The sequence below is a fragment of the Lotus japonicus genome, chromosome 2 (assembly GCF_012489685.1).
Source record: "Lotus japonicus ecotype B-129 chromosome 2, LjGifu_v1.2".
Lineage (NCBI taxonomy): Eukaryota > Viridiplantae > Streptophyta > Magnoliopsida > Fabales > Fabaceae > Lotus > Lotus japonicus.
This window is the reverse complement of record NC_080042.1, coordinates 35,858,036-35,981,316: the sequence shown is the minus strand read 5'-3', so window position 1 is coordinate 35,981,316 and position 123,281 is coordinate 35,858,036. Positions and strand designations below refer to the sequence as shown.

At 40.9% G+C, this 123,281-nt stretch overlaps 3 protein-coding genes across 5 annotated transcripts; 1 reads left to right on the top strand and 2 right to left on the bottom strand.

Moving 5' to 3' along the window:
- Positions 1 to 20,438: 20,438 nt before the first annotated feature.
- Positions 20,439 to 20,873, bottom strand: LOC130736394 (uncharacterized). The gene has a single exon (XM_057588230.1). It carries the CDS (start codon positions 20,871 to 20,873, stop codon positions 20,439 to 20,441), a length of 435 nt encoding a protein of 144 aa, XP_057444213.1.
- Positions 20,874 to 21,855: 982 nt separating this feature from the next.
- On the top strand, positions 21,856 to 79,650 carry LOC130737960 (uncharacterized). Of its 3 annotated transcripts, XM_057589834.1 has the most exons (15): positions 21,857 to 22,072; positions 24,897 to 24,991; positions 25,065 to 25,178; positions 25,934 to 26,038; positions 26,163 to 26,234; positions 43,597 to 43,709; positions 44,011 to 44,142; positions 44,691 to 44,759; positions 46,248 to 46,335; positions 46,451 to 46,522; positions 46,610 to 46,710; positions 47,067 to 47,184; positions 77,765 to 77,824; positions 77,954 to 78,064; positions 79,358 to 79,650. In XM_057589834.1, the coding sequence occupies exons 1-15, from the start codon at positions 21,949 to 21,951 to the stop codon at positions 79,466 to 79,468; spliced, it is 1,485 nt and encodes a 494-aa protein (XP_057445817.1). In that variant the 5' UTR covers positions 21,857 to 21,948; the 3' UTR covers positions 79,469 to 79,650. The 3 variants fall into 3 exon arrangements, with proteins under 3 accessions (XP_057445818.1, XP_057445817.1, XP_057445819.1); XM_057589835.1 differs by lacking the exon at positions 44,691 to 44,759 and having other exon boundaries at positions 21,856 to 22,072; XM_057589836.1 differs by lacking the exons at positions 77,765 to 77,824; positions 77,954 to 78,064; positions 79,358 to 79,650 and adding an exon at positions 52,475 to 52,807.
- Positions 79,651 to 107,794: 28,144 nt separating this feature from the next.
- Positions 107,795 to 108,616, bottom strand: LOC130736393 (uncharacterized). Its single transcript, XM_057588228.1, has one exon. The coding sequence runs from the start codon at positions 108,614 to 108,616 to the stop codon at positions 107,795 to 107,797; it is 822 nt and encodes a 273-aa protein (XP_057444211.1).
- Between the last annotated feature and the right edge of the window lie 14,665 nt (positions 108,617 to 123,281).

The window sequence follows — 123,281 nt, the reverse complement described above, 5'->3', positions numbered from 1 at the left end:
CTTGAGTTCATAGACCTTATCTTCTTAGAGACTCTGAGAGCAAGGACAAGATCTGGCAGAACAATATCATCATCATGCTCCAATTATTCGTCTCTTGGCGTACTGAGGCATAAACGAATGGTTTTCAGAGAACGTTGTCTTAAGTTCAAACACTGCATACATCGGCTATCATGTTTTGAATGATAACAAATTTCAGAGAGCTTAAATGAAATACTCAAACATTCAAAGTGATTTTCTTTTTTCAACAAATATTTTTCATGAATCACATCCTCATCGTCTGATGACAAAGTACAAGGCTACTCGAAGATCAATCCAGTCAACGTAAAAGAAATGTCAAAGCAACATGGCATACTATCTGAATGAAGAAAAGGCGAATCTATGGAATCATGTGACCAAGCGCAGAAAGAAAAAGTTCAAAGCTTCAAGACGGACTACCTAACCAAAAGGAAGTTTATTCTGCTAAATTGTCTGATTAAGAATAAAGAAGAAGATCAAGAAGATGAGAAGAGATAAAGTATCAGAACAAGTTGTGGAAGAAAAGTCAAAGCCAATGGATTGTCTAAGAAGACTGCAGTTAATGAAGATCATCATCGTCTGTCTCAAGTCCTGATGGAAGAAGAGCAATGTCTAGAGAATGAGTGGCACATCCAATTTGAATCCTCGGACATTCAAGAAGAGAAAACAAGTGTAGTAAATCACATGATATCTCTCAAAGTACTTTGTTCAAGGAAACAAGTACAACGTTGTCAAAATCAGTTACTTCTTCCTCGCACGCAAGGACTGGAAAAAGGCTCAAAATGCTATCAACCTCTCACAAAGATGCACATTATAGCAACAAGTCTCTGTCAAAGTACAAGGCATTAAATGCACCTGACGAGAAGACTGCTTGATCCAACGACTAGTGCTCAAGTTGCTCTACACGCTCCAACAACTCTCAACATTTCCATGAAGCCCTTGAAATATTAAAGGAGGACTTGAAGATGTTCAGAATCAAGAAAATAAGTTAGATATTTTTATCTGAACAATTTCTTCAACAAGCTAAAGAGTCAAATCCTTATCGTCTGAGAGAAAAGTCAAATCCTCTATCCAACTCTCCCTAGATTTATAACACACAGTATTATCAAGAGTCAAATATTATCCAAACACTTTGTAGTTCATTGCCCTGTAAAAGTTTACATACCTCTTGTGAGAAAAGAACCTTGTAGAGCCAAACGATCTTGCAAAAGATCATAGGAAAAATCTTGTATAATACTAGTTGTGGGAGAAGTCCTATCTAATACCTGTAGGAGAAGTCCTGTAGAATACTTGTGGCAGAAGTCCTATCTAATACTTGTTGTGGGAGAAATCATGTCGAATACTTGTTGTAGAAGGAGTCCTTTATACTTGTTAGTGGAAATCTTGGTGCCGCCAAGGATTGGACGTAGCCTCATCGTTTGCGGGTGAACCAGGATATATCGTTGTGTGCTTATTGTCTTTCACTTATCTTCTTTTATATCCGCTGCATCAAACGATTGCGAAAAATATTTCTAAACTTATAATCATTTAAAAACTCAAGTTTTAAGTGAACACAATTCAAACCCCCTTTCTTGTGCTACTTTTTCCGATATTATTATGAACCTCCTTTAATTTCTGCTTGAGCAAGATTCTTGTGGAGTTGGTGGAGTTTGAGAGGGTTGCAAAGAAAGAGTCGTAGACGATGCTGGATGAGACCTGCTCCTTCTCGGAACTTCCAAAGATTTGAAGAGAGGGGATCTGTCGGAGGAAATTTTGAGAGTGAGTTGAGTAGGCTTTTGAGGCGCCTAAACAGGAAATTCCAAGCCAGAGTCAATGATCACATGTCTAACCTTGGGCGCCCTGGGCAAGTTGTCTTTATTCAATTTCCTCTTTTCCCTCGGTATTCTGTCAACGTCCTCTTCTTCTCAGTTAATTGAAACTTCGTAGGGACAACTGTAACACCCCGATTTCGGTGGCGTCACTTTAGTAACTCGAAAATAAAATAAAGTAAAGCGGAAAAGCAGGTATTTTTTTTCGTTTTGTTTAAATAAAAAGACTTGTCGAAATAAAGACTCAACCTAATCGCGATTAACAGCGATTGATATACAATACAAGCACAGCCCTCGCTGCAACTAAAAACATCGTCACGAGTGTCCTCAAGTGACGGAAAGTAACATCAAGTAACTAAAAGTGTTGCCCAACGGCAAACAAGTGCGACTCATAAATAAAGTCATAAGTTTTATAAATACAGTCCTCCGAAAAGTAAGTCAGCCCAAAACGGCTTCCAAAAAGACTTCTTACGTCCGACTACTCCATGCGATTCCCATCAACGGAGAACCACACCGAAAAGCAATCTGTCGGAAACTACCCTGTCCCAAAAGTACAAATGACAATTCAGAGCTATGACACTAACACCCAACCTTAGTAGGCTCTAAACACCCATACCCTATACTTCCATCATCGACCCTCATCTGGTCATGCATTCAGTCCGGGTCCTCGTCGAAAGCTTCAGTAATAATCATTACGCTCCTGGTCCTCCTCGAGTGACGAGTCATCACGAATCGACTGACGGACGCCTGGCAGCAGGCCGACCGCCCAAACACAAACATACAAACAAAGCCAAGGTGCTAGGGTCAACTCACGGAATAAAATAGATAATACAAACAACATGTGAAGAATAAGGGGGTATATATATATATGTTGTATATATACATGTAATTTATGTATTGCCTACCCTAAGGTATATACATAACATGTTATCAAGGCTCTAATAAACAATTCGATATCTGTATCTCAACAGTTCAATAAACAATTGCTCAATAAATCAGTAGGGGTGCATGTATGCATGCAATGTCAACTCAGAAGATTATCCCAACAATTAGGCATGTCGAGTCGATCCAACCCATCGGGTTGAACATACGGACTTGCACACGCAACAAGTGACAACGCCAAGTCGATTCACTCAAAAGAGTCGAACATACGGACGCTGCGCGTGTCCAAAGACTATCGCCGAATCGATCCAATCCATTGGATTGAACATACGGATCCGCGCGAGTCGAGAGATTATCGCTGAATCGATCCAATCCCTCGGATTGAACATACGGATTCACGCGAGTCGAAAGATTATCGCTGAATCGATCCAATCCCTCGGATTGAACATACGGATTCACGCGAGTTAAAATGGCAATCGCTGAATCGATCCAATCCATCGGATTGAACATACGGATTCACGCGAGCCTGAGTGACTACCGCCGAATCGATCCAATCCATCGGATTGAATATACGGATCCGCGCGTGTCAACAATTATTGCCGAATCGGCCCAACCCGTCGGGTTTGAACATACGGATTCGCGCCGCAAAGTCGAAGTTACACTCTTGGTGTTCTTCGTGAAGGCCCAGTCTTCTGACCGTCCCAAACCCCAAACATATGCATAATGCAATATGGTTAACAAAACATCGAATCGTCCTCACACGTACGAGTTTAACCACAAGTCTCAATTTAAAAGGACCCGAAGATCAAAGTCGTCTTACGACTAGGCTGTGAAAAGCCGGAGTACATATTGCACTCAGTGACATTTCCATCGTCACTATGGTTCATCCTCGTGACGACCATCAAATCATCTCAAGTTCAAGGCTTTTCGACTATTTCCCGTTTTTCACAATCATTTCCAACTCTTAAATTTTCCTAATGGTCTCGTTAATTAATCAAAGCATTTCAAGTTGAGTTAATCAAGTTATGAGGTTTATTATCGAAATCCAAGTTCCATAAGTTCTCACGTTCCAAATTCTAACTATTCAAAGTTTCCCAAATCCCCCAAATATAATCCCCGGGAAAAGTCTAAGTATTCCAAAGAGGGCTAGATCTCAGACCTCAGGTCAGGACCTGCCTAGGGTTATTATTTCAACCCGAAGGATAAATTCAAATGTCCCACGCTCCGCAATCGCGTCAATACGCACAGTTTGATATCAATTCAATATCTCAAGCTATAAGAAGCAATATAATAATAATTAAGTGCGGGAATCATAAGACAGAAACCAGTAAACGGCCGAAGCCTCTCAGAAAACGGAGACACACGCCTCATATAAGTTCACTCGGCCGAAGCCTCCAGAAAATATTTCGCAGTTCGAAGCGGAAAACAATATCCAAGCAATATTCAATATCAAGCAATATTCAAGTCGAATTTATCGATGCCTACAGTATAATAGCTAGTAAGTAAGTTGCTCTAACCTCGAGTTGTTCCAGTCTCGCGGTGTAGGTCTCGCTCACAAGCTTGTTCAGTCAAGCCCAAGGTTTCCACAAACGAATCTTAGAGCAAACAAAGCAAAAATCAATCAAATTAAGTCGATACAGTCGAAAAACAATCCTAACTAACCTTCGACAAAGCTCAAGAAGCTTCAGAGTACAACATTTAGGCACGAATGGAAGGGCTTTCCCCGAATGGATGAGTTTTGACTCGATTCAAGTTTTGTACAAAAACACTTTATTCGCTAAAACGTGCATAACTCGAGCTACAGAACTCGGAATGACACGAAACCGGCGCCAAAATTTCGACAATTGAAAGAGCTACGCAATGGCTCATGTCATAGAGACCCAAAAATTATTTTTGGACACGGTACCCAAGCAAATAGGTCTCGGCCACTATGGAAAATAGGGTTTTCGAACTTTTTCTTCGATCTAAATCAATTCCTAGGTATTCTTAGGCGATATCTAGGCCAGGAAAATCTCAGAAAAATTATCGGGTCGAAAACTGTCGCAGGGGTATTTTGGTCAATATTTTTAGCTCGGAAACTCAAAATCAGAATTTCGAAAAACAAATTAGATGGGTTCGATCCTAACGACATTTATAACAACTAATTCTACTAAAGCTAAGCTCAGTCGAGAGTTTTTGATCCAAAAAGCGGAACCTCAGCATAAAAATGGGTTTTTGAGCAGAATTGAAACTCGGTGGCAATTCGGTGAGATTCAACAGAAAACATCCGGATATTCATGTTCTAGAGCACGTAGGCAATAAGTTTAGACACTAAAATCAGCTTATTTGGACAGTTTTACAAAAAGCTCAAAACTTTGAGCACAGAAAGACATAGAGAAAAGCGACAGGATTTACGATCAGTGGTAGGGAAAAGCATCAGTACCTCGAGGTCTACGCGTAGCAACGAACGGAACGACGATCGGTCAAGAATTGGAAAAATCACTTTTCTCCTCCTTTCCTCCAAGAAGCTCTCGGCCGTGTGTGTGGGTTTGTGATTTTTTTTTTGTTTTTTTTTTCATTTTTCATACTATATATAGGAAATGGAAAATGCGGAAAAATGAGAATTTCGCGATTCCGATTTTTCCTACTGATTCCAACGTATTTTAGACACGATAATCTTCCCGCTGAATCTTCTAATTCTTCAAAGAAATATCAGTATGATTTTTGGTTTTCGAGGCTTGTTTTTAATGTGTACCGGCTTAAAATGTACTTTATGCACTTTATGATTTTGACCTCGGATGCAGAAACTTCCTTCTGAAGAAAGATTCGGAACGTCGATTAGAGTGGGCATGCCCGGATGAAATCTTTATTTGAAGCTCCGAATAGAAAAAGTCTTCATCGTCCGTTGATTTGAGGGTTTCTGAACTATCAGGGTTTCGGTTTCGGCAAACTTCCGAGTATTGGAATTTGTTGTTCGTACATTCCAGAGTTTCGTATCGAAACGCTCGTTTATAGACGAATAAGAGAAATTCTAACATTTCTCTGAAGATTTTTGGAATTAGTTTCCATCATACCTTAAAGAGTAAATTAGCTATTTACTAGCGTTCTTGACCTAGGTTTAAGCGAATACTAATCGTGTTATAACTTCTATCGACTTTGTAATCCTTAGCGTTTTCCTGAACTTTCTCCTTCACAAATCTATCCCATTCAATAAACACTTGTTCAGGTTTTCCTCCACGTTACCTCGAATTAATCGTGAAAAAGGAATTTTATTCGGTTTATTCCAAACTTAAAAACTTGGGTCTCACATTACTACCCTCCAAAAAGAAAGTTTCGTCCTCGAAACTTAAGGTTCAGTAAAAACTCCGGATATTATTCCTTGATCTTTTTCCTCTCACACCCATATAGCATCGTCTGTGTCTTTGTTCCAAATAACTTGCACCAACACAATCTCTTTTTCCCTCAACTGTTTTGTCCTTGTGTCACCAATGCTAATTGGCGGCGTCTCGAAAGACAGATCATCTTTCAGCTCTATGTTGTCCAGCTTGACCACTTGCATTTAGTCTACGTTGGAAATAATATTTGTTGGCATTCCGTGCAATCGCACAACCTTAACCACTTGCTCCTTTGCTTTTGTTTCGTCCAAAATTCTGATTAGAAACTCGGTACATCTCCATGTTCTGGAGTGAATGCTCAACTTGTCCTCGTGATGTTCACTCATGATCCAAAACTCAACTCGACCTTTCAAAACTCCTAGACAAACTATCCCTTGGAATCCACTAGTCCATTAATCACTACCTCTTACTTCATAACTATCCTCATTCGCACCATGAAATCAATTTTCTACTTAGTCTCCATTCAAATTAAAACTCGACTTGAGTCTAAATACTTTGCGCATCACTAAACTTATTCCCTTTAACATCAACTCACAAACAACTGATAAGCTAATCATCATCTTAATATCTAACAATCCATTATTATCGTCTTCTTCCTCGGAACTTCCCTCACTCAAACCTATTTATACTTACTGAAATCCCTAACACTTCGCACAAATCGAGACTTATCCGCTAGAAGATTAAATCATAACTATACCTCAATGGTCTTAACCCGAAACTCATCTTCAGATCTCCAATCTTCTAAGATTCAAATCCTATTGTCACACCTACAACCATAAGATATCATACTCGTACGCGATTCTCAACTCTCAAGGTCAATCTTAACCCTAAGATTTCAATCCAACTTTGTAAATCTCACTTAGTAATCTTAGCATGTTTCTCTGAAATCCATATCAACAATCTCAAGTATTCAACTTATACTAAAACTTTTTTTTTCTAACTTAATCATTAATTCAACACTTTTCAAGTGAAAATTCGTCTCTTAAGACTATAATGTCTCCACAAATAAATCAAGCGCTTAGCAAAACTTATTCCTCGAACCCGACTACAATAATCTAGCTCAGAGTTAATTCTTCTCAATCTTGCTACCATCAAGCTATCATCTAAAACCTGATTAAATCCAACCTATTTAGTCTCTGACAATTCAACTCAGTAATCACATAACCTATGACTTCATAATTTCTGAGAAAATACTTAATATTTTCCCAACATTAAATCTCTTGACTTAGTCTACCTCTACTTAGAGTAATCACACGAACTAACCAATTAATTTCTATACGACAATCATCAATTTCCAAAGATTTAAATCTTAATCTTTTACATTCAAGTGCGTAACACGAACTTTCAGCCCAAATCCGACTAATCCTCGATCAATTCAAATTCATCTTACACATCCTTCTATCAAAGTCCATTACCAGCTGTGATTCCGAATATCACCCCCTCAATATTAAGTTGATCAGGCCTAATACATCGAAGGTGAAAATTTAGAAAAACCCACTGGAACAGTCAATGAGTTCCTATCGTCCAGTAGTCACAAATATCCTGATACTAAATCCTTTAATGATTCCGCTACGGAACTACACACCCTCAACATAACACGTATACTACCCATACGGAATCTCCCTAAGATTCGTTTTTCAGCTACTAGCTTCCTCATAATCGCATCGGTGGAAGACTACTTTCTAGACTTAGTGTGTTATTCTAAACCTCGTGTAACTTCTATAGTTAAAACACGAGCAGCAGTCAAATAAATTCTTAGTAGGTGTAATAACTATAAGGTCAAAGCTTAGCGGTAAAAGCAAGTTCAGGCGTGTTGCACACGCTACGGGGGTAACGAAGAGTATACTATACTAGAATGAGAAAGAATAGTTAGAAAGTTACCATCGTTCTTGCGCTCTCCTCTGACTAATCCATCAGCTCCCTCGCCGCACAAGACATGGACTCTTCCCCATGCAGTAGAACGTCTTCCCCTCACCGTATGCACAGATGGCTCAACCTTGGTTACATTGCAATCCTTGGCTTGATGCCCCGGATGGTTGCAGTTGAAACATAGAGGTCTCCTTTCTGGACACTTGTTAGTGTAGTGCCCCACCTTCTTGCACCTGTAACACGTCACTCCTTGACCCGAAGTCTTGTTTCCTGTTCCTCCGGTAGCATTTATGGGCTTATACTGCCCCGAGGTAAAACCTTCCTCTAAAGGACGTTGATACGGCTTCTCCTGTCGGAATCTCTCTTTCCCTTGATTATTTTGAAAGTTCGACCTCATTGGTCCCCCAGTGCCTTTTCTATTTATCTTCTTGTTCTTCATAAGTTCAACTTCTGTTGCCTTCTCAACCAAAGGTTGAAATCGCACAATCCCTAGCGGCCTCACCGAATCTTCGATGTCAGCTCGTAGTCCGTTAATAAACCTCTTGCACATATAGCGCTCGTCCACATGGTCATTGAAAAATTGGAAGTGCTTTGCCAATGATTCCAGTTTGGAAGCATACTCAGGTACGGTCATGCTCCCTTGACAAAGAGTCAGAAATTGCGCTTCCCTCTCATCTCGGGCACTAGTCGGAAAGTACTTGTCTAGGAACGCAACTCGAAACGAATCCCAATTCACTTCCTCATGATTGGCCTCCATAATCCCTCTGGCGCCCCTCCACCAGTACTCTGCATCTCCTAGTAGTAGGTAGGTGGCAAGGCCCACCTTAGCTCCTTCGGCGGTATGCAGTACCCCAAAAATCTTCTCAATCTCTTGGATCCATAAGTCCGCTCTGTCTGGGTCAGTCCCACCCGTAAACTTGGGCGGATCCTGTCGCCTGAAATCAGTCAGCCCCCTATTCTGGTCTAGGGCTACCTCCCTCTCACGCTTATGTCGCTCACGTTCAGCCTTATCAGCACGCCACTGAGCATTCTCCGCAGTTTGATTTGTCATTGCCTGGGCCATAGCAGTCATTGCCCCAGCGAGTTGGTTCATGTTCACCATGTTCTGTTTAGTTAAACAAACAGCTAGTACTAATCATAAGATAGCATCTAACATAACTATACAATATGATTAAGCACTAACTTCAATCAATTCTAAGCGAAAAATCGCTCGGCAGACAATCAATTTTCACTCTTTGCAGAGTCACACAACCTAGCACAGAAGACCTATTCCCCAAAGACTCCCAAAAGACTCGACAAGCTCTGATACCACAATGTAACACCCCGATTTCGGTGGCGTCACTTTAGTAACTCGAAAATAAAATAAAGTAAAGCGGAAAAGCAGGTATTTTTTTTTCGTTTTGTTTAAATAAAAAGACTTGTCGAAAAAAAGACTCAACCCAATCGCGATTAACGGCGATTAATATACAATACAAGCACAGCCCTCGCTGCAACTAAAAACATCGTCACGAGTGTCCTCAAGTGACGGAAAGTAACATCAAGTAACTAAAAGTGTTGCCCAACGGCAAACAAGTGCGACTCATAAATAGAGTCATAAGTTTTATAAATACAGTCCTCCGAAAAGTAAGTCAGCCCAAAACGGCTTCCAAAAAGACTTCTTACGTCCGACTACTCCATGCGATTCCCATCAACGGAGAACCACACCGAAAAGCAATCTGTCGGAATCTACCCTGTCCCAAAAGTACAAATGACGATTCAGAGCTATGACACTAACACCCAACCTTAGTAGGCTCTAAACACCCATACTCTATACTTCCATCATCGACCCTCATCTGGTCATGCATTCAGTCCGGGTCCTCGTCGAAAGCTTCACTAATAATCATTACGCTCCTGGTCCTCCTCGAGTGACGAGTCATCACGAATCGACTGACGGACGCCTGGCAGCAGGCCGACCGCCCAAACACAAACATACAAACAAAGCCAAGGCGCTAGGGTCAACTCACGGAATAAAATAGATAATACAAACAACATGTGAAGCATAAGGGGGTATATATATATATATGTTGTATATATACATGTAATTTATGTATTGCCTACCCTAAGGTATATACATAACATGTTATCAAGGCTCTAATAAACAATTCGATATCTGTATCTCAACAGTTCAATAAACAATGGCTCAATAAATCAGTAGGGGTGCATGTATGCATGCAATGTCAACTCAGAAGATTATCCCAACAATTAGGCATGTCGAGTCGATCCAACCCATCGGGTTGAACATACGGACTCGCACACGCAACAAGTGACAACGCCAAGTCGGTTCACTCAAAAGAGTCGAACATACGGACGCTGCGCGTGTCCAAAGACTATCGCCGAATCGATCCAATCCATCGGATTGAACATACGGATCCGCGCGAGTCGAGAGATTATCGCTGAATCGATCCAATCCCTCGCATTGAACATACGGATTCACGCGAGTCGAAAGATTATCGCTGAATCGATCCAATCCCTCGGATTGAACATACGGATTCACGCGAGTTAAAATGGCAATCGCTGAATCGATCCAATCCATCGGATTGAACATACGGATTCACGCGAGCCTGAGTGACTACCACCGAATCGATCCAATCCATCGGATTGAATATACGGATCCGCACGTGTCAACAATTATTGCCGAATCGGCCCAACCCGTCGGGTTTGAACATACGGATTCGCGCCGCAAAGTCAAAGTTACACTCTTGGTGTTCTTCGTGAAGGCCCAGTCTTCTGACCGTCCCAAACCCCAAACATATGCATAATGCAATATGGTTAACAAAACATCGAATCGTCCTCACACGTACGAGTTTAACCACAAGTCTCAATTTAAAAGGACCCGAAGATCAAAGTCGTCTTGCGACTAGGCTGTGAAAAGCCGGAGTACATATTGCACTCCGTGACATTTCCATGGTCACTATGGTTCATCCTCGTGACGACCATCAAATCATCTCAAGTTCAAGGCTTTTCGACTATTTCCCGTTTTTCACAATCATTTCCAACTCTTAAATTTTCCTAATGGTCTCGTTAATTAATCAAAGCATTTCAAGTTGAGTTAATGAAGTTATGAGGTTTATTATCGAAATCCAAGTTCCATAAGTTCTCACGTTCCAAATTCTAACTATTCAAAGTTTCCCAAATCCCCCAAATATAATCCCCGGGAAAAGTCTAAGTATTCCAAAGAGGGCTAGATCTCAGACCTCAGGTCAGGACCTGCCTAGGGTTATTATTTCAACCCGAAGGATAAATTCAAATGTCCCACGCTCCGCAATCGCGTCAATACGCACAGTTTGATATCAATTCAATATCTCAAGCTATAAGAAGCAATATAATAATAATTAAGTGCGGGAATCATAAGACAGAAACCAGTAAACGGCCGAAGCCTCTCAGAAAACGGAGACACACGCCTCATATAAGTTCACTCGGCCGAAGCCTCCAGAAAATATTTCGCAGTTCAAAGCGATAAACAATATCCAAGCAATATTCAATATCAAGCAATATTCAAGTCGAATTTATCGACGCCTACAGTATAATAGCTAGTAAGTAAGTTGCCCTAACCTCGAGTTGTTCCAGTCTCGCGGTGTAGGTCTCGCTCACAAGCTTGTTCAGTCAAGCCCAAGGTTTCCACAAACGAACCTTAGAGCAAACAAAGCAAAAATCAATCCAATTAAGTCGATACAGTCGAAACAATCCTAACTAACGTTCAACAAAGCTCAAGAAGCTTCAGAGTACAACATTTAGGCACGAATGGAAGGGCTTTCCCCGAATGGATGAGTTTTGACTCGATTCAAGTTTTGTACAAAAACACTTTATTCGCTAAAACGTGCATAACTCGAGCTACAGAACTCGGAATGACACGAAACCGGCGCCAAAATTTCGACAATTGAAAGAGCTACGCAATGGCTCAGGTCATAGAGACCCAAAAATTATTTTTGGACACGGTACCCAAGCAAATAGGTCTCGGCCACTATGGAAAATAGGGTTTTCGAACTTTTTCTTCGATCTAAATCAATTCCTAGGTATTCTTAGGCGATATCTAGGCCAGGGAAACTCTCAGAAAAATTATCGGGTCGAAAACTGTCGCAGGGGTATTTTGGTCAATATTTTTAGCTCGGAAATTCAAAATCAGAATTTCGGAAAACAAATTAGATGGGGTTGATCCTAACGACATTTATAACAACTAATTCTACTAAAGCTAAGCTCAGTCGAGAGTTTTTGATCCAAAAAGCGGAACCTCAGCATAAAAATGGGTTTTTGAGCAGAATTGAAACTCGGCGGCAATTCGGTGAGATTCAACAGAAAACAACCGGATATTCATGCTCTAGAGCACGTAGGCAATAAGGTTAGACACTAAAATCAGCTTATTTGGACAGTTTTACAAAAAGCTCAAAACTTTGAGCACAGAAAGACAGAGAAAAGCGACAGGATTTTCGATCAGAGGTAGGGAAAAGCATCAGTACCTCGAGGTCTACGCGTAGCAACGAACGGAACGACGATCGGTCAAGAATTGGAAAAATCACTTTTCTCCTCCTTTCCTCCAAGAAGCTCTCGGCCGTGTGTGTGGGTTTGTGATTTTTTTTTTTCATTTTTCATACTATATATAGGAAATGGAAAATGTGGAAAAATGAGAATTTCGCGATTCCGATTTTTCCTACTGATTCCAACGTATTTTAGACACGATAATCTTCCCGCTAAATCTTCTAATTCTTCAAAGAAATATCAGTATGATTTTTGGTTTTCGAGGCTTGTTTTTAATGTGTACCGGCTTAAAATGCACTTTGTGATTTTGACCTCGGATGCAGAAACTTCCTTCTGAAGAAAGATTCGGAACGTCGATTAGAGTGGGTATTCGTGGATGAAATATTTATTTGAAGCTCCGAATAGAAAAAGTCTTCATCGTTCGTTGATTTTAGGGTTTCTGAACTATCAGGGTTTCGGTTTCGGCAAACTTCCGAGTATTGGAATTTGTCGTTCGTACATTCCAGAGTTTCATATCGAAACGCTCGTTTATAGACGAATAAGAGAAATTCTAATATTTCTCTGAAGATTTTTGGAATTAGTTTCCATCGTACCTTAAAGAGTAAATTAGCTATTTACTAGCGTTCTTGACCTAGGTTTAAGCGAATACTAATCGTGTTATAACTTCTATCGACTTTGATACAATCCTTAGCTTTTTCCTGAACTTTCTCCTTCACAAATCTATCCCATTCAATAAACACTTGTTCAGGTTTTCCTCCACGTTACCTCGAATTAATCGTGAAAAAGGAATTTTATTCGGTTTATTCCAAACTTAAAAACTTGGGTCTCACAACAACAAAATCATCAAAAGCAATCTTCATCTACTAAACATTTAAGAGTTCGATGGGGTTGGGCCACACGATCTCCTCATCGAGATGATCAGCAGTCTCCACATTAGAAGCCAAAAGTCCTTTCTTTTCTATCATTGTTGTGATGAGCGATCTGAACGGAAATTGTCCTTGGGGTCTGGCCAGAAAGGTGATTAGGAAATCCCAAATGAGATAGCTCAAATTTACCTTAATATTCTTTTGAATCTTTTATAGTGCATACTGCCCATGTCGATTAAATTTATTTATTGCTCCCCTTCTTGACTAGATGACTTTGGTCATCACAACATAAGGACAACTTTAGTTTGTCCACTAAGTTGCTCTTGTCAGCAGCAGTCTGTTCCCCTAACACTTTCCAATTGCAATGTAATCAGTGACCTTTGATTTCCATCTGTAACCATTCGCCATCCTTGAGATCCACATTCAGAGCGGCGACAACATTATGGACGGTGAAGGTTGTGATTTCATTGTTCACCCTGGTGGTGATGGTTCTACTCTTCTCCATTCTCGCACAGTTATGAAATTCCTTTACCAATGAAACATGCACCTCCTTCTGAGCAACAGTGTAGACTGTTTCCTAATGTTGATGCAGCAGAATTTCAATAGCGAGAAGTTTGACATGGATGTAGAGTTCCAAGTCAATGTATCGAGGTGTGAAGATTGAACAATCTCACAGATTATCAACAATTGGTGCTCCAATTTGTTCATTTAGAGCACGCCTTTGAGCAGCAATGCATTCCACTCGAGCACTGATAATCACCATCTCTTCTTGAGTTCTCTTAGTTTCTATTATTGTCTTTCTGGTGGTATAGGATCCAACCATTGATGTTGGAAGTTTAAGGATGACTTGCAGAGAAAAGAAATGAGTTTAAGAGCTCTTGAGGGTTTGAAGGCTTGTGGCGGTTTGATGGAGTGGTAAGGAAGTCTCATGCTGAAAAGGAGTTATGTGGGTGAGAAGTTAAAATGTCAGTTACTGACTTGGGTTATTGAAGGAAAAGATGCATTGTAGGATTCGAGGAGAGACAATAGGGAAACAATCATTCGCGTTATAGAAACTGTAACACCCCGATTTCGGTGGCGTCACTTTAGTAGCCAAAAAGAAATACTTAAGCGGAAAAACGTGAATTATTTTTTTTTCGACAATATAACTAAAGACAGAAAACAATAAACTCCTCAACGAAAGATAAAGGAAACTAATATACAACTATATATACATGCCCCGCTAATACAAACCACGTCACGAGTAACCTCCAGTGACGGGTGGCAGAAAGAAAGTAACGCCCGAAGGCAATATGTACAGTCCAAGGTAAAATCCTGTGTCCGCAACACTATACCTCAAAAACTGAGAACAAGTTGGCCCAGCGGCCTAAGAAAAGACCTCCTAAATCCAACCAGCTCTTTGTGATCTCCATAAGAAAACCACACAAAAAGCTACCGGCAGGAAACTACCCTGTCCCAAATCTGAAAGCATGACGGTCAGAGCTACGACACTACTCCTACACTAATTCCAACTCGAGGAGCCCACACTAGCACTCGGTCCTACATACTAGCGCGGTCGTCGTCCGAATCTGCATCCAGGACGACTAGGTCGATATACACAATGCTGCCCTCTCTCTCTACCCTAACGCGCTCCTGCACTGGTCTCTCGGGCTCGGGGCCCGAACCATGATCCTCGATGACAGCAGGAGTAAACGAACTGGACTCCGTCGAAGTCCCACCCACTGGCACCTCCTCAGAGGGTTCCTCATCATCCGAAGATGATGGTGGTGGTGGTCCTCCCAAACCGGGTCCACAATGCACGCCGGGCGGCAAGTTGAAGCTCACTGTATATCTCCTCAATACCCCCTCCGTCAAGCGTCCAAATCGGTCAACACGGTCCTCCATGATCCGGCCTGAGTAGGTCGCACGGTGGCCTGCGGGGTCGACCACCCATGCACCTGGGTCGTCCTGGTCAAGCATCTCGAATCTGGTCCCCCCCGAAGGGCTGACCATCGTAAACCAATCCGCCATACTCATCTGACAATGGCGTAGTCCGCCCAAACACTAACAGAAGACGCGAGGGTCAACTCCAAAGAATTATATAAATAATAAAACCAGATATATAGGATAATAATTATTAGCCTCTCAGGCTTATAAGTTTAGGGATAACATCCTAGGGTTGCATGTATCACAATGAATATAAAAGATCATTATAACAACTAGCATGCCTCAAATAGGATAAACAAGTACCAATCACACTCAGCAACTATGTCAGAATGTATGTTGCATGCAATGCAATGTTGGTTAACAAGATGCATTCCGGAAGAAGGACGAACATCCACGAGACGGCCCTAACACCAGCCACGGTGGGTACCTCCCTGCTCGCGTGTCTCTTACACCACACAAAAGTTGTCAGATCAGCAGTGAACCCGTAGGTCTGCCATTCCGTCTGCTACTAAAAACCACCGTAGTGTTCTAAATATGGAAATTCGAGTCTTATGACCATTTTGGAATCCACCGAGGTCCGGTATCACGCCGTGTATTAACCTCAAAATGTGTGCATGGATGCAAAGTGATTAGCCAAACAACGTCTCCGACCTCACTCGACACGTCGCCACGTGTTCTAAATAACTTAATGTCTCTAAAAGTATACCCTAAGGTAAATGTCGATTCTGCGACAAAATGAATTAATCAAAGAAGAAAGAATGTACTTTGGAACTCATAGTTCCCGGCTAAACTTTAGATAGCCAATCAATAAACTGCTCATCGAGCGAAAGGGTACCGAAGAACTTGGAAACTTATAGTCTCCAGCTAAACATTAGATAGCCAAACATTAAACTGCTCATCGAGCGAAAGAGTATCAACATACTCGGAAACTTGTAAGTTTCCTCAAAACTTGGACTCGACGACACTTCTCGTATTCTCAAAACTAATATACAAGCTCTAAGCTCTTATCTAAGGTTGTTATCATTGTTCAAGGGTTTTCGAGATTGATTAATGTCTTATGAATTTTCCTTGAGAAAATAGGTTTCTTTTAGTCTTATAACGTTCCTATGAGTTTCAGGGATCCCATAATCCCAATTAATTTCTGAGAAGGTCTCGATCAATTAAAACATAACAAGGCCCGAACTCCGTTCGTCCTTTCAATATCTCTCAAAAATCTCATAAAAATTCGGCATGACTTGCCCGTAATCCTCACTCCTCAGTATCACAGATATAAGTGGAATAACATAAATAAATCAGCTCAATCAATAAGCATAAACAGCATATTCCAACACATCCTAGATTAACCATTTAGCACATAACATGTGAATCATTTAGCACACAATATCATGGCATCAAGTAATCAACAAGATCGGCCGAAGCCTCAGAAATCATTTCAGACATTTAGCAATTAAGTGCATACAACATAAATCAAGTCGAATTCGTCGATACCTAAAGCATTATCTAGTAATTCAGAGAGTAGCCCTCACCTGTAGTTCTTCCAGCTTCCTCCTCACAAGTTCCTTCACGCTCCTCTCCTTGATCTCCAGGAAACTCCTCAAATGAACCTTAAGCAAAAGTCACAGAAATCAACAGAATGAGTCAGAAACTCAGCAAACAATAAGTCCTACGGTTACACGGAACACTACGAACTCTGTGGTACGACAATCTAACGCGTTAGGACAAGTTTTCGAAAAAGTCGGATTTTCTCCCCCCCCCCCCCTTGGTATAGCTCTCGACCACTTTTCCTAATTGGGAGGGTCGATTTTTCTTCGATCAAACTTGGTTCCTAGGTTATCATTAGCCGTAACTAAGGCGAATCGAAGCTCGGAAAAATTTTCGGATCGAAAACTGATATAGGGTTAGTTTGGTCATTATTTTCAGCTCAGAATTTCAAAACTGGATTTTTGAAAAACAAATTGGATGGGGACGTCAACAACGACGTTTATGACGAATAATCCTACTAGCACTAAGTCAAGTCGATAGTTTTCAGCTTAAAGGTTGCGACTTTGCTTAAAAATGGATATTTGATGCAAAAATTGATTCCGGCGGAATTTCGGCGACATTACGGAAAAACTAATCCGACAGAAGTGCTCTTGGGCACGTACGGAAGATGTTTAGACAGAGAAATCAATCTATTTGGACAATTTTCCAAAAACCTCAAAATTTTGAGCTCAAAAAAGTCTAGAGAAAATTGACGGAAATGACGATCGGAAGCGAGGGATAGTAACTATACCTCGAGGTCTTCGATTAGCAACGATCGGTGAAGCAAACGGGCAAGAATCCGCGAAGATCAACTTTCTCCTCTCCTCTTCTCTTGGCCGCGGGTTTGAGCAAGGGAAATGGGTGAGTTTTGCAAAATATCTCATTTTTCTAGCTATTTATAGGTTTTGGAAAATGCGGAAAAATGATTTTTTCGTGATTCCGATTTTTCCTGCGCGTTCCTCTGCGAATTCTAAGATAGGTTCTGGCGACAGAATTCCAGAACTCAAAACAGGATTCTTGGGATTAAACCAAACGATCCGAAGTCGGTGCGAGTCGGTTTATCCCGAAAAACTACTTTTTGCAGTGATCATCGGAAGAGAAAACTTCCTTCTGAAGAAAGATTAGAAATAACGAGAGAAATAGGCGAAGGCGGGTGGAATCTTCATTTGAAGTTTCGAATGGAGAAAGTCTTCATCGTCCGTTGATTTCAGGTTTCTTGAACTATCAGGGATTCCGTTTCGGCAAACTTCCGAGAATTGGAATTTGGCGTTCGTACATTCCAGGCTTTCACATCGAAACACTTGTTTATAGACGAAAAAGAGAAGTTCTAACATTTCTCTGAAGATTTTTGGAATTAGTTTCCATCATGTCCTACTGTGTAAATTAACTATTCACTAAAGCCTTTGACCTAGGATTAGGCGAATGTTAGTCGTGCTATAACTCTTATCGGTTTTTGATACAATGCTTGGACTTTTCCTGAACCTTTTCCTTCATAAATTTATTTAATCAATGAACTCTTATATTTTATTCACTTATCCAAAGCTTAAAAACTTGGGCCTTACAGAACCTACTTCAGCATTCAATGTGGTGTGACTTCTGCTTTCTTTCAAACTGTTGTGCAATGCCTAGAGGTGGAAGATGACGTCACACAACTTATTTTTAGAAAAAATCACTTTTTCAATTAAAAATTACACATTCCGTTCCTATATAACTGACACTTTAAGGTTGTTGCACAAGTATTAAGAAATAACAATTAATGTTCTTGTTTTATTAAAATTACTATGTAACTTCCTATTATACCCTTTATCTCTTTTATTAATTCTAACTTTTCAAGTTTCCTACCACCAATAAATGAAGGGTACAATTGGTAAAGTATAATTAATGCTCTCTTGAACTTTGTAGAGTGGCAGATAATTAGAAACAAAATTCAGCTAGAAATAGTGTCACTTATTTTGGAACAGAGGGAGTATTTTTATGTTTGTTCCAGCTTTTCAAAAAATCATTATTTTAAATAAGCTGAAGATTATTTGGAAAACTACTTTAGAGTGCGTTTATTTCGGCTAATTTTTAGAAAAATCATTAATTTTCATTTTAATGTTTGTTTCAGCTTTTCAAAAATCATTATTTTACAAAAAGCTGAAAGCAGATTATCAAAATGCTATTTTAGAGTGTGCTCGTTTTAGCTTATATTTAGTAAAATCACTTTTTTCAATTAAAAGTCATTTTTGCATTTGTTTCAGCTTTCTAAAATATCTTTATTTTAAAAAAAGCTGAAAGTAATTTATTTTGAAAGCTACGTTAGAGTGCATTTGTTTCAGCTTATTTTTGAAAAATCACATTTTTTTGTCATTTTTATGTTTGTTTTAGTTTTTCAAAAAATCATTATTTAGAAAAAAACTTAACGTAGATTTTTCGTAAAAACTTGTTGAGTGCGTTTGTTTCAGCTTTATTTTTTTTTTTGACAGCAAAATGATAATTATATATATTAATAACAAATGGTTCAAGAACAAATCTCAGAACCAAAATAGAGGGGAAAAGATTATTAGTGCAACAAAAAGTTAATCACCAAAAACTATAAGCAGCCCCCAACTACAAAGAGAAACAGAAAACCCCCAATAAAAGCGATAAAGCAAGTCGAAAAAACCCAAAAGAACTAACTAACTCTGCTTAAGCCTGCGAGATCTAATATTTTCCGCTATACCATGAAGTGCAACATCATCAGAGCAATCATAGGTCATTCCTAGTCTTTTCCCAGTAGCCAACGCCGCTCTCGCTCATGTCATAACGCCCCGATGACCTCTTTCACACTACGGCTCAAAAAGTGCCAATTGGTTCTCCAAAGAACCTTGAGCAACCTCCCTTGCACCTGATGAAGATGTATAGACACTATCTAGGCTCTTCCCTTTCCTAGGACGCCCACGGGGACGAGGAATCTTCACAATAGGACAACGACCTCTAACAATCCCTTCCCCTGGTCCAGCAGCACATTCAGCAAGGCCACGGGTGAGCTTATTAGGACGACCTCGCCGAGCAGGTAGCCTAGGGGACTCCACCATAGCAACACACGAAGCCTACTCTACCACCTCACCAGACAAGACAGAGCCCGCAGAGACAAAAGAAAGAGGTTCAGTCCCAGCCAGCAAGGGTCCAAACCGTTCCTGCACTTTTTCCCACTGGAACGAGATCACCAACTTCCCATCAGAGTCAAGGTCAAGAGGCAGCAGCCCGACCCTGGCTAGACGACGCGGTCCAAAACCCACGACCAGATAAACAGAGCTCTCTTGCGCTAGCCACCAAAGAGAGATAGTAGGAAGACCCAAAGGCCCCAAGGTGGGGGGGGCAAGACCAGAGGACCAGACATAAAGACTCCTCAACAGCTAACACTAGACGACCGTCATCCTGAGGTGCCGCATCCTCCCGGCTAGGCTCCAAACCACCTCAGGAAACAAGAAATTAATCGGGAGACTAGAGCTCCCCAAACCACCACCGGAATCCTTTCGACTCATATCAGACACAAGCTCCGGGAACAAAACAGCATCCGATAGTCTACATACCTCCTCACAGCAACTCCTGGACCCTAATACCATGTCTTCTTCAGCCTGAAAGAGAAAACATTCACGCCTCCCACGCGGATCTCCAAGTTGGCCCATCACGACGTCTCGCGACTAGAGCGAATGAAGCAACGCCCTGACTCCTTTAACAGCCCCTTTCTGCAAAACAGAGGACACCCCTCTCTGAAGAACAGACTTACCCACCGTCCCTTGAGCCCGGGAAGACGAACCACTCACAGGGTACCTCGCCACTGTCACCGAAAGATGAATTCCGCCGAGCTTGGTCCCATTGAGGCGAGCTATTGCCTCCTCTGCATGAGCCTTGGACATAAAATGGACAAACCCAAATCTGAAATTCCTACCCACCTTGCGAGAACGCTGAACGAAAACCTTGCTAACCCTTCCAATTTGAGCAAAAAGCTCTCTGATATGAAGATAACCCACCAGCTCCGAGATTCTGTCGATGAAGAGAGTGGACCTCTCCTGCAGAGTCGGCACCCCTCCGACGAGAATCAACCCCTTCCTCCCCCTCAGCTTCATCTTCCCCATCCTCACCCTCCTCTTGCGGTGGACTCCGGCCGACCCTCGAACCACCTTGTTTCTGGGGTGGCGGCGCTGAAAATGTGGGAAAACCCGAAGCCCTAGCAGAGCGCTGGGTTTCACTCATGCGTTAGTTTTTTTTTTAATAGTAAGTTCAGACACTTCATACACTTAAAATTATTTTGTAGTCACACACCGAATAACTAATATTGAATGCATATTACTTGAAAAAAACTACTTTAGAGTGTGTTCGTTACGCTTATATTTTGAAAAATCATTTTTTTTCAATTAAAAGTTCAATTTTTTATGTTTGTTTTAGCTTTCTAAAATATTAATATTTAAAAAAATTGAAAGATGATATTTCGGAAAAACTACTTTAGAGTGCAGTTATTTTAGCTTATTTTAGTAAATTAATCACGTTTTTTCATTTTTATGTGTGTTTCAGCTTTTCCTAAAATCACCGTTTTTTATCTGAAACAAATACGGTCTTAATTACCTTATTACGATTATATATGTAATTAAAATTATGAGAAGACACAAAAAATTATGCTCATGTTCTTTCCTATTTGGTTTTGTTATGACCTATCTTGTTCTATGACGAAACCCTACCTAAATTTTTACAAATATTAAGTTTGAATAAATCAAACAAGGTGTTATATATATATATATATATATATATATATATATATATATCTTTGATTACACCATATTTTCCCCATTATTTGAACGATGAATAAGTGGTTAGCGATATATGTGAATTCAAGTTCCTAAAAATTAGAACGTGTGTTCTATAGACAACATTAATGATGTGACCGGCCAACACGCTAGTGTCGGTTTAATCAATTGAACAAGATTTTTTATTTATTGTTGTGTGGACATTACAACACGGTGAAGCATCGTTATGCCTTGTTTTGCGAAGGATGTATGAATCTTATTCCATGATTTGTTGTGAAGAAACACTTTATCTCATGTAACTTTCATTGATCTGTTTCTTCAAATAGTAATTTAAAAACAATTTCTTAAGCGCCCATTTGTTCATCTTTCAATCCTTTACACGAGTTTGAGAACTAAAGAAACAGAAAAAATGGCACATTTAGATTTGGAAGGAATAAGTCATGAGAAGAAGAAAGAAGTGATTCGATTAGAGCGTGAATATGTCATTGAAATTACCAAGCCTAAGCTCATCATGAAATTAGCCAACCTCATAAGTATGTTTCTTGCTTTTTTTCTGTCTTCCATGATAAAAATTTAATTGGGAATTTAAATCTATCTTCATGTTCTAATCTTTTTATTGGTTTCCCTTTGATATCATTATTGCATGTTTGTTTGAGTCTTTTTTCCTTCTCCTATATATATATATATATATATATATATATATATATCAGACATTCTAAAATTTTATGCCTAGAAATTTTTTCCAATCTTGTTCTTCTGTTCTTTTTTCATAATTGTTGTTCGTAAGCATAGAAGTTGTTATTCTGGATAGTAAAGATACATGATTTAATTGGTTTATTTAATGATGCTAATTGCATATAAATAGCTTCTTATCACATACTCATGTTTTTGTGATCTATTCTTTACGTGTTATTTATAAGAGTTTTAGCTAATTGTGAAACTAACAATAATATATTGTTCTTGTAAATGTTACAATACACAATGATAGACTAAGTGGAGGGGAACCTTAATCATGGTTATGATCACTCTATGCAGTTTATAAGTGAGCAACATCTTTTTCTCTCTTAGGTTATTTTATTCCCCAAAATTTGGATTTTTACAAGTCAGCGCTCATTTGTATTGTCCATGTGCTCATTGGTATTGTCCATGTTTTGTTGTCTTTATTTAAGCATGTCAGGAGCCGGGAGACCCATTTTTTCTCTGCTTATACTATTTATTCCCCTTTTCATATGAATCTTTTCTCCACGCCGCTCCTAATTCTTATGTCTCCGGGATATGTTTTTTTCTTCATGGTCTCTTGTTGTTTTCACAACCGTTACCAGCGGGTAGGAAGATCCCTTGATGATTCTTAGGAGTATATAATCTCTGGTTAGACTTGAGTCCACCCTGACGCTCGGGTTGAATTCAGAGCACCGTGATTGAACATTAGTATAGTCCCTAGTCCGACAAGGTGGGAGGGTACGCTTACTAACTAATTAACTTTAATTAATTTACTAATAATTAATGCTAACTAGTAATACATCCTCTGCCTCCTCAAGTGGGACGACTATGGATGTTGCATAGGCCCTCCTTGATAAAGAAAACAATGACGGTAGAATAAGTGGCTTAGTGAACGCATCGACAAATTCTACTCAATGTCTTTATTCGCTTCACTTAAGAAAAGTAGAATCCGGGCTATGTATTTGGTAGAACATTACCGTAATGCATGATAACATGTCAATGTGCCTATAAGTCAAAAGGCTTAATTGCATTTTTGGTCCCTGACATTTATAAAAGCCACGATTTTGGTCCCTCACCTAATTTAATTACAAAAATCATCTCTCACCTAACACTCTGTGAACAAAGTTGGTCCCACCGTCAATTTTTTAACGGAAGAAGCTTATGTGGTGTTTGAAAACTTAGGTGGAAGTGCCACTGGAGAGAGGGAGGCACATGCCTCTACATCTCAGAGGAAAAAACAACAAAAAAACTCAGAGGAATAGGACACAACCTCAATCCCAGCGTTCCAACAACTAGGCCTCCCAACAGCAAAGCTTCACTATGAGATAAAAAAAACAGCCGAGAGGAGAGGAAAAATCGATTCTGACGCCAGTGGCACTTCCACATAAGCTTTCAGACGCCACGTAAGCTTCTTCCGTTAAAAAATTGACGGTTGGACCAACGTTGTTCACGAAGTGTTAGGTGAGGGACGATTTTTGTAATTAAATTAGGTGAGGGACCAAAATCGTGGCTTTTGTAAATGTCAGGGACCAAAGTTGCAATTAAGCCAAGTCAAAATAAAGCAGATGAATTGGAGTTTATAGTTGAAGTTGGCCAATGCAGGGTACACATCCTCTAAAGACATAGTGATCGGGGAAACCTGTAAAAGGACCAATGAAAATACAATAACCAATGAGCACAGAGTAAAAAATTGAACAAGAGGCCCAATCGGAGAGTCTGCAGAAGTAGTGAATAACATGTCCTCTAATGCACATAACGTTGGAAGAAACGTAGGTAGAAGAGCTGCACAAAAATGTCTCGAATCTAGGAAAATTTGTATGTTTTTTTGAGCAAAAATTCATTGAAATATATAAAAAGTTGAGAAACAACCCCTCTGAACATAGATACAATGACCAAACCAACATATAAGCTGGAAAAATCCAACTATTAGATAATAACAACCACAAAAACCTCAAACAAAAACCCCACAAGCAAAACCACTCGATTTATCACCAAACATATTACCCTTAATGATATCACCAGAAACCCCAAAACAAGCATTGAACAACACTAGGAGATGACTCCATTTGAAATCGAAAAACAGTCAAAGATTCAATCGAAACGGGATTCTATAAAGCCGCACGAACCCCACCAAAACAGAGACCCAACCAAGTTGTGCACACCAGAAAGGCCACACAGAAAAATACCCACAGAAGGCCATAGAACTAAGACTAAGAACCTTAAGAAAGATAAATTAAAAAACAAACTAGAGAAAGCAACAACAACAACCAGCATTGATGGTGCCATCATAGCCTCCGAACCACCTCTAGACCCGCTACTGCAACCCTCAAAGAGAATTGAAGCAGAAAAACCAACAACGCAAGAAATTGTCAAGGCAGCAAGATTAAAGCTAGAGAGACGGTTGTTCCAAAAGGCGCAAGATTATCGCTAAATTGTGATTACATGAATTTCAAACATGTTCAAGAAAATATGGCTAGGATAGTAACAGTTATAATTGCAAGATATAGTTACAATTATAATTTTTTGTTATGGACTAAAATTGCACGAAATGATATAGAAACCGTGCCTTAGCCCCACTTTTTCCTTCCAAATTTCTACTCTTTTTATGGACCATAGTCATTTGGATATTATGTGCAGAACTTAGTGCCGATAGAGTTGAGTTTTTGAAACTTTGCAAGAGAATAGAGTATACAATTCGAGCTTGGTACCTCCTACATTTTGAAGACATGATGGTATGTTTTTTTTTGTATATTATGTAAAAAAACTAGCTATGTATTTGGAAACTAACATCTTTTATGTCTACAGCAACTATACTCCCTTTTTGATCCTTTATATGGGACTCAAAAGTTGAAAAACCAAAAGTTCACTTCTGAAGAAATTGATGCACATGAACAAAATTTCCTGACGCACCTTTTTAAGGTATTTCATATTTTTCTTAAAGATTTACACTTACTATCTAATATTTGATTAAGGACATCACAGTTGTGTTATACATACTTGGAAATAAATAAAAAGGAGTGAATTGATAAAAACATATTTATTTAGAAGATTTGTTTATTTGTTAAGTCTAAAGCGAATGATCTTTGAACACATAATTCTTGCTTACACATTTTGATGATCTGCAACTACTTTCTTTAGAATGAATACTATTCACAAATTCAATTTTTTGTATCATGCTAGAACTTTGAATTGAAAAATTGATATCAAAATTTTCTTTTAATCAACGCTGTTCTGAATGTTGGATCATTAAATGATATATAAGCCCTTTTAAAATTAAATAATAAAACTTAATGCACGGTCATCTAGTAAAAGAGAATAAAACTACTTTTAAATAAATAACTGATTTAGTAATTGTTTAGTTTTTCAACTTATAGTTAATATTGGGGTTGGTATTATAATTTGATGAATATGATAATTTACTACTATTTCATGTGATATTATAATCTTGTTGAAGGTTATTTGTTAGAAAAAACATAATGAGAGTATAAAAAGTAAAAACCTTGAGGTAGTGGTAGTAGTAAAATATACATGATAAATTATGTTTACATGAATATTTTATCTAAAGATTGATTCAAATATACTAGCACATTGTACCAATATATATATATATATATATATATATATATACTTGCACAAAATCTATTGATCTACAAATTTTGGTATTCTTCATACAGGTCATGAAAAAGAGTAACTTCAAGATTGTAACTGAAGATGAGCTTAATGTTGCACTTTCTGGACATTATCTTCTAAATCTTCCCATTACTGTTAATGAATCTAAGGTTTGGAACTATTCTTATGTTCTTTAATTCATAATATGTGCATGTAAGATGTATACCTTTAATTGTACAGATGCTTGATTGTGGCATTAACAATTACTAATCATTTTGTTTTTTTCTATTGTAGCTTGACAATGAGCTTTTGAAAACATATTTTGAAGCACACCCATATGATAACCTTCCACATTTCTACGATAAGGTATGAATTTAAATATAATATCAGGAGTACTATTCCATTAGTGATATTTTGATTCTATATGGTGTACATTTGTTTTTGTGTACGGAACTTTATTTTGTTTATTTACCAATAGGTTTTAGATAAGAAGAATGTTTAATGATGATGGATGAAACTTTTCATTTTATGAATCACTATAAACTATATGTTTGAAATTAGGGCTAAACAAGAAAATCGTCCCTAAATTTTGACCGAGATTTGATTTTCGTCCCTTGCCGGAAAATTTTCCTAAAGACGCCCTCAGACTAACCTTTTTGTTTGGAAATCGTCATTGTCGTCGATAAAGCTCCAACCGACGTGTCCACTTGTCAGTTTTCAGCCTATGTGGACATGCCACGTCATTTAATGAATGACATGTAATTTTCTTTAAGCCCCCCAAATTTTTCCTCATTTAATTTATAACCCCAAAACTAAAACTAACACTAACCTAACTTCTACTCCAACTAAAATCAGATCAAAACCCTCATTTCATCTCTTCCTTGATGATCTTGAGTCACTTTGGACAAAAAATTAAAAGAAAATTGGAAACCTATAAAATTATGCAAGCTTGAATACTTGATGATCTTGAGTCCTGTTACACCAAATTCTCAGCATCTGAAACACTTCCTCCCGCTAATTTCTTTCTATTTAAACTCACTTGCCCAACGAAAAATGGCACCTTCTATGCAGTGTTTCCCAAAAAGAAATTCCCTTCTTTTAAGAACTGAGCACATGAATGAAAGAGAAAGTGATACCCAAATATGAAATTGGACAATGAAGAAAGAAGAACGTGAGGAAAAATAGGGAACCATCCAAGATCAAATCTTTTTCCGCCATTTTCATCCAATGGAAGTTTTGTACCTTCACGATACAAGAGTTTAAGATCTGTGTCTAAAATTGGCTTAATTCATTTACATAGGATACAAGGAATATATAGGGATACAACAGAGGCTTATTACGTAAGCCAAATATTCAAATTTAAAATCCTAACAGAAACTAACTAATTACGACCAAAATCTCAGTTTTTCTTCAACCAATTTCGTTGGAGTGTCTTTCTCCCTTAACGCACACCAAAATCTACCTCAGTTTCGATGTAGCTAAATCCAATTTCCACCACCACTGGAAAAGACCCTCAATGCTTCTCCGCTGCAACGCTCGCCCTTTTGTTCCCAATCCAGTGTCGTTTAGCATTGAGGAGTAGGACTCTATGAGGGGAGTTTGATTTGTGGGTGGGTTGAGGTTAAATACGAGGGTTTGCTCTAGGGGTGGATTTAGGTAGAGGGGCGGTGGAAACGCTGCAAATAGCGGCAAGGGGAGTGATTCCGATGAGAAGAGCGGCGAGGGTGAGAAGGGTTTTAACTAGAGGAGAGAGAAGCATGGAGGTGGCAGCCCATAGTGCTGGCTCAAGAAGTTAGGGTTTTGGTTATGCAATTGGAGATTGTGATAGGATATAACAAAATTGTAACAACCAATAACAACAACTATGAACATGGGAGAAGAAGGGAGAAGAAGAAATTGATAAAGAACCCTAATTTATGGGTTTCTTACAATTAAGGGTTTTTATCTGATGAAGGAGGTGAAGGTATGAAAAACACTAGAAAGGGGGGGTTTGAATATGGTTTTGCAAATAAAACGTTTCCCTTTAAGATTTCAAGAAAGTCTTTCAGTTTCTTAGGATAGAAGGTCCAAAGTGTAACGCCCCGATTTCTCGAGTGTCACACAGTAATCAAACGTCATAAATGGTTATCACGTGAAGACCACACATGAAGGTATGAAAAACGGTAGAAAGGGAGGGGGGTTTGAATAACGTTTTCAAGATAAAACTTCCACCTTAAAGATTTTGGCAAATCTTTCGAAACAAACTATGTGCTAAAGATAAGAGATAGAAAAGCACACAAGGATTTTATCCTGGTTCACTTGATAAATCACTCAAGCTAATCCAGTCCACCCGTTAAGGTGATTTCTTCCTTCTTAGAATGAAGGCAATCCACTAATCAGGTATGTGTTACAACTGCACTTGAAACCTACAAGTGACTAACAATACACTGACTTAGCTCACACTAAGATTCACTCTCTTAGTCTTCTCTAGGATCCGATCAACCTTGATCTCCTAAAGGCAAACTATACAATTGTATATGAAGTTCTTGTTTACAAAGAAAGTGCTTCTAAAAAGCTTATAGTAAACACAATGAAATTCAAGATGAATGAAAGCTTAGAAGGATTTGAATATTTCTTGCGCGTGTGTGAATGCTTCTAGCCGCTTCTTTCAATCTTCAGCCTCTATTTATACTCCAAGGATTAGGGTTGAACGTTGCATGGAAATGCTACCGTTGGAGGGCAGTTCTGGAAATTCCAGCTTCTGCTGTGGCTGAGGATGTTAGGTAGGTCGTCAGGATAGTACACTTTACTTTTGTACTTTGGATAGTGACTTGACCTTAACCTCGTAGACTTCTGATCAGAGGAGCGCTTCGTGTTGGAACTTGTGAAGCTGATTGATCAGAGTCAGAGGGAAGCTTGGATCCTCTGACCGTTGTACTTTCTGATCTTCACTTCAGAGGATCAGTACATGGTCTTCAGAGCCAGTTGCTTCTGGACTTCAGAGAGTCTTCACTCTTCAGAGTCTGGATCGTCAGAGTCTTCTACACCTTCAGAGCCTCTGAGCCTTCAGAGTCTCTTGGTTGTTAGATCTTCTGGATCATCAGAGCTTCAAGTGAGCTGAGTCCTTATCAGAGCTTGATTTACTTCAGATCTTCTGAAGCTTTTCCACTGTTCAGACTGAACATGGAGAATGCGAAAGCGATGCTTGGGTCACTCTTGAAGCATAGTGCTTCTGATTTGTGTGAGATAAAATAGAGGTCAGAGCCTGTAAATAGCACACTCAGAAAAACACGTTAGAGTACCATAATTGTTCATATCAAAAGGTTAACTTGTAATCATCAAAACATAGAGTTGTACTACTAGATCAAAACTTGATCTTACAATCTCCCCCTTTTTGATGATGACAAAACTAAGATTTTTGATGAACAATTCTTAAACAATAAACTGAATTCACTCAGAGTTTAGAGATATAGAATAAGACTTATCCTGATGTGAATAGTTTATCTTGCTCATTCTGAATTCAAGTCACTACTTGATTCTGAGCTTAACTCCCCCTGAATCTAATACTTGATGAAAACGTTAGTAAAGTCTAGATTCTGAACAAAATAAAATAGGAGTTCAGAGTGAAAAACTTATGACATAGATGAAATAGAGTAATCAGAGCGCATAAGTTTTCAGAGTCAACGGACAAGGTATCAGAGTCTTGGGTATCAGAGTCAAACTAAAATCACATCAGAAGAAGTGAAATGTATTCCTTGTATTTGCCCAGTGACACATCTATGGTCATAAAGGTGGAACTCTTAAATTCTCCAAAAGAAAAATAAATCACACTAACACATCTTACACATCAAAAACTGGGTTGTACTCCCCCTTTTTGTCATAAGCAAAAAGCTTGGGGTGTGAAAAACTTAGTTTGAAGTACAAGGTACTCCCCTTAAAGAAGGTCTAAGTTTCAAAAAGAATAAATAAAACGATGCATGAATCAGAGTTAGGCGAATTAAAGAGAAGAGTTAATGCATAAGAAGAACGTTTACCACCGGCCAAGGGAGTAAAGAGAAGCTTCAGTTACCAAGGACTGAACCTCGAGAAACTGTAGGAGCATTAACTTTCAGAGAGAGAATGAAGCCTATATAAAGCGATGGAGAAGAGGGTAAGCTTCACAACTCGATCAATACCAATTAAGAGAATATGGCTTCATACATGGTTGCACTAGAAGAGCTCAGAAGGAAGGCCTTCGAGGAAGACATGTTCCTGAACATTCGGCACCCAGATGGTACACGAACAACACACGAGCTGACAACGACACTGCTTGAAGAGGACCTTTGTCCAGAGCTGGAAAAGGAACTGAAAGAATTCCTTTCCTTCGTGGAGGAAATCCAGGAGCTCAGCCAGCTAGAGCTGAATATGCTGGAAGAGAAGGAAGCTATGGAAAAGATGGTCAAGACGACAGAAGATAGTCTGGAGAGGGAGGAGCTTAACATCAGACTCAACAACATCCAGTACTCATTGGATCGTCTGGAGAAGGAGAGGGTAGAGCAGCGCCAAGAGTGCAGAAGAATGAGGAAGGATCCTCCATTCTAGATTTAGGGACAAATGTATGATGTAATAGCATAAATTATATGAATAAAGAAAAACATTTGCAAGCACAATGTCATTTATATATATATATGCAATGATAAACCAGAGTAAGTAATGCAAAAGAAATAAAAAGAAAGTTAAGAAAAACGAAAGAAATCCTATAACTAAGGCTTGTCAGAGCGACGCAGGAGTTCCTGAAGAATTTGCTTCATGTCTGTCAGCAGAGTCTCATGAGTGTTGAGACGTTGTTCCAAGATGTCAAGTCTGGAAGAACTTGGCTGTGTAGAGCTTGAAGGAACATTCTGAGCAGATTGATGATCTGGAGTTGAATAAGAAGCAGCAGGAGTGAACACCACTGGTGCAAGAGCCTGACATCTAAGAGCTTCAGCTTCAGCTTCAAGTCTCTCTGCTTCTAGTCGTGCATTTTCAGCTTGTATGGCTGGTTGATGTGCAGCTTCTTCTTCTTGCTCTTTCTTTCTTGTGGCCTCTTCAACAGCTTCAAGTAACTTAGTTCTTTGCTGTTGTTCATGCAGAGCCACTCTTCTTGCAAACCTCTGCTAAGCAGCTGCTATCCTTTGATCCCTTTCTTCAATCAGATGCCTCATCATAATAGGAACCTGAGCTACTAACCAAGTACTCAGATTATTCCACTCCTCAGCAACAGATTCAACATTCTCACTGAGGTCAGTGTGACCTTGCACATTGCGGAGCATCAATGAAGCTTCATGATTAAAAACATTAATGCACTCAGAGAGAGAGGTTGGTTTGAGGTGAGTGTAGGGAACAATGGAGAGGTTGGTTTCAGGAGAGGTTGGGTGATTGCTACTATTTGCCTCAGAAACACCTTGAGGAGAACCAATGTTAAAGGTTTGAGCATTTGGTTCAGAGGCTCCAAGGTTTGGGTCAGAAGTTTCAACCAGAGGATGTGGTGATCTAACCGAAGAGTGGTTAGACACAGAGTGTTTTGGTTCTGGTTGAATTGGCTCTTGATGGACAGGGTCAGATTGAGCTTGTTGAGCTAAAGGATCTGCCTCATGTAAAGGGTCAGCCAGGATAGGTTCATCTGGGTCAACTAGACGTTCAGGTCTAGGTCCAGGGTATCTCCTAGGGCTTGGGACCGTGAGGTAATATTTTGGGATGACAGACACTTTTTCTTTTCTGACCTCCATGAATTTACGATGTGACTCAGAGTTGTTTGAAGGTGAGGAGTCAGCAACGTTGTTTGGGAATGATACAGGAGTATAGGCACTGGAAGAATCTGTATCAGTGGTTCTGGCAACCGGACGTTCTGATGCTCTGGGGACAGAGTGATCAGACGTTCTATGTTCAGGTTCTGGTTGGACAGGAATTGTGAGTTCAGGTTCAGAGGGGGGGAATAATGGGTTCAGATGTTAATGGATTGTATTGAATGGTAATGGGTGAGGTTGGATCAGAGGTTCCGGTAGGTTGGTTCTGAAGCATATTCCAGAGAGGTGCTTCGTTTGGAGAAGGTTGGAAAAATGAAGACCTTGGGGAATTGGGTGGAGAGGTGGTTTGAGTGGCTGGTTGGGACTCCGGGATAGGAGTGAGTTGGGTGGCTGTGCGGTTAAGAAGTGTAGAGATGGTAATGGGAGAGGTTGGTTCAGAGGGACGTGGAGTCTGAAGCATATTCCACAGAGGTGCTTCTTCTTGGGAAGGTTGGAAAAATGATGACTTTGGGGAATTAGGTGGAGATGTGGTTTGGGCAGCTGGTTGAGACTCTGGGATAGGAGTGAGTGGGGTGGCTGTGCGGTTGAGAAGTGTAGAGATGGGGAGTGCATCAATGGAATTTAAATCATCATCAGATTCAATGACAACTGACTTACTTGATGAACGCACAGCAGACCGAGTCACTCTGGCAGAAGACTCTCTTCTGATAACTGCAGCAGCAGGTTCCACCCTGGTAGGCTTCACCACAATTCTGACTTGTTTCTTCTTCTTTGGAGGAGAAGGACCATCTTCATTATCACCATCATCACCATCATCTGGGTTGGTGGTTTCAGCATGTTTCCTCTTAGGCTGGTCAGCCTTCTTGTTCTTCTTCAGAGGGACATCAGATTCCTCAGAGGATTCTTCCAAGACCATCTTCCTCTGAACTTTCTTCTTTGGAGGAGAGTCAAACACTATTGCTGGTGGCAATCTTCTGAAGAACTCATCTACATCAATTTCAAAGCCTTGTGCTCTTAGATCTTCAACGTAGCACCTGATAACTTCTGGGTTGTCTGCCTGACTCCACAAAGGATAGTCATTCAGAGGGATTCTTCTTCTTCTGACTTCATCTAAAGTATCTTCATGAGCAGATCTATCCTCTTCTTGACCAGTCCCATCTTCTTCAAAGATGTGGATGTGAAGACATCACTCACGATCATGGTCAGATCCTCTGTGCAGCCAGCCTTGGTCAGATCTTCCACAAGCTTACTTTCAACAAAGAGATCTGAAAGTAGTCTTCCAAAAGGAATGTACTTGATGACAAACTTGATGGATGCAGTGGTTCTGGACTTCCTGATGCATTCTTTCAGGTAAGAGAACAAGAAGAAAAGAAGACAGAACTTCTTCTTATCCTGAATAAAGAATAGCATCGCCTTCTGGCAGAAATTGATGTAGTCAGGAGAACTGCCCTTTGGCCTTTGGTTGATACAGTTGAGCAGAATCTTGTGCCAGATTCTGAGATTAGGATGAAGATCCATCACCTTGTAGTCGGTCTTGCCCGGTTTGTAATTGGTGTAAAGGGCCTTGTTGGTCTCTTCCTTTGTTTTGGGTTTCAACTTGGATTCAGTCAGTTGAAATCTATACCCAGTTCCAGTATGTGCACCCAGCAGATTCACAATAGATTTCTCCGTGATGATTATCCTCCTTCCAGCTATGTACGAAACCACCTGAGTATCATCACACTCAGCGTGTTTTCAGAATTCCTTGACCAATTTGTCATAAATTGGACCTCTAAGCCTGTTGAAATACTCTTCCCATCCCTGAACTTGAACTTCGGGACGAAGATCATACCCATTTGCAGCAATGTTATCCAGGTCGAATCTCCATTCAGCAAGCACTTGGAGTTCTTCATGAGCATAAACGCAGTGAACGGCACAGCCCCGTTCTGCAATCGGAATCATCTGCTCTTGAACCGGAGCTTGAGTTGGAGTTTCAGGACCCAATTGACCTGTAGCTTGACCTACTACCATATGAGGAAACCTGGTTGCATCTGCGGCTTCATTTCTGGTTTGTCTCACCATCTTGAGCGGTTGAAGGTTATGGGTAGAAAGAAACATGAAGATGATGAATAGAGAGAGAGAGAGAGATCGTGGGAGAGAGGTTTTGAAAAACTGAAGAGAGAGAATGTAAAACCTTAAGTGTAGGAGAACATGTGTGTATAGTGGGTTTTTAAAAGTAACCGTTGTTGATCAAGAAAACAAGTTAAAATCAACGGTTAAAAATTAAAGACATTGTAGTAACAGTAAATACACATATCACACGCAGGAGAGAAGCACATCTACACTCATTATGACAGACTGTCACACGGGCACAAGGAACTATGCATAAGAGAAACTGACACACGTTTACTGTCTCAGTTTCAGAGTCAGCACCAATGGGTACATACACTCTGATAGAGTTACCTTCTGGACTAGACATCTTCTGATAAAGAAGTATCATAGTCAGAGGTTCTGAATCATCTTCATACTGGACAAAAGTCCATATTCAGATTTTTCAGAATAAAATTAAATCTATCCTCTGCTAAGGGCTTTGTAAAGATATTTGCCCATTGATGGTCAGTATCAACAAACTTCAGAAGAAGTACGCCCTTATGAACATAATCTCTAATAAAATGATACTTTACCTCAATGTGCTTTGCCCTTGAATGTAAGATAGGATTCTTACTCAATGATATTGCAGCAGTGTTATCACAATAGATTGGGATATTGCTCTCAAGGATCTGATAATCCTCCAGCTGATGTTTCATCCAGAGCATCTGAGTGCTGCATATTGCTGCTGAGATATATTCTGCCTCTGCAGTAGATAGTGCAATGGTTGATTACCTCTTGCTTGCCCATGAGACTAGATTACTTCCCAGAAATTGACAATTTCCAGAAGTGCTTTTTCTCTCTGTTCTATCTCTAGCATAATCAGCATCACAATAACCTAAAAGCTTATACTCTGATGTTTTCTTATACATCAAGCCAAGGTTAGTGGTGCCTTTCAGATACCTTAGGATCCTCTTAACAGCAGTTAAGTGGGTTTCCCTTGGATCTGATTGGAAGCGAGCACATAAATGAACACTAAACAATATATCTAGCCTAGAGCACATAAATACCACGATAGAGCTTCTGACAAACTTTGCCACTTGCATCTTCTTTCTCCAGAATGCATGTAGGATGCATTGGAGTCTTGGCCACTGTAGATTCCAGCATGTTGAACTTCTTCAGAAGTTCTTTAGTGTACTTTCTCTGATGGATATATGTTCCTTCTGGTGTTTGATCAACTTGTATTCCCAGAAAGTACTTTAGTTCACCCATCATACTCATCTCAAATTCAGCCTGCAATTCTTTGCATAGAGATGGATTAGCAGAGCCAAATATTATATCATCAACATAGATTTGCACAATTAAGATATCATCTTTGTAAGTTTTGCAAAAGAGAGTTGTATCTACTTTACCCCTTACAAACTCATTCTCCAGAAGGAATGAGTTGAGTCTCTCATACCATGCTCTGGGAGCTTGCTTCAGACCATAGAGAGATTTCTTCAGTTTGAACACATGGTCTGGATTTTTCTCATCTTCAAAACCTGGGGGTTGATGAACATAGACTTCCTCTGATATATAGCCATTTAGGAAGGCACTCTTCACATCCATCTGATAAAGTACTATGTTGTGATTCACTGAGAAAGAGATCAGCAGTCTGATTGCTTCTAGTCTAGCTACTGGAGCAAACGTTTCAGTGTAGTCAATTCCTTCTTGCTGACTGTAGCCTTGAGCAACTAGCCTCGCCTTGTTTCTCACTACATCTCCTTTCTCATTCAGCTTGTTTCTGAAAACCCATTTAGTTCCAATCACATGAACACTTTGAGGTTTCTTCACTAAGCTCCAAACATCATTTTTGGAAAATTGATTCTATTCTTCTTCCATAGCCAGAATCCAATCCTTGTCCTGAAGAGCTTCATCTATGGACTTGGGTTCAATTAAGGACACCAATCCTTTCAGACTGAGCAAGGTCTCTTCAGAGGGTCTGAAGGCTGATCTGGTTCTGACTGGTTCATCTTTGTTGCCCAGAATCAATTCCTTAGGATGTGATGCAATGATTCTACTTTTCTTCTGAGGTTGTGAATCAGAGGGACCAGCTTCTTCTTCTGGATCATCTTCCTATGGCTCAGCTTCCTCTGGAGCTTTGCCTTTGTCAGAAACATTAATGCTTAAATCTGCAAACTTCTCAACTAGCTTTGACTGATCAGAGTCAAGCTTATCGTCAAATCTAACATGAATAGACTCTTCAATAGTCTTAGCATCAGTATTATAAAATCTAAAACCTTTAGATCTTTCAGAGTAACCAAGTAATAGACATTTAGAAGATTTAGCATCAAATTTATGCAATCTATCCTTAGTATTAAGAACATAACAAACACAACCAAAAGGATGAAAGTAAGAAATGTTGGGTTTAATGTTCTTCCACAATTCATAAGGAGTCTTATTCAGAATTGGTCTCACAGAGATTCTGTTCTGAATGTAACATGCTTTATTTACTGCCTCTGCCCAAAAGTGCTTAGCCATGCCAGTTTCTTGGAGCATGGTTCTAGCCATCTCCTGAAGAGTTCTGTTCTTCCTCCCAACAACACCATTTTGTTGAGGAGTTCTGGGACAAGAGAAATCATGTGCAATTCCATAGGAATCAAACAGACTCTCAAACTTGTCATTCTCAAACTCTCCACCATGGTCACTTCTGACACGCACAATCCTACAAGCCTTCTCGTTTTGCACTTGGGCTATGAAGGTAGAGAACACAGCATGAGACTCATCCTTGCGGGTTAGAAACTTTACCCATGTCCAGCGGCTATAGTCGTCAACGATGACCATCCCATATCTCTTGCCACCTATAGACTTAGTTTTCACTGGTCCAAACAGGTCGATATGCAGAAGTTCCAACGGCCTTGAGGTTGAGACAACATTCTTTGCCTTGAAAGGGACTTTTGTGAATTTGCCTTTCTGACATGCTTCACAAAGAGCGTCTGAAGAGAACTTCAGAGTGGGCAAGCCCGTGACAAGGTTTAGCTTGCTCAGCTGAGAAATCTTTCTCATACTGGCATGCCCTAACCGTCTATGCCATACCCATTGCTCTTCATTAACAGACAGAAGGCACTTCACATTCTGAGCCTCCAACTCAGATAATATGATCTTATAAATGTTGTTCTTCCTCTTGCTGTTAAACAGAACAGAGCCATCGATCTGACTTACAGCCCTGCAAGACTTTTGATTGAAAATAACATCATAACCCTTGTCAGCTAATTGACTTATAGACAATAAGTTATGAGTTAAGCCGTCTACCAATAAAACATTATCAATGCATGGACTACTATCTACACAAATAGTACCAGTACCAACAATTTTACCCTTTTCGTTCCCACCAAAGCCAACCTCACCTCCAGGCTTAAGTTTTAGATCTTGGAACATACGCCTTTCTCCCGTCGTGTGACGCGAGCATCCACTGTCCAGATACCATGATTGGTGTTTCAGTGGAGCTATCAAGGATATCTCATTTTCATCGTCTGAATTAGGATCTCCTTCTGATTCTGAGTCAGAGTCAACAACTTCCTTTGACTCTGCTCCTTTGTCTTTGACAATAGCCATGAGTCCTTGGACTTCACCATCAGAGTCAACATCCTCTGATTGTGATTCATCAAATGTCACCATCAGACTCTTCTTCGTCTTGAAGTGCTTCTTTGGCTTCTTGTCCTTCTTCAACTTTGGACAATCACTTTTGTAGTGCCCTGATTCTTTGCACTCAAAGCATGTGACTTCCTTAATTGATGACTTCTTCTGGCCTGAAGATTTAGACTTTCCTTTTGCCTTTCCAGAGCCTTTGAACTTGCTCTGCCTGTGCTTCCAGATGCGGTTGAGTCTCTTGGAGATTAGAGTCAGCTCATCTTCATCAGAATCTTCTGATGCTTCTTCAGATTCTTCTGCTTCAGCTTGGAGAGCCTTTGACTTCTCAGCCTTAGCCTTTTCAGATTTGGATTTCAAGGCTATAGACTTTTTCCTCAGATCTTGCATCTCAGAACGCTTCAGCTCATGGCATTTCAGAATGCTAATGAGTTCTTCTAAACTCATACGCTCGACATCTCTTGTGAGCTCTATTGATGTCACTAAAGGCATCCAGCTTTCAGGAAGACATCTGATGACCCTTATGACATGATCTTTTGTTGTGTAGCTCTTGTTGAGAGGTCGTATTCCAGCTACAAGCAACTGAAATCTGGAGAACATTTCTTCAATGGACTCATTTGGCTCCATGATGAAGGATTCATACTTTTGGATCAAAGACAATGCCTTTGATTCTTTAACTTTCTTGTTTCCTTCATGAGACATCTTCAGAGATTCAAAGATCCCTTTTGCAAACTCACGATCTGTAATCTTCTGGTACTCTTCATAAGAAATAGCACTTGGAAGAATTGCTCTTGCTTTGTGATGTTGTGAGTACAGCTTCTTTTGATCTGCAATCATCTCTGACCTTGGGATCTTCTTGCCTTCTTCATCAACTGGACGTTCATAGCCATCCACAATAATATCTCAGAGATCTGCATCAAACCCCAGAAAGAAACTTTCGAGTCTATCTTTCCAATATTCGAACCTTTGACCGTCGAATATAGGAGGCTTTGCGTTGTATCCATCTTTCTGTGTTTCACTGGTGGTAGCCATTGTTTTTCACACCGGCCCGGATCACTAAACACTTTTAGGTGTGGTAATCAGAACTTGCGCTCTGATACCAATTGAAGGTATGAAAAAACGGTAGAAAGGGGGGGTTTGAATAACGTTTTCAAGATAAAACGTCTCTTGGTTGTCAGATCTTCTGGATCATCAGAGCTTCAAGTGAGCTGAGTCCTTATCAGAGCTTGATTTACTTCAGATCTTCTGAAGCTTTTCCACTGTTCAGACTGAACATGGAGAATGCGAAAGCGATGCTTGGGTCACTCTTGAAGCATAGTGCTTCTGATTTGTGTGAGATAAAATAGAGGTCAGAGCCTGTAAATAGCACACTCAGAAAAACACGTTAGAGTACCATAATTGTTCATATCAAAAGGTTAACTTGTAAGCATCAAAACATAGAGTTGTACTACTAGATCAAAACTTGATCTTACAACACAGTCAATCCACAAGACTCCCTCGCGTGCAAGTTACTGTTTGTCTCTAACAGCACCATCGTTCTCTTGGTCCATAGCCTATACCCAAGCACTATAACCATATCATTCACTACTTGTAAGCGAAGTTTGCATCTCTAGGTTTAGTTACTAATATAATAACCTAGAGGTAAATTAATGAGCCATCATGCATAGTATAAACAACAAGAGGTTTAGGGTTTAGTCTCATTCTTCACAAAAGCAGAAAATTATCAAGCAAACTCTCATCATGTACACAAAGTCAAACGCCTAACCCTAGAGAGCATTAGGGTTCGGCCAGGCATCATCAATTCATCAAATAACCATGTCATCATACTTCTTTTCATGTCATGTATAAAAACAATTCCAGCACTATCATGAACTTATATCAAAGATCAAACACGCCTAAACCCTAGCCAAGTTAGGGTTTCGGCCATACCATGATTTAGGGCATCAAAAGACTTGTTTTCATGCTTCATCATACAGCTCATATAAAATCCAGCAAATTTTCCATCATGTTCATCATCACACAACACATTCAAAACGCATGATATAGGCTATCAACATAGATTCAAGGATAATCATCAAATTTTACATGATTTCGCCTAAAGATTTTCATAGTTCATGGCATCAAATCTTCAAGGAGGTAAAAACAGAAACTTTGGCCCTAAAACATGTTCAAGAGAAGCTCTACTCATCATACAAAGGTTTTACATGTTAGAGAGACATCATATCATCAATCACGCAAAGTTTTGCACTCATAGGACAAGATTCATGAAGCACATAGCCTAGACTCTACCCAAGACCGGAAAAGCCCTCATCTTTGTCTAGAGATTGAAGAGGAATAGATGGTTGAAGAAGATGGACCACACCCTCCTCTCCTTGCCTTTCTTAGCTTCACGCCTCTTCTCCTTCCTTGACTAACCTCACGCCTCTCTCTCTATTTCTCTCTTGTCTCTCACAAAACCCTAAATTTTTATGAATAAGTTTTAACGTGAAAGAAGTATGTTTGGGTGCTTTTCTATTTCAGCTCTCTATACTTGAGGAAGAAAAAGAAAAACTCCCCCCTTTTCTCCTATATATGGTCGGCGGCCACACACACACACACACAACTAGGGTTTTTGCAAAACTTTTCCTAATTAAATCCCTTTTAAAACTATCATTTATATCCTTAATCTTTTAGAATATATAAATCTTAATCCAAAAGGTTTTCAATCAGATACGAGGAGATCCTTGAAGGTTTTAAAAACTCAAATATTGATCCCTCATTAATTGAAAGTCAAGGAATCAAAATCCCTAAAATGTCTCACTCATAAAACCTAGCCAGAAAAGGAAAATACTTGCAAAAGACTCATTTTTCTTCCTCCTCATGCCTTGGTCGTCCACCACCTTCACCATGCTCAGATTTTCTCAAAAAAATATTTAAAATAATAATTTAAATAAAAATCCAAAATAATTAATGCATTAAATACACAATTTCCCTCATAAATGCATCAAAACTTCAAATTTAAATTAAAAAACTTTATCAATGGTTTTGGCTCCAAAATTTCGTGCACCACTCTCATAATAACTCAAAAATATTTTTAGAATTAATTATTTAATAAACCATAGGCTTAAAAATAATTAAATACATTTTATTTAAATAAAAACCCATTTTATTTAAATAAAACCTACAAAAATAAAACAAAGCAATATTCCCTCATGGAATATTCTTAAAACCATTCCCAACACCTCCCCATGAGGTTTGGCCCACGAAACTGTCCTCGCCGACTCGATTTGCCAACTCACCGCTGTTGTCGGGCCGATTTTAAACTAAAAGTCGTCAGAAAATAACCCTAGCGATATTACAGTCAAAACGATCGTAATGAGGAGTACATCGTCATCTAGACATTATCAAAGTCTAATAATGTCCCTAATAAAATAATTTTCCTTTCTAAAGACATAGTATCACATATAACACAAATAATTCACAGAATATTATTTAATATTATTATTAAAATAATATGTCCTAAAACCAGGCAGGTCTTACAATACCACCCTCCTTAAAATAGTTTCGTCCTCGAAACTACTATCGGTGAACACACCATGCTTCCATTGAGCACTCTGATACTTTCCACGAATTTTCAGTCGTCTCGACGCATAGGTTATCGTCCTTAGTCTCATCTTTCTGGTCTTCACGTGACTTCTCTAGTGGTCTGGTTCCACATCATTTATGCAAAGGGAATCTGTCTCTCCTTTACGTACCTTTCAAAGTCCAACACCAACTAAGATTCCTATCACCATTTTCCAATATTTATTTGATCAAGCTTAATATCTAAAAGATGGCAATTAGAAAAATAACTGGTAAGGATGTTCGAGTTACTCTCATTACACTGTTTATAACCTAGACACTCGTCGTAGAACCTTACAGAACTCTCCCGTTAGAACACGACCCAACCTGCCTCAATGCAGGTTGAGTCGTGTTCTAACGGGAGAGTAATCCACTAATAAAAGGTTGTTACAATCTGAACTAGCACAACTTGCTAAGTGACTAACACACCTATGAACTAGCAACCTCTAAGACACACAAGTCTTAGTCTTCGCAAGGCTTCTGACCGAATATGGTCCCTTAAGGAATTACAAAAAAAATTTGAAACAAGTTTGGGTTTACAATGAAGTGCTTCTAAACAAGCAAGTGTAAACAGATTTAGAACAATGAAGAAATAGATTGCTAAGGTATTCGCTTGAGTGTATTGCAATTTGTGTCTTAGCTATTTCTTCCTTTATTTTGCCTTTAAATACTCCAAGCTTCACGTGATGTTTCTGTTGAAGGATTCTATCCGTTGGAGGGCAATTCTGGAATTTCCAGAACCTGCTGTGGCTGATCCTCGTTAGGTAGGCGGTTAGAATAGTACAATGCGTTTGTACTTTAGATAGTACCCCTTGCCTTTTTCTTTTGACTCCTGATCTTCAGAGGCGCTTCTCATTGGAACTAGTGAAGCTTCTGATCAGAGTCACGAGTTTGCTTGGATCTTCAGAACTTCAAGTCTTAAGCATCTGGACCGTTCACTCAGAACTTTTGGTCTTCATAGTAGAAGCACTTGGTCAACCAACTTTCTTTGGGTCTTCAGAATCTTCAAGTCTTCAAAGTCTTTGATCGTTCACTCAGAACTTCTGGTGTTCAGAGTCTTCAACACTTGATCTCCAGAACCTGTTATCTAAGCTTCGTCTTCAGAACTTCTGAAGGAATATTCTACCGTTCATCAGAACGTAGTGAGTGCAGAAGCGGATTATTGGTCAATGTTTGGTCTTGGACTTCTGATGAATTCATCTTTGAATCAGAATCAGAACCTGTTGGTCTAACACTTAAAAGGCAAACGTTAGAGTACCAAAATTGTTCATCCACAAAAAGATACTTGTTATCAACAAAACCTAGAGATGTACAACAGAATCAAATCGTGGTCTTACAGGATGAAGGGGTAGAAGTTAGGTTAGGAAAGATTTGGGGGCTTACTTAAAATTAGTTGATTATTAGTTTTAAGGTTAGAAATTAAATTGGGAAAAATTTGGGGGGCTTAATTACAAATAAAATTATTTTGATTTTGATTTTGATTTTTTTTAAATTACACGTCATTCACTAAATGTCGTGGCATGTCCACATAGGCTGAAAACTGACAAGTGGACACGGCGGTCGGAGCTTCATCGACGGCAAGGACAATTTCCAAACAAAAAATGTAGTTTGAGGGCGTCTTTAGGAAGATTTTCTGGTGAGGGACGAAAGTCAAATCTTGGTTAAAGTTCAAGGATGGTTTTCACGTTTAACCATTGAAATTATGATTTATTTTGATTGATACAATAATTTACAATTCATTAAAGGTGATACAATCATACACGAGAAAAATAACTGTTGTGATCATACACCTGGTAGTGAGCTAGAGAGTGAATGGTGTGCTTAGAATGATGTATCCTATGCATGATTCTAAGCATAGTGACTAATGCAGAACTAATTAAACATGCTAAACCATTGTGAGCATCGTGAAGCCACGGGTATTTTTGTTGAAAAGGAGCATGCATAAGTAATTCAGCAAGCAATAGTCATGTGACCTTAATCCGGAGAACAATGTTGAAAGATATAATTGTCAAGAAAGACAGTCGGATGTCTATTTCACAAAAAAGGAGAGTAAACCATGCATGATGACTTTATACTCGACAAGCTCCCCATGATCTCATGCATTTTTTTGTTTAGGTAAGCCAAAGATGATATTAAGAGAAGTACTATGAGTACTTCAACCAAGTACAAGGTTGTCAATTAGACAAGAGAAGAGAAATGAATGGGTCAGCTTCTTATACAACACAGTTTTAAGGAGAGGCACAACACACAACACTAAACAAGTCATACAACAAATAAACATGCACAACAAAGCAATCCCAATACAATTTTAGTTGGATCGTTTTTCCAGTCCAATCCGAATTTTTTATTATTAGATCAGATTGGGTTGGATGGTTTCATTGGGTTGACCCGACCAATTTGCACCCCTAATTTATTCAAGAAAGGGACTCTTGCTCATTTATGGCATAACAACTTTATTTTTGTGTGGCTTATATTCACTTACATTTTCCTCTTTAGGTTGATCTTGTCCCAAACAAAAACAATATCATATACCCACACACTAGATGCTTATGAATTTTTATTTTGTTAGATTCATCGAATCAAGAAAGTTTATTATGCATACATGAAGTAAAACAATCACGTTATTGTTTAGCCACTTGGTATTAAATTGATTTCATAACAATAAGCTAATATATATATTATTCTTATAGTATATTATCTTTCGACGTGGCACGGGAATTGATCAAACAACAGATTTCTTTTTCACGGAGAAAGTGAACATACTCATAGCACGCTTTTGGGAATGTCTATTAAGAATAACTAGGTAAGGAATCCTTGCACCAGAAATTACTTTTCTTATTTTCAATGCTAACAAAAAATTTCATGGTGACAAGTCATAATTTAAATATTTATTTGAACATTTTTTGTTAAAATTAAAATTCTAAAGATTTTTTCGATCGATTTGAATATGTTTAATATTATGAACTATATTTTTGCAGTGAAAAATCCTATCCTTTGATTCATATGATGGCTACTTACTTACCTATGAGTGTATGGATGTATTATCGTTTATTTCATAAAAAAATCCGTATCCAAATAACCCTTAGAATATATGGTTCTTGCAGGTTAGAATGTTTTTTATCCAGAACATCGCAAATACATTCTAAGATGGATCCGGCGAAAGATAGTGAAATAAATTTAGAAACTCATCAAGAAGAAGTGTATGAAAGAGTAGGTCTTGAAAATATGTCTTTAAGGTGTAGTTTCATTCCTCTCTCTCTCTCTCTCTCTCTCTCTCTCTCTCTCTCTCTCTCTCTCTCTCTCTCTCTCTTTCTCTCCCTCTCCCTCTCCCTCTTGTCCTTTTTGTAGTTTGTGTTCTTTTGATACTTGTTATTTTCTTAATTTTTTATTGAAATAAGAACGTAAATTAGATGGAATTAACCATCCGTTTTCTACGAATATTTATATATTGAATTTTGCTAGGTTTCACTTATTTGTGGATTTAAACCAATCATGTTTTACTAATGTTATGTAAAAGTTATTTACTTAAAAAAACCACAACCATTGAAATTGTACTATATGCATATAACCATTTATAATTTTTTTAGAAGCCAAATATATGAAGGAAGTACTAGGTGTACTTCAAAACCAAAAATATATATAACCATTTATAATCTTATAGTTTCCAACAAAAATGCTGATTTTAGACTTTTTTTCATAGATCCTAAAAATAATTATTAAGGCTTAAAGCTCCATCTAGAATTCCAACAATTCACTCATGAGATTGTTTGTTGCAATTTTTCAGCTTGTGTAACTTGTTGAGCAAGAATACAATCAAAGAACCAACATTTGATAGAATAATTGTTATCTACAGGTATATATAATTTAGAAAAATATTAAATTAGCTCTTCTAAAAATAGATATAAGTTATAGCTCAGCAAATATTTCTTTTTAATCTTAACAATGAAACCATACAGCAACGGTGGCTGTTAGGGTGCAAGTGTGCCTTAGGTCTTGCATCATGCAAGAGTAGAAATGACCCATAATAGTGGGTAAGGTGACCTGTTGTTAAAAAAAATAAAAAATAGAAGATTACGAAACCACCCATCAAATTATTCTTTCTCTCTCTGCAATAACCCAGATCTCCTTAGATTTCTCTCTTCCATCTTCTTCATCATCCTCCTCAGGCTCAATCCCCCTTCTCTTTCCATCCCCAACTTGCAAAGCAGGTGGGCCTAACTGTCATATGCTCTACCTCTCTCCTCTGTCTGGATCACCAAAATCTTCCCCTGGAACCGCGGCGAGCACCGTCGCGTAGCCACCGCCATCGGCGAGTTCACCGTGCGAGGTTCAGCTCCACTCTTCAGATCTTGGATATCGTCCCCAACCACCACGGAGCCGCCGCCGCGCGATGATGGGTTTGTGTTTCCCGTTCTCCCCAAAGCTCTGAAGATGAACAAGTTTCTGAGAATCTCCTGGAACGATTCACGTTCGGCGTCGACCTCATGTGCCTCGGCGGCGATGGTTGAGTTGATAAAAGAGGAAAGGGAAAATTGCTGGTGGTGGATCTGGAAGGAAAAAGGGGGAAATCTATTTGTGTTGTGTGTTGATCTATGTATTTGTTGAGGTTTATTTGCATCAATTAATGCTTGTTGTAATTTGGATTGGCCTAAATACAAGTTTTTTTAAAAAAATTATAAATACAAGTTACTTGTTCAAGTTTTGGATGAGTCTTATGACAGCAAGTTAAATGGGGGCGTTTTTGTTCAAGCAAGATGGTCCTTTGTGAACAAAACAAGGATGAAAACCTGTTGCAAAACATTAACCTTCCATTTCATTTTGAAGTTGGAGCAACAAGTGAGTGGGGGCGTTCTTGTTTCAGATCAGTAAAGTTGTGGTGCCCAGATTGCGGAGTGGTTGGTGGTTGTGAATGCTGAGATGAAGAGGATGGTTGTACGGTGGTTTTCACCGTGCCGGATCTCAGTGCCGCCGCCGCCGCGGTGGTTGGCCAAAGATGGCTGCTGCGGTGAGTTTGCCAGTGAAGGAGGTTGTGTCTTTCTTCAAGTAATGAGGGAGAAAGGTAGGGGTGCAATTTTTAGTTTTTAGAAAGAGCCGGTTTCCAATTTTCCCTCTAGAAAGGTGCTTTGATCTCATTGGTCCTCACCTCTATGGCACCCGTGCAAGACCCATCAGCTATTGCACCTTATACTCCACCCTTGTTTAATGATCAAACTGGATATATAGTTAACATATGAAAAAGAACTTTATACTCATATGGTACGGCTTATGTAAATAATGCCTCAAATCGAAAAATAACAATTTATAACTACTTTTATGATAAGTTTGAACATGATTTCTTTAGGCGAGCTGGTTCGTATTCTAAATCAGAACGAGGAATTTTTGTGAAGCACTTTAATAACATTCCAATGGCTGACATGGAAATAGTTCTTGTGAGTTATCTCAATTATTAAACATTTTAAAAGTATATGATTAATTTTATTACCTAATTATCATTTCTCAAAACAACTATAAGTTATGATGTGTTGAAACTTTTTTACTTCACAGCCAGAAAAGAGAAGTCCTGGACTAACTCCAATGGATTGGGTCAAATTTCTTGGATCTGCAATAGTTGGGTTGGTTAGTTTTTCAGTTCCATTCAAGCTTAACTATTAAGATTTTAGAATCCATTGTCATCTTTCACTAATGCATGTTCTTCCTTTATAGGTTGCTGTAGTTAGTTCCGTGAAAGAGGCAACAATTGACTTGAAGGTCATGAGCGCAGTTCTCTCTACAGTAATTGGCTACTGTGTTAAGACTTATTTTACGTAAGCATGAAAACTATTTCGTATCGATAAAAATTACATGCATTTATTTGACTATCTTATAAATTTTAACATGTATTGACTTTGAAAACAAATTCACTATATATTGAGAATTCAAAGGTGGTGGTTACTATTAAAATGTAAGAATCATGTATTTTAGAACAAAAAGTTGGTTGAACTATCACTTCTTCATGTTGAAAGTTTTCTATTTGCATTTAACTACCGCACTAAAAATAATTTTGCATCTTTAAAGTAATATGTTAGAGTAAAACATTCTTCAAATCGTTGTCATTAGTCATCATATAGGTGGAAAATTATATTACTGACTAATGTGGTTACTTATCTTTAATTTCCCATAGGTTCCAAAAAAACTTGGTTGCATACCAAAATTTGATTACACGGACTATGTATGACAAACAACTAGACAGTGGAAAGGGTACCCTTCTCCACCTATGTGATGATGTAATTCAACAAGAAGTAAGTTTGTGTCGTTATATCTATCCTTTATTTATTTCTCATAAATTAACATTCATGATTGTATATTATATCTTAGGGTGTGGTTTATAGATTAGGGTGTGGTTTTTAGAGTTGGCATTTCTTGATTGTAATGATGCGGTATTCTCGAGCCTGGAGGTTGTATACATTTGCTCTCTAAAGTGTGTTGTACTCTTTTTTCTTCACTAGAATTTTATCCCAAATGGGTTTTTCCTAGTAAGTTTTAGTGAGGCTCACACTTTAGTATAAAAGAGCTTGGGTAGGGTTGGTTTTCTCATTGTTTATTGTACTCTTAGAGGTTTCTCCATTAAAAAGAAAAATATCTTATCCAATTTCTATAAACAAACTGGACTGGGCGAGCCCAGCCTGAGAATTGGGCCTCCTCCCGCGAGGCCCAAACGGCCCAGCTGAGGCAGTTATAATACACTAGGCCCAACTCTCCTGTTATAAATAGGGAACTAGCGGTTACCATTTGTAAGAGACTCTGGGTTCATTTAATCAATACACACTTGAGATTCAGTTATTTTCTCTCACTTGAGCGGTGAAGTGCAGAATGTTTCCCGCAAAGTTTAAAGGAACGACGATGGCATGGTTTACGGCGTTGTCGCGCGGCTCCATCACCAATTTTCTTGATTTTTCATCAAAATTCTTGATTCAGTTCTCTGCGAGAAAAGTTAAGCAAGTTACTATAGATGATCTGTACAATGTGCGCCAGGCTGAGGGCGAAACTTTGAAGCAGTACGTGGCGCGTTTCTGTGCAGCTTCCGTGAAGGTGGAGGAGTTTGTGTCGTGCGCTTCCGCGTGAGCGTTCCAGAATGGCTTGTTGCCAGGACCATTAAATAGTAAGTTGAGCAGGAAACCGGCTCGTTCCATGAAGGAAGTCTGCTCTTGGGCGAGCGTGTACATTTTGGATGAGGAGGACGACACATTCAAGCGCCATCGTGCGAGAGAAGAGATGGGAGTTCCAGTCGAATAGCCTGGGAAGCCAAGACGCGGTGGCAAGATACACAAATTATCCGTGAGACCGACCAACGAACATTTAGCGCCACCGTGGTGGCGAGAAAATGAGGAGCGACATCGCCGCTGGGGACGTCCATGGACTAACTGGCGAGACGAGGCGGATGTGGTGCTTAACGCCAGTCGGGCATACATTTTTCGAGAGCTAAAAGTTGTACTTTTGATGGGTGATCCAGGGTTGCCCAAGCGCCCGCCAAAGGACGTCGACGTGACGAGGTGTTGCAAATATCACTGTGCGATAGGCCATAATACTGACGATTGCCACGCCCTGGGGAAGAGCATTGAGAAGCTGGTTAAGACAAGATGCTTGAGATGACATGACCGGGGCGATCGTCGAAGGCCCTCGCCAGCTAAGGGCATTAACACGATAGCTGGAGAGTTCAGTGGTGGTGGAGACACTTGCACGACGAGGAAGCGACACATGAGGGCGGTGAATTCTGTCCAAGAGAAACCTTTGGGTTTCACACATCCTGATATTATCATCTCAACGGAGAACTTCGCTAGGAATCCGACCTCACCGGGACGACCCGATCGTGGTCATGTTGCGAATCAATAATCTAAACATCAGGAGGGTTTCATTTATGGGGACGCATTCGATCAGCTCGGTTTGACGGATGGCGATTTGACTCCGTACACAAGAACCCTCTTGGGGTTCTCTGGCGAGCAAGTTTAGGTACGAGGCTTCCTTGATTTAGACACGACCTTTGGCGAAAAACGAAAATGCCAAAGCACTCAGGGTGCGATATCTCGTGCTGCAGGTAGTTGGATCCTACAACATGATTATTGGGCGAAATACGTTAAATATAATGTGCGCACTAAACTCAACAACTCACTTGGTAGTCAAGTATCCGCTACCTAGTGGCAAAATAGGAAGGATCCGGGTAGACCAAAAACGAGCCCGAGAGTGTTACAACAATGCTTTGGAGTTGTAGGAAAGAGGAACGCTTCACAGGCCACAGGTGCCACGAGATTGAAGTCCTTAAAGAAAATCTCGATCCAAGGGGCGAAGGGCGATTGAACAGGCCAACACCGATTGAAGAAACCAAGTAGTTAAAGTTTGGCGATAGAATCCACAAAATTGCAACGAGGCTCACCGAGGAACAAGAGGCTCGTTTCGGGAAATTGTTGGGGGACAATCAGGATATTTTCGCTTGGAGTCATAAGGACATGCCAGGGATAGACCCGACCTTCATTTGTCAAAAATCGGCGTTGAACCTGGGAATTAAGCTAGTCTCCCAGCTGTGTCGGCGGATGGGCGACGAAAAGGAGAAGGTTGTGCAACAGGAGGTAAACAAGCTGCTGGCTGATGAGTTCATTCGCGAGATCAAAGTATCCCACGTGGCTGGCGAATGTGGTGATGGTAAAAAATGCAAACGGAAAGTGGCGGATGTACGTGGATTACACGGACTAAAACAAGGCAAGTCCAAAGGATTCTTACCCGTTACCAAGTATTGATAAGTTGGTAGACGGTGCATCGGGAAATGAGTTGCTGAGTTTGATGGACGCTTACTCCGGTTATCACCAAATACGAATGCACCCGTCTAACGAAGATAAGACCGCGTCCATGACCGCCAGGGTGAATTACTACTATCAAACCATGTCGTTCGGGTTAAAGAATGCGGGGGCGACCTACCAGAGGTTAATGGATTGGGTCTTCGCCAACCAGGTCAGAAAGAACATGGAAGTTTACGTGGATAATATGATCATCAAGTCGGTACTGGGATCGAACCACCATGCAGATTTATCCGAAGCCTTTGGGAAAATTGGTGAGCACAAGATGAGGCTCAACCTGGAGAAGTGCTCTTTCGGGATCCAAGGAGGAAAATTTCCTGGCTTCATGATTACATCAAGGGGAATCGAAATAAATCCAGACAAATGCAAGGCGATACAACAGATGAGAAGTCCAGAGAATGCGAAAGAGGTCCCACGCCTGACGGGGCAGATAACGGCCCTTTCAAGGTTCGTTCCTCATTCACGCGACAAGTCCGCTTCATTCTTCAAATGACTTAAGAAAAACGCGACCTTCGAGTGGACCCCAAAATGTGAGGAGGCTTTTACCTGATTGAAGGAGCTCATGTCCGCTCCTACCATCTTGTCAAAGCCAATACAAGAGCACCCCCTCCACCTGTACTTCTCAATCGGGAACAATGCAATTAGCTCGGTGATCTTACAAGAGGTGGATGGCGAGCAGAAAATCGTATACTTTGTGAGCCACACGTTGCAGGGGCTGGAGATTAGATATCAAAAGATAGAAAAGGCAGCGTTGGCGGTGCTTATAACCGCAAGGCGTCTGAGACCTTACTTTCAAAGCTTCCAGGTAAAAGTAAGAATTGATTTTCCCTTGAGACAGGTTTTGCAGAAACCAGATTTGTCAGGTAGATTGGTGGCATGGTCAATAGAGCTGTCAGAATACAGTTTGCAGTATGACAAGCATGGAAGAGTAGGGGCTCAGTCCCTTTCGGATTTCGTGGGGGAGTTGACACCAGAACCCGCCGAGAAGGTAGCCACTCAGTGGACGCTATTCATGCATGGTTCTTCTAATGAAAATGGAAGTAGAGCAGGTGTGACGTTGGAAGGACCTGGAGAGTTAACTTTAGGGCAGTCTTTAAGGTTTGAATTCAGAGCTAGTAACAAGCAGGCAGAGTATGAGGCATTGATTGTTGGGCTGAAGTTAGCGATTGAGGTACAGATTCACAATCTGCTCATCAGGACGGATTCTCAGTTGGTAGCGAATCAGGTAAGCGGGGCTTTCCAAGTGAAACAGCCTAACCTGGTTAAGTACTTGGAGCGCGTGCGATTCCTGATGGCCCGCCTGCAAGAGGTGAATGTGGAGTTCGTTCCCAAGGCAAAGAATCAGAGGGCGGACGCGTTAGCCAAATTGGCGAGCACAAGGAAAAACGGAAATAACCGGAGCGTGATTCAGGAAACCTTAGTCTGCCCGAGCATTTAGGGCTAGCTTGTCGCCAGCGCGGAGCACCAAAGAACTTGGATGGATCCAATTATAGACGTCCTGGCGGGTGAGCCAAATGAAGTGGAGCAGCACACAAAGGAACAGAGGTGAGAGGCGAGCCATTACACTCTGCTGGACGATCACCTGTTTGGCCGAGGGTTAACTTCACCGCTTTTAAATGTTTACCACCAGAGAAACATCTAGCAGTGATGTCGGAGGTGCACGAAGGAGTCTGTGCTAGCCACATTGGGGGAAGGTCTTTGGCGAGCAAGGTTTTGCAGGCCGGGTTCTATTGGCCGACGATGAGAAAGGACTGCTCGGATTCGTCAAGAAGTGTGAGAAATGCCAGTGTGAGAATTCGGCAATGGGGTGGCTACCTTCTCGCCTCGCATACTCTGCATGCATACAAGCTTAGATTGATATTCAGAAAATGGGATTCAAGGAAAGAAGAAGATCATGTGGGAAAGAACTTAAGATTATAACTTAAACATGAAAAGTCTTACATGAAAACCAAAACATAAGAAGAGATATTAGCCAAGCATGGCAAGCCTGAATTACAAGCTCGGAAGCCTTCTCTCACTCTCCTAGATGTTCCTCTCCTTCTAAACATATGTAAAAATGGAATGAATACAAAAGAAAATGACTAGATTCCTATTTATAGGCAAAAAGGGCGAGTTTCTGCTGTGTCCGGCGCTCAGGCGCTCTTGGAGCATGCTCAGGCGCCAATTGAGCATGCTCAGGCGCCAATTCCAGTTCCAGAAACAGTAACTCTGGATTTAATTGGCGCCTAGGCGCCAACGGAGCATGCCTAGGCACTCTATGCACGTTGAAAAACCTTTTAATCTTATTCTTTACTCCTCTTTAAGCCTCCCTTCAATTCTCCAAGCCTCTTGACCTTCCCTCTTCAGCTGATTCAACCTGAAACCTTGATGAATAAGCTTGGAAAACATCTAGATACTTAAAGGTCAGTGTTGTTACATTTTGTTGTCTGTATTTTGTTAAAAACAACCTGAGGTCGAAGCAGATGCCTTTGACATCTGATTTCGTGAAGCTAGGACATCAGTCCTTTGCTTGGAACGTGATGTGGGCCCTTGAAGATTTTATGAAGATATGTTTTTATAGTTACTTGAGGATCAAATAGCTGTTCCAGAAGGGTTTTATTTGTGGGTTGTCATTTGTTGAAACAATCTTTGTTAAAAGATTTGTTTCTATCTTTACTTTTGAAAAACAAAACAATATCTTGGAGATTCAGTTTTGATTTGTTTTGTTGTTGCAATCTGTTACTTCAACCCAAGCAAACCCTAGTGCCTTTGTTGCTGCTGCTGAAATATATAAAAAGGGATGAAGATCTAAAGCTTGAAGACCACCGAAGCTAATAGAGAAGAGATCAAGTGTTTTAGGGTTGTTCATTGTTCTTTGTCCTTATTTATTGGGAACATACTTTGCTCCCTGATTCTATAAAGCAAAGTTGTGTTCTGTGTTCTTTGATTCTACAAACTCTGATTGTTGATTGTTTGTTACCAATCATTGTGGAAGTGATTGAGAGAAAGGGAGAGGGGCTCTCATACTTAGGTTGAGATACTAAGTAGAAATACACTGGGTTGATTAGGAAGTGAACTATGAACTGTGGTTTTCATGAGTGTCTGTAATTCCTGAATCTTGAGATAATGGATTTCCTTTCTTTTGGTGCGAACCCTCCAGACGTAGGTGAAAGTTTTTCACTAAACTAGGTTACCAATCCTCTGTGTTCTTCTTTTTTATTTTGTTGGTTTTGTTACTGTTAGTCAATTGTCGAACCGGTTGTCCCAGCATCGCGTTCGACATCTGTCTTGTGCGAGAACCGTAATTACAATTGGCATCAGAGCAGGCACCCTATTCTGTTGGGTGAGCTCCAGGGAATATATTCTGTTCTCAAGGACAACATTATGGATGGAAGAAGATCAATCTATATGCCACCAATTTTGGATGGTACCAATTATGACTACTGGAAGGCTCGAATGATGGTGTTTCTCAAATCCATGGACGAAGCTCTTGGAAACTCCAAAGCCTTGAATGCTATTTTTAATGGAGTTGAAAAATATATGTTCAGGTTAATCAACACATGTACTGTGGCTAAAGAAGCATGGGAGATTCTCAAGACTGCCCATGAAGGAACATCAAGAGTTCGTATGTCAAAGCTTCAGCTTCTTACAACTCAGTTTGAAACTATGAAGATGAATGAGGATGAATCCATATATGAGTTCCACATGCGTATAAGGGATCTAGCCAACTCTTCTTTTGCCCTAGGAGAACCCATGTCTGAAGAAAAGTTAGCAAGAAAGATTCTCAGGTCTCTCCCCAAGAGGTTTGATATGAAGGTAACTGCCATTGAAGAAGCCCAAGACATCAGTAACATCAAGGTTGATGAACTGATTGGTTCCTTGCAAACCTTTGAGACGTCTCTTAATGGTAGATTTGAGAAGAAGGCGAAGAGTATAACTTTTGTGTCCAACACTGAAGAAGATGAATATCAGAGGGAGAAGGATACCTGGACTGGGCGAGCCCCTAGAGGGGCAACGCCCAGCATGTAGCCCGCCCTGTGGCGGGGCCCTGGCCTTAAAATTGGGCCTTGATCTCGGAGGCCCAATTGGCCCAATAGGTAGTACACAAGCTCTATAAATAGGAGGTAGTTACCAATTGTAAGGGACTTTTGGCTCATTTGATGAAATCACGCATAAAATTCAGCATTCTCTCTCTCATTCTTGTTCTCTCTCTAGCACAATCCACCACTCACTAGGTACTATACCTTTCTTTAATGTTCTTTGCTAGAACATTTGGCGCCGTCTGTGGGGACTGTAAACTTTCTACTCCCATTCACGTGGATTGATTGTGCAGGAAGTTATCTCTGATTGCGATCAGGCAATTCTCTGGTTTTCTGATTTTGATTCTGTGACCGGTGTTCGTTTTTCGATCGAGTTTGCGTCATTCCTGGTTTGGATGGAGACTCGACGCAGGAGGCAGCATCATTCACCAGTGCGACAGCGAATTTCGCCGCCTCGGCGACCTCATCGCGTGGTCCTGGATTCTCCGGTACGAACGGCGGGAGTGCAGCCACCTTCTCCTCCTCCTCCATCACCACCACCTCCTCCATCGCCTTCACAGGTTGGATCTCTGGAGCGCTCACCAGAGAATTCACCTGTAACACCCCGATTTCGGTGGCGTCACTTTAGTAACCAAAAGTAAACTTAATGCGGAAAAACGTGAATATTTTTTTTTTGATAATAACTAAGACAAGACTGAATTAAATAAAACCCAAATGCGAAAAGTAATAAAACTAATATACAATATATAAACAGCCCCCGCTGTAAGTAACAACCTCGTCACGAGTAACCTCCAGTGACGGAAAGAAAAGTGCAATGCCCGTAGGCAATATATACAAACCAAATGAAAAGGGTGAAGTGCCCGCAACACCATCCCTCAAAACTGAGAATCAGCTGACCCAATGGCCTGAAAATAAGACCTCCTAAGTCCAACCAACTCTCTGTGATTCCCGTAAGGAAACCACACAAAAAGCTATAGGCGGATCTACCCTGTCCCCTAAGTAACAAATGAAGCAAGACTGTCAGAGCTAAACCTCTACTCCTACACTAATCCTAACTCGAGGAGCTCATACCAGCACTCAAAACTATGTGCTAGCATGATCGTCGTCTGAATCAGAATCCAGAACGACCAAGTCTATCAACCCTATCCGTCCTCCCCTCGCTCCTGCAACGCTCTCCGATGCTGGACTCACGGGCTTAGGGCCCGAACCCTGATCATCAATGATCGCAACGAAGGGTGCACTAGACCCTGCCGAAGGCACTCCCACTGGAATCTCCTCTGAGGGATCCTCCTCCTCTGAAGATGACGGTGGCGGCGGTGCTCCTCCAAGACCTGGTCCACAGTGAACGCCCGGTGGCAAGTTGAAGCTGATAGAGCATCGCCTCAACACTCCTGACCTCAAGAGTCCTCCACTATCCACGTGGTCCTCCATGATACGCCCCGAATACGTCGCTCGGTGGCTCGCGGGGTCAACCACCCACGACCCGGGGTCGTCCTGGTCGATCATCTCGTACCTAATCCCCCCCGAAGGGTGGACCATTGCGAACCAATCCGCAATGTTCATCTGACAAAAGGCGTTGTCCGCCAAAACACACACAGAAGACGCGAGGGTCAACTCTAAAGAACTATGTAGATAATAAACCCAATAGGTACAAATAATAGATAGCCACTTAGGCTTATAGCTAAAGATATCATTCCTAGGGTTGCATGTTCCACAATAACATGAACGCAATAATAACACTTAGCATGTTACAAGTAAGATAATCAAATAGCAATCACACTCAACAACTAAATTAGTATGCATGTTGCATGATATGTATTCAGGTTAACCCAGTCAACCAATATGCAATCCGGAACGGATGGACATCAACGGATCAGCCCTTCACCAGCCACGGTGGTGCCATTTCGGCCCGCGTGCCTCTTACTCCAACAACAACGGTAGTCAGATCAGCCGTAACCCGTAGGTCTGCCATTTCGGTCTGCTACAAGAGACGTCTACAGACGCTCTATCACGGAAATCCGGGTCTTATGACCATTTTGGAATCCGACGAGGTCCAGAGTACGTCCTGTGTTTATACCCCATTAATGTTGCATGAATGCAGGATGATTAGTCAACCAACGTCTCCGATCTCACTCGACACGTCGCCACGTGTTCTAGGTAAATTAAAGTCTCTAAAATCTTACCCTAAGGCAAAGTCGATTCTGCGACAAAAGACACACTTCACAACACACATCGCTGCTCCAACAGCACAAGAGTATTACATACTCGGGAACTAACGGTTCCCCGGACTTATCCCCAGGATAGCCCAACAACATCGCTGCTCCAACAGCACTAGAGTATCACATACTCGGGAACTAACGGTTCCCTGGACTTATCCCCAGGATAGCCCAACAACATCGCTGCTCCAACAGCACAACAACCAACGCTGCTCCAACAGCACAACAACCAACGCTGCTTCAACAGCACAACAACAACAGACTCAACACTTGGATCCAACGACACTTCTCGTTTTCCATACTATGATTTTCATCCAAAGCCTCCTTTCGAGATTATTACCCTTACTTAAAGATTTAGAGGTTGTTTAATGTCTTATGAATTTTCTTTTCAAAATAATATCCTTTTTAGTCTTATCGCAATTCCTATAAGTTCTCGGGATCTTCGAATCCCCAAATGACTCCAGAGAATGTCTCGATCCATAAACCCTATACAAGGCCCGAACCTCGTTCGTCCTATCAAACTTTCTCAAAACTCTCAAAATAAAATCGGCATGACCTGCCCGCTATTCTCACCATTCAGAATCTCAGATTTTCAGTGTAAAGCATATTTAAATCATCACAATCAACAACATGTCATATATCAATAAATCGCATCATAAACACTTAGCACTTAGCATATAAAGCATGCACCACACATCCTAGATTACCCACATAGCACATAGCATGTAAGTCAATCTTCAAAAACATTCAGTAGATGAATCATCTACATTGTCAGCCGAAGCCTCAGAAAACATTTTCAATCACACACAATCTCAGTGCATAAACAGTAAACAATGTCGAAATATCGACCCTAAGCATTAACTAGAGATTCAGTGAGAAGCCCTCACCTGAAGGTTCTCCAGCAAAAACTTCAAACTCTTCTTCACAAGCAAGGTGTTGATCCTCAGGAAATTCCTCAAAATCACCTTTAGAACAAAACCACAAAAATCAATCAGAATCTATCGGAAACTAAGCTATCGATACTTACTAAGGTTACTCGAAGTAATCTATACTCTAAGGTACGATAATCTAGCGCGAAAAGACAAGTTTTCGGAAAAGGAAATTTCCTCCTCCCCCCTTATAGCTCTCGGCCACTATAGGTAATTGTAGGGTTCGATTTTTCTTCGATCAAACTTGGTTCCTATGCTTTCATAAGCCGTAACTAAGGGTATTCTGAACTCGGAAAAATTATCGGATCAAAAACTGTCGCAGGGGTATTTTGGTCATGATTTTTAACTTAGGATTTTCAAAACTGAAATCCCAAAAATAAAATTTTGCAGGGACGTCACCAACGACGTTTATGACAACTAATCCTACTAGTACTAAGCTAAGGCGATAGTTTTCAGCCTAGAGGTTGGAACTTTACTCAAAAACTACATAAAATGGGTATTTTAGGTTCAAATTGATTCCGGCGGAATTCCGGCGACATAACGGAAAATCTAATCCGGCAGAAGTGATCTTGGGCATACATAGAAGAGGTTTAGAATCAGAAATGAAAGATTCAGGATAGTTTTGCAAAAACCCATAAACTATCCGCTCAGAAAACTCTACAGAAAAGCTATGGAAAAAGCGATCGGAGGTAAGGATTAGCGATTATACCTCGAAACCTTGAAGTAGCAACTGATTGATCGACGATCAAGCAAACGATGAAGAAAAACTCTTCTTCCTTCTTCCTTGTTCTTGGCCGCGGTTTAGAGGAGAGAAAATGGAGGAAAATTGTGTTTTTTCTTCCTTTGTTTGCTATATATAGAAGGTGGAAATTCGCGGGAAAATGAAAGTTCCGCGAATCCGATTTTTCCGGCGTCATTCACCATGAATTCTAAGATAGGTTTTGGCAAAGGAATTCCCAAGCTAAGAAGATGTCTCCTTGTATTTTTGGCAACTAATGCAAAGTCGGTGCAAAGTCGGTGTAAAACTATTTTACCCGATAAGTTGCTTTTTGCCTCGAATGTCGGAATGGAAAACTTCCTTCTGAAGAAAGATTGAAATCATCAAGAGAAATGGGTGTACGCGTGTGGAATATTCATTTGAAGCTCTGAATAGATAAAGTCCTCAAAGTCGGGAAATTCTAGGGTTTTGAAATACCAGGGATTCGGTTTCGGCAAACTTCCGATGATTGGAATCGGATGTTCGTAGATCCTAGAGTTTCGCCTCGAAACGATTGTTATATATGGAAGAAGAGAAATTCTAACATTTCTCTGAAGATTTTTGGAATTAACTGCCAGCGTGCCTAAAAGTGAAAATTAGCTATATACTAGGGTTTCTGACCTAGGTTTAAGCGTAAAACGTTCGTGCTATAACTTTTATCGATCATAATGAAATCCTTGAACTTTTCCTGAACTTTCTCCTTCATAAATATATTTCATTTAATAAACTTTCGTTCAGGTTTCCCTTCACATTACATCAACCCTAATCGTGAATAAAAAGTTTATTCACTTAACATAAGCCTAAAACTCGGGCCTTACATCACCTGCTCCGGAGCAACAACCGGCGGTAACACAGGAGCAATGGCGCCATTTGATGCGCAGCATTGGCAACATCCAGCAGCGGAATGAGCATCTACAGGCTCAGTTAGATTTCTACCGTCGCGAGCAGCGAGATGATGGAGGCAGAGAAGCAGATTCCGTGGCTGAGTTCCATCCGTTCTCGGAGGATGTGGAGAGTGTGGCGATTCCGGATAATATAAAAACGTTAGTTCTGGATTCTTACAGTGGAGATTCCGATCCGAAGGATCATCTTCTGTATTTCAATACGAAGATGGTGATAATTGCGGCGTCAGATGCGGTGAAGTGCAGGATGTTTCCATCAACGTTCAAATCGACGGCGATGGCGTGGTTCACAACTTTGCCGCGCGGATCGATTTCGAATTTCAGAGACTTCTCATCAAAGTTTCTGGTGCAATTTTCGGCGAACAAGAATCAGCCGGTGACGATCAATGACCTATATAATATTCGCCAGCAAGAGGGGGAGTCACTGGAAGAGTACATGGCAAGGTACAGCGCAGCGTCGGTCAAGGTAGAGGACGAGGAGCCTCGAGCTTGTGCTCTAGCATTTAAAAACGGTTTGCTACCGGGAGGGTTGAACAGCAAATTGACAAGTAAGCCGGCGCGCTCGATGGAAGAGATGCGTGCTCGCGCCAGCACTTATATTCTTGATGAGGAGGACGACGCTTTCAAACGAAAGCGCGCGAAGTTGGAAAAGGGCGACACGTCGCCCAAGCGCGCGAAAAAAGATAGGAGCGGCGAAGATAAGGGGGATGGCCAGCAGCAGAGACCAGATAAGGGGAAGGCGGTATTCAAACCGACCAAGGAACAGTTGTATCCACGGCGCGATGATTATGAACAACGTCGGCCTTGGCAATCTAAGTCTCATCGCCAGCGGGAGGAAACTGATATGGTGATGAACACAGATTTATCGGATATGCTCCGAGGGGCGAGGGACGCAAATCTAGTGGATGAACCGGAGGCCCCAAAATATCAGCCACGGGACGCCAATCTCAAGAAGTGGTGTGAGTTCCACCGGTCCGCCGGGCACGATACGGATGACTGTTGGACTTTGCAGCGGGAGATTGATAAGCTGATTCGGGCGGGGTATCAAGGAAATCGCCAAGGTCCGTGGCGCAACGGTGGCGATCAGAACAAAGCGCATAAGCGGGAGGAGGAGCGAGCGGACACTAAGGGCAAGAAAAAGCAAGAATCAGCGGCTATCGCCACCAGAGGGGCTGATGACACGTTCGCTCAACACTCAGGACCGCCCGTCGGGACCATAAACACCATCGCCGGAGGATTTGGCGGCGGTGGCGACACCCAGGCGGCGCGGAAACGCCATGTTCGTTCCGTTAATTCCGTTCATGAGGTCGCTTTTGGATTCGTACACCCTGACATAACAATCTCGATGGCAGACTTTGAGGGGATAAAGCCTCATAAGGATGACCCGAACGTGGTGCAGTTAAGGATGAACAGTTTCAACGTTAGAAGGGTACTCCTGGATCAGGGTAGTTCGGCCGATATTATCTATGGTGATGCATTTGACAAGTTGGGACTAACTGACAATGATCTGACTCCATATGCGGGAACCTTGGTAGGTTTCGCGGGGGAGCAAGTAATGGTGCGAGGATACATTGATCTAGACACGATATTTGGGGAAGATGAGTGTGCCACGGTTTTGAAGGTAAGGTATCTGGTTCTCCAGGTGGTGGCATCTTACAATGTCATCATTGGGCGAAATACATTGAATCGCCTTTGTGCTGTAATTTCAACAGCCCACTTGGCGGTCAAGTATCCGCTAAGCAGTGGAAAGGTGGGAAAGCTGAAGGTGGACCAGAAGATGGCGAGGGAGTGTTACAATAATTGCCTTAACTTGTACGGCAAGAAGAGTGCGTTGGTCGGTCATAGATGTTATGAAATCGAAGCTTCGGATGAAAATCTTGATCCCCGGGGCGAGGGGCGAGTAAATAGGCCCACGCCAATTGAGGAAACGAAGGCGCTAAAGTTTGGCGATCGCACTTTGAAGATTAGGACCAGACTGACGGAAGAGCAGGAGACGCGCCTGACAAAACTGCTTGGGGAGAACTTAGACTTGTTTGCTTGGAGCTGCAAAGACATGCCTGGAATTGATCCAAACTTCATCTGCCATCGATTGGCATTGAATCCAAGTGTCAAGCCAGTTTCACAACTCAGGAGGCGCTTGGGTGGCGACAAAGGGAAGGCGGTGCAACAGGAAGTTGACAAGTTGTTGGCGGCAGAGTTCATCAGGGAAGTGAAATATCCGACGTGGTTGGCGAACGTCGTAATGGTGAAGAAGGCAAACGGGAAATGGCGAATGTGTGTAGATTACACAGATTTAAACAAAGCATGTCCAAAAGATTCGTATCCCCTTCCTAGCATCGATAGCCTTGTTGATGGTGCCTCGAGCAACGAACTGCTTAGCTTGATGGATGCTTATTCTGGCTACCATCAAATCCGCATGCACCCGGCGGACGAGGACAAAACGGCTTTCATGACCTCCAGAGTCAATTATTGCTATCGCACCATGCCGTTTGGGCTAAAGAACGCTGGGGCGACCTACCAAAGGTTGATGGATAGGGTTTTTGCTGGGCAGGTGGGAAGAAACATGGAGGTTTACGTTGATGATATGATCGTTAAATCGGTACGTGGTTTGGACCATCATCAAGATCTGGGGGAAGCATTTGGCGAGATAAGGAAGCACAATATGCGCCTCAACCCGGAGAAATGCTCTTTTGGTGTTCAGGGTGGCAAGTTTTTGGGATTCATGATCACATCCAGAGGAATAGAGATAAACCCAGATAAATGCAAGGCGATTCAGCAGATGAAAAGCCCTTCTAATTTGAAGGAGGTCCAACGTTTAACAGGGCGAATAGCAGCGTTATCTCGGTTTCTTCCTAAGTCTGGTGACAGATCTTTCCCTTTTTTCAAGTGTCTTCGCAAGAATGTCGCATTTGAGTGGACGGCGGAGTGTGAGGAAGCTTTTGTTCGCCTCAAGGAACTCCTATCGTCGCCACCAATCTTGTCGAAGCCGATACAGGGACACCCGCTGCATTTGTATTTTGCTGTGAGCGATAGTGCTCTGAGTTCTGTGATATTGCAGGAGGTAGATGGCGAACATCGAATTGTTTATTTTGTTAGTCACACACTCCAGGGCGCAGAGGTCAGATACCAGAAAATCGAGAAGGCAGCATTAGCGGTCCTCGTCACCGCCTGGCGGTTAAGACCTTACTTTCAGAGTTTTCCAGTAAGGGTGCGGACGGATTTACCCCTGAGACAAGTGTTACAAAAACCGGATTTGTCAGGCAGATTGGTCGCCTGGTCGGTTGAATTGTCCGAATATGGGTTGCAATATGATAAACGAGGCAAGGTTGGCGCACAGTCGCTGGCTGATTTTGTGGTGGAATTAACCCCAGATCGGTTTGAAAGAGTAGACACACAGTGAACTCTCTTTGTAGATGGATCCTCCAATAGCAGCGGCAGTGGCGCGGGAGTAACGTTGGAAGGACCAGGAGATCTAGTACTGGAACAATCGCTGAAATTTGAGTTCAAAGCCACAAACAACCAGGCAGAGTATGAGGCTCTCATCGCCGGGTTGAAGTTGGCGCGGGAAGTAAAGATCGGGAGCTTGTTGATAAGAACGGACTCGCAGTTGGTGGAGAATCAAGTGAAGGGCATTTTCCAGGTCAAAGATCCTAATCTGATCAAGTACCTGGAGCGAGTGCGATATTTGATGACGCTTTTCCAAGAGGTTGTGGTGGAATATGTTCCTCGGACTGAAAACCAGCGGGCGGACGCGTTGGCCAAATTGGCGAGCACGCGGAAGCCCGGCAACAATAGAAGTGTGATTCAGGAAACGCTGGCGTTCCCCAGCATTGAAGGCGAGCTTATGGCATGTGTGGACAGAGGGGCGACGAGGATGGGGCCTATATTGTCTATCTTGGCGGGGGACCCGGCGGAAGTAGAGCAATGCACAAAGGAGCAGCGGCGAGAGGCGAGCCACTACACTCTCATCGACGGACACTTGTATCGCCGTGGTTTTTCGGCGCCATTGTTAAAATGTGTGCCGCCAGAAAAATACGAGGCGATCATGTCTGAGGTGCACGAGGGAGTGTGCGCAAGCCACATTGGGGGGAGATCTTTGGCTTGCAAGGTATTGAGGGTGGGATTCTACTGGCCCACCCTCAGGAAAGATTGCATGGACTTCGTGAAAAAATGCAAAAAATGTCAAGTGTTTGCTGATTTATCTAAGGCACCGCCAAAGGAGCTGGTAACGATGAGCGCCCCGTGGCCTTTCGCCATGTGGGGCGTGGACTTGGTCGGACCTTTTCCGATCGCCAAGTCGCAAATGAAGTTTATATTGGTGGCGGTGGATTATTTCACTAAGTGGATTGAGGCCGAGCCCTTGGCCAAAATAACCTCTGCAAAAATAGTCAACTTCTACTGGAGGCGAATTGTTTGCAGGTTCGGGATCCCAAGGGCGATCGTATCCGACAACGGGACCCAGTTTTCAAGCAATCAAACTAGATAATTTTGCAAGGAAATGGGCATACAGATGAGGTTTGCCTCTGTGGAGCATCCGCAAGCAAACGGGCAAGTGGAATCTGCAAACAGGGTAATCCTGCGTGGATTAAGGCGACGGCTCAAGGAGGCTAAGGGAGCATGGCTGGAGGAACTCCCGGTGGTGCTATGGTCATACAACACCACTGTACAATCCACTACAAGGGAAACCCCCTTTAGAATGACCTATGGGGTTGATGCTATGTTGCCAGTGGAGATTGACAACTTCACATGGCGAACCCAGCCAGATTTTGAAGGGGAGAATCAGGCCAATATGGCGGCGGAGTTGGACCTTTTGTCGGAAACGCGTGACGAGGCGCACATTCGGGAAACAGCGATGAAGCAGCGCGTGGCGGCAAAGTTCAACAGCAGGGTTCGCGTCCGAGATATGCAGATCGGCGACCTGGTCCTTAAGTGGCGATCGGGAGCCCCGGGGAACAAGCTTACTCCTAACTGGGAAGGGCCCTACCGCATTATTAAAGTTCTTGGTAATGGGGCCTATCACTTAGAAGAGCTTGATGGAAGGCGGTTACCTCGGTCGTTCAATGGTTTGAGCTTGCGCTACTATTATAGTTGATCGCAGGCGAGAAAGTGAACAAGGCAGAGTCGCCGGAGCCAGATGTCTTTAAAATTTTCTGAAGTGTTTTCAAATTCTCCAATGTATTGCAATAACAAAGCGTGCTCTTTTTCTCCGAAAGGAGTTTTTTAATGAGGCGCTCCGTCAATAAAATAAAACGAAAATTCACGAAATTCGTGTCCAAAGATTCCAGGGATTCCCTGACGATCGGAATTGCCGATCGACATAAAGAATTACGGCGGTCACTAAGTGGGACAAGCTTGATCCCCAAAGGGGCTTGCTGGAACCCTGAAGGTGGCGGCGATTCCACAAATGGCCTTTGACGCCTGGGAATCACCCCCCGGAAAGTCTAACGTGATCGCCGGTCCCGTAAACGATGTGCTGGGTAAGTCTCGCCAGAACACGACGAGCGCCGTTAACTAGGCAAAAGTCTTGGGACCCCCAAATGGCCATTGGGATCCAAGCATTGTAAGCCCCGAGCGGGCCAAGCCCCGGGCGAAGCCCTCGAGAATGGAGGCCGTTTTCTTCCTTCGAGGAAAACGTCTAAAGTCTTGGTGGTGGAATACCAAGCAACAAGTCCTAGTTAGAATTAACGCACGAAATCGTTAGGCGTAATTCAATCATATGATGCGTGAAAAATAGCGCAAGATATATGGTCGGCGAATGAATAAAGTGGAAGGCGAGTGCTTGGTCACTCAGGATGTTGAGTATTTTACTACTCCGGCGTGTTGGGGGGTTAAACTATGAAACTCATTCTTACATTTTTTAAGCAATAAGAAGACGGCGACCAAAAAATGTACGGCGAGAGCATTCCAACATGATTTACAAAATATCCAACGGCGATATAAAAGGCTATGGCGAGGGGTTGCTTAAACATAGATGAATGGCGGAAAAGTACACTACAAGGTGACAGTAAAAGCTGAAGTGATGTTAAAATTACATTATTCATTGTTTTCTTTCTCCTTCTCTTGTTCTTCTTCTTCCTCTTCTTCTTCAGTCGCTGTCCAGAGGTGCTGGTCAATCAGGGGAGGATCGTCGGGACCAACCAGTCCTTCAGCGGTTATCACTTTCATTACTCCCATAGCGCTAAAGTCAAAGTTCGGGTACAAATGTTGGGCCTGATCTTTGGCGAGGTAGAAACCGCGCTCGCGGTTGTCAAGGGCGATGTCAGCGGCTTGTTCCCTCGCCTCAGTGGCTTTGGTTTTCTCCGTCGCCAACTCGTCCTCGAGCACTTTGATTTTGGCCAGTTGGGAAGCAATCTCAGCATCTTTCGTGGCGAGGGCCTCGGCGTGAGCGCCAGTCGTCTTCTTGATTTCCTCAGCTGTGGCTTGCATCACTGCCTCCATGTCAGACCTCGCCAGGGCCAGGGACTCGGCAGACTTTTTCTCTTGCTCCGCCAGCGCCTTCTTCACTAACTCCAGCTCAGCGCGCAATGTTGCGAGCTCCGACTCCTTAGCAACCAGCATCTCGCCTCTAGCGATCAAGTCCTTCTCAGCCTGCTCTTTTTCCTTTTTGCAAGCTTGAAGGCTTGCGTCAAGACCATCCGCTTCCTCCTTCATCAGCGCCAGCTGATCCTCCAGTTCGCCGATTTTAATTCCTGCCGTGCCAATCATCTTGTCGGCATAGACCTTATCTTTTCCTGCCTGCGTCGCCAGTTTGTCGAAACGCTTTTCCCAAGCAGCGGCGGCTTCTTGATGCTTAGCACTCTCGGCCTTCAACTGCTCAGCTTCGATGGTGGCGACGTTGAACTTTTCAAACGCGTGGGCAAAGATGCACCCAGCGCGTAGGAGGCAAGCGAGAGTTTCCTCCTTGGTTTCATTAATACCTCGGCTCAAAACCTCTTTCTATATGACTTCGCGGTTGAGGCCGGTAAGCAAGAATTCTGAAGGCTCAATGGCGTTAGGAAGCATGTTGAAGTAACTGGAGGAACCGCTCTCTTTACCAGGAGCTTGCTCAATCTGGGTTGCGGCGACATTAGAAGATCCCTCTTCGCGGCGAGGTGGAGAAAACGCAGAGCGCCCATCATCTGTTGGGGGCGGGCTATGAGGTGCATCCTGGCGAGGAGGAGACTGGGGGGTTTAATTTTCTTTCCTTTTCTCCCCGGCAGGAGCATGAGAAGACGTGGCGGCTGTTGTGGCATTGACGGTGACAGATTTCTCAGCAGCTGAGGGTTGGGAGATGTTGGCGGTCGAATCAGCGGTTGGTGACGGATCAGCAGAGGTAGTTGTAGCACCAGCAGAGGTAGTTGTGGCATCGGTGGAGGCAGCTGTGGCATCTACAGCAGTGGACTTGGTGGCGGCTGCAGAGGCCACGTCCGCGGTAGCAGATTTGGGGGCCGGGACAGTGGTTGTCTCGGTAGCTGCGGCGGCGGAGGCTTTAGCAACACTTTTACCTTTAGACGCAGCGGCGGTGGTGGGTTGAGCGCCAGGGTTGGAGGTGCCGGCGACGGAGGAGGCTTTGACCAATTTTCTCCTTTTGGGAGCGTTGGCGCCCTCACCTTGGTTCTCGGCACCGCCCCGCTTTTTCACGTCGCCCTCAGTGTTGAACTTTGGGGAAAAGCGGGCCATTCTCCTCTCACGAGCCTTCAGGAGCTCGGCGTTCGTGAAGTTCATATCTTCTGCAACAAAGAAAAATATCAGTAACAACATAAGAGGCGAGAAAGAAGATGTCGATAATAGAAGTAAGCCATGGACGACCTAAGTATTTGGGAGTCCTTGAGGAGCCAGCGCCCTCAAGGACTGTTGAGCAGTCAAGGATGGGGAGTGGGGCAAGGAGATGCAGGAAAGCTTTGTCATTAGCGGACAAGGATTCCTCCGAAGGATCAGTAATCCCATTAGGCTTCTCCGTCCAGTAAAGAGGGAAAAGAGCGGTCCCGTCTCTAAGGGTGAAGGCCTCTGGGTAGGCGGGATGAACCGCCACACGGAAGTACTTCCGCGCGAAGGAGGACTTCGCATTACTTTTTTGGGGATGCAAGCACTTCCGGCCGGCCCGGGCCTTCAAGGAAATCCATCCTTTGTTTTTGATGGACTTGGGGTCGACGTCGTAGAGGTAGAAGAAACTGGTAGGGGATGGGGCGATGCCAGCAGCGGTGCTTAAGATCTCAAAGCACCGAATGAAGGCCCAGGCGTTGGGGTGGAGTTGGCAGGGAGCCGCGTTGATGTCGCGGAGGACGGTTTGGACGAAGGGCGAGAAAGGAAGCCTGATTCCAAGCTCGCTGAACATGTATTCATATGCAAAGAAAAAATGGGATCTCTTTACGTCGCCGTTTGGCTTATGAAGCCAGGGGCGATCCCCGGGACTGCAAATCCAGATCCTGAGTTTGGCGTTAAACTCATCGTCATTGGACAAGCCACCCAGGGAGTTCACGAATTGCACAATGAGATCGCTATCTTGGAAGATGGAAGGTTGGTCTATAGCCTCGTGTTTGGGGGCTACTTGGACTGGAAGGGGCAGAGTGGCGTAGGTTTTTAGTCGGTAGGCAGGGATCTCCGGAACCTCTAAACGGAGGCCGCCGGCGGCGGTGGAATCAGGGTCGCTTTCGGAGGAGGAAGAGGAGTGATTAGGGGAGGTAGGGTTTGAAGCCATTTTTAGAAGGCAGCGAAGTGAAAGAAAGGAAAAGATGAGTATGTGTATGATGCAGAGATAAGGACAGTGGGACTCACCGGAGTAAGATGTGAAGAGTGGGTAGCGGAAGGGGTGATAAGCGATGGCTCCGGAACGGAAGTTGGCAGAAGGAGTCTGGTAAGCGATTAGGGAGGTGAAGAGGGGTTTCGGAAAGGGATGATTGTAGGGAAGAAGGGTTTTTATAGGGAAATGAGGGAGTCTGGAAGGGTGACGCGTGTTGGACGCGTGTGGAAGGTTGGAAGTCATGATGGTTTTGGGAAGGTGGGTCGCGTGTAATGGGGAGTTACTGCGCACGATGGGACGGTTATGAAAAGTGAAGTGACGGTTCCGGAGAAAGAGGGAAATTGATGTAACTGACACATCACGTGGGGCAGTCACGTGGGGCAGGGGGCAGTTAGGGATTTGAAAGAGTTTTGAAATAAGGGAAAGCGCGAAAGGCCTCGCCACTGGAGAAACCAAACGCCATCGCCTAACAGGTGATACCAGCAACAAAGTTTAGTCGCTCCAGAATGATGCCCGCCGGCGAACGATCATATACCTGCTCCAGCTAATTGCCAGCACGGAGCAATCGCTCTCGCCGCTTGTGGACTTGTGGACTTGTGGACTTGCCGGCTCGGGTTGCTCGCCAAGTCAGTGGACTGGGTGGCTAAAGATGTTAGTTTCCTTTTGCTCACGCCATGTGGGCGATATAGTTTACCACACTTTTCTCAAGTCATGTTGACAGCTTAGATCCCAGTGTACAATAGGACACATGTAAAGGCATTTAAAAGACACACTTAGCTCTCATACTTCGAGCTCGGTGTCTTGTGGACTAGTGGACTGGGCGAGCCCCTAGAGGGGCAACGCCCAGCATGTAGCCCGCCCTGTGGCGGGGCCCTGGCCTTAAAATTGGGCCTTGATCTCGGAGGCCCAATTGGCCCAATAGGTAGTACACAAGCTCTATAAATAGGAGGTAGTTACCAATTGTAAGGGACTTTTGGCTCATTTGATGAAATCACGCATAAAATTCAGCATTCTCTCTCTCATTCTTGTTCTCTCTCTAGCACAATCCACCACTCACTAGGTACTATACCTTTCTTTAATGTTCTTTGCTAGAACAATACCGATGCAAGTATTGCAGAAGCTATATCATTTCTTAACAAATCGTTGAAGAGTTTGGGCAGAATGTCAAATACAAATGTCCTGGACAATGTGTCGGACAATGTGAAGAATACTAAATTTCAACTCAAGGGCAAACATGAGAATGATACAACCAAGACTTCTCATGTAAAGGCTCTCATTGGAAAGTACTATTCTGATGCTGAGTCAAGTGATAGTGATGAGGTTATCTCAAATGAAGAACTAGTTGAAACCTACAAATTGTTGCTGGCTAAGTGGAAGGAATCATGTACGTATGGTGAGAAACTGAGAAAAGAAGTCAAGAATTTGGTTGCTGAGAATGAGAAGCTTCAGAGTACTAATGCTAGTTTGCAAGAAGAACTAAAGAACGCCAATAATCTACTTGCGGAAAAGAAGCAACTTCTAATCATCAATGGTAGCTTACAAGAGGAAGTTACTCTTTTGAACTCCAAGCTTGAAGGTATGACAAAGTCTATTCGTATGATGAATAAAAGTACCAATGTGTTAGAGGAGATTCTGGAAGTTGGGAAAACAGTTGGAGATAAGGAAGGGATAGGCTTCAAGTACAAGAATGCAAATAAGTTTGTTTCATCTGAAAAGCAAACTAAGCAACCAATGTGAGACCCAATGTCGCATCATTCTGTACGACATGTGTACCCTCAGTTCAGAAAATCCAAGAAATCTACTTGGAGATGTCATCATTGTGGCAAACTTGGTCATATAAGGCCCTACTATTACAAGCTATATGGATATCCTCAGTCTCATGATCAACCAAGGATTAATCCACAAGTAGCTCCAGCAAGGAAAGAGTGGAAACCTAAAGAAGGAGTTAGAGTCAAGTTCTTCGGCGAGGAAGAGATGTCTCCACAACCATCTAGGGTGAATAGATCTTATTCAAAGGATGTTTCTCTTCTTAAATCTCAGAGTTCTGGTGTAGATGTTATGAAGGAGTGGAGGAAGAAATTTGTTGCTGCAAGTTCTCTTGAAGCCTCAAATGCTACAGCAACTGTTCATGCAAGCATAGGTGAATCTGTAAGTGCAGATCCTAATGCTATTGTGCCTAATGTGATTCATGAGATATCAGTTGAATCTGTTTCTGTTCCCAATGTTGAACCCCATGTTGAGACATTAGTTGAGACTATTTCAGATGTGAATATGGGACCCTCTGCTGGAAATCCAAACCCCATTGTTGACACATCTGAACTTGATTTCCAAATCCATCAATCTACCTTGGGTTCTGAACCATCTGCCGGTTGTAAGAAGTCAATTATTGAAAATGTTCATGAATTGTTGTCATTCTGGTCTTAGAAGTGATGGTTTGTTTATGTTGTGCACCCTTTGCCAAATTTGTGTCAAAAAGGGGGAGTAGTTTGTGGTGAAGAATTCTGTTGGTAGCTTTGGTCTGTAATAATTTGAAGACTCTTCCAAGACACGACAAGTAACTGGTTGTGTAGTTCTCCAAGCTGCTACTGTTTTATGTTCAAGTTGCTACTGGTTTACTGGGTTGCTTTTGTTGGATAGTTAATGTGTTTTGTTGCTATGTTCTTTGTTCCAACTGTGCCTTTTGGAGTATGATTGTTCTTGGTATGGATGCATCATTTGAGGGGGAGTTCTGCTGCTAACGGGGAGCTTTGGTTCTCTTTGTTTACCCTCTCTGATTCATAAGTTGTTTTAGACAAAATTTGACAAAGGGGGAGATTGTTGTTACATTTTGTTGTCTGCATTTTGTCAAAAACAACCTGAGGTCGAAGCAGATGCCTTGACATCTGATTTCGTGAAGCTAGGACATCAGTCCTTTGCTTGGAACGTGATGTGGGCCCTTGAAGATTTTATGAAGATATGTTTTTATAGTTACTTGAGGATCAAGTAGCTGTTCCAGAAGGGTTTTATTTGTGGGTTGTCATTTGTTGAAACAATCTTTGTTAAAAGATTTATTTCTATCTTTACTTTTGAAAAACAAAACAATTTCTTGGAGATTCAGTTTTGATTTGTTTTGTTGTTGCAATCTGTTACTTCAACCCAAGCAAACCCTAGTGCCTTTGCTGCTGCTGCTGAAGTATATTAAAAGGGATGAAGATCTAAAGCTTGAAGACCACCGAAGCAAATAGAGAAGAGATCAAGTGTTTTAGGGTTGTTCATTGTTCTTTGTCCTTATTTCTTGTGAACATACTTTGCTCCCTGATTCTATAAAGCAAAGTTGTGTTCTGTGTTCTTTGATTCTACAAACTCTGATTGTTGATTGTTTGTTACCAATCACTCTGGCAGTGATTGAGATAAAGGGAGAGGGACTCTCATACTTAGGTTGAGATACTAAGTAGAAATACACTAGGTAGATTAGGAAGTGAACTATGAACTTGTGGTGTTCATGAGTGTCTGTAATTCCTGAATCTTGAGATAGTGGATTTCCTTTCTTTGGGTGCGAACCCTCCAGACGTAGGTGAATTTTTTCACTGAACTGGGTTACCAATCCTCTGTGTTCTTTTTTATTTTGCTGGTTTTGTTACTGTTAGTCAATTGTCGAACCGGTTGTCCCAGCATCGCGTTCGACATCTGTCCTGTGCGAGAACCGTAATTACAGTCAGTTTTGCACAAAGGCCCTCAAAAAAGTGGAACTTTCAATAACCTTTTAAACTAACCTAAAATGCAACTAAAGTCCTCATAAAACTATGAAATTATCTAAATGAAGCATAAACACAAATAAAGATAAAAATGCTTGAGAATGCATGAAACACTACATGAGACTGAACAAAAATACTCAAAACCTACAAAGAAATGACCCTAAAAACAAGACTAAATCCCGATCATCAATAAGCCGGGGAAATGAGAGAGAAAGGGAAAACGAGCACAACGTACCGGCAGGCCCAAGGCCTATAAATCAAATGAGGCAATCCCTGAAATCGCGTGCCAAAAAGGTGCCTGACTTTAATGCTAATGATTGTAACGCCTCGAAACTGGCACAACCGTGTGTCAGTGAATGATGTAACGCTAGATTTAAAAGCCATGAGTAATGAAAAGGTATCACTCGCTCACAATGACTTATGTTTATTTAACGTTGAAATTCTATGCTGAAATTTAGGAGTGATGATGGGGTGGCTGATGAGGTGGCACCGCAACGGTGTTTGGTTGGGAATGACGTTTGAGAGCGTGATAACTCTGATGGGATCGATGGTGCGGCGAATGTTGTAGGCTCTAGATTGGATAGTGCTTGTGTCTCGTCGAGTGCTTGTGCTTCTTTGAGGGAGGGGAGTCGTGGCACTCCTTTCATTCGCGTTATGGATGGTTAGGGTCCGGTGTTTTAAATCTTTGTCGATGGGGCTCTAAAGTTTGTTAGGACGAAGGATAAAGCGTGTACTTTGGATGAGATGATATGGTCTACTGATTGTGCGGAAGTGATTCGTGCTATTGCTCGGAATTTTGAGATGAAGATTGAGATGAAGATGCATGCTTTGTGACTGCCACCAGATTACGTTCCCTCCATTGCGAGTGTGGGGCTTGAGGGTGTTGTTTGTAGCTCTGATTTCGTTGTGCGTGATGATGGTACTCCCGAATCAGAACCTGATGGTGCTATCATTCCTAACGTCGATGGGTTATATGTTACATCCCTAAATCTCGAGGGTCATTTTATTAATCTTTTTCGAAAATGTGGGTAAATTTCAGCCGAAATAAAAACCTTTTCGAAACATATCTTACAAATAAAAAGGTAGTAACTTGAGAAATAGACTGAATAATTCATTTTTTTAATAAAAGCTTTGGAAGCGTACAATGATTCTTTCAAATTAAAACATAACTATTAAACTAGTGTTCGACCACCCCCGAGCCAACACAACAAGAAGGTCTCTAGGTTAGGTTCGAACCCTTTAAACAAACTCGGCTCACCCCCAAGTAGAGACTCAATTATCACACTCAATACCCGACTCATAGGCCGCGTGCCCTCCAATGCCTCCTCCAACGCTCGCATCACATCGTATCGCATCCTCTGCTCTAGCCAATCCCATAGCTGAACCATCAATCGCGCGGTCGATGTCTCGAACCTTTTCGTCGTCCACCTCAAGCAGGTATAGGGTCGCATCTCAGCTGATAACACACATGCTTGTTGTCTACGCGTTAAGCGCCCCAAAGAACAAACATCAAACAAGCAAGGGTCAACTTCTAACATCCACCTATCATAAGTAGGGTATGCTACCCTATCAATCACAAGTTCTTCCCTAAGCTAACATTTCACAAATAAGGGAACTATATTAAGTTATAAGTTGCACATGTATAGGGAACTATCTCGTAGCTCTAAGTTATTGTTAGTCATTGCTCGTGCACATGCATGTAGACACTTTGGATATCCATAAGCCGATCCCTCTTGGAAAGGCTGGACGAACACGACTCCACGATCGGGGATGGACCTCTCCAACGCACAACTGCCCAACAACTTGATGATCGGGGTTGGACTTCTCCAACGCACTGTCGTTTCACGTTCGTCCTTATTCAAGGCCTCCCCTGAATGTCACCATCGGCTAGCCCAGTCCAGGTCACTAGCCGTGGCCAACCAAGCCCATCACGTTCGTCATATGAAAAAAATTTCATAACATAGTAACTTGCATGCATATCAATAAATGTAGCTAACATCCTAGGCATATAGGAATGTTCATAATAACCCTAGCTAACATTTATTGCATCATCATCATATAGCATATCTAGCACATATATCATCGATAGTCCTAGTATCATGCTTTCTAACAATCACAATCCCAAAATAATTTATCTAGGCCGAGGCCGAAGTGCCCTTACTAGCATATTCATATATCATAAGGTCCTTAACATTTCAAAGTCATACAACTACAATCAATCATATCCGAAGTGCTCTTACTAGCATATTCATCTAGCTTAAGGTCCTTAAAATTTCACAATCATACAACCACAATCAATCATAGCCGAAGGGCCCTTCCCTCCCTTCCCTCAAAGGTACGCTTTCCTTGAAGTCTCGGGTTGCTCCTTGAAGCTAGGTCTACACTTGGAAATTTCCTACCAACGAACGAATAGATTAACGTTACTAATCGGAAAATCGGATCGATCATAAGCCCATCCCCTTATTGATCACGAAATTCCACCCAAAAACCTTGAAAATCCAAAACCACTTCTTTTATAAGATCAAACATTCTTTTCTAAAGCATTTTGCTTGAAGATCATAAGAACACTTGAAGAACTTTCGAAGAAAAACATAATTTTCGTATAGATTCAATCCTCCCAATATCAAAACCTCCATAAGAACAAAATAAGAACATCAAGAACTTCTTTAAGAAAACCCTCAAATTGATAAACATCTCTAAGCAGCTTGATTAAAATCATTCTATTATGGATTTGACAGATCAGTTTAAGCTGCAACCACAGAGCATATGAAGAGTGACCTTGCTCAAGGCTTAGAAACTAAACTTACCTAAGAACAAGAAAAATAAAAGAAAGACAAGAGCACGCAAATGCAGAGGAGAGGAGAGCTCTTGGTGTGAAGAAATGAGAGGGGGAAAGACTATATTTATAGTGAGGGGTGAGAGCCAAGCATTAAATGCTTTTCTTTCTCCCCAAGAAGAAGCCCAAACCCATGAAATTTCTAGCCCATTTTAGTGTTTCTAGACTCTTCCAACCTTCCTTGATTCGGTCCTCAAAATTTGGCTTATTTCCTAATTAAATATCTTTTGAAACTATCATTTAAATCCTTAATCTTTTAGAATATATAAATATGAATCCAAAAGGTTTTAAATCAGATATGAGAAGATCCTTGAAGGTTTTAAAAACTCAAATATTGATCCCTCATTAATTGAAAGTCAAGGAATCAAAATCCCTAAAATTTCTCACTTATAAAACCTAGCTAGAAAAGGAAAATACTTACAAAAGACTCATTTTTCCTCCTCCTCATGCCTTGGCCGTCCACCACCTTCACTATGCTCAGATTTTCGCAAAAAAATATTTAAAATAAAAACTAAAAGAATTGATGCATTTATTACACAATTTCCCTCCTAAATGCATCAAAACTTCAAATTTAAATTCAAAAACCTTATCAATGGTTTTGGCTCAAACATTTCGTGCACCACTCTCATAATATGTCAAAAATATTTTTTTCAGAATTAATTATTTAATAGACCATAGGTTAAAAATAATTAAATACATTTTATTTAAATAAAAACTCATTTTATTTAAATAAAACCTTCAAAAATAAAATAAAGGAATATTCCCTCATGGAATATTCTTAAAATCATGCCTAGCACCTCCCCATAAGGCGTGAACCATGAAATCGTCCTCGTCGACTCGATTCGCCAACTCATCGCCGCTGTCGGGCCGATTTTGACCTAAAAGTCGTCGTTGCCGAACCCCAGCAATATTACAGTCAAAACGCTCGTATTGTCGCGTATATAAACGTCTAGACGTTTCTAAGACTTAAAATTGCCTCTAATAATTAATCACCTTTAAAAAGGCATAGTATCACATATAGCACAAGTAATTCACAAAATATTATTAAATAATATTATTTAAATAATAAGCCCTAAACTGGGTCTTACATTATATGGTGAGTCGGTGGTTCCTATCGTCCTTCATCAGTACATTGTGCCTTCTTCGATTCCTTTGGACGTTGTATGCTCTCGTTTCAATGTGTTGTCACGAGAGGAGCAACCGGCGGGGACGAAAGTTAGTGATGTTAATATTGGTTTTGTGAGCATGTATCTTCTTGGGGTTCAAGCCGGAGAGGCAGGGGTCGCCCTAGGAGAATTCACAAGGGGAGAGGTCGACCTAAGAAGAAGAAGGATCTTCAAGTCTTGATAGCTGAGGATAGTGACATGACTGATGTGACAGAGTCGTCTGTAGACGTTGAGGATCGCGTGCTTTCGGTTACTGAACATAATCCTGATGGCGTTTTTAAGAGGGGGAGAGGCATGCTAGAGACGGGGAAGTTTTGTGGACTTCTGTTTTCTGTTACGGACTAGGAGGCTCTTCAGGCTTGTGTAGAGCATCTTAGAGCTACTCATCCGAAGAAGTATGGAGTGTCTGGGAGTGTGCTTTGATTTGTTTGCATGGTTTCGGTTTGAGTTTTTTTGCGGTCTTTTTGTGTATATCTTGTAGTTTTACTTTTATTACTTTCGTATTGCATTTCTTTGTATTTAATCCATTGTCGAGAGGATCTATATCTCCACTTCTTTCACATTCAATAAACTTTTGCTTTCTAAAAAAAATTAAATTCAAATAAATAAAAAACGAAGAGGTTAGGTAGGAAACGACCACAAGTGGACGAGCGTGCATGCGTCAAGGCTCTAGTATTACGGAGGCGGGCGACAAGGGGACACTCGGAGGTGCTAGTAGAGACCGTCGGTCGATGGGCTATCATTGAAGCCAACCTTGATGTAACTAGAGTTAACCTAAGACATCATTTCCTTTACAATTTTTGGGCATGATGTCTTGTGAGCTTGTGGGCTGGGCGTACGCCCAAGCACTTGAAGCAGGAATGAAATCCTTAAAGAACTGGAAGAACTTAAGACATTTCAACTCTCAGAATATTCGAACACAATGTCTTGAGGGCTTGTGGGTTGGGCGGGTCCCCATAAGCGTAGGACCCGCGGCAGATATAAGAAAAGTGGAATCAAACCGTTAGAGCCTTGCTCGGTCTAAGACGGTCTTACCCTGTTAAGAAGGAATAGCCTGTCCAAACGCAGGGCCTAGGCTTACTAGCAGTTTAATATCGGGAATTGGGCCTTCAATGTAAGGTCCAATTCCCCAATTCCTTAGGATTGCAGACCTTCCCCAATATAAATGGGAGGTCATTTACTGTACTCATCATCTTTTCACTCATTTTATGATATAGTACACTTTTTATTTATCATCTTTCCTAATTTGTGCTCTGCTTTACTAGAATATTCTCAGATTTGGTAGGTTCTTAGCACTGAATAATTTCTAAACATTAGGAACTAATAGGGTTAATTGATCTTTTGGTCCCTGTGTAATAGGTCAAGTTTGAAAACAGTCTCTCACTACACGGTCCCCGACAACTTTCCCAAGTAACCTCACCGGAGTGATGTCTCCTGCCTACATGTTCATATTTATGTAGAAAAAAAAAAATTCTTGTTACCATAACCATACATCGCCCACTACTTCCAAGAGTTGTCCAATAGTCAATGAAAGCTTCACAAATGAATAGGAAAATTGAATAGCATTTGAATGTGCCAAAACGTATTTCCTACCTTAATATGGACTGACAATATTAAGTATTATTTTGCTTTATGTTTAATGATCCATTGCATGGTTGTTAATCTCTAGAGATTAGGTACCTAATCTCGTGGAAGGAAGACAATCTCGTAACGTAATCTCGTAAGAGATTACCTCGTGCAAAAATAATACTTTTAAAATTATAATAATGATTAAGTCACACTAATAGTGCTAAAAATTATCCAAATTATCCAACAATGACAATTAAAATCATGCATAAAATTACCAATTAATATCCAAACTTAAGGTACATAAGTCATAACAGTTAACAAAACATCAATACTAGTAAGTATAAACTTAAAACAAGAACAAATAAGCCACTAGTCATCCAAATTTAAGATCCTACAACACTGTCGAATTTAGAACAACTAGAATCATCATCTCCATCATCACTATCAAGTTCTTCCTCCGATGAGATAGACTTAGACCCTCCAACATTAGGATCAAGAACCAAATTCTCAATGTTGTCTAGAACTAATTCAATGATATCCACAATATCATCACAACCATCAATATCATTCTCCTCTACATCTACCTCTTTAGTAATCCATTCATCATCAGATTAGATTTCATCAAAAGGAGGAGGAAGCCGCGTCAGAGGAGAAGAAAGTTGCGCTGGTGGTCGCACGAGAGGATGAGTGAAGGCTGCGCACGCAGAGATGAGAGAAGAAGTGGAAAGAACGATAGAGTTGAGTGGCAAGAACGACGGAGATGAGTGAAAACCCTAAAATTTGTGGGTTAAATGACTGAAATAGCATTAGACAAAACATTTTTTGACATTTTTAACAAAACAAGCTAATCTCGTAATCTCGTGGTGATCTCGCGATATTACACGAGATTAAGAGATATCTCGAGATATCAGCCAAGATTTGAAAAAACAGTTACTACCCCGCGCTAATCTCGTTTTTTATACGTGATATCGTAATCTCGTAAGATATTAAGAGATATCTCTAGAGATTGACAACAATAATCCATTATCCTTGCAAATGCATAATCTTTATGAATGAAAAGTGACTAGGTTCTTGGAACGTAAAAGCCTATGTTTTTTTAAGTATTTGGCAAACTTTTAAATTTGTTATATGAAATTTATACACCGAAAAACATATAGAAACTAATTTTTGAATTCATAATCTACAGGTGAAAGAGGTAATAGTTTCATTCTTTATTCTTATGGAACAAGGAAAAGCTACAAGACAGGTAGAAACATAAATTTGAGATAAATTTTCTTGCTCCAATCTTTTTAGTTTTTCTATTATATTCTAGCTCTTAGTTAACTAAACTACTTTTGCTAGTCTATTTATACAAGAATACATTCACCTGAATCAGGATCTCGATCAAAAGTGTGAGGAACTAATTAGAGAGGAGTTTAACTTGAGTTGTAACTTTGACGTAGATGATGCAATTGAGAAATTAGAGAAGTTGGGTATCGTCACCCGGGTAAGATTTCCTTTGAAAGTTATTATATTCTTAGCGAAGTACTCCCTCCGTTCCCTATTATAAGTCACATTTTTTGAAAAAAATTTGTTACAAAATATAAGTCACTTTCTAATATCTAGGAAGCATTAAATAATTTTTTCCAAGTTCACCCTCATATTTAATATGATTGAGATGATAAACTTTAGAAGTATTAACTTGGAGAGAGAAAATTATAGGAAAGTAAATAAGGGTAATCTAGGAAAGTAAATCATTTTTTTTACAAATTTATTACTAGTAACTACTTTTCTTAATCTAAGAGAATTAGTTATTTATGACTTATAATAGGGAACAGAGGGAGTATATAATATGAAGCATATACTCCCTCCGTCCCTAATTATAAGCTAAAGTTGTAAAAATCACACTTATTAAGAAAGCCTTAATTGATGCATTGGTTTTCAAAAAAAATGTACAACTTTCTATGTTTACCCCTATTTATGATAACACTTTTTCAGCATTGTACTACTAATGGTGGTGCTCCACTACCAATAAATGCAAGGGTGAATATGGAAAGAAATATTAACTTTTGCAAGGTTAGCTTATATTTAGTGACACAAAAAAAGTCTCAATGTTAGCTTATAATTAGGGACGGAGGGAGTATATAAGAAGGATCTGTCTTTAGTCTATCTATTTTTTAAAACATTATGTTTGTAATTAATTTGTCTCGTCTTTCGCTTTGTATCTTTTGTGTCCTTTTGAATTTTACCTCTAGTTCAAGGCGACTTTGATGTTTGTATTATATGGTTATTAGGAGATTGTGTTATATCCTGTGGATAATTGGCGATTTTTATTTTTGTTATCTCTTTGATAGACTGTTTTTACCAGACCCTTATTTTCTATCCAGCTTAGTACCTTACATGTTTTTTAATATATTTGAATTTAAAAAAATAAGAGTTTGTAACCTTTAATTTGTAGAAACTGTGGAAGTATTTGCTGCAGTCGAAGTCTTGATTGTTGGTCATTTAATGCATTTATGGGAACTTATAGAATTTTATAAGTGATAATGGGAATTTGTAGAATTTTATTTGTGGACCGCACATTTATGAAACATTAGGAACTCAAACTGGAATTAAACCAAGATTTTATAGGCAATATAAATATAAATATGTGCCTATATTTAGATAAATATAGAAGTGTCTATTAAAACATAGGACGTTTTTCTTTAAAAAAAAACATAGGATGTTTTTACTATTTTTTTATCTAAGTTATGCTCTTTGATGACTTCTTACTTGACTGGAATCTTTTCTTGGAGTTTAGGACACCATTGGTCGGTATCAATGTGTTGGGCTGAAACGGGCTAATGAGATAATTGGAACAACTACCGAAGAGCTGGTCGTTAAGGCAAAACAAGGAAATGTCACTCCTTGATAGTATCATACTTGTTTTTTGAACGTCTTGATAGTGTGATACTATTGACCAAAAAAAAAAAAGATAGTGTGATACTTAACAATACTTTTGTTTTTAACTTCATACATGTTTCATTGAAAATGCTTGGCCATATTTATTATTTTCAAGTGAATATGTATAACTAGCACAGTAGCACTATTACCCGTGGGGATATTTCATTTCTGCTTTTTGTTTTAAATCTGTGTGTTCTTTTAAAGATATTTTTAGATTAAAAGAAGTAAATTTGTTTTAGATATATAAAATCATAAATTTGTATGTTTTTTTATTGAATATTTGTTTTGGTTTTTTTTATTTGCTCTTTTGTTTTTATCTTTTGTACTGGTTTTTCTAAATGCTCGATTGATGATTTTTTTTATATCTATTAAATAGTTTATTCCAAATAGTTGAAAAAATATGTATGTGCTAAAAATAAACACTGAATTATTTTATTTATATTTTTACCATTGGAAAAATAACATTGAGAATTAAACTGAGAACAAATTGTTCTACATTTCCTGTAAAAAAATCTTGATCATATGAGATTGTGAAAGTCTTCGAAGTGGTAAGAGCTAGAGACATAAGGGTTGGTTGGGGTGAAGGGTGAAGGGTCCCGAATTCGAACCCGAAGGAGGGATTAATTTACTAACATTTATAACAACTAGCATTTGTCTATAAAAAAAATGAGGATTGTAAAAGACTTTAAAAAAATATGTATCCACTTGCATTTACAGTAAAAAATGAGGGAATAATTCTAGCGTATGCCTATTCACCCATGTTCCCCTAGCTAGTTAAAACTTTGTGCCCTTATGATAAAGTAAAAACTTATCAAAATAGAATTAGTAGAAAAATTATCAAAATGTTACTTCCAGGTTAAATAAATATTAACTACAAAAATATCAAAATTTAATTTGACATGTTCATGTCACATATGATAAGTTAAAAGGAAAATATCTCAAAGAATTCAATAGAAAATTTTTAGTGTTGAAGAAGATGAATTTCTTCTTTATTCAACATAATGAGAATTTGCATTGGATCAATCTATTTATACATCGATTATCCTACAACTAAATTTCTAACCTTCTAACTGAATGTCAGCTGTAAATCCAGCTGTAACCAACTAATCAACTAACACTAATCTTATTACAATCAGGCCCTCATGGACTTTCTGTTAGTACTTTTAGTCTTAATTTTTTACACCCTCCCTCAAGCTGAAGATGGAAAGATATTGACCATGGCAAGTTTTGCAACGAACCCTTGGAAAATCTGTGGTTGAAGAGGTTTAGTAAAGATATCAGCCACTTGAAGAGCAGTAGGAATGGGCAATAGCTTGAGAACTCCAGCTTGTAATTTCTCCCTTACAACATGGCAGTCGATCTCAAGATGCTTTGTTCTCTCATGAAAGACAGGATTAGCTGCTTGATTATCACAAAACAAAGCTGGGGTTTTTGTGCAAGTAACCTTAAGATCCTCAAGAAGATAAAGTAGTCATTGTAGCTCACAAGTAGCATAGGCTAAGGCGCTATATTCAGCTTCACTTGAAGACCGAGAAACAATAGTTTGCTTCTTAGCTTTCCATGAGATTAAGGAACCTCCGAGGGAAAAGAAATATCCAGAAATAGATCTTTGTGTGTCTGAGCAACCAGCCCAATCTGCATCTGAATACCCTTGAAGAGAAAGAGGAGTATTCCTGGGAAAGAAAAGACCTAACCCAAGAGATGCTTTCAAAAACCTCAAAACTCTTAATGCTGCTTTATGATGAGTGTCCATTGGATTACTCATAAAATGACTCAGTTGCTGTGTAGCAAATGAAATATCAGGTCTTGTAGTGGTAAGATAGAGTAATCTTCCTGTAAGACCCTAGTTTTTAAGATAGGTTAAATAATTATTTTCTTATTCACGCTTAGTATTCCGATGTAACCGATAAGGAACTTGAACAAGTGTTTACCGAATTGGACGACCTTATGAAGAATAAAGTTCAGGAATTGACTGAGGATGATACCATAGACAGTTTAAGTTATAGTTGGAGCCATTTCAACACCCGGCTTATGTCGAGAGTGTCCGGAAAAGGCTATTTCTGCTCTTAAAGCACTGTTTACGCGAAATTCAAAATCTTTGGAAAAATAAAAATCACTCTTTATTTTTCCCACGACCAGTGTTTCGCTACGGAACTTTGGACTGTTCACACGATAGGTTTGGCTTCCCGGAAGTCCGTCGAAGCCAGACTTTAATCTCTCGAGGACTTTAATTAAGATCTTTAGTGAAACGTTTTTCTCTTCGGAGTTTTTAACGAAGTTTCCATCCGCGTTGTCACAATTCTTTCAGCAATTGCGACATTTCTTCAGAATGAAGTTTCTTCATCCGACGTCAACTGCAAAAAGTAGTTTTCTGGCATATTTTGGCCAATATTGCGTTTATATCGTTTTCTTCAATTCTGAGAACCTCATTGGGAGTTCTGGCATTCTGTCGCCAGATATTCACTTCTTATTGTTAGACGGAGGTACCAGAATGATCGGTTTCGAAAAACCTCGAAGTTTACTTTTCGAGCATTCACTTCAAGTTGTAATGAATAATTATAATTTAAATATTTAATTTCAAATAAGAGAAATTGAACATTTTTAAATTTTAATACTTACTTTTAAATATGAGAAATTAAAAAATTTATCAATTAATAATTAATATAAAAATAATAAAGTGGGTGAAGTTTTTAGTTTAGTTTTAAATTTTTTTATTTAATTTATTTAATACAAAAAATATTTATTATTTCTTTATGCGTTTAATGCTTTACTTTCAAGTGTGCTTTACATATGTATATAGATAGATAGTTTTTTAATTTGAAAACTATTTTATCTAAATTATCTGTTAAAAAATATTATTTTCTTATTGAATTTAATTTTTAATATTTGTGAAATACAAAACTCAAGTAAATTTTAAGTTTATGAATGTTGTTATTTAATGTAAGTAGTTGAATAGTTTTTGACAATGTAAATTTTTTCAATTTTAGTTTTATTATTGTTTACTATATTTATTACAATTTTTTGTTTGGATGCTTTTAATACAGTGCAATACTTGAGTTTTACTTAGGTTGAAAACTATTTTATCTAGATTATTTGTTAATAAATATCATTTTCTTATTGAATTTAATTTTTAATATTTGTGAAATACAAAACTCAAGTAAATTTTAAGTTTATGAATGTTGTTATTTAATGTAAGTAGTTGAATAATTTTTGATAATATAAATTTTTTCAATTTTAGCTTTATTATTGTTTAATATATTTATTACATTTTTTGTATGGATGCTTTTAATACAATGCAATACTTGAGTTTTTCTTAAATATTTAATGCTAAAACTCAAGTGTGCTTTACACACACACACACATATATATATATATATATATATATATAGATTTTTTAATTTTCCCTTAAACTGAGAGGTCTCTAAAGAGCTTGCTTTGAAGAGATTTAGAGCATCTCCAATGCAAGATTCTTAGTTCTTATTTTGGAGTTAAGAACTAAGACCTATACCACTAGAGGTGCTGACATGAACTCCTTAGTTCTTAAAAATAAGAACTCAAATCTTATATAAGGAGTTTTGCTTTTTGAGTTCTTAGCTTAAAATATTAATTATTTCTCTCTCATTCAAATAACTTTATTACTTTATTACTTTATGAGTTTTGTTTTATTACTTTATGAATATAAAAAGTATAAATAAGGTGGTTGGTGGGACCAAATGAATAGTGGTAAGAACAAAGAACTAAGAACTCATTGTTGGAGCAAAATTGCTTGAGAGTTGCTTAAACACATGTGGCAATACAAGCCAACATGAATAGTGCTAAGAACTAAGAAATAAGAACTAGCATTGAAGATGCTCTTAGGAGAAGCATTACAAACAGATTCATGAACTAAAAAAATCAAAGAATGTAGATATTGGGCTGTATGTTCAAGTTCCTGAACCACCAAAACATTCAGAAACAGAGTTAGCCCTCGCCGGAGCACCGCCGAAAGGTTGTGGCTTGGGTGTCATGGCGCCACTCTTTCCATCAATCTCTATCCCGCCAACACTCGCAAGAACATCGCCAAAAGGTGGTGATTTTGGTGTAATGTTGTGAAATGTTTGTGGATGTTGTATTGCTGCGTTGCTAGAAAGGGGATAAAGTATACCATGGAATATGGTGATACTTAGGAAATTGGCCTAAAGGCTCGGATAAAAGATTTGTCTTATGACAACACAAAATTAAACATCTGAGGTAGGAGGGTATAGGAAAATAATTCACCGGCTTAATGTGTTATTTTTACTTGATTTGAGAACTTGACCTACCCGTCACATGTTAGGATTCACCTTAGGGAGATGGATAATAATAATTATAAAATGAAATTAATAGACCTAGGTGACGACCCCTTTGTCAAATTGATTATAAAAAAGTACATAACAATTACCGGATTGAATAAGAATTTCCTGCCTTAAAACCCAACTACTTGATCCCCATGGATCTCACCTCCAATCACATTGAGGTGTACTTACTTGAAGAGTAAGGTACAAATGTTTGTTTCTAGTTCGCTAGAAACTATCAAGAAGAATAAGGGGGAGATGAATGATATTTGTAACAAATTCTCTGAGCGACAAGGAGTACAAAAGTGTTGTCACTACCAGTAATGAGAGTGGGAATACAGAGACGCCAATGGTGGTCTTGTTCAAAGATGAATAGACCCGAGACTTACACAATGACTCTACCTCTCCATCAGCTACAAGCAGAGTCCGGAAGGCCGGCCTGATGCAAAGTATCAAGAGTCGCGAAGTTGTGTATTTCTGTCTGTAAGCTCCTAAGCGATCATGTCCAGTAAAGACTGGACTGTAAGGAGTGTCCATGTTCCCAAGACGACTTTCCGAAGATTAAAGAAGCCAAGGCTTCGGGCCCTATTAAAACATACTCATCACATGATAAATAAAATAAAAAGGTTGGTGATGGACTCACCATTTCGCAAATAAGTAATGAGAGAAGTCAATTCGAAAGACGAAGGTATAAGGCGATGGAACCTCAAAATATGTGTGATATTGTGTCTGTTTGTTAACATGCTTGTAATTAGTAGTATGTTATCTTGAACTTTATCATTTATTTATTTGACATGTATCTTGTACAAAGTCGCGTTTGACTCATCCTTGCATTATTTTTATCATAAAGCATATCACAGGTTAGATGATGAGCCTTCCTTCGGTGCTCGCCATTCACGCTGACTTTCCATCCCGCACTGGTTGGTATCTCGAACCCAACACCGGGTTCTGCTTTTACAATGGACTGACTATGTTATGGGGCAGGGTACCTGGATCTGACGAGCTTGGCTATCTAGTGACCATCCCTCTCACATTTTCCTTCTATATGCCGAGGCATGCCAGGAGATTCCGACCGCCCGTTCCTGATCCGCCGCCACAGCCTTAGTCGGAGGTCGATCCAGCCCCTCAGACCGGAGTAGGCCTCGATCCGCGTGTTGGAGTGGATCCTATGCCCCAGGAGGAGCCATATCGAGCAGTGCCGATCCGAGTTAAGAGCTCGCAGGAATTCTTTACGCCTGGTTAGGCATCCCTAAATTCAGTACGTTCTCCGCCCCGGAGGACTGCACCGTGCCTCAGGACCACAACTAGGAAGAGGGTGCGATCACCGAGTTTTTCCAGGGATCCCGAATTTCTAGACAGGGGTTCGTGAAATCAGATGGGTTGGGAGAGAGGGTACCTATGCTAGTGCCGGAGGAGGGAAACAGCGGAGACATGGAGGAGGATCCTGAGGAGGAGGAGATTAGGGGATGAAGCTGACTAGTCCGATGATACTTCTTATCGGTTTCTTGATTAATTAAGTTTTTATTTGATGATGCCTTGTGGGGATATGTATATCTTCACTTGAACACTCTATTGATTTCTGTCATTTGAATTCTATAGTGGCCTAGGCCACGCATGTTATGTGTGTGATGATTTGTTTGTTGCTAACTTGCTTGCCTTAGGTATGCGGTCATCTATCTGAGAAGGTTAGAGGACAACTCTTTGACTGGAAAAGGTCGTAGTGGTCTCTGAATCGATACATGATTAGAAATGGTAAAACTAACACACACAAAAAATTTGGGTCGCTCGTTCATAAGTGATAGGAGTTGGACGGAGACGTCACTTGTGAAAGAGGGACGCCACAGGAGTTGGTATCAGAGCAATGATTCTTTGGCATAGGGATAAAGCCTGCTAGAGGAGTCTGAGTTAGGAATTCTTGAGAAGGAACTAATCACTTTGTGAATTTCAGGAAGAAATGGCAGCCATGGCACGAGTGAAGGTATGAAAAACGATAGAAGGGGGGGGGGTTTGAATAGCGTTTTCAACTAAAAACTTTCCCCTCTTGAGATTTAGACAAATCTTTCGAACAAACAGCACAAGGTGCAAAGATAAGAGATGAAGAGAAGCACACAAATATTTTATCCTGGTTCACTTGATAATCGCTCAAGCTAGTCCAGTCCACCCGTTAAGGTGATTTCTTCCTTCTTAGAATGAAGGCAATCCACTATTCAATGTTTGTTACAACTGCACTTGCAACCTGCTCAGTGACTAACAATACAATGAACTAGCAAACACTAAGATTCACTCTCTTAGTCTTCTCAAGGAGCTGACCAAACTTGGTCCCTTAAGGAAATCAAACTAACTGTTTGAGGGTTTTGGATTTACAATGAATGCTTCTAAGAAAGCTAAGGTAAACACAATGAGAACGATTGAAGAAAGGTTGCTAAGAGAATATTGAATGGTTGCTTGAGCTTGCACAAAGTTTCTTTCTTAGCGTCTTCTTCCAACTTCAGCCTCTATTTATACTCCAAGGATTAGGGTTGTATTCGTTGTTTGAAATGCTACCGTTGGAGGGCAAATCCGGAACTTCCGGATTTTGTTGTGGCTGAACATCTTAGGTAAGGTCGTCAGGATAGTACAATTGATTTTATACTTGGATAGCGACGTGAGCCTTCTCCTAGTTGACTTCTGATCAGACGACGCTTCATGTTGGAACTTGTGAAGCTTGGTGATCAGAGTCAGAGGGAAGCTTGGATCCTCTGACCTTCGTATATTCTGCTTCTGGACATCAGAGTTGTAAGTACTTGTTCTTCAAAGCCAGCTTACTCTTGGACTTCAGAATCTTCACTTCTCAGCTTCTGGACCTTCAGAACTTCTGGACCTTCAGAGCCTCTGGACCTTTAGAGCCTCTAGACCTTCAGAGATTCTGGTCTTTAGAACTTTAAGTGATCTGAATCCACATTAGAGCTTATCATCTTCAGAACTTCAGAAGCATATACTACTGTTCAATTAGAACATAATGAGTGCGAAAGCGTTGCGTTGGTTACTCTTTGGGCTAAATGCTTCTGATAATTGTGAGTATTGACCAGAGTCAGAGCCTGTCATTTAAACTCTTAGAAAACAATGTTAGAGTACCATAATTGTTCATGTACAATAGTTAACATGTAATCATCAAAACATCGAGTTGTACTACATGGCCAAGTCTTGGTCTTACAATCTCCGCCTTTTTGATGATGACAAAACCAAGTATTTTGATGAACAATTCTTAAACAATAAACTGAATACACTCAGAGTTTAGGGTATTAGAGGTAAACTTATCCTGAGATGTATGGTTTATTTTGCTCGTCCTGATTCCAAGTCACAGCTTGATTCTGAGCTTAGCTCCCCCTGAATCTAAGACTTAATAAAACATTAGTAATATCTAGATTCTGAGCTAAAGTGAAAGTGATCATATTGATATATCAGTCAGATTCATATATATATAGGATTATCAGAGCGTGTGAATAATCAGAGTCAAAGCAAGGAAAAAATATCAGAGTCAACCGATTTGAGCATACGATAAATTCAGAGGAAGTGAAAATGTATTCCTTGCTAGTGCCCCACTGACAGATCTATGGTCATAATGATGGATCACTTAAAATTCTCCAAAAGAAAAAACATCACACTAACACAGCTTACACATCAAAAACTGGGTTGTACTCCCCGTTTTTGTCATAAGCAAAAAGAATGGGGTGTGAAAAACTTAGCTTGAAGTACAAGGTACTCCCCCTAAGAGAAGGTCTAAGTTAAAAAAAAAGGAGAAAAAGATAAATAGATAATAAGATTAATTAAGAAAATAATTTATTAATGCAGATGAAGAAAATAAAATGAAGTGAATAGCATCGGTCAAAAGGGAATAGAACGTTTACCACCGGCCAGGAAGTTTAAGGTTTGCATCAGTTTCCAACGTAAACACCTCGAGAAACTGCTTCAGCAATAACTTCTGGAGATTGAACTTAGCTTATAAACAGCAGGTAAATCATAACAGTCTTCACATCTCATCTGCTTCTGAAATCAAACATTACAATGGCATCCTTCGAAAATTGCATGAGTGAGCTTAGGAGAAAGGCCTTTGAGGAAGATCTTTTCTTCAATGTCAGGCACTGTTGGTAAATCCGCAAGTGTACGAATCCACCCGGTTTTAAATATCGAACCACAGGGATTGTGAGTGACTAAATTCAGTTTAAGCTTTGAGTTTGAAGGTTGGTTTTATTGAATAAGAGATATGTTGAAGTAGTAATAAGGAAAAAGGAAAATAAAAAGACAATTCAGAAAATAACATGCTTTGGGTTCTTGTTCAACTAGTCAATTTAAGCACATCATTCTATGCACATGTTCTCATGGATCTCTTCTTGATGATATAGCCTAGTTACTCACTTATTGATTCCTCACATAAGCAATTCTCTCATACTAAAAGCTAAGCCCAATTCCTTGTGTACTTAGTCATTTATATGAGGTTTTAGATCATGCAATTTCAGGCCATCAAACCCCAACCCTTCCTCTATTCCTAGTAGCAAGTATAGAAGGGGTAATCCCAAATCAGTTCCCTAATCTATAACAAACTTCCGTTCTGATTATAGAATAGTATAAAGCAAGCATGCATACAAGCTTAGATTGAAATTCAGAAAATGGGATTCAAGGGAAGAAGAAGAACATGTGGGAAAGAACTTAAGATTATAACTCAAATATAAAAAGTCTTACAAAGAAATCCATAGCAAAAGAAGAGAGATTAGCCAAGCATGGCAGTGCCATGCTTGGCTTAAAACCTGAATTACAAGCTTAGAAGCCCTCTCACACTCTCCTAGATGCTCCTCTACCTCTGAGTTTATGTAAAAATGAAAGTAGTATCAAATATTACAAAAGAAAATAACTAAAATCCTATTTATAGGCAAAAATCTCGAGTTTGGGCTGTTCCGGGCGCTCAGGCGCCAATTCAGAGCGTCTGAGCGCCAATTCCATGCTGAAAAAGTGCCTCTGGAAGGTAATTGGCGCCTAGGCGCCAATTCAGAGCGCCTGAGCGCCAATTCAGAGCGCCTAGGCGCCAATTCCAATTTCTGGAACAGGGCAATTGGCGCCTAGGCACCAATGGAGCATGCCTAGGCGCTCAGACTCGCTGGAAAGTCCCTTGATCTTCATTTTAACTCCTCTTTATGCCTCTTTAAGCCTCCCTTCAATTCACCAAGCTTCTTGACCTTCCTTCTTCTTCAGTTTCAGACCTGATTACTCTCATCAAAGCTCAAGGAAAAATATCAAGAATACCAACCATTTTAATTGCACAAGGGACTCAAAACTAATGACAATTAACAAAAGACTCAAAACTATACTAAAATGCAACTAAAGTCCTTATAAAACTACATAATTACTAAACTAATGCAAATGCACAAATAAAAGTAAATTGCATGAGAATGCATGAAACACTACATGAGACACAAGAAAAAGACTCAAAACCTACAAGGAAAAACCCTAAAAACATCATATAAACCCGGGTCATCAGGCACCCAGAGAATCCTAGCATCTATCAACTGACAAACCAGTTGCTAGGCATGGGTCTGAGTCCAGAGTTGGACGCCACGCTCAGAGGGTTCCTAGAGTTTGTAGAGGAACTGGAGGAACTCTTCCAGAGGGAGTTGGAAACTTCCTACTAGATCCGTGCTGTAGAGGCATCACTTGAGGCCATGGCTGTGAGTCCCGAAGAGGAGAAGTAGAAGGTTCGCCAGAGCCTGGTCAACTTGGAATACGAACAACATCGTCTGGAGCTTGAGAAGACAGAGAAGCGTAGGCAGTGTAGATCATTGAGGAAAAATCCTCCATTTTAGATGTAATGCCATGAATGAATGATTAAATAAATGAAGAGTTTTAGCAAATATTGTTTGTTTGTTTGTTAATGCATATGTTAAATAAGAAAATAAATTAAGCACAGAAAAGGAAAATCATCAAGTTAATTGGATTAAAAACAAGGTTAAAACGGAAGAAAAATTAATATCATAATAAAAAGAAAAAGTGAAGGAGAAAGAGAAGAGAGTTCCTAAAAATAAGGTTTAGGTAGCCTTCTGAGGATTTCAGCACACATCTCTGAAAGATCTTGAATGAGTGTAGAGTGAGAATCAAGTCGCTTCTCAATGGAGTCAAGTCTGGCCTGAGTTGGATCAGATTGATTTGGAGCAGACGGCACAACTTGATCAGAGGACGGTATATCAGAGCCTAATGTAGACTGAGGATCTTGAGCAGAGGTTGAAGCGATATTAGTAACAGGAACAACCATAAGCGCTTAAGCCTTTAGAGCAGCAGCCTCAGCTTCTAACTTAGCAGCCTGTTAAAGAGCATTTAAGCGAGCAGACTCACGTAGAGCAGCTTCAATTCTAGCTGCTTCTTCTTTCTCTTGCTTCCTTCTTGCTTCTTCCATAGGATTCCAGAGCTTTTCCCTTAGGCGCATTTCGTGTAGAGCTTCTCTCCTTCTGTTTCTGGCTTCTAGCCTTTGTCTGGCAGCTTCAATTCTTTCCTCTCTTTCTTCAGTATAAAATTCCAACATCGTATCAATCTTGTCATGCATCCAGTTGCATAGACGTCCCCAATCTTCAGCAACTATGCAGGGTTTCTCACTATGATCAGTGTGACCATATAGGTTGCATACCCGAGTTGATGCTTGATCACTGAACAAATTGATGCATTCCAGCAGTGTGTTTGGTTCAGGATAGGTGTAGGGAATGATAGGAAGGTTGGCTTCAGGTGGAGGAGGAAGATTGCAGCTTGTAGCTTCAGAGGTAGCTTGGGTTTCACAGGCTACTTAAGGAGAAGCAACTTCCAGAGCCATGAGATCAGAGGTTTTTGGGTCTGGAGTTGGGTTAGAAGTGCCAGCTTCAGTGTTTGGAAACTCAAAATATTCAGAGTTGACTGATGAGTAGTTGGAGAGGGACACTTTAGAATATTTTCTTCCCTTTGGAGGAGGAAATGCCAAGTTCAGAAGGACCACATCAAGTGGTGCAGGGGCAAGAGGTTCTGGTCTTGGTCCTGGATAACGGTTTGGACTTGGAGCTCTAATGATATTCTCAGGAAGCTCTGAGATCCTATCACTCGCAGCTTGAAAGAATTTGCGACCAGATTCAAAGTTGTTTGATGGGGAGGAAGCAGCAGTATTGGTAACAAAAGGTATGGATGTGGGAGAAGGAGTTTCTTGTTCAGAATGGTAAGAGGGTTGTGGTTCAGATTCTTGTATTTCAAGGGCTTGCTGTTCAGAAGCTTGTTGAGGTTCAGAGGCTTGTGAAGGGTATGGAAGTAGAATAGGTGAATTAGATTCAGAGGGTTGAGAATTTTGGATTCTTTGCCATAGAGGTTCATCTTCAATGGAAGGTTGAATTAATGAAGTCTTTGGTGGTGATGAACAGGTAGTGGTGATTGTGGTGGTTGGTTGTATGATAGAGGTTTGTTGGTTAGGAGAAGACGGCAAAGCTTGGGTAGGAATGAGGTCAGACACAGCTAAAAGAGCATCAGATTCATCATCATCTGTAAGAACTACAAACTTACTTGAGTTCCTGACAGAAGATCTTGTAACTCTGGTGGCTCTTGGTGCTTGAGGAGTTTCCTGCTGGATAACCCTTGTAGCAATTCTGACCTTCTTCTTCTTCTTCTGAGGTGGTTGCTCATCATCATCTCCATCCTCAGAGTCATCCTTAGCAACCGTAGTATCCTCTTTCTTCCTCTTTGTCTTCTTCTTCTTGGGGGATTCATAATCAGTAGCTTCTGGAAGAGCTCTAAAGAACTCATCTACATCAATCTCAAATCCAAGACTCTTCAGATCCTCAAGGACTGATAGCCTCTGAATCATCAGCCTTAGACCAGAGGGGATAATCATTGAGAGGAATTTTTCTTCCCTTAATATCATCTGGTGTGATGAAAGAATCAGCCTCAATCTTCTTTTCTATCAGGCACATCCTCTTCATAGTTGTAGAAGTAAAGGCATCTCCAGCCAGAGTGGATAGGTCTTCAGTGCATCCTACATTGATCAAGTCCTTGACCATGTTGCTCTCAACAAACAGATCAAATAACAGCCTTCCAAACGGAATGTATCTGATTGTGTTCTTGGTCACAACAGCAGTTGTTCTTGATCTCCTTATGCAATCCTTTAGATAAGTGAATAAGAAGTAAGGAAGACATATCTTCTTCCCAGTCTTGATGAAGTATAGCATCACCTTCTGATTGAAGTTGATGTAGTCAGGAGAGCTTCCAATGGGTCTAGGATTGAAGCAATTTAGCATAATCTTGTGCCAGATCCTTAAATCAGGATGAAGCTCTCTGGTTTTGTAGTAAGATTTCCTAGGGTGCCAATTTGCGTACATCACATAATTGATCTTATCTTTAACTGCCCTCAGCTTGGAATCATTGGCTAGAAATATGTAACCCTTGATAGTGTTTGTACCCAGAAGCAGAGCAATTGATCTTTCAGTAATGATGATCTTCTTGCCCAGCACATAGGAAACAACTTGAAGATCGTCACAATCAGCATGTTTCCAGAATTCTTTCACCAACTTGTCGTAGATGGGTCCAGTAAGCCTGTTGAATTAACCTTCCCAGCCTCGAAACTCAACTGCAGGACGAAGATCCAACCCATTTTCTGCTACATTCTTGAAATCAACTCGCAATTCGCAAAGGACCTGAAGATCTTTCGGAGGGAAATTGCAAGTAACTGCACAACCTCTTTGAGCAATCAGAACGACTTTCTTTGACCCTTGAGTCTCAGCCTGAGTAGGTTAATTTGATCTTGAACGAAGATTTGGACCAGTTTGACCAGTTCCAAGTCCCACAACCATCTTAGGAAACACTTTGCCATCTACAGAATCAGCTTTCTCGGATCTTTCCATGGAGAAAGAGAGTTTGGATAGAAGGAAGATGAACAGGAGAGAGAAGAGAGAGTTTTGAAGAAAGACTTAAAACTTTTGAAATAAGAGAGAGAAATGAAGAAAGTGAAGTGGAGAACGTGTGTGCATAAGTGGGTTTAAAGGTAACCGTTGGCGGTTGTAAAACAAAAAGTAAAATCAACGGCTATAAATTAATGATATAAAGTTAAATAGTAAATGCACATAATACACGGTGGAGAATAAGCAGATCAAAATCATTACAACAGATTATCCCAAGAGGCACAAGGAACAAGGCATCAGAATACACTGACACACGTTTGTTGTCTTGTCTCGGAGTGGGTACCAATGGGTACACAACATCTGACAAGGTTACCTTCTGAACTAGACATCTTCTGATAAGGAAGCATCATAGTCAGAGGTTCTGATCCATCTTCATACTGGACAAAAGTTCATATTCAGATTTTTCAGTATAAAATTAAATCTATCCTCTACTAAGGGCTTTGTAAAGATATCTGCCCATTCATGGTCAGTATCAATAAACTTCAGAAAAAGTACGCCCTTCTGAACATAATCTCAAATAAAATGATGCTTTACCTCAATGTGCTTTGCCCTTGAATGTAAGATTGGATTCTTACTGAGTGAGATAGCAGCAGTATTGTCGCAGTAAATTGGAATATTGCTCTCAAGGATTTGATAATCCTCTAGTTGATGTTTCATCCAGAGCATCTGAGTGCTGCAAATAGCTGCTGAGATATATTCTGCCTCTGCAGTGGATAGTGCAATGGTTGACTGCCTCTTGCTTGCCCATGAGACTAAGTTACTTCCCAGAAATTGACAATTTCCAGAAGTACTTTTTCTCTCTGTTCTATCTCCAGCATAATCATCATCGCAATAACCTGAAAGCTTATACTCTGATGTTTTCTTATACATCAAGCCAAGGTTAGTGGTACCTTTCAGATATCTGAGAATTCTCTTAACAGCAGTTAAGTGAGTTTCTCTCGGATCTGATTGGAATCGAGCTCATAAATGTACACTAAAGAGAATATCTGGCCTAGATGCAGTTAAGTATAGAAGAGAGCCTATCATACCGCGATAGAGCTTTTGGCATACTTTGCCACTGGCATCTTCTTTCTCCAGAATGCATGTTGGATGCATTGGAGTCTTGGCTATTGTAGATTCTGTCATGTTGAACTTCTTCAGAAGTTCCTTTGTGTACTTGCTCTGATGGATATATCTTGCTTCTGGTTTTTGATCAACTTGTATTCCCAGAAAGTACTTAAGTTCTCCCATCATACTCATTTCAAATTCAGCCTGCATCATCTCAGAAAATTCCTTGCAAAGAGATGGATTAGCAGATCCAAATATAATATCATCAACATAAATTTGCACAATTAAGATATCATCTTGGTAATTTTTGCAAAAGAGAGTTGTATGTACTTTACCCCTTACAAACTCATGTCCCAGAAGGATTGAGCTTAATCTCTCATACCATGCTCTGGGAGCTTGTTTCAGACCATAGAGAGATTTCTTCAACTTGAAGACATGGTCAGGGTTTTTCTCATCTTCAAAACCAGGAGGTTGGTGCACATACACTTCTTCAGAGATGTATCCATTCAAGAAGGCACTCTTGACATCCATTTGATGAAGAACTATGTTGTGATTCACAGAGAATGAGATCAACAGTCTGATAGCTTCTAATCTTGCTACTCGAGCAAACGTTTCAGTATAATCTATCCCTTCTTACTGACTGTAGCCTTGAGCAACTAGCCTTGCTTTATTTCTGACTACTTCTCCTTTCTCATTGAGCTTGTTTCTGTTGACCCATTTGGTTCCAATAATGTGAGCACCTTTGGGTTTCTGGACAAGATTCCAGACATCATTCCTGGAGAATTGATTCAACTCTTCTTCCATAGCCAGAATCCAGTCCTTGTCTTGAAGAGTCTCATCAACTGAATTTGGTTCAATTAATGACACCAATCCCTTCAAGCTTAGTAGAGTCTCTTCAGAGGGTTTGAATGCTGATCTGGTTCTGACTGGTTCATCTTTGTTTCCTAGAATCAGTTCCTTAGGGTGAGAGACTATTATTCTGCTCTTCTTCTGAAGCTGCAGATCAGAGGGACCAACTTCTTCTGGAGCATTTGCCTCTGGCTCAGCTTGCTCTGAAGTTTTGCCTTTATCAGAAACAGTTATGCTCATATCTGCAAACTTATCAGCTAGCTTTGACTTGTCAGAGTCAAGCTTATCATCAAATCTAACATCAATAGATTCCTCAATAGTTTTAGCTTCAGTATTATAAAATCTAAAACCTTTAGAACGACCAAGTAATAGACATTTAGAAGATTTAGAATCAAATTTATGCAATCTATCCTTAGTATTCAAAACATAGCAAACACAACCAAAAGGATGAAATTAAGAAATGTTGGGCTTTATATTCTTCCACAATTCATAAGGAGTCTTATTCAAAATTGGTCTGATAGAGATCCTGTTCTGAATGTAACATGCTGTGTTTACTGCCTCTGCCCATAAGTGCTTTGCCATGTCAGTTTCTTGGAGCATGGTTCTAGCTATCTCTTGGAGAGTTCTATTTTTCCTTTCAACAACACCGTTCTGTTGAGGAGTTCTAGGACAAGAGAAATCATATGATACCCATAGGTATCAAACAAACTCTTGAACTTGTCATTTTCAAACTCTCCACCATGATCACTTCTGACACGCACAATCCTGCAACCCTTCTCGTTTTGCACTTGGGCAACAAAGGTAGAGAACACAAAATGAGACTCATCCTTGCGGCTTAAGAATTTTACCCATGTCCAGTGGCTATAGTCGTCAACAATGACCATCCCATATCTCTTGCCACCTATAGACTCAGTTTTCACTGGTCCAAATAGGTCGATATGCAGAAGTTCCAACGGCCATGAGGTGGAAACAACATTCTTTGCCTTGAAAGGGACTTTTGTAAATTTGCCTTTCTAGCATGCTTCACAAAGAGCGTCTGAAGAGAACTTCAGAGTGGGTAAGCCCCTGACAAGGTAAAGCTTACTCAGCTGAGAAATCTTTCTCATACTGGCATGCACTAACCGTCTATGCCATACCCATTTCTCCTCATTAACAGAAAGAAGACACTTTACTTTCTGAGTTTCCAACTCAGATAATCGATCTAACTTACAGCCCTGCAAGACTTTTGATTGAAAATAACATCATAACCCTTGTCAGCTAATTGACTTATTGACAATAAGTTATGCGTTAAACCATCTACCAACAGAACATTATCAATGCATGGACTATTATCAATACCAATAGTACCAGAACCAACAATTTTACCATTCTCATTGCCTCCAAAACCAACTTCGCCTCCAGGCCTAAGTTTCAGGTCTTGGAACATACACCTTTCTCCCGTCATGTGTCGCGAGCATCCACTATCCAGATACCATGATTGGTGTTTCAGTGGAGCAATCAAGGATATCTGCAACATAGATAATCTTTTCCTTAGGTACCCACTTTCTGGGTCCTTTCTTGTTAGTTACCCTAGAGGTTCTGACGACCTTGGATTTCTCAACATGGTAATGCAAAGGAATCTGAGCATGATATTTAGACATAGAGAAAGTTCCTTTTTTGAGAGGGGGGTTATCAACTTTATCACGCAATGGTTCAGGCAGTGGTTCAGGCAATATAGTACCAGAGGGTACAAAATGTTCATACAAAGATTTTGCCTTAGGCATAGGAGGCTCCTTTCTACTGGGTCTAGAATAGCCAATGCCATACATTCCATTTCTGCTTACGCCATAGATCATTGAAGCCATTAAGCTTCTGTCTACGCTTTTAGCTAGGAGTCTTTGAAAAGACTTTTCATATTTTGATTTATTCTTACTATCAGAGGCATCACAAGCAACAACTTCTTCTAATTTAACAATTTGATTTTTGAGCACAGAGTTAGAATTTACTAAAGCATGATTACACTCATTTAATTCAGAAATTCTTTTCTCATGTTCAGTAGAAGTTTTAGAGACAGCAGAGAAATCCTTTTTCAACTTTTTATGCTTTTCCAGAAGAGAGTTATATTTATCCATAATTTCAGACAAAGCATTTTTAAGTTCAGAAGTTGAGAAAGATGCGAATACCTCATTTTCATCATCTGAGTTTGGATCATCCTCTGATGCAAATTCAGCATTATGTGCATCTTTAGACTCTGCTTCTTTGTCCTTGACAATTGCCATGAGTCCTTCAACGATTTCTCCATCAGAGTCAACTTCTTCTGACTCTGAGTCATCAATGAGACCTTTATTTGCTTTGAAATGCTTCTTTGGCTTCTTGTCCTTTTTCAGCTTTGGACAATCACTCTTGTAGTGTCCTGATTCTTTGCATTCAAAGCAAGTGACTTCTTTTGATGAAGACTTCTTCTGACCAAATGAAGATTCATGCTTTCCTTTGCCCTTTGATGAGCCTTTGTAATTGCTTTGCTTGTGCTTCCAGATGCAGTTGAGCATTCTTCAGACTCTTCAGCTGCTTGGAGAGCTTTTGCCTTTTCAGATTTGAATTTCAAGGCAATAGACTTCTTCCTTTGAGTTTGATGCTCTTCACGATCTAACTCATGACTCTTCAGCATGCTTATGAGTTCTTCCAAACTCAACTGGTCAAGGTCTCTTGAAAAGTTCAAGGAAGTTATCAAAGGCACTCAGCTTTCAGGAAGACCTCTAAGAATCCTCTTGACATGATCAGTAGTAGTGTAGCTTTTGTTGAGAGGTCTTATTCCAACAATAATCAACTGGAATCTGGAAAACATATCTTCAATGGATTCGCCAGGTTCCATCTGGAAAGCTTCGTACTTCCTGATCAAAGACAACGCCTTTGTCTCTTTTACTTCTTTGTTTCCTTCATGAGTCATCTTAAAGGAATCAAAGATAGACTTAGCATACTCACGATCTGCTATCTTCTGATATTCTTCATAAGAGATAGCATTGAGAAGAATGGTTCGAGCTTTGTGACGTTCTGAGTATTTCTTCTTTTGCTCAGCCGTCATATTTTCACTTGAGATCTTTTTGCCATCAGCATCAACTGGACGCGTGTAGCCATCCACGATGATATCCCAAAGATCAGCATCAAAGCAAAGAAAGAAGCTTTCGATTCTATCTTTCCAGTACTCGAACTTTTGTCCATCAAAGACAGGAGGCTTTGCAATGTAGACATCCTTTTGCGCATCACTGGTGGTAGCCATCACAGTTTTTCACACCGGCCCGGATCACTGAACAATGTTAGGTGTGGTAATCAAAACTTGCGCTCTGATACCAATTAAAGGTATGAAAAACGATAGAAAGGGGGGGGGGGATTGAATAGCGTTTTCAACTAAAAACTTTTCCCTCTTAAGATTTAGACAAATCTCTCGAACAAACAACACAAGGTGCAAAGATAAGAGATGAAGAGAAGCACACAAGTATTTTATCCTGGTTCACTTGATAATCGCTCAAGCTAGTCCAGTCCACCCGTTAAGGTGATTTCTTCTTTCTTAGAATGAAGGCAATCCACTATTCAATGTTTGTTACAACTGCACTAGCAACCTGCTCAATGACTAACAATACAATGAACTAGCAAACACTAAGATTCACTCTCTTAGTCTTCTCAAGCAGCTGATCAAACTTGGTCCCTTAAGGAAATCAAACTAATTGTTTGAGGGTTTTGGGTTTACAATGAATGCTTCTAAGAAAGCTAAGGTAAACACAATAAGAACGATTGAAGAAAGATTGCTAAGAGAATATTGAATGGTTGCTTAAGCTTGCACAAAGTTTCTTTCTTAGCGTTTTCTTCCAACTTCAGCCTCTATTTATACTCCAAGGATTAGGGTTGTATTCGTTGTTTGAAATGCTTCCGTTGGAGGGCAAATCCGGAACTTCCAGATTCTGCTGTGGTTGAACATCTTAAGTAAGGTCGTCAGGATAGTACAATTGCTTTTGTACTTGGATAGCGATGTGAGCCTTATCCTTGTTGACTTCTGATCAGACGACGCTTCATGTTGGAACTTGTGAAGCTTGGTGATCAGAGTCAGAGGGAAGCATGGATCCTCTGACCTTCGTATCTTTTGCTTCTGTACATCAGAGTTGGAAGTACTTGGTCTTCAGAGCCAGCATACTCTTGGACTTCAGAATCTTCACTTCTCAGCTTCTGGACCTTTCGAACTTGCGGACCTTCAGAGCCTCTGGACCTTCAAAGCCTCTGGACCTTCAAAGCTTCTGGTCTTCAGAACTTTAAGTGATCTGAATCCACATCAGAGCTTATCATCTTCAGAACTTCTGAAGCATATACTACTGTTCAATCAGAACATAGTGAGTGCGAAAGCGTTGCGTTGGTTACTCTTTGGGCTAAATGCTTCTGATAATTGTGAGTATTGACCAGAGTCAGAGCCTGTCATTTAAACACTCAGAAAACAATGTTAAAGTACCATAATTGTTCATACACAATAGTTAACATGTAATCATCAAAACATAGAGTTGTACTACATGACCAATTCTTGGTCTTACAACGAGCACTTGAGCAACTCACCGCTTTCTTGACTGAGCAAGCGGAAAGAACAGGAAAAGAAGTTGGACAAGGAGCTGGGAACAATCAAAACAAACAAGAGATTTACCACGGATTTGATAAGTTTCTAAAGCGTATTCCGCCTATGTTTGAAGGAGGGTATAACCCCGATGGAGCTTATGAATGGATACGAAAGCTGGAAAGGATTTACGAAACTCTGGTTTGTGCTGAACATAGAAAAGTAGCTTTCACTAGCTATTTACTTTCAGGTGAGGCGAGAGCGTGGTGGACAAGTGTAAGGGGGAGGATTACCCCAGCGGAAGGAGGATTAACTTGGGAAATATTCAAGAATGCTTTTCTTGAAAAGTATTTTCCAATCGAAGCGAAAGGTAGGAAGGAGATGAAATTTCTAGAGTTGAAGCAAGAAGCGATGTCGGTCGGTGAGTACGCTGCAAAGTTTGAAGAATTATGCCGGTTCCATCCGCACTACAGTACGGCTAATGACGAGACATCGAAGTGTGTCAATTTTGAGTATGGATTTAGGCCTGACCTTAGGAGTGGCGTTGGGCATGACTAAATTCGAAATTTTGCTACTTTAGTGGAAAAGTGCAGGATTTTTGAAGAGAATGAGAAGCCAAGGAAGGAGTACTTGAAAGGATTGGGTGTGAAAAAGGCACCAAAGAAGAAGAAGGAGAAGGAGAAACCTTATTTCCGACCACAGGATCAGGGAAGGAATCAATTCGAATGGACTTGGAACCGAACTGGAGGATCTGGATTCCAAGCAAGATCTGGGGGATTCAACAATATCCCGTTTTGCATGAGATGCCACAGGAATGGGCACCGTGCACAAGAATGCAGAGTAGTATTGGGAGAGAAATCGGGAGCACAAGCTGGAGGAAGTGGAAAACCAAACCTCACCGCCGCAGTCGGCGAAGGAAGCAATAGGAATGCAAACGCTCCACCAAGGGACAATAGGCGAGTTGGTCGCCCAACCAACAAAGGGAAGGTGTTCGCAATGACGATGGAAGGAAGCGTCTGGATCACCGGAACTCATCAAACATATGTGCTATGTTAAGGGTTTTCCTTTAAGAGTTTTATATGATTCAAGTGCAATGTCACGCCCCCTTCCTTAAGTGACAAATTCGCCCTAACTCCATCACTTAGGAGTGAGCACGCGACGTGAACTAGTGAAAATTTTTATTTTTATTTTTTTCTACTTAGGGTTCTTTCATTAAATCGAGGTCGCAAGAGTAAAGTGTACTCGCGCACCCCCTTCTCATCCCCAGGTAATTGACCTCCTAACCTAAGACTACGGAGAACAACGATATAAACCACACAGAACATTCATAGCATGCATGGTTGGTGAACGGATCCACCGTATAAGTCTACAGATAAGAAGACAACACATAAAAGCAGTATCCTATTACTGGGTCAACATGCCAGCCAGCACGGGACGGGAAATCAGCGTGGATCGCGAGGACTGGAGGGATGCTCACTGTCACACCTGTTATCTGCTTTTATAAAATAAGTGCAAGGGTGAGTCATACGCAACTTTGCACAATAATACACATCAGATAAGATAAACGCGAAAACTCAAGTTAACATATCATCAATTACACACATGTTAACAAACACAAGTAATAATGCAATATGATTCAATCAACCTTATTCCTCCGTCCTTCGAATTGACTTCTCTCACTACTTCGTAGGAAATGGTGAGTTCATCGCCAACCTTTTTATTATTTTCTTTATCATGTGATGAATATGATTTAAAGGGCCCGAAGCTATCACTTCGTTATCTTCGGAAAGTTGTCTCGGAACACTCCTTACAGTGCACTCTTTACCAGACAATGATCGCTCAGAAGCTCACAGACAGAAGTACACGACTATGCGGTTCTTGTTACGTCACATCAGGCCGGCCTTTCCGGGACCCTGCCAGTAGCTGATGGAGAGGTGGGGCCATCACGTAAATCCCGGGTCAATTCATCTCTGAACATGACCACCTTTGGCGTCTCTATATTCCTACTACTTATTGCTCCTTAAGTGTATTTTCAAGTATCAATCGTCTCCCCCTAATACTTCCATTAAGTTTCTAATAAATTAGAAACAGGCATCTGCTGCTTTACTTTGAGTAAGTACACCATAATTATTATAGAAGTGGGATCTTTAACAAGATCAAGTAGTTTTAGGAATCAAGCGGGAGATCTAATCCGCCGTTTAATGGTTATGTACTTTTAATTGCTTAGAGAAAAAGGGCTCACTTGCCTATTCCACTATCATTATTTATTTATTTACTCTATCTATCCTACGGGTAATCCTAAGGTGTTGTAGGTAGGTCGATTTCCAAAAGCAAGTATCGATAACTCATTAAATCGGGGATAATCCTTTCCTTCTTCCCACTACCTCAGATGATTCAACGTATCAGAGATAATCCTGATACCATGCCATTTAGGCTCATAATCCTAAGTATCACTATATCCCATAGTGTACTGTCATCCCTTTCTACTGTGCAACACTTCAAGCACGAGTCATAATCACAGCAATTCAACACAACATTTCATCCAACAGTCACTCTTCAAGCACAACATTCAATCATGCATCTAATAACACATAAGCAAGTAATAATATGCTTTCTATCGTAATAACGATTTACTTATGAGTTGTGTACCAAGACAAGGTCTTGTATAACCCCCCTTACCTTTATCGTTTACAATTTGAGGATCTTGTAGGTCTGAGATAGCTCCCTCTGCATCATTGATTATGCTTGGGTTATGATAGGCTAATCAAGGCATTAAATCGTTCGTTATTATTATTATTAATATTGTTATTATAATTATTATTATTATTATTAGGTCACTAAACTATTATACTAGTATCACTCTATCTTAATCTTGGTCTCAACTAACTAGGGTGTGACCGTTATATCCTTATGTCCACTAATCTGACGTAATCATTTTTGAGTCATTAAACTATCCACTTAGGTTAATTATTAATCCAAAATACTACAACTTAATTATTTAGTCATATTTTGCAAACTACTTTCATTTTTAATAGCTAAATTCAATAGTTCTTTCTTCATTATCATCTCTGATCTCATTACTCCTATCCTATCATGAGTCTCTGCCCTCATTATTTCTAAGTCATTAGTCTACTAATCTAATCTTAAGCTAAAATATTTTTATTTAATTATTTCACTTACCTAAGCCATATTATGCAAATTAAATTAATAACTAGGCTATGACTTCTAAGTCTATACCTGCTCATTGTTCTAATGATTTTAGGTTCTGTTAAGCACACTTTACTGTTCTCAGCTTATGCTTAGGTTCAGAATCACTTATTTTAAGCACTTAATTCAAAGTCTACTTGCAAACTAAGAAATCTATAAACTGAGCCTAAAACTAACATCTAATAGTCCATTCTTATAGTTTTCTACCTCCTGAGTTCAAAGGAATCATAAATTTTAGCTTCTGGGCACTCTAACAGTGCCAATTTGCGATTCCAAAGGCTGCCCGCGAGGTGAAATTGGGGCTTTCCTCTTCAAGGCTCAACTACTACAATTAGCTATCCTAAAAGCTCCTATGACCTTCCAGAAGCATAACCCAATCCTGTTTGCGTGCCAATTCACTCTCAGAAGCTCAACCAGATAGCTTCTTGGAGCTTCAAAGATCATGGATTGGTTCTCTTGATTCCTAATGATTCGTGGCTTAAAACTACTCTAAAGCTTCCTAACTATGTCCTAAAATGCTTAAGGGATCAATTTGGAGTGAAAACGAGCCAAAACGAGCAAGTTTCAGAAGCTTACTCACCGGAGACGATGATGCTCGCCGGAGAAGATGATCGGAGGGTCGTGACATGTCACCTCCGTGCTATTCTAAGTACTGGAACTTGATCTACAGGTTGTGGGGAGTTGAATGGTGATCGCGGGTGTGGCTGAAGTGCTTGGAGATGGGAGAAAGGGTGAGTTACAGGTCCAGGGTTCGTCGGAGCTTCACCGGAGATGGTGGAGTCGTGGTATCTCGACCAAAACTTGACCAAAACTAGTCGATTCTCTTCCTCTCCTCTCCAGGAACTCAATAGAACAAAAATGGGAACCTAACTCTCTCTGGTTTGAGAGATTCGAAGAGGGGAAGTTTCAGAACTTCCTCTCGGTCTCACTCTCGTTCTGGGCTCTTTGGGCACTCTCTGAAGGTTCTAGGGCACTCACTGGGTAGCTAGGGTCGCGTGGAGTCGAATGGTACCCTTTATATAAGTTGTAGAGTAATTAATTTGCTAAACCAAGCTTAAACTTAATCAAAGTTGCACCACCAATGGCTCTTCATGCATGGGGTTTATCCTAGGGCTTGAGGTTGCGTGGCTGCAGCTTGGGAAGGGTCAGAAGCAATCAGAAGTGAGGTTTGCCTGGTGTAATGGCTGATTGCATGCCTAGGTCATTTGCACACAAATCCTAGGGCACCGATTGGTCGATTTCTTTATCATTTTCCATGTCGGGACAAAACCGATGCAATATTATACTGGTTCAGGTTTGTTAGTGCTAAATTAGAGTGTATTTCCCTTCTCAAGGTTCAATATCATCTCTTTAGAGTGATTAAGGTATCACTCTGTTAGCTTGATTCGGGTTTCGATCACTCTGAGACAATGTATCTATCATTGCCAAGAGATGTGACCAGATCATTTATTTAGCCTATCCTACCTCTATCTCGAGTTCATCCTCTTTTTGGGGTTATTATGACCATGTCTTTGGTACTTCTATTGCCGGGTCGATTTAAAGTCGATTGACCGACGTCTCGATTTACGTGCAAACAAGTACTATCATAAAATATTCACGCAGACACGCACACACACACACACACACACACACACACACACACACACACACACACATATATATATATATATATATTATACGTATATTATATAGTATAGTTATACTATTAGTGAATATTCACCTATTCCAACTCTCTAGGGTTTCGCGTTGCCTGTGAGGTCTTTTCCTGGTTGGTGGGATGTTACACTCTCCCCTCCTTTTTGAGAATTTCGTCCCCGAAATTCACATCCTAAAATACTAAACAGTTGAGGGTATGTTCTTCTCATATCCTCTTTTAATTTCCAAGTAGCTTCTTCATCCTCCCCTTCACTCCAAGCTACTTTCACCAACGGGATTTCCTTTTTCGTAAGTTGTTTAATCCTCCTATCCAATATCTTTTTAGGTTCTGCCATGTATGTTAAGTTCTCCTTGAGTTGTATACGTTCAGGTTTTATCACATGAGAAGGGTTGGGGATGTATTTCTTTGTTTGGGAAACATGAAACACATCGTGCAAGTTTGACAAAGATGGCGGTAGTTCCACCTGGTAGGCTGATGTTCCTTCCTTCCTAAGGATCTGGTAAGGTCCTAAATATTTTGGTGTAAGCTTTTTCGACTTAATTGACCTCCCTATCCCTGTAATCGGATTAACTCTGAGGAAAACATGGTCTCCCTCTTCAAACTCTAAGGGTTTTTCCTACGATCATAGTAAGCTTTCTGCCTATCTTGTGCTATCTTAAGCTTTTCTCTAATTCCTTTCACCTTTTCCGACATATCTTGCACTACGTCGGGTCCTAGTACTAACTTGTCTCCTTCATCAAACCAACTCAACGGGGTCCTACACTTCCTCCCGTACAATGCTTCAAATGGGGCCATTCCTATGCTTGAGTGGAAACTATTGTTATACGAAAACTCCACTAATGGCAAACAATCCTCCCAATTGCCTTGCTCCTCTAAAGCGCATGCTCGCAACATATCTTCTAGCGTTTGAACGGTTCTTTCCGTCTGTCCATCCGTCTGGGGGTGATATGCCGAGATAAACTTCAAATTTGTTCCTAAGGCTTTGTGCAGGCTCTTCCAAAATTGTGATGTAAACCGCGGATCTCTATCCGAAACTATGCTTGCCGCTATTCCATGATGTCTCACTACTTCCCTCACATATATCCTTGCTAATTTCTCTAATGAATACGTCATGTTTACCGCTATGAAATGCGCGCACTTGGTAAGCCGGTCTACAATTACCCAAATAACATCATTCTTGCTTTGAGTTCTCGGTAATCCTGTGACAAAGTCCATGGAAATGCTCTCCCACTTCCATTCTGGTATCTCTAGAGGTCTCAATTCTCCAGAGGGTTTTTGATGTTCCAATTTTGCCTTTTGACATGTCAGACAGATCATTACCTTCTTCATGAGGTCTTTCTTCATTCCGGGCCACCAAAATCTTTCCTTCATGTCCCGATACATTTTGGTGAATCCAGGGTGTATGCTCAGAGCGCTCCTGTGTGCTTCTTCTAAGATTCTTTCTCTCAGCTCCTTATCTTCCGGGATGTATATCCGTACGCGAAATCTCCACAATCCATCTCTTCCTTTGGTCAGCTTTTCGCCTTCATTCTTCCTCATCTGCTCTTGAAAATCCTGGTCTTCCTCTTGACTTTGCTTAATTTCCCCTGGAAATTCACTTGTCACTACAACCATGCCAAACTTCATCTGTTTTGGCCTCAGCTCTACCCCTAGATTCAGGTCTCTAAACGCTTCCAATAGCTTCAGTTCCTCTATCATCATTGCTGAGCATGCAAGCTCTTCCTACTCAGCGCATCTGCTACCACATTCGCTTTTCCTGGGTGGTACTGTAACTTGAAATCGTAATCCTTCAAGAATTCTACCCATCTCCTTTGCCTCATATTCAGCTCCTTCTGATCGAATAGATACTTGAGATTCTTATGGTCGCTAAACACAGTAAAGTTCGCACCATACAAATGGTGTCTCCAGATCTTGAGCGCAAACACTACTGCTGCTAGCTCCAGGTCATGAGTGGGGTAATTCACTTCATGAGGTCTAAGTTGTCTTGATGCGTACGCTACTACTTTCCGTTCTTGCATCAGCACGCATCCTAGTCCCATCTTTGACGCGTCACAATACACTTCAAATTCCTTTGCGGGATCGGGCAATACCAAATATTGGCGACGTAGTTAGCCTCTTCTTGAGTTCCTTAAAGCTCTCTTCGCATTCCGGTGTCCATTTATAAGGTTGATCCTTCTTCGTCAACTTGGTTAATGGCATCGCGATCTTGGAGAATCCTTCGATGAATCGCCGGTAATATCCTGCCAATCCGAGGAAACTACGCACTTCTGTGACCGTCTTGGGCGCTTCCCATTAGTTAACTGCCTCTACCTTTGCCGGGGTCAACCGCTATTCCTGCCTTACTCACCACGTGTCCTAAAAATTGCACAGATTCTAACCAAAACTCGCACTTGGATAGCTTGGCGTACAACTGTCGTTCTCTTAGTATTCCCAATACTAATCGAAGGTGTTCCTCATGTTCTTGCTTGCTCTTTGAGTAGATCAGAATATCATCGATGAAGACCACGACAAACTTATCGAGATACGGGTTAAAGATATGATTCATGTAGTCCATGAATATCGCAGGCGCATTAGTCACTCCGAACGGCATGACTAAGTATTCGTAGTGCCCATATCTTGTCTGAAAAGCCATCTTTGGTACGTCTTCCTTCTTGACACAAATTTGATGGTATCCGGATCGCAGATCTATCTTGGAGAAGACTTCTGCTCCTCTTAGCTGATCCATCAAATCGTCAATCCTAGGCAACGAGTACTTGTTCTTTATCGTCACTCTATTTAGTTGCCGGTAGTCCACGCAGAATCTCATGCCACCGTCCTTCTTCTTCACCAAAAGGACTAGTGCTCCCCAAGGGGACACACTTGGCCGCACAGACTTCTTGTCCATAAGCTCCTCCACATGCTTCTTCAGCTCCGCCAGTTCCACCGGTGACATCCTATACGGGGCTATAGAGATAGGTCCTGTTCCAGGAACTAAGTCTATAGAAAACTCAACTTCTCTCTCTGGTGGTAACTCAGCCACTTCCTCAGGGAAAACGTCGGGAAACTCCCTTGCTACGGGTATCCATTCTATACCTATGTCGTCTTTATTCGCATCTAGCGCTCCTAAAAGTACGTTCGATTCGCTCTTGGGCGCTTTTCCTACCTCCTCGGTTCGCTTAGTCCGTTTAGCGTCTCCTTCACTAGTCCCAAAAGTAACCGTCTTCCTCCTACAATTTAGGGTGGCATCGTTGGCCGCTAGCCAATCCATTCCTAGTATTACTTCTAATCCATCTAAGGGTAAGCATACAAAGTCTTGCCTAAAGGTTCTCCCTAAGGTTTCTAACCTACAGTTTCTACAAACCTCCGAGGTTCTACTGGTGTTTTTAGTTGGGGTACTTACTTCTAAGTCCCATGCCAAACTTGTCACTGGTATACCTAATTGTTTGACCCTCTCTTGTGATATAAACGAATGCGTTGCACCCGAATCATATAAAACACTTAAAGGAAAACTATTAACATAACACGTACCTTGGATAAGTTCTGGCGCTTCAACTGCCTCCTCCAGCGTCATTGCAAACACTTTCCCCTTATTCGTGGATCGTCCAAACCTCCGGTTATTCTTTGGCGCCGGTGCACCTCTGCTACCTCCCTCGCCTATTGTAGCGGTAGGGTTTCGATTCCCATTTCCGCTAGCCTGTTCCCCTAACACGGCTCTACACTCCTGAGCGCGGTGTCCATTCCTTCAGCACCTCACGCAGAATGGATTGTTAGGATTGAATCCGCTTGTTCTGTTGTGGAATCCAAATCCCCCTGTTCGACTTCCGAACTGATTTCTCCCTTGCTCTGGCGGTCTAAAGTATGGCTTCCTTCTTTCGTCCTTCTTCTTTGGTGCCTTACTAACACCTTGTCCCTTCAGGTACTCCTTCCTGGATTTCTCATTTTCCTCAAAAATCCTACACTTCTCTACCAGAGTAGCAAAGTTTTGAATCTGGTCATGTCCCACAGCAGTCCTGATGTCTGGCCTCAGTCCATATTCAAACTTAACATACTTTGAGGTCTCATCAGCCGCCGCACTATAATGTGGGTGGAACCGACACAGTTCTTCAAACTTAGCTGCATACTCTCCTACTAACATCATACCTTTCTTTAACTCCAAGAATTCCATCTCTTTCCTTCCCCTCGCGTTCGCTGGGAAGTTCTTTTCCAGAAATGCATTCTTTAAGATCTCCCAGGTTATGGCTCCGTCCGCTGGAGTAATTCTCCCTCTTACTCCAGTCCACCACGTCCTAGCTTCTCCTGAAAGTAAATAACTAGCAAAAGCAAACTTACGTGGGTCAGCACATACCAACGTCTCAAAAATCCTTTCTAATTCTCGGATCCACTCATATGCTCCATCGGGGTTGTAACCCCCTTCAAACTTTGGTGGATCTCGCTTCAGAAACTTGTCCAATCCGTGGTAGATATCTTCTTCTACTGGTTGGTGTCCTCCTCCATTCCTAGCTCTTTCCGTTTGCTCGGTCAAGAAAGCGGTAAGTTGTTCAATAGCTCTCGCTATTGCTGCCATCTCTTCCTGAAATTCACAAGGTGATTAGTTTCCTATGACCTTAACTACCTATCCTAGACTCCCTAGTAGGCTCTAACCCTAGGCCGACGAATCACTGCTCTGATACCACCGTCCTGTCACGCCCCCTTCCTTAAGTGACGAATTCGCCCTAACTCCATCACTTAGGAGTGAGCACGCGACGTGAACTAGTGAATTTTTTTTCTACTTAGGGTTCTTTCATTAGATCGGGGTCGCAAGAGTAAAGTGTACTCGCGCACCCCCTTCTCATCCCCAGGTAATTGACCTCCTAACCTAAGACTACGGAGAACAACGATATAAACCACACAGAACATTCATAGCATGCATAGTTGGTGAACGAATCCACCGCATAGGTCTACAGATTAGAAGACAACACATAAAGAGGACATAGCGCCCTCAAGCACATAGTCTGTGTAAGACCTGGATTTGCAGAACTAGTATTTTTTCCGACTCACGCGTTGAATCAGTGTAAGCGTGACAGGAGTTCGCTGTTCGAGAAAGTTTAATGAAGAAGAAAGTTCAGGAATTGCTTGAGGAATGTTTTCTAGTTGTGTTAGGAGTTAGTGCGAGTCGTCTGCACACCTGCCTTATGGCGAGAGTGTACAGAATAGGCTAATTTCGCTCTTAAAGCAACGTTTAAGTGAGATTTCAAATCCTTGGGAAAATAAGTAGTTCTCTTTATTTTTCCTTCGACCAGTGTTTCATTTCGGAACTCTGGACTGTACGCACGATAGTATTCACTACTCGGAAGTTCGACGATGCTCATTTCTTTGCTTCAAAACCCTAGATTCAATCACTGGATGAAGACTTTTTCTATTCGGAGCTTTTAACGAAGTTTCCGTCCGTGTTGTCAGATTTGTTTCGATGTTTCCAATCTTTCTTCAGAACGAAGTTTTGTCGTCTGACCTTCACAGCAAAAAGTAGTTTTTCGGGACAGATTAACTTGCACCGCTTTTGGGATTTTAGATATCGTTTTTCCCAAATGTTAGAGATTTGTTTTGAGTTCTGGAATTCTGTCGCCCGAATCTCTCATAGAATACACCGATGAACGTGCTGCAAAAAAATCGAAATCGCGAAATTTTCATTTTCCCGCGATTTCACCTACCTATAAATAGTTGAAAAATTCAAAAATATCTTCATTTTCATCCATCAAGGCCGCGAATTGTGGAGAGAAAGAGGGAGAAGAATTTTTCGCCGAAACTTGACCGATCTTCGCACAGTTCGTTCCTACTTCAAGTATCGAGGTAACTAGCTTGATTCTTACTTCTGATCATCGTTTCTACTGTTTTTCTTTCGCCGTTTCTGTGCTCAAAGTTTCGAGCTTTTCGTAAAACTGTCCGTTTTTCTTGATTTTTCGCTTGGGGTATGTTCTGTACGTGCCCAAGAGACTAGAACCTTCGCCGATACTCGCTGATTTTGATCGAGTTGTCAAGGATCTGAAAAACTGTTTCAAAACCCTTTTTGCGCACATTTCGAAACTTTATTGTCCAAAAGTCGTAATCTGACTTCGTGCCTTTAGGATTAGTTGCTACGGATGTCCTTAGGAACATCGCTGTCAAATTTGTTTTCCGAAGTTTTAACTTTGAGGTTTTGAGCTTTTATTTTGGACCAAAACGCCCCTGGATAGTCGTATTTCGATCCGATCGTCCGAAAATTTTTCCGACAGTTTCTTTGCCTTAGTTTTACCCTAAAACTACCTTGTAATCAGATTTGATCGAAGAAAAAGACCCGGAGCTCTTTTCTCCTTATGGCCGAGAGCATGTAGTGAAGGAGGGGGAGTTTTTCGTTTTCGAAAACTTGTCTTTTCGTACTCGATTGTTGTATTCTGAAGCTTTAATGCTTTGTCTATCGTTAATTAGCTGTATTGTGATTGAGCTAATCGATTTTGTTTGGATTCTGCTTTGTTTTTCTCCGAGATTCAGTTGAAGGAACTTTGGGTTTTTCAGAGCATTTGAGTGAAGGAAACTTTGACCACGAAGCTGGAGCAGCTCGAGGTTAGGGCAACTTACCTATTAGCTAATACTGCATGATAGGCGTCGATGAATTCGACTTATGCTTTACTTTGATATTGATTATGATGATGAGTTAATGTTATGATGTTTTCCATAACTTATGATAATGAGATATTGTTTAATTGTGCGTTGTGACGCGATTTCGGAGTGGGGAATCATTGAATTGGTGATCTTTGATATTTCAGGTTGGGGAAACAACCCTAGGCAAGTTCAAACGAGGGGTTTGAGACTTAGCCATTTGTTTGTATGCTTAGACTTTCCCCGGGAATTGCTTTTGGTGGGTTTTTGTGGAAAAACATAGAATGAAATAGATTTTGAAAACTAGAGACTTTGGAAACTTAGACTTCGAGAAATAAACTCATAACTTGACGAATTCAATTCGAAACATTTTTATTAACGATTAAACCATAGGGAATCTCAAAGGGGAAAATAATTGTGAAAGGCGGGGAAAAGTCGACTTTTGATGTGGGTCTTGGAGATTTCGTGGGCACCTCGGGGGTGAGCCACGGTGATGATTGAAAGTCACCGAGTACTTTACGTACTCTTGTTGTTGGGGTTGTGTTGTATTGACCGACACTAAACCCTTGGGTTCTCTGTTGTTGGAGTTGTGTTGTATTGACCGACACTAACTCTTGGGTTTTGGAGATTGGGTTTTGAGCTAAACACTTGTGTTGTGAGGACGATTCGATGTTTGGCTAACCATATTGCATCATGCATCATTTGGTGAGGAACGGGAATACTTCACCAATGCATCATTTGATGAAGAACGAGAATGCTTCATCATTCGGTGAAGAACGGGAATGCTTCATCATGCGGTGAAGAACGGGAATGCTTCACCAAGAGTGAAGAACGGGAATGCTTCACTATCCGGATCATATTGATTGCATTTCACGCATACATTCACTCTGACTGGAATTGTATGCTATTTGATTTACTAAAGCATTGTTAGAGCCACAACATGCAAGGATTACTTATATATATATCAACATATATATCTATACCCCTGTCACATGTTGAGTGTATATCTACTTATTTCCGTGAGTTGACCCTAGCGCCTTGGCTTTGGTTTCATGTTTGTGTTTGGGCGGTCGGCCTGCTGCCAGATTTTGATGGCCGACTGGTTTTCGATGGTCTCTCCCTCGGGGGGGATCAGGTATGAGTTGGTGGATCGTGATGCCCCCACCGCTTGGGTGATCGATGGTGCGGGTCACCGAGCGACGTACCGGGGAAGGGTCATGGAGGACCGGACGGACGAGCGAGGACGCTTGACGAGAGGAGTGCTACGACGTATGGAGCTGAGCTTTGACTTGCCGCCTACGGTTCGCTGTGGACCAGGCACTGGTCGAGGACCACCTGCACCACCTCCGACTTTATCTTCTTCTGATGACGAGGACCCAGCTGAGATCGAGGCTGATGTTGGTACACCTGTTGCGCCACCTCCTGCTACTGCTATCGATCCTACCGACGTGGTGTCGAAGAGGGAGTCTGTTGTTCCATCTGCCTCACGTCGCTTTCCTTGTACTCCACCGCACGGCTACCGTGTGGATCCCCTGGTTCGGGTGGTGGAGGAGGATGTTCTTACTGGAGAGGTGGATGCTGAGACGGGCTTGACTAGGACGGTGCGCAGGACAATTAGGAGGTAGGTCGTGGACTTAGACACCGAGATGATTACGGTGAATTCAGACTCGGACTCCGACAGCAGTGGGGACAGTTACTCGCCGAGCGATGAGGGAGCGGAGGAGGAGCTATGAGCTGGGAGGGTAGGTTAGGCAGCGTCATATTTTGTTAGAGCTCTGATTCGTCTTACTTTGGGACAGGGTAGGTTCTTGATGTGTGGCTTTTTGTGTGGTTCTTTTGATGAGGAATCACAGAGAGTCTGTCGGGTTATAGGGGTCTTTTGTTCAGGCCATTTTGGGGGCCGACTTTCTCTTGGATGACTGTACTTTTAACACTTTTACTTATAGTACTGGTTTGTATATATTTGCCTACGGGCATAATACTTTGGAGTCACTGCGAGTGCGCTTGACGTGGGAGTGCAGCCGAGGCTGTACATGTGTATATATTGTATATCGGTTAGTTTAGTTGTTGGGTTATGTCTTTATTTTATACCGCTTTATATTTAAAGGAATCGAAACAAAACAAAAATTACCTGTTTTCCGCGTAAAGTTTATTTTTAGTTACTAAAGTGGCACCCGGAAATCGGGGTGTTACATTGTGGTGTCAGAGCTTAGTTGAGTCTTTCGGGAGTCTTTGGGGAATAGGTCTTCTGTGCTAGGTTGCGTGACTCTGCAAAGAGTGAAAATTGATTGTCTGCAGAACGATTTTTTCGTTCTAATTGATTGCATTGTTACTTAATCATATGGGATAGTTTTGGTGCTATCATACGATTAGGACTAACAGTTTCTTGGGGGTAACAGACGATGGTAAACATGAATCAGCTAACTGAGATGATGGCCACTATAGCTCAGGCAATGACTAATCAAGCAAATGACAATGCTTTGAGTTTTGATCTTATGGTAACTACACCTGCTAGGACCCTAATTGCTAATGCCGCATGCATGCACTGTTCAGTAGTATATAGAGATAGAACTTTTCATGCCAATCTAGTATGTCTATCCCTTAAAAACCTAGATGTAATCCTAGGGATGGATTGGTTATCCCACTACCATTGTCTTTTGGACTGTAGTCGAAAGAAAGTGGTGTTCCCAGACTCGGATCTTTTCGAGTATCTTTCTACTAACCACATTAGTGCATCGTTGAGCGAGGGCACTCAGAAGTACTTTTCATTGCTAAGTCTGGAGGGGAAGAAGGATTCGGATGTTCATGGTATTCCGGTGGTTCGAGACTTTGCGGATGTTTTTCCTGGAGATGTACCTGGACTACCGCCAGTACGCGATGTAGAGTTTGTGATCGACATTGTACCTGCAACCGGACCGATTTCGATTGCACCTTACCGTATGACACCTGCAGAGTTAGTAGAGTTGAAATCTCAGTTGGAGGATCTTTCGGCAAAAGGATTCATTCGACCAAGTGTTTCACCGTGGGGAGCGCCAGTGCTTTTAGTCAAGAAGAAAGACGGAAAGTCGAGATTGTGTGTGGATTATCGACAACTGAACAAGGCGATGATCAAGAACAGATACCCGTTGCCGAGGATAGATGATTTGATGGATCAATTACGAGGGGCTGCCGTATTTTCCAAGATAGACTTGAAGTCAGGCTACCATCAGATCAGAGTGAAGACTGAGGATGTACCGAAGACTGCATTCAGAACACACTACGGACACTACGAGTACCTAGTGATGCCGTTTGGAGTGACAAATGCACCTGCTGTTTTCATGGATTACATGAACCGCATCTTTCATGAATTCTTAGATCGGTTTGTGGTGGTGTTTATTGATGACATACTGATATATTCGAAGGACGCGAAGGAACATGAAGAACATTTGCGCCAAGTTTTACAAGTGTTGAGAGAGAAGAAGTTGTATGCGAACCCTTCCAAGTGTGAATTCTGGCTGGAGGAAGTCAATTTCTTAGGCCATGTTATCTCAAGGGAAGGCATAGCTGTGGATCCGGCGAATGTGGAGACTGTTTTGGCTTGGGAGCAACCGAAGACAGTGACAGAAATCAGAAGTTTTGTGGGTTTAGCTGGATATTATAGATGCTTCATTGAGGGATTTGCCAAGATTGTTGGACCTTTGACTCAACTGACGAGGAAGGATCAACCTTTTGCATGGATTGAGGCGTGTGAATCAAGTTTTCGGACACTGAAGGAACGTTTGACGACGTCACCTGTGCTTATTTTGCCACAACCGGAAGAACCTTATGAAGTTTATTGTGATGCTTCGTATCAAGGCTTGGGATGTGTACTGATGCAACATCGAAAAGTGGTGGCTTATGCTTCTAGACAGTTGAAGACTCATGAGAAGAACTATCCGACTCACGATTTGGAGTTAGCTGCCATTGTGTTTTCGCTTAAAATCTAGAGGCATTATCTCTTTGGATGTACTTTCACGATATTTAGCGATCACAAGAGTCTTAAATACTTGTTCGATCAGAAGGAGTTGAACATGAGGCAACGAAGATGGATGGACTTTATCAAAGACTATGAGTTTACGTTGCAATATCACCCTGGGAAGGCAAATGTAGTTGCTGATGCTTTGAGTAGGAAGATGCATGTCTCGTCGATGATGGTTAAAGAGCTAGAGCTGCTGGAGCAATTTCGAGATATGAGTTTAGGTGTGACACCGTCTGAGGGAATGTTGAAGTTCGGAATGATCAGAATCGCCAGTGGACTGATGGAAGAGATTAGAGAGCAACAACTGCAAGATGTGTTTCTGTTAGAGAAGAGGAACTTAGTAATACAAGGGAAAAAACCGGAGTTCAAGATAGGAACTGACAACATACTACGATGCAAGGACAGAGTTTGTGTACCCAACAATCCAGAATTGAGAAGGCTGATCATGGATGAAGGGCACAAGAGCAAATGGAGCATTCATCCGGGAATGACAAAGATGTATCAAGACTTGAAACTGAATTTTTGGTGGCCGGGAATGAAGAAACAAGTGGCCGAGTATGTAGCTGCATGTTTGACTTGTCAGAAGGCTAAGGTAGAGCATCAAAGACCTGCTGGTATGCTACAGAGTTTAGATGTGCCAGAATGGAAATGGGATAGCATATCCATGAATAGTGTGGTGGCTTTGCCAAGAACACAGAAGCGACACGATTCGATTTGGGTAATTGTGGACCGTTTGACCAAGTCAGCGCATTTTCTACCAGTGAGAACTACCTATAATATGGGAAAGTTGGCTGAGATTTATGTGGCGGAGATTGTGAGACTACACGGAGTTCCGACGAGTATTGTGTCTGATCGGGATCCGAAGTTTACTTCGCAGTTTTGGGGAGCTCTTCATGATGCGTTAGGAACCAAGCTGAGATTGAGATCTGCGTATCATCCACAAACTGATGGGCAAACAGAGAGAACTATTCAGTCGTTAGAGGATCTACTACGTGCTTGTGTGTTAGACAACAGAGGAAGCTGGGATGATCTTCTGCCATTGATCGAATTTACATACAACAATAGTTTTCATGCGAGCATTGGAATGGCAACGTATGAAGCTTTGTATGGTCGAAAGTGTAGAACACTGTTGTGTTGGTATCAAGATGGGGAGAGTTTGTTGATTGGGCCAGAATTGCTGCAACAGACGACTGAGAAGGTTAAGCAGATCAGAGAAAATATGAGAGCTTCACAGAGCTGACAGAAGAGTTATGCTGATCAGACTATGGGAGTTGGACGAGCTATTAAGTCGACGAAGCTTACGCCAAAATTCATTGGACCTTATCAAATCACTCGACGTGTTGGACCAGTAGCGTATCAGATTGCGCTACCACCGTTTCTTTCCAACATTCATGATGTTTTTCATGTGTCGCAGTTGAGGAAGTATATTTCAGACCCGACTCATGTAATCGAGCCAGACAACGTTGAACTGAAGGATGATTTGACATTTAAGGCACCGCCAGTGAGTATTGGGGATAGAAGAGTGAAACAGCTGAGAGGGAAGCAAATTGCAATGGTGAAGGTGATATGGAACAACGATACAGGAGACGCTACATGGGAATTGGAAGACAAGATCAAGGAACTGTATCCCGGACTGTTCGCAGAACTCTGAGTTTCGAGGACGAAACTTTCTTTTTGGAGGGGAGTATTGTAAGAGCTGGATTTGCAGAACTAGTATTTTTTCCGACTCACGCGTTGAATCAGTGTAAGCGTGACAGGAGTTCGCTGTTCGAGAAAGTTTAATGAAGAAGAAAGTTCAGGAATTGCTTGAGGAATGTTTTCTAGTTGTGTTAGGAGTTAGTGCGAGTCGTCTGCACACCTGCCTTATGGCGAGAGTGTACAGAATAGGCTAATTTCTCTCTTAAAGCAACGTTTAAGTGAGATTTCAAATCCTTGGGAAAATAAGAAGTTCTCTTTATTTTTCCTTCGACCAGTGTTTCATTTCGGAACTCTGGACTGTACGCACGATAGTATTCACTACTCGGAAGTCCGACGACGCTCATTTCTTTGCTTCAAAACCCTAGATTCAATCACTGGATGAAGACTTTTTCTATTCGGAGCTTTTAACGAAGTTTCCGTCCACGTTGTCAGATTTGTTTCGATGTTTCCAATCTTTCTTCAGAACGAAGTTTTGTCGTCTGACCTTCACAGCAAAAAGTAGTTTTTCGGGACAGATTAACTTACACCGCTTTTGGGATTTTAGATATCGTTTCTCCCAAATGTTAGAGATTTGTTTTGAGTTCTGGAATTCTGTCGCCAGAATCTCTCTTAGAATTCACCGATGAACGTGCTGCAAAAAAATCGGAATCGCGAAATTTTCATTTTCCCGCGATTTCACCTTCCTATAAATAGTTGAAAAATTCAAAAATATCTTCATTTTCATCCATCAAGGCCGCGAGTTGTGGAGAGAAAGAGGGAGAAGAATTTTTCGCCGAAACTTGACCGATCTTCGCACAGTTCGTTCCTACTTCAAGGTATCGAGGTAACTAGCTTGATTCTTACCTCTGATCATCGTTTCTACTGTTTTTCTTTCGCCGTTTCTATGCTCAAAGTTTCGAGCTTTTCGTAAAACTGTCAGTTTTTCTTGATTTTTCGCTTGGGGTATGTTATGTACGTGCCCAAGAGCCTAGAACCTTCGCTGATACTCGCCGATTTTGATCGAGTTGTCAAGGATCTGAAAAACTGTTTCAAAACCCTTTTTACGCACATTTCGAAACTTTATTGTCGAAAAGTCGTAATCTGACTTCGTGCCTTTAGGATTAGTTGCTACAGATGTCGTTAGGAACATCGCTGTCAAATTTGTTTTCCGAAGTTTTAACTTTGAGGTTTTGAGCTTTTATTTTGGACCAAAACGCCCCTGGATAGTCGTATTTCGATCCGATCGTCCGAAAATTTTTCCGACAGTTTCTTTGCCTTAGTTTTACCCTAAAACTACCTTGTAATCAGATTTGATCGAAGAAAAAGACCCGGAGCTCTTTTCTCCTTATGGCCGAGAGCATGTAGTGAAGGAGGGGGAGTTTTTCGTTTTCGAAAACTTGTCTTTTCGTACTCGATTGTTGTATTCTGAAGCTTTAATGCTTTGTCTATCGTTAATTAGCTGTTTTGTGATCGAGCTAATCGATTTTGTTTGGATTCTGCTTTGTTTTTCTCCGAGGTTTAGTTGAAGGAACTTTGGGTTTTTCAGAGCATTTGAGTGAAGGAAACTTTGACCACGAAGCTGGAGCAGCTCGAGGTTAGGGCAACTTACCTATTAGCTAATACTGCATGATAGGCGTCGATGAATTCGACTTATGCTTTAGTTTGATATTGATTATGATGATGAGTTAATGTTATGATGTTTTCCATAACTTATGATATTGAGATGTTGTTTAATTGTGCGTTGTGACGCGACTTCGGAGTGGGGAATCATTGAATTGGTGATCTTTGATATTTCGGGTTGGGGAAACAACCCTAGGAAAGTTCAAACGAGGGGTTTGAGACTTAGGGCCTGTTTGATTCTGTTTTTGTTTTATTGTTTTCAAAAACTGTTCTGCAAATCAGTTTTAAAAAATTGTTTTTGAGAATGAAGTAAATAAAAAATCTGTTTGATGATTCTATTTTGAAAACTGTTTTGGGAATGAAAACACAAAAAAAATTTCTTGTGGTAAATGTGTTTTTAAAGCATGTTTTGAAAATTATAAATTAAAAAACTTGATAAAAAAATTCCATTTTGGATTTTTCTTTAATCCATCAACGCCTTTCATCCTGTCTCCACCGTTGTCAGTGTTTAATGGCCCAAACATCCAATTAAAAAATCCTAGGTTCTTCTACCTCTCAAAACTTTCTTCATCCAGCACTTAGCGCCTATGCAAGGCAAACATGCGTATTCATGTGGTAGGTGCCTGGTTGCCATCAAAGTAAAAGCAAAAATTGTTGGGAAAATTAGCACCTAACCAAAATCAAACTTACAGCGAATATAGATCAATAAAATTATAAAAGAAGAAAACTTTAGAAGAGAAAAGGGATGAACAGATTGGAATTCGTTGCAGAGATATTTTATTTGCAGAACATGGGTTTCTTGGTGATGGATTGGAAACGATAGACGAGTCTGGGTATAGGTGATACTGATTGGCTTATTTCCCGAGTCCCACATCGTATAAGGATGTTTACTTCATTAATGTATACAGAAATTACAAGAGTGCCATTAATGAAAATGTTGTTCTCCGTGTTTCTGAAAAAACACCAAAACAGAAAACAAAAACATATTTTAATTGTTCTGATTTTTCTGTTTTAAAAACAAAAAAATAGGAAACTGTGTTTTAATCAATTATGAGAAAACAACTTTATCAAACAAGTTTTTTTGTTTTTAAATTTTATAAAATAGAAAGCTGTTTTTAAAAACAGAAATCAAACAGGCCCTTAGCCATTTGTTTGTATGCTTAGACTTTCCCCGGGAATTGCTTTTGGTGGGTTTTTGTGGAAAAACTTAGAATGAAATAGATTTTGAAAACTAGAGACTTGAGAAACTTAGACTTCGAGAAATAAACTCATAACTTGACTAATTCAATTCGAAACATTTTTATTAACGATTAAACCATAGGGAATCTCAAAGGGGAAAATAATTGTAAAAGGCGGGGAAAAGTCGACTTTTGATGTGGGTTTTGGAGATTTCGTGGGCACCTCGGGGGTGAGCCACGGTGATGATTGAAAGTCACCGAGTACTTTACGTACTCTTGTTGTTGGGGTTGTGTTGTATTGACCGACACTAAACCCTTGGGTTCTCTGTTGTTGGAGTTGTGTTGTATTGACCGACACTAACTCTTGGGTTTTCGAGATTGGATTTTGAGCTAAACACTTGTGTTGTGAGGACGATTCGATGTTTGGCTAACCATATTGCATCATGCATCATTTGGTGAGGAACGGGAATGCTTCACCAATGCATCATTTGATGAAGAACGGGAATGCTTCATCATTCGGTGAAGAACGGGAATGCTTCATCATGCGGTGAAGAACGGGAATGCTTCACCAAGAGTGAAGAACGGGAATGCTTCACTAGTGAAGAACGGGAATGCTTCACTATCCGGATCATATTGATTGCATTTCACGCATACATTCACTCTGACTGGAATTGTATGCTATTTGATTTACTGAAGCATTGTTAGAGCCATAACATGCTAGGATTACTTATATATATATCAACATATATATTTATACCCCAGTCACATGTTGAGTGTATATCTACTTATTTCCGTGAGTTGACCCTAGCGCCTTGGCTTTGGTTTCATGTTTGTGTTTGGGCGGTCGGCCTGCTGCCAGATGTCGATGGCCGATTGGTTTTCGATGGTCTCTCCCTCGGGGGGGGGATCAGGTATGAGTTGGTGGATCGTGATGCCCCCACCGTTTGGGTGATCGATGTTGCGGGTCACCGAGCGACGTACCGAGGAAGGGTCATGGAGGACCGGACGGACGAGCGAGGACGCTTGACGAGAGGAGTACTACGACGTATGGAGCTGAGCTTTGACTTGCCGCCTACGGTTCGCTGTGGACCAGGCACTGGTCGAGGACCACCTGCACCACCTCCGACTTTATCTTCTTCTGATGACGAGGACCCAGCTGAGATCGAGGCTGATGTTGCTACACCTGTTGCGCCACCTCCTGCTACTGCTATCGATCCTACCGACGTGGTGTCGTCCTCGAGGCTCGTGCAGCCGAAGAGGGAGTCTATTGTTCCATCTGCCTCACGTCGCTTTCCTTGTACTCCACCGCACGACTACCGTGTGGATCCCCTGGTTCGGGTGGTGGAGGAGGATGTTCTTACTGGAGAGGTGGATGTTGAGACGGGCTTGACTAGGACGGTGCGCATGACAGTTATGAGGGAGGTCGTGGACTTAGACACCGAGATGATTACGGTGGATTCAGACTCGGACTCCGACAGCAGTGGGGACAGTTACTCGCCGAGCGATGAGGGAGCGGAGGAGGAGCTATGAGCTGGGAGGGTAGGTTAGGCAGCCTCATATTTTGTTAGAGCTCAGATTCGTCTTACTTTGGGACAGGGTAGGTTCCTGATGTGTGGCTTTTTGTGTGGTTCTTTTGATGAGGAATCACAGAGAGTCTGTCGGGTTATAGGGGTCTTTTGTTCAGGCCATTTTGGGAGCCGACTTTCTCTTGGATGACTGTACTTTTGACACTTTTACTTACAGTACTGGTTTGTATATATTTGCCTACGAGCATACTACTTTGGAGTCACTGCGAGTGCGCGTGACGTGGGAGTGCAGCCGAGGCTGTACATGTGTATATATTGTATATCGGTTAGTTTAGTTGTTGGGTTATGTCTTTATTTTATACCGCTTTATATTTAAGGGAATCGAAACAAAAAAAATTACTTGTTTTCCGCGTAAAGTTTATTTTTAGTTACTAAAGTGGCACCCGGAAATAGGGGTGTTACAGTCTGGTATAGGAAATCAACTATAGAAATGGAAACATAAATCATCATCATCAGAAACTCGGACCATACGGCTTCATCCCCTCGGATCTTCCTCCTCTTCATCCTCCTCACTAACTCCCTCACCGGCTGCTGGCACTGACACTGGCTCTGGTATAGGACCCTGCTCTGACTCTCTGTCTCCGGATGCCTCGCCTCTCTAGAATCTGCGACGGTAAATCCTGGCATCTCGGAAGAATCTAGGGGACCTCACTCGCTTGCGGGCCGTGACCCAAAAGCAAGACTAGTTCCTCCGGGGTGGAGGAGATCCCATAGACTCATGGGTCTGTGGAACCCTCTGATAAGGAGATCCGTGTGGACTCACCACGGTGACTGGTACGGCTGGGACAGGCTCTCCGGTCTCCATAGGCTCGCCTGCCTGTGGGTATGGCACCTGTGGGCTGCCTGGACTCTGCGGACTAACGTGCTGAGCATGGTTCGGCAGAAAGAATGAGAACACCATAGGGAGCGTCACGGGAAAACCGATGTGCCCTGCTCCTGGATCCCTGCACCACAAAATCGTGAGTCCCTGATAAAAGCAGTATCCTGTAACTGGGTCAACATGCCAGCCAGCACGGGACGGGAAATCAGCGTGGATCACGAGGACTGGAGGGATGCTCATTGTCACACCTGTTATCTGCTTTTATAAAATAAGTGCAAGGGTGAGTCATACGCAACTTTGCACAATAATACACATCAGATAAGATAAACGCTAAAACTCAAGTTAACATATCATCAATTACACACATGTTAACAAACACAAGTAATAATGCAATATGATTAAATCAACCTTATTCCTTCGTCCTTCGAATTGACTTCTCTCACTACTTCGTAGGAAATGGTGAGTTCATCGCCAACCTTTTTATTATTTTCTTTATCATGTGATGAGTATGATTTAAAGGGCCCGAAGTTATCGCTTCGCTATCTTCAGAAAGTCATCTCGGGGACATGGACACTCCTTACAGTCCACTTTTTACCAGACAATCATCGCTCAATAGCTCACAGACAGAAGTACACGACTATGCGGTCCTTGTTACGTCACATCAGGCTGGCCTTTCCGGGACCCTGCCGGTAAATGATGGAGAGGTGGGGCCATCGCGTAAATCCCGGGTCAATTCATCTCTGAACATGACCACATTTGGCGTCTCTGTATTCCCACTCTCTTAGTGGTAGTGACAGTACTTTCCTACTCCTTGTTGTTCCTTAAGTGTATTTTCAAGTATCAATTGTCTCCCCCTTATACTTCCATTAAGTTTCTAATAAATTAGAACCAAGCATCTGCTGCCTTACTTTGAGTAAGTACACCATAATTATTATAGAAGTGGGATCTTTAACAAGATCAAGTAGTTTTAGAAATACAAGCGGGAGTTCTAATCCGCCGTTTACTGGTTATGGACTTTTAATCGCTTAGAGAAAAAGGGCTCACTTGCCTATTCCATTATCATTATTTATTTACTTACTCTATCTATCCTACGGGTAATCCTAAGGTGTGGTAGGTAGGTCGATTTCCAAAAGCAAGTATCGATAACTCATTAAATCGGGGATTATCCTTTCCCTCTTCCCACTACCTCAGATGCTTCAACGTATCAGAGACAATCCTGATACCATGCCATTTAGGCTCATAATCCTAAGTATCACTATATCCCATAGTGTACTGTCATCACTTTCTATTGTGCAACACTTCAAGCACGAGTCATAATCACAGCAATTCAGCACAACATTTCATCCAACAATCATTCTTCAAGCATAACATTCAATCATGTATCTAATAGCACATAAGCAAGTAATAATATGCTTTCTATCGTAATAACGATTTACTTATGAGTTGTGTACCAAGACAAGGTCTTGTATAACCCCCCTTACCTTTATCGTTTATCAATTGAGGATCTTGTATGTCTGAGATAGCTCCCTCTGCATCATTGATTATGCTTGGGTTATGATAGGCTAATCAAGGCATTCAATCTTTCGTTATTATTATTATTATTATTAATAGGTCACTAAACTATTAAACTGGTATCACTCTATCTTAATCTTGGTCTCAACTAACTAGGGTGTGACCTTTATATCCTTATGTCCACTAATCTGACCAAATCATTTTTTAGTCATTAAACTATCCACTTA

Bases quoted from the DNA above. Each gene is read 5' to 3' on its own strand.
- LOC130736394 (XM_057588230.1), bottom strand. From the start codon at position 20,873: ATGGGGAAGATGAAGCTGAGGGGGAGGAAGGGGTTGATTCTCGTCGGA.
- LOC130737960 (XM_057589834.1), top strand. From the start codon at position 21,949: ATGGCACATTTAGATTTGGAAGGAATAAGTCATGAGAAGAAGAAAGAA. The intron at 46,523-46,609 runs GTTAGTTTTTCA...CTTCCTTTATAG, and splicing joins GATCTGCAATAGTTGGGTTG to GTTGCTGTAGTTAGTTCCGT. The intron at 47,185-77,764 runs GTAAGTTTGTGT...CATAATCTACAG, and splicing joins ATGATGTAATTCAACAAGAA to GTGAAAGAGGTAATAGTTTC.
- LOC130736393 (XM_057588228.1), bottom strand. From the start codon at position 108,616: ATGGCAGCAATAGCGAGAGCTATTGAACAACTTACCGCTTTCTTGACC.